The following is a 144,179-nucleotide window of genomic DNA, read 5'->3' as shown; positions in this document are numbered from 1 at the left end:
GGGGGGGAGGAGCCTCATCAATGTACGGACAGTCTATTTTGTATGTTATTGGCCAAGTATATTAAAGGAGAATTTAATTTTTTTTTTTACCTGGAGCCCTCTGCTCACATTAATTATTATCTGACGACTCACCTAGTGTTCTCCGCAGTGATTTGAAGCGTCCTAGGCATTGTTGTGATCTAAATAGTACTCCAAGCCAGTCCTTGAATGCGCTCCGTCGGGGCCACATGGCAGCGTGCTGTTACTCCATGTAAATAGACAGTTTTCTTCCCGTGTTCTACCCATATCGTCAGTATATGACCCCTAAAGAAACATCAGACTGCTAATCACCCCCAGGCTATTTCCACTACTCTTTCCAGGGATCTCATTTCCTCATTCGGGGTGAGTTTCACCAACTCTCGTCAAGTCAGTACACAGCCCAGCCAACTCTCGTCAAGTCAGTACACAGCCCAGCCAACTCTCGTCAAGTCAGTACACAGCCCAGCCAACTCTCATCAAGTCAGTACACAGCCCAGCCAGCAGGAAAGTCTCGCGAGGAAAAGTGTACTTACTTACTTACTTACTTGTGTACTTGAGCCTCTTTGCAGGTGCTGTGTCAGGAGGAGGAGCCTGTGGAGCCACAGAGGATGCCTGAGAGAGAGAGAGAGAGAGAGGGGGGGGGAGGTAGGCGAGAGAGAGAGGGAGAGAGAGGGAGAGGGGGAGAGAGGGAGAAAGAGGGGGAGGGGAGAGAGAGAGGAGAGAGAGAGAGAGAGGGGGGGGGGGGGGAGAGAGGGAGAGAGGAAGAGGGGGAGAAAGAGGAGGAGGGGAGAGCGAGAGGGGGAGAGAGAGGGAGAGAGAGAGAGAGAGGGAGGGAGAGAGAGGGAGAGGGGGAAGAGAGGGAGGGGAGAAAGAGAGATTGAGAGGGGGAGGGGCTTGTTTTGGGTCTGTGTAGACACTTTATTAGCAATACAAAATAACAGGTTTTACTTCGTTTCGAACTCAAGCTCTCACTAGTGCCTTAAATGCTGCAACGCAGCCCTATGGAAGACTGTTATTTTGCTCCAAAATTACTTTTCATTAAAACCTGACCACCCACCCGTAGGTGGCGTGGTACCCCCTGGGACTGACACGGATCCACGTGACTACGTCACGTCCTGCCAGTCCAGGGAATAATCACTCTTCCGCTTTCTTCCACCCGCTGTGAAGACGTGTTTTGTGAAAGCTCCGCGGTTAACGAGGAGTTATATTATATAGCTTTAGATACTAGGCTCGTTCCGGCTGACTTGCCCACCTCAAGAGGGTCGCGTGGACGGGATAAAGCAGGCTTCGGAGACCGACCCTGTACCCTTCACCCTGCGGCGTCGGAACAAGTCATCTAAAAAGCTAAGAGTATCTTCCTTAGTTAACTGTTGCTAACTGCCGCCGTGCAGTTGATGTGAAACGTTTCCCCGGAAACGGGGTAACGTTGTTAGGCTTGAGCGCATGACTCAGGTCTGCACTCATAACTCTAGCTAGGTTTGCATACATGCAGAATAGCTTGTACCGTTAGCACTAGAACAACAGGCTAAATAGCACAGTTGTCACAGATAGCTAGATGCATCCGTGCGGTTGCTTCTGTTGCTAGGTACTTTAGGAACGCCGGCTTTTTAGCGCGCGCGTTAGATAGTTAGCTAGTTTGCTCAGTGCAGCTAGCTTGGACTACCTTGTAGCACAGATAGCTAACGTGCACACGTGCAGTTAGTGTCTGTGTGCTAAGTACTTCGCGCCAGCTACCTCTGTGTAGGGCGCGCCTTAAGCGAGAGTAGTAATGCTCTTCAGTGAAATAGCTAGTTAGCTAGCTTGCTCCCGTGCAGCCAGTATCTAGCGATGTGTAGTACTCCAGCTCTTACCGGTGCAGGCTTAGCTTGCACGTTAACCCCGTTGATCGCGTTGGCATACTCTGCCGTGGGCAAGGTTCCCCAGGAGGGTATCAAGGTGCTTTCTACGCGAGGTGTTGCGACATCCTCTGCGTTGTTGCGCGGTGTGTCGGTGGAGGACATGTGTGCCGCGGCCTCATGGTCCTCTCATCACACTTTTGTCAGGTACTACAGTCTCGACGTGTCCGGTGCGCAGTTCGCGCACGCGGTGCTGTCGGTGGCAAGAAAGTAGTATCGTTGCCACTCTAATATGTCAGACGGTTAGGCATAAACGTTGCCATATGGCCGTGGTTCACCGGTGCCTTTCGGGTCGCCCTGTGGGGTGCTCCCGGCAGCAAGGTCGGTTGAATGGAGGCACTAGTGAGAGCTTGAGTTCGAAACGAAGTAAAACGTTAGGGTTGTGCTACAACCCAGGTTTTACGAGTGAGAACGAGAGCTCTCACTACCCAGCCTTGCTGTGTCGATGCGTCACGGGGTGCGTCGGATCTCAGCGGGCTGGAAGAAATTAGAGTGATTATTCCCTGGACTGGCAGGACGTGACGTAGTCACGTGGATCCGTGTCAGTCCCAGGGGGTACCACGCCACCTACGGGTGGGTGGTCAGGTTTTAATGAAAAGTAATTTTGGAGCAAAATAACAGTCTTCCATAGGGCTGCGTTGCAGCGTTTAAGGCACTAGTGAGAGCTCTCGTTCTCACTCGTAAAACCTGGGTTGTAGCACAACCCTAACGTTTTTGTGAACCTCAAGTCAAAGCCTTTTCCCCCCAATATTGTATTTTAATTTGTCAGAACAGTGCATAGACAAGACCAGTGCTGACCAATTTGGGGCCCGCGCTCTGTTTGTTTTGGCCCGCCACGGATTCGGGACTTTTTTTTTTTTTTTTTTTTATACCACAATACATTTTAATGTAATTCCACAACGTTTATTTTTGGCCCTCGGCCCTCCACCCAGATTGAGTTTTGGCCCTTCATGGGAAAGAATTTGGGCACCCCTGGACAAGACAAACAAACATGCTCAGACACAGGGCGGGGGGGGGACATATTATTGACATTCAATATTACAACATGATTACCAGCCGCATAATGTGCTTATGAGAGATATTGTGCCTGGGATCCCACGCAAGGGTCCATGACAAAGCAGCCGGGCGAGTCACCCCATCACCCCGTCACCTCATCAAGGTAGGCTAGAAACGGCTGTCATAGACTTTGATACAAACCTGGGAAGCTGTTCTATGAACATTCAGCTTTGGTTTTGCTGCTGCAACATGGGACCCACCAAACTGAATTAGATGAGAGAGAGAGAGAGAGAGAGAGAGAGAGAGAGAGAGAGAGAGCGAGAGAGAGAGAGGAGAGAGAGAGAGAGAGAGAGAGAGAGAGGGAGAGAGAGAGAGAGAGAGAGATAAAGAGAGAGAGAGAGAGAGAAAGAGAGGGAGGGAGAGAGAGGGAGAGGGGGAAGAGAGGGAGGGGAGAGAGAGAGATGGAGAGGGGGAGGGGCTTGTTTTGGGTCTGTGTAGACACTTTATTAGCAATACAAAATAACAGGTTTTTGTGAACATCAAGTCAAAGCCTTTTCCCCCCAATATTGTATTTTAATTTGTCAGAACAGTGCATAGACAAGACCAGTGCTGACCAATTTGGGGCCCGCGCTCTGTTTGTTTTGGCCCGCCACGGATTTGGGACTTTTTTTTTTTTTTTTTTTTATACCACAATACATTTTAATGTAATTCCACAATGTTTATTTTTGGCCCTCGGCCCTCCACCCAGATTGAGTTTTGGCCCTTCATGGGAAAGAATTTGGGCACCCCTGGACAAGACAAACAAACATGCTCAGACACAGGGGGGGGGGGGGGACATATTATTGACATTCAATATTACAACATGATTACCAGCCGCATAATGTGCTTATGAGAGATATTGTGCCTGGGATCCCACGCAAGGGTCCATGACAAAGCAGCCGGGCGAGTCACCCATCACCCCGTCACCTCATCAAGGTAGGCTACAAACGGGTGTCATAGACTTTGATACAAACCTGGGAAGCTGTTCTATGGACATTCAGCTTTGGTTTTGCTGCTGCAACATGGGACCCACCAAACTGAATTAGATGAGATAGAGAGAGAGAGAGATAGATAGATAGATAGAGAGAGAGAGAGAGAGAGAGAGAGAGAGAGGGAGAGAGAGAGAGAGAGAGAGAGAGAGATAAAGTGAGAGAGTCAAGATGGACAAGAGGCTGTAGGACCGGTTGTATGATTGGTAACACCCGGCAAATTTTCTCCATTAGCAGTGCTGGGTTTCAACAGCTACTGAATATGTTGTGTTCATGTGCCATGTGTTGTGTACAGTACAAGCAAACATGGTAAGGAAATTCCACTCATGTTCTGATACTGCCCCCTTGTGGGTGAAGTATAACAAAGCGAGCATCCACAAACTTCAAGTTGCTTATAATGACTGACTGCATCGGACTGTTGCAGAGTCAACACTTTTCAGCTGCTCATGAGAAATCTGTTGATGTACAAGTTTATTTGTGAACTGAATGTTTCACAGAATGCTATTATCATGCTGCTGAGTATAATCCTGCTTTTAATGATGTGACTCACATAATGTGGACATTTTGCTATAAGTGCCTTTTATAGTTTCACTGTGCTTTTAAAAAGTATTTTCATTTAATTGTTGTTTGTTTTTTTATGGACTAATGTGTTGCGAATCAAAGTTGATTGATTGATATTACAAGATAATTACAACATTTCTGATCGACCATTATTATATTTACCATAGTCAGCTTCAGCTATATTCAACAGAGTACCACAGGGATGACATATTTTTGCAGGCGGAAGTCCCGGACTTCCTGGATCTTACGGGGGAAAGTCAATGAGCTTTTAGAATGGGGATTTCACTTAAATGCATCAAATAAGGTCTGTGGTTAACAAAAGTTTCTGGAAGCGATAATTTGGGGTCAGCAGGATAATCTTCACCAACTTGAATCACTTTTAGGACTTTTGAAACGTAAATGCGTTTTTTAACGAAGCCGTTACACTCAGCGTCATCAATACTCACCAGCGTGTGTGTGTGTGTGTGTGTGTGTGTGTGTATGCATTTTTTTTCCCTCTATAGGGGAGAAATTAATAGTTAGAACACCAGAACAAACAATATAGCCTGTAACCTTATAAACATGTTATAATAGCTACATTTCAGGATTGCCCGACTATAAAACTCTTAATAAGGGTTAACATAATAGAATAAAATCATAAAATGATTAAATTTGTTGGATTAAGAAGGACAAGGCTGCAGATATATCTCGGGGGGCCTGTTCTTTCTTGGAGTATTGCTGGTTGGAGCGAGGGGTTCAGCTCAGCTTTGTTAAAGTACTTTTTTCCTAAAATAATGAGTCTTTCCTCTAATGTCATCAGGCCAGATATCTGGTGGCAATAGTTTGTGTTAGTATATCTGGGGAGCCTGTATGACATTCGTATTGCAATATTTTGGACAGTCTGGAGTTTTTTCAGTTCTACTTTTCCTATATTGCACCACGCCGGCATTGCATATTCAAACAGCGGCCTAATGTAGGCTATGCCTGGAAAATATGAATAGCAATTTCGGGTTTAGCTCCACCATGTTTCCTGCACAGCACTTTAAGGTGGTTCAGTCAGAGGCTGACCAGTAGTAGTAGTAGTAATCTTGGTACCTTGTAGGGACAGCTCAGGACGGACAGTCCTCTTCAGTCCCTCTGTTCCTCGGAGTGGATAGAAGGGCGGAGGGGATCAGGGAGGCAGGCTGTTACACTCAGCATCATAACCCTACTCACCAGCGCGTGTGTGTGTGTGTGTGTGTGTGTGTGTGTGTGCGTGCGTGCGTGCGTGTGTGTGTGTGTATGCATTTTTTTTCCTTTTCTTTTCTTTTTTTTTTCTATAGGGGAGAAATTAAGAGTTAGAACACTAAAACAAACAATATAGCCTGTGACCTTATAAACATGTTATAATAGCTACATTTCAGGATTGCCCGACTATAAAACTCTTAATAAGGGTTAACATAATAGAACAAAATCATAAAATTAACCTTATAAACGTTATAATACAATCCAGGATTAACCGGCTATAAAACTCACCATGAGGATTGAAATGATAATAGAATAAAACCATAAAATCATAAAGTGATTAGGCTACATTTGTTGGGTTAAGAAGGACAAGGGGGTGCTGCAGATATATCTCGGGGGGCCTGTTCGTTCTTCGAGTATTGCTGGTTGGAGCGAGGGGTTCAGCTCAGCTTTGTTAAAGTACTTTTTTCCTAAAATGATAAGTCTTTCCTCTAATGTCATCAGGCCAGATATCTGGTGGCAATAGTTTGTGTTAGTATATCTGGGGAGCCTGTATGACATTGGTATTGCAATATTTTGGACAGTCTGGAGTTTTTTCAGTTCTACTTTTCCTATATTGCACCACGCCGGCATTGCATATTCAAACAGCGGTCTAATGTAGGCTATGCCTGGAAAACACGAATAGCAATTTCGGGTTTAGCTCCACCAGAGGCTGACCAACTGTAGACAGCTCTTTATATAGCGCAGGTGACGTCACACGTATGAACTCACCGACGCCCCGCCCATTGTAGTATATATATATATATATATATATATATATATATATATATATATATATATATATATACACACACACATATATATACTCCAACACAGCCGGAAATGAGCAATATTCCCTTCAAAGTATAAGGTATATATATTTTTTAACATCGTTTCATTATTATTATGCCTTTATTTTGAAAGCAATAACCAGGGGAAAACCCCCGTTTTGTATTGTGGCTGGCTTGACGCTGGTCCCCATGATCTCCAAAACAACAATAAAGTAGGAGAGAGAAAACATGGCGAGCGGAGAGGAGGCCACATACTTTGAACTTTGATGTAGCCTAGAAAGTTCGACAGCTTGTCTACCTGCCAATTTGTGTGAACTAGCTCATCTTATCTAGGCCCGTTTCACAGCAACCGTTTTGACGTGGCAGCAGGATGTAAAGCAAGCAGGTATAACCTATAACAGTAATGAGGGCCCTGGCACTGGAACTCCTAAATGGAATTGAACCATTGTGTGTGTGTGTGTGTGTGTGTGTGTGTGTGTGTGTGTGTGTGATACCTGTTTTACTTCCTGCATCAAATTGTTTGCTGTGAAATGGATCCTAGCCCCATAATGTTACGCTATGTTCTCCGTATACACTCTGGAACTAGCGTCACACAAACTTCCATAAGTCAGTTGGGGGACTCGGCTGTTCAAAACGCTCTCCTACCCGTCTCTGACGTCCGATTGCAGATGCAAAGATATAATGATGTTTATAATATCCATGTGACTCCATTGCTGACAGGTAGACGAAGGCTCAGAGCTCAAGCCTCTGCAGAACTTTCTACAATGGTGTGACCGAGTCGGCCTAGTGCTCAGCAATAAGGTCATTGTTCTCACAATTTACACAATAATCTCAGATATCCTTTTATGTATGTAGGCTATTACTTAACCCATTGATACCTGATGCAGCATTTGCGTGTATACATCCCTCATTTGTGTGTGTATCCCTTTAAGACTGCGAACCGCATTCACGCGGTTCGCGGTCTTAAAGGGATACACACACAAATGCTGCATCAGGTATCAATTTTTTAATCTGTCAAATCAACATGTATATATGTCTGCCTGAATCTGTCATTCAAAAGAGGTAGAGCCTGATATACAGTAGGTAGAGCCTGATATAGGTGAGCGAACATCATTCCTTGAGCTGGACGTGTCTCTCTCTCCCTCCCAGGTGTATGTGAGCAAAGAGGGGACAGTGGCAGAGTATGGCATGCTGGCTAAGGAGGACATAGAGGAGGGGGAGGTTCTGTTCACCATCCCCAGATCTGCTCTTCTCCACCAGGCAACAACTAAGGTCTCTGCCCTGCTGGAACAAGGTGACAACAAGCAGGGGAAGAAAAGCATGAACGGACCTATATACTGATATTTAACGAAATTGCTCACCCTAAAATCCAAAATACATATTTTCCCTCTCCCCTGAGTTGTTATTTATCCATCTAGAGATCATTTTGTGTTAGTGGCGCTCGGCCTGTGGTGCTCAATTTGCAAAAATAAAACATTTGAAAAGCTCAACAGCAATGTCTCTTTCCAGAAACTTTCCAGAAATTATGACCCGGTTACTCAAGATAATCCACGGACCTTGTTGTGAATGTGAGCAGTTTCATGTAGGAACTATTTTCTTTTGACCAAACTACACCCACTAGCTGCTAGCTAGCTAGTTCTGACATGAAACTGCAGCTAGCAGCAGCTAGCTAGTGGGTGTAGTTTGGTCCAGAATAGAAAATAGTTCCTACATGAAACTCTCTATGGAAAAATCTTTAGGGCCGATATCTACAAAACTCGGGCAACTAACACAAAACAATCTATGGATAAATAACACTACGGGGGAGAGAAAAAATATGTATTTTGGATTTTAGGGTGAGCTGTCCCTGCATTGGATGTATCATGATAAATACCATGTATGTAGTATTTCTTCCCCCAGCTACATGTGCGATTGAGGCTGATCTCACTGTCTCTACGCCTTCTCTCTCTCCCCTTCCCAGACAGGGCCTCTCTGGAGAGCTCGTCGGGCTGGGTTCCCCTGCTGCTGGCTCTGCTGTATGAGTACACGAACCCGCGGTCCCAATGGAGTCCCTACCTCTCCCTCTGGACTAACTTCAGGGCGCTGGACCAGCCCATGTTCTGGTGAGGAACAGTCTTCAATCAGTGTATACGTTTCCCAGCAAGAATGTCTACCTCCTGAATTGATTGGTTTGAAAGTAACAAAGCAAATTTACTGATGTAGATGTAAGCTATATTATGGTGTTTCTGCACTGCACTTCCCAGAGGTCAGCTGTCAATCAAACAGTGTCTCAATCAAGCAATCAATTAATTAATGAATTCCAGGCCTGTCTAACGTGTTTAGAAGAATGCTGCTGTTCTGCGCTCAGTATTTGAATTCTAGCATCCTTCACTTGATTGCTTCTTGTCACAGGTCCAGAGAGGAGAGATCCAGCCTGTTGAAGGGAACATGTGTTCCCTAGGCGGTGGACAGAGACCTGGCCAACATCCAGAGGGAATACACAGACGTGATCCTGCCCTTCATCAGCAGACACCCGGATCTCTGGAACCCCAGCACACACACCCTGGAGCTCTACACACAGCTGGTGGCCTTTGTCATGGCCTACAGGTTAGCAGGCAAGAGACCAACCGCGTTTGGGTTAGGGCTGGGCATTTTAAGTCAATTCAATATTCAACTACTCTCATCAAATTTTGATATATCATATTACTCAAGTACTTGCAAAACATACAGTATAATTAATTATCCTACTGGAAACACACAGGCGGAACTAAAGTTTGCCTACGCCAAACAGTTAATTTTGTCGGTTGACTGAAACACACAACCAGAACCAAAGTTTGGCTACTAATTTCATAGGCTATATGCCTGTAAGAACATCTCTTACCATCTCATGTTTTCACCTTTATGTCAATTGGCCAACAACAGAAAACGGCGGTCTTCAACTCCCGGTTCTGAATGAAATGACAAGTCACAGTTACAATCACAATAAGGGAATCTTCATCTTCACCTTCTCCTTTCTTATCGCTGTAGTTTCCAAGAGCCCCACGAGGAGGAGGAGGACGAGGAGGAGGAGGCGGCCCCCAACCCACCGATGATGGTTCCTATGGCCGACATGCTTAACCACGTGTCGAGTCACAACGCCAATCTGGAGTACACACCGGTGAGGGGACACGCCCACTTCGTTATAATTAGCTGCACGCACGCACAACCTCTGAGTGTCACTCGCCAAACGTCAAATCTAGTCGCCAATGGCGCTTGACGGATGTTCATTTCGGGCCCTGCTTTCTTTTAATGAGTGTCCAACTATGTCTTTCTCTCTGTCTCGTAGTCTGAGTCCCTTCTTTTTCTGACCCATATCCTCTCTTCTCTCGTTCGTTCTCTTACATCCTGTGTCTTTCTCAGGACAGTCTGAAGATGGTTTGCGTGCGCCCCATTCGAAAGGGGGACGAGGTATTTAACACCTACGGCCAGATGGCCAACTGGCAGCTGCTGCACATGTACGGCTTCAGCGAGTCGTACGCCAGCAACAGCAACGACACCGCCGACATCCCCATCACCAACCTCTATAGAGTCTGGTCCCCTCCGGGACTGTCCTACAGCAGGTCAGTGACAGTCAATACAAATACCAATGCTCTCTGTCCTTTTCACACCATATCAGCAGGCTGCAGTCTTAGGGCCTGTGTGTGTCCACCTAGCATCTTTTTCCGACGTTAAACGCTGGGAGTGCGCTGGGGAGCGCTGATCCCAGCTCACAATATACAAGGAAGCAACGTTAGTTCAGTGCGGTAGGAGCTTGATAGCTGACAGCTAGCAAGCTAACAACACAGGTAGGTAGGCTACGCTATTAAAAGCAGTAAGCACAACACTCACCAGAAATATTAAGTGTCTAGCCAATCTGCTCCCACAATTGAGCCTTTCTGTCTCTGTTGCGATAGTTTCTCCATATGATTAGTTGCCAGAAAAGCAGCACCCGACACCAGCGTCTTTCTGAAAAGTTAAATTATTCTCAGCTGGGAGCGCTGGGAGCCGGCGCACAAAAACCCGGAGCGCTTTGAAATAGACGCTGGGTGCAGCGCACTTTCTATAGACGTCCGTGTGCGCTCGCATACGCTCTCCCCCCATTAGAAACAACTGAAAAAAGATGCTGGACCTGAGGAAAAGACGCTAGGTGGACACAGGCCCTTAAAGGAGAATTCTGTTTTTTTTACAACCTGGACCTTATTTCCAGCTTTAAATATGATTTTTAAGTCACCACAAGTCAGCCTTCCTCTAAAACGTGTCCTCTCCCTCCTGCTCTCCTCCCAGGTGTTCAGTCTGATCTGGACGGGCAGCTGGTGGAGGAGAAGTGGCGGATGCTGTGCGAGACGGTGGGAGAGGACAGAGCCTTTATCTTCGGCAACCAGGGCTGCCTCACAGACACGGAGCTCCACACCACGCTTAAGGTGAGCGAATACACACAACAGTGCTGTTTACATGTATTGCCTGCATTTGTACTCAAGTACCGGTACTGAATACTGGACAAATCTCCTTAAATTGCTCTGGCATTCATTTATATTTCATGAAAAAAGCATCTCAATTGAGAGCCTTGCAGATCGCCTCGCAACGCTCTATTGATACAATTGATACATATATACATATGTATATATATATATATATATATATATACATATATATATATATACATATATATATAGATATATTGATACAATACTCTATTGATATTGATACAACGCTCTCGCTCTGCTGCAGAGACCCCAGAAAAAACCCATCTACCTCTCAAATCTGGTAAATAGATACTTCAGTGTGCTGCGTATTGTCATCGTCATCTTAACTGTGCTGCGTATTGTCATCGTCATCTTATCCAGTATCAACTATCCTGCAGTACCATGTAGAATAGGTGGCCGCTGCAGGCCACAACTCTTTATTGAGTTTGAATAAGTAATGCACACAGTAGTCACATGACCTTTGTGATATTCTTTATTGAGTTTGAATAGGTAATGCACACATTAGTCACATGACCTTTGTGATATTCTTTATTGAGTTTGAATAGGTAATGCATACAGTAGTCACATGACCTTTGTGATATTCTTTATTGAGTTTGAATAGGTAATGCACACATTAGTCACATGACCTTCAATGAACCAAGACCGAAAGAGGCCGAGGAAGCTGTCCCACAAGGTTCTGGAATGCACCATAGAAGAAGTGTCTGCTACTCCTCCAAAGAAGAAGGTGTGTTGCCGCTGAGAAAGAGACGAAGAAGAAGAGTTCCAATAGACAGTTTGGAGTAGTTTTGAAACTGTTGCTGTATTTTCACAACCTGTTCTGTCTTTGCTTTCTAGGAGTCAAAGAGAATTACCTCAGAGGTCAAGAGGGTCGTCACGGACACTCAGGTACACAAGAGTACACAAGTTGAAAATTAACCCAATAAAAAAACATGTTAGTTAGTACCCAAACAGTGTGATGCCACAATTATACACTCATAACACGATGACACCTTGCCATGGACAGGTTGCATCTGTGAAGAAACAAAAGCCTGTGCCCAGCACATCGTCTGCCCCGGTCACTGCGGTCCCGCAGCCTCCAGAGAGCAGCGATGTCCTCCTCGTGGCCGCGTCTCCCAGCCCCCCAGGCTGTAAGACCCCCAAGCAGGAGGCAGACACGGAGGACTGCAGCATCGGGGACAGACAAAACGTACCCAATGGAACACTAACTCCCAAATCTGAGGTCTGCACGTCGCATTGTTCAGTCAGTTCAATTCATAACGCTCGGTGCTTATGGTCATAACTCGTCTTATCTAAAGGGAAACAGAATCTTTCGTTGGAGGCCTTTCTTCACTCTGCATTCCTCATCTCTCTAGGTGCTCGCTCCTGGTCTCAATGACCTTGCTTCCTCCAGTTGAGAGCTACTGTATTTCCACAGGGTTTTTATCAGGATGTAATCTGGATAAAGTCATTCATCCTTAGATGACTGTAACTCTATTCTAGCATCGATCAAAAGTCTCAAACTCTCGCATCTCTCGTTTTACAATGTAAAGAAGATGCTGCGTGTCATCACCGGCTGAACAAGAATGTCTGATGTTACAAAACAAATTCCTGCTTTTTCATATTAGCAGCGCAAAAATGAGCCACAAAATACAGTTGTGCACTGGTTTTGTTGAATAGTGTAAAGACGGTAAAGACGGTAAAGACGCTTTCCACTTTGTTGCCGTCTCAGTGATGTGTTGTGTCTTGCTGCGGCCTGCAGGGGGCAGCCTGCTGTGCTGTGAGGCCTGTCCTGCTGCTTTCCACCGGGAGTGTCTGAGCATGGAGATGCCCGAGGGCAGCTGGTTCTGCAACGACTGCAAAGCTGGGAAGAAGCCTCGCATCAAGGACCTCCTGTGGGTCAAGTGGGGACGTTACAGGTAAGGAGAGAGAAATAGTCTCCCCCTGTTATTGATAGTGGTTCTCTTCTCACCAAAGGCTGATGAACATTTGACCCTGGGGTCTCTCATTGCTCAAGGTGGTGGCCCGCAGAAGTCTGTCTCACCAAAGACGTCCCAAATAACATCTTGAGGATGAAGCATGAGGTGGGAGAGTTCCCGGTGCAGTTCTTTGGCTCCAAAGACTTTGTGTGGACGTACCAGGCCAGAGTCTTCCCCTACATGGAAGGAGACACGCAGAACATAGAGAAGATGGGCAAGGGTGCTGATGCAATCTACAAGACAGGCATGTAGCCTATTAACTCATTGAGTGCCAGCCACTTTTGGAGAACGGACGCTCCCAGTGCCAGAGTTTCAGAGCGTTTTCAGTGATTTCTCGAGGCCCACAGAATATTGTGTGATATTACTATGTAAACACTGAACACGCACAAAGAACGATGAGACTCTATTCTATCATCCGCAAAAAAAAGTTTATTGATCCCATTTTCCGTTCTTTAGTTATGAGCCGGAGAAGATAGCTTGATTCATCCAAAAATAGCAATTTTTTTCTAGAAGCTGAGATAATTGGCCTTTTGTGAAATTAATCATTTCAAGCACATCACTGACTCTGAAGCTAATCTTTTCTAATGTAGTCACACCTCAAAAATAATTTCCTTCAATAAAACAGTTTAGGCCAGGGAATTTTGTTTGGCAGAATAATATTTTTAGCTACAACCAGCAGCGCTGGCCCCTGCGTGCGCTGCTGGTTGCAGCTTCTTGCTGGTTTTGATTTGCTGCTGGTGGGCATCGGATATTCTGGCTTGCGTTTGTCAATCCTGTCCTGCTGCCTGGGTCTGTCTGGGTGTTGCGTGCTGCTCTGCGTGCCCCCCCCCCCCCCCCCGCCCCGCCCCGCCCCGCCCCGCCTCGCCTCAACTGCACACTCCTCCTCCTGTCTGTGGTGGCTCTCTGCTGAGTTTGCTGTGCGCACAGTGAAGGGTGCGGACAGCCAGGCTTTTTTACAGCGTTCCGCGTGTTTGTCACCGGCAACGATGCTTCCAGTTGAGCATAATAACAACTCCACGGTGTGGATGTGCGGATTTGCTGTCGCAACCGACACGGAGCGGCTCAATTGTGGGAGCAGATTGGCTGCTGCAGGCACAGCTGCAGTAACGTGCTTCAGCATATCGATGCATATGGATGCGATGCGATTTCCGTTTCCATAACGACTTCTTCTTTGTTTTTTCCTTGCCTTTCTGTTATGTGGAGAGCACTGTCGCCACCTAAGGGTTCTGTAAAATAGGTTAGACACATCCAATAGCTATAATATTTGTACATCAGAGGCAGAAGGCTTTGATCGACGCCCCACCGTCAAAAAACGCAATTGACGAACATGTCCGTCCTTGGCACTCTACGTTACTATTTGAAATGACGAACATGTCCGTCCTTGGCACTCAATGAGTTAACTGTCTTTTTTTGCAAGTGCTCGATTGAAAATGTTATTACACATTTTTAGTTCAGTTGGCTCAAGTTATTATTTTAAATAGTTTAAGTAAACACTGTATCTGTTCTTGTAGCCCTGACTGAAGCAGCAGAGCGCTTCAAAGAGCTGCAGGCGGAGAAGGAGATGAAGCAGCTTCAGGAGGAGAGAAAGAATGACAAGAAACCTCCTCCATACAGACACATTAGGGTAACAGCGTATCAACAAAAACACACTTTGTTAGACTGACCAATAATAACGATAACATGTGACGCTTAAGAAAAAAAACTGTGCCATTGTCTCAGGTGAACCGACCAATCGGCAAGGTGCAGATCATCACGGCCGACCTGTCGGAGATCCCGCGCTGCAACTGCAAGGCGTCCGACGAGAACGCGTGCGGCGGCGACTCGGAGTGCATCAACCGCATGCTGATGTACGAGTGCCACCCTCAGGTGTGCGTGGCGGGGGAGCGCTGTCAGAACCAGGCCTTCACAAAGCGCCAGTACACCAGCGTGGAGATCTTCAGGACGTTGTCCCGTGGCTGGGGCTTACGCAGCATCTGCGACATCAAGAAGGTAGGCAGCCCGGGAGAAAGCCGAGAGAATATTTTTGATAAATGTGATATGAACTATCCACATTTTCCTCGTTCCCTTCTGTTTGACCATCTCTTCTTTGCTCGCTCGCTTCTCTCTCTCTCTCTCTCTCTCTCTCTCTCTCTCTCTCAGGGGGCCTTTGTGAACGAATATGTGGGAGAGGTGATCGATGAGGAAGAATGTCGAACCAGGATCCGACATGCTCAGGAGAACGACATCTGTAACTTCTACATGCTTACACTGGACAAGGTGAGTCTGAGTCAAACAAAACAACGTGGTGCACGCCGGGGGAGCAGCACACACCATTTGTCATTCAAATGAAATGCTCGGTGCGTGTCCTAAGCCTACACTTGTACGTTGTTATGTCAGGACCAGATCATCGATGCCGGGCCCAAGGGCAACCAGGCTCGCTTCATGAACCACTGTTGCCAGCCCAACTGTGAGACTCAGAAGTGGACTGTGAACGGGGACACCAGGGTGGGACTGTTCGCTCTGCAGGACATCGCAAAAGGTCCCAACTCGTTGTCTTTTTATTGATCATATTATTATATCATATTATATTATATTATATTATATTATATATTATATTATTGATCATTTATATTATCAGTGAGTAATATCAGAATGCAGATGATTTTTGTTATAATCTGAGTACAGTGTGGAGCTAATGCAGTACATACAACAGGTGTGGACCTGACATTCAACTACAACCTGGAGTGTCTTGGCAATGGGAAGACTGTGTGTAAATGTGGAGCGCCCAACTGCAGCGGTTTCCTGGGTGTCCGACCGACAAAGGTGAAGACTCACATTTCAACACTTTTAGCTCGGCCTGATTGTGATATTGCTGTCAGACTACACCAAATACATAAAACATTTGGGAAAATAGTAAAATTCCCCCAAACTACTGTATCTCTGAACTATCTCATTAACCAGATCACACACATTTAGGCTATTCTATGTGGTCTCCTTTTGATAACTAATGTAATATTGTTTCACTTCCATTCACTGAGCCTCCCCTGAAACTGCTTGGAGGCAACCCCCCCCTCCCCCCGGGGAGGCCCGCCTCCCACTTTGAAAACCCCTGTGTTAGACCATCTTCTGAGCGTCTTTGTCCATGTGCAGAACCAGCCGTCTGCAGAGAAGCTGAAGGAAGGCAAGAAGAAGGTCCCTGGCAAGAAGAAGACCAAGCAGGAGGTGACCAAGGAGAGGGAGGACGAGTGCTTCAGCTGCGGCGACGGGGGACAGATCGTGTCCTGCAAGAAACCCGGCTGCCCCAAGGTCTACCATGCCGACTGTCTCAACCTGGCCAAGAGACCTGCAGGCAAGTGGGGTGGAGATGCTTCATTGTATCACATGCAGTTCTGCCAAGAAGGCTTCGTACCTACTATTATATTATACTACTAAAAATCTGTGATTTTTTTTGTGTTTTTATGACCAAGAACAACACTGGCAGGTCTCTGGCACAGCTGACAGTGGTCTGTAACTGACATGAATAATGAAATCACATTTTCACAATAGAGACACTAGCTGATTAGAGTGGGGATCCAACTGAGAATAGGTCATACATCATCATGCAAAATATTGGAATAATAATACTGCTTTGCCATTTGCTTTTTTTGGCTTTAGAACAAAAAGTTTTGCAATGCTGATGTCTCACTCATACTAGCACGGACCTCCATCAATGAACAGTTGAAAAAAGGTCATCATTTTGGCGTTTCTACAGCAGAATAAAATGTAACAAAAATTGCGGTTCATTTTTCTGCCCCCACGACACATGGACACATTTTTGTATTATGATATATTGAATTTCAATATATTGTCCCATCCCTAGAAGCCAGAAATCTCAGCACCTGGCTAAACCATTGGTAATCATTAACAACCCTGGCAACCCTCTGCAGTTTATTAATGTCATTTTTATGCTATGGGACAATAAACATTGTATTTATTGCACCTTTAACCTCAAAATGACCAAATCATGTTGGCTTATCATGATCAATAAGCGTGAACTTGTGTCTCCAGGGCGATGGGAGTGTCCGTGGCACCAGTGTGACGTGTGTGCTAAAGAGGCGGCCTCGTTCTGTGAGATGTGCCCCAGCTCGTACTGTAAGGAACACCGTGAAGGCATGCTCTTCATCTCCCGGCTGGACGGCAAGCTGTCGTGCAGCGAGCACTACCCGTGCGGCGCCGACCCCCTGGAGCCGGGCGAGATCCGCGAATACGTGCCCGACGACGGGAGCCCCGGGGCCGCTGAGGCCCTGCCCCCGCCTCCCTCCCTGGTCCCCGAATCCAGAGCCGACTCTGCCGCCACCGGCCTGCCCTCCTCCCCCCCCGACGGGGAGGAGCGGGACCCTCCCCCTCGCCTCTACATCAACACAAAGACCGCTACCTCGCGTTTCTTACCCTCCAGCAGCAGGTCCTACCTTGCGGACAGAACTGAAGGGTTCTCCTCTCCTTCCTCCTTCTCCAAGGGCGAGAAGGAGGACGGCGAGGTAGAGGACGGGGATTTGGACGAGTTAGAAGTGGAGGAGGAGGAAGATGAGGATGATGAGGACGACGACGAGGACGACGAGGACGAGGACGGCGACGACATCGAGGAGATGGAAGTCGTGGTAGATGAGGAGGATGAGCAGCAGTACGGAGGTGAACTGGTGGGGGAGGAAGAGGAGGAGGATGAGGAGGGGGATGTGTATGACACTTGGGGGGACTACGTGGGGGACGACACCGAGGAGGGAGAGGTGGACGAGTGGTGGAGAGTGGAGGACGATGACAAGTGAGCCGGCTCGCCTCCCTCTTCGGACTCGGCCAATCCGCTCCCTCGAAGCCACTCTGCTCTCGACAGAAAAACTAAACGTAGGAAAAGACTATACAGTAGAGTTTGTTGGTTTGGTACCTAGTTGAGTTTGGTACTCTCCCCTCCTCTCCTCTGGTTCCCCCTCTCCCCCTCTGCTCTCCTCTCTGGTTCCCCCCCTCTCTCTCCTCCTCTCTCCCCTCTCCTCTGGTTCCCCCTCTCTCTCCTCCTCTCCCCCCTCTCTCCTCTGGTTCCCCCTCTCCCCCCTCTCTCTCCTCTGGTTCCCCCTCTGCTCTCCTCTCTCCCCTCCTCTGGTTCCCCCTCTCTCCTCTCCCCTCCTCTCCTCTGGTTCCCCCTCTCTCCTCTCCCCCTCTCTCCTCCTCTCCTCCCTCTCTCTCTGGGGGTTCCCCCCACCCACCCCCATCTGCGGTCGCCTTTTATACACGTCCCAAACAACGCAGGACAACGTGATTGGCTGGCTCAGATACGTATCGTCGCCGTGAAGTCACATTTTCGAGCAGCCCCTGTCAGCCGACAGCGCCCCCTCCCCGTGCGGCTGAATTATGCTCACCCTGCCGTGAAGGGCGCGGGGGTGGAGCGAGGGGCGGGCGCGTCAAATTACGTAAATTTGTTGGGCGTGGTTATTCGCTAGCTCCAACGGCCGCTCGCGTTGTGCCTGATTTTTTTTCTAACAGCGCGAGCTTCTCTCCAAACATGTCCGCTTTCGAGCCACTGAAATCAGTGATTTCTAACCCCACATAGGATAAGCAATAACCACGCCCTGTGGCGCCGGGATTGGCCAGGAGCAACACTGGAGGGCACGCAGCACAGCGATTTCATGAACCAACTGAATAGCTCTTGAGAAAGGACAGCGATTTCGAGAGCGGACATTGAGAGCGGACATTGAAATGAATTATGGTCACCTTAGCATAGTAATAATAATAATAAGCATAATAATTGTAATCTACACAATGTACACAATCTACAAAAACATGCAATAATATAAACGGTGTTGTGTTCACGTTCATAGCTCATATAATATAATGTATCATATCGTTAATTTCAAGCTCGATTCTTACCCAGAGAAAAGGTAGCCTACAGCACTGAAAATATAACAAGCAATAGTTTTTTAAACATCTTTATTTAAAAAGATGAAAAACCCCAGGTGCTTTAGTCCCAAGCTTCAATGCTCCTGGCCAATCCCGGCGCCACAGGGCGTGGTTATTGCTTATCCTATGTGGGGTTAGAAATCACGCTACGGAGACAGGAAGACAGCAGAAGACCCGCCCCTGTCTTCCGGTGGCCTGTGCTGCAGTGTTTTCGTAGCACAGCACGGGGCTATTATTACTTCCGCCCATAGCCGGAAAACTCGGAGCGAGGTTTTTCCATCCAGGCTAGCTAAGATGGCAGTATATTTATGTATTTATTTTCTACTTAATGTGATGTGTGTGACATTAAAACAAAACAAGAATTAGCTGAACACTGCAATAAAGACTTCAGGCCCCCCCCCCCCACCACACACACACACACATAAATAAAGAGAGAGAACAGATCACATTGGAAAAATACATAATTAGTCAAATAAAAGATGACACGCTGGCTGGATCAAATTAAGTTTCAAAATATTAAATACATCCCCCATACAACTTCCCTGGATACATTTGGTGTGTCTCAGACTCAGCTCTGTTTGAGGCAGATAGAATCCTCCTGGCTCTCTGTCTGTTTATGAGGAGAGCGCACAACCTCTCCCTCGGCACTGTCTCTGATCTCCACAGGCTTAAAATAACGTTTACATTCATTCACCCCTTAATTCATGGAAATCCCCCTTAAAATGAAGTTATTAATTGAGGAAACACATTGAAGCCCCTTTAAACAGCCCCTTAATATGGCTGCTTACTTTCTAATGTAATCACATGTAAGAAAATTAAAGGACATAAAAAAAAATCCCTTAATCTCGTCTCCAATCAAATAAATCCCTTCAAACCCAATGGTATCAACCCTTACTGCTTTTCAAGCTATGTTATTTAAATTGTTAATTAATGTTTATTTAATGGGGCAATCAAGAACATTTCAGCGATCAAATTAATCCCCGCATCCAGGAACAAACTCCACTACTTAATAAAAACATATCCACATTTACTCTGTATATATACAAACAGCTCAGTCTGCCTGCCTGGTAACCCACTTTCCCATCATATTTTATTTCTCACAACATAAATCTTTTATGAGAGCAATTCAGCAACATTTTGCATCAACCCACTAAGCTACATCAACCCAACAGGCAGCCAGCAGTCATTTGGGGATCCACTTCATTTTTGTTGTGGCTGAACTTGTTAGAAATTGTATTTAATGGCTAGCCCCTTGAGATGCACCATCTCGTTTTCAAGGGGGTCCAACACAAAAACAGAACAATGCAACATGAACAAACATACAACACAGCAGCACACGGAGGCTCCATTCACCATGAACAAACATACAACACAGCAGCACACGGAGGCTCCATTCACCGACCCACCGACACATTCCCCTAACCCACAACAACCTACAGAAAAAGTAAGAAGTTGATAGAGCGAGATAGTATTATGCATATTATACACATATATATACAATACACACATACTGTAGTACTATATATATTATATTATATATTTCTATATATACCATATCATATTATATTATATATATCCGTATATATCCACGCACATACACATATATGTACATATTTACACATGCATGTATATATGTACATATATACTATACACACATACATACCATAGATATTATACAAACATTGCACAATGCACTAACGATTCAGACAACAGAGTGACCAAACAAGCAGTAATAAGGGGCAAGAAGACAATACCATTAAAAGCAGCAGCATGGTGTTTTGAGGAATGGTACTAGTGAGTTTTTGAAGAGGTGAAATGAGTTGATTGTTCTGAGGGTATTGGGCAGGTTGTTCCAATCAGAAGGAGCTTTGAATTTAAATGCACGTCTGCCAATTTCTTTATTAGTTCTTTATATTATATATATTATAACTTTATATTTCCAGTCCCACTTTTAATACTCTAGGACCCCGGAAGTTAGGAGAATTTAATGACAGATATGAAAGTAGAAAAGTAGAAGACATTTTGTTTATAATGGATACATATTACCTAGAGAGGGTCAGTATGTGCAGGTGTAAAGCATGATAAAATCCACTTGGTGGCGGTAATGCCATGAGCATGGAGTGGTGTGGCTGGGCTTGTGGTTTCATACATAGACACACATTGGTGTCTGTTAATAGCAGGAATCAGCATGTTTGTAAACAAACGGATTGGCAATATTTCCAGGTGCAAATGTCATTTGTTTTAAACAGCAGTTCATGTTGAAACCATGCCCTCTTTGAACTCTACTGTTTCATACCTTAAGCTAGACACTCTTTTAAACTTTAAATGAGTCACAATTTTTAGGACTCTATCACTTTAATCTAATCTGTTTGAGAAATCACACTTTATACTTTTTAGACCTTTATAATGGGACCCTATCGAGCAGGGAACTCACTTCTACTTTTTACTAAATTCACAGTTTATAACTGACAGTTCACACAACTTTAACACTAGTCTCATCTCATCCATGAAACTATTAAAACACATCACAGAGACATGCATGCTGTTGCTCTGGGCAGCATATTTCATCATCGCGATGGCTCAGGATAAAACACATTCCCCTCATGTTTTCCCAATAAATGTAATGTAGTTACAAAAAAGGTGTTGATTGAATTTGTGAACTCTGAAGTCCCTGGAAACCAAAAATAAATGTGTTTTGAGTTTTGCTCCTCTAAGTAAAGACATTTTTAAAGCTTTGAGATCAGTCAAACATTAAATAATTGAAGTAGCCTGTGCAGAAAATAACAGTCATGTAATACAAGCTCTTTTTGCTAGCATTTATTTATTTCAGTAATTTCCTTTAATGTGAGAATACAGTTACAACAAAACTGGAAAATTAGTTTAATATAATAAAATACAATAACAATTATTGCAACAATTATTTTATTATGTTGGCAAACAAGCGAAAGGTTAACATTAGTATTAACACATTCACTGCCAGACGTTTTTTTTTTTACTGTAGTTAGCTTCTGCCAGAGGGTTTTTTTGAGGATTCTGGCTCATCTTTCAAGACCCGAGGATTCTTTTCTGCTAAGATTTTGTGAACACACAATATCTCAAAAGAACTAATAGAATGTGTGCTTTCTCTGTCTAAAAGAGTTAGTTTGTAGAGTTAGTAGTTATGTAAGCATTAGCAGTTGAATACAGCATGGTTTCAGCATCAGAAAAAATATTCAGAGATAAACGGCTTTTTGTGAAATTCGATAGAACAGTCACTTTAACCATTCATTTTTGGCTCTCTCTCTCTCTCTCCCTCCCCCTCTCGCTCTCTCTCCCTCCCTCTCGCTCTCCCTCCCTCTCTCTCTCTCTCCCTCCCTCTCTCTCTCTCTCCCTCCCTCTCGGGAGGGAGACGCACTAGGTTTAATCCTAGTGAGAGGGGGAGAGGGAGAGAGAGAGAGAGAGAGAGAGAGAGAGGGAGGGAGGGAGAGAGAGAGAGGGAGAGAGAGAGAGAGAGAGAGGGAGAGAGCGAGAGGGAGAGTTGCTTCAACTCCTCCCTCCGTGGGCGTTCTTCTTGGCTGCAGCGGCCGTCACAAGCTTGTCTGCTTTGCTGCTGTCCTGTGCCTGTCTGCACGGCCGCTGTTTGAGGAAGTCTGGATGTACTCGCTCGCTTCTTGGAGTTTTGGTTGAGAGAAGCTTTTGCGATTCTGGTCATATTTATGCTGCGTGTTTCAAAGTGTGTTCCACCTGTAATCTATTATGCAAATTTGCAATCCCGCATCGCCAGCAATCAGCGCGAAAACGAAAGCGTTTTCCCCCATCCATTTTCATGAGAATGGCTGGGGTGAGAATGGCGTGACAAGTTAAAAAAATGCTTGCCTTCCTCTAGTCAGGAGAGCACTGTTGCCACTTAGTGGGTCGGTGGAATGGGTTGTAAACGTCCGGTGGCTCCAATAATTATATAAGAGATGTAAAAGGGTTAGATGCACATCCCACGGTCAAAAAAAAAAAAATCATTTTTTTTACGTATTAATACGTCCATGGCAGTGAAGCGCTGGATTTTTTTTGACGTATACATACGTCAGTGGCAGTCAACGTGTTAAACATTAATTCATTTTTTTTTTTTTTTTTTATAAATAGACCATGTCAGGGTGCCCAAGTATAACCCATTTTCAATGGTTTTAAATTGAAAAAACAAAATGTTTTTTCCCCCGTTTTCGTTTTCCGTTTTAAACTTTGAAACAGAAAAACGGAAAAACGTTTTTAGCAATTTTTTTTTTTTTTTTTTTGTAAATTCATGGCGGGCCACTTAAAAACGGGCAGCGGGCCGCAGTTGGCCCGCGGGCCGTAGTTTGGCCACCCCTGTCTTAACCCATTGATACCTGATGCAGCATTTGCGTGTATATCCCTCATTTGTGTGTGTATCCCTTTAAGACCGCGAACCGCGTCCACGGTCTTAAAGGGATACACACACAGATGCTGCATCAGGTATCAATGGGTTAAATGACAGTAAATCCTGAATGAATGACTGACTGGTCTAATCTGTGTGATTGACAGGAGAGATGAGTAGAGGAGCGGGGTTTTCACCACCAGCATTACGACCGGGACTGCAGTATGGGTAGAGTTTCTCAGTGAAGGTGCAGCCAGTAAAGGAATAGATCAGAGCTGCAGCATCTACGTCATAGAAGGAGACCAGACCCTCCTCATAATCCACAAACACCCCCACCTTCTGAGGCTGTGTCTTCAGAGAGATTAAGACATCAGCAGCTATGTACTCATTTCCATCCCTCAACTCTATAGTCCAGAAGCCATTCTCTGGCTCCAGTATGACTTTTCCCTTCCTGTTGATCGACTCTTTGGCCACTCCTAAAGTCCACCTAGTCTTCACTTTAACCTGAACCTCATAGTAAAACCTTCCTGAAGAGAAGCTCTGCTTTCCTAAGACGCTGGGATAAGAAAATCTCTCTGGGTTGTCTGGGAGATTCTCCTTTACATCAGCACAATTTACTTGTTTCCCATCATCAGACAGGATGAGAAAGGGATTTGCTGTATCAGGATCTAGAGTCACATCCACGGCATACTGCTGGACCCTTTTCAGCTCAGCCTCAAGCAGCTTCTGCATCTCTTTCCTGAGAGTCTCCTCCAGCTGAGCCACAGCTCTCCTCACAGTCTCCTCCAGCTGAGCCACAGCTCTCCTCACAGTCTCATCACATGATGAGTGGACACTGACCTCTGTCCAGTCCTTGGTGTGGGGAGGCGTCTTCAGGGATGGGAAGCTTTGGAGGAGGTGGAGGTGGTCTTCAATGAGTAAGAGCTTCTTCACCTCAGCGCTTCTCTTCATCAGCTCAGATATTTCCTGTTCCAGCTCTTTAATTAAGCGTTCAGCCTGCTTCTCTGTTGTTTTCTGCTTCTCCTCAATCGTCTTAATGAGCTCAGCCTGGCCTCTCTGCGCAGACTGTATCAGACCAGTGAAGACCTGCACACTGTGTGCTATCATGCTGTCAGCAGCTTCCTTGCTGAGCTTTACTGAGTGTTTGATGTTCGGAATATTCAGCCGTCTCTCCCGGATCATCTGCTGAATTTCAGCCTCCGTCTTCCCCAGCTCAGCCTTCTTTCCTTCATATCCTTCCTTCAGAGGGACACATTGATGCGACTTGTGGTCTGACTCAGTGCAGACCTGACATACACATATCTGGTCAGTCTTGCAGAACCGCTTCAGTGATTTATCATGCTCTTCACATCTCCTGCCTTCCAGGTTCTCCACAGGATGCATCAGCTTGTGTCTTTTGAAGCCTTTGATTCTCTGGTGAGGCTCCAGGTGAGTCTCACAGTAGGAGGTCAGACACTTCACACAGGACTTCTGTGCCTTCCGTTTGGTCCCAATGCAGACGTCACAGGGAACTTCTCCTGGTTTGGCACAGCTGCTGGCATTCATCTGAGCTGACTTTCTGACCTGAACAGCCAACCCAGATATGAAAGTGTTCACATGAAGCTCAGGTCTTCCATTAAATTGGTGGTTACATATGGGACACAGGCACTGGGTACTAGTAGCCCAGTGGTGTGTGATACAGTTTTTGCAGAAGTTGTGTCCACATGGTATTGCGACTGGATCAGTGAATACATCCAGACAGATGGAGCATTGAAGCTGCTCTTCAGAGAGGAGACTGGTGGCAGCAGACATATCTAGACACGGACACCAAAAGTGAAAGTGTGAAATAACAATACTGTAACACACAATTCTTGAATATTCAAAAATATCAAAGTTACGGTAGATCATTGGAATATATGATCAAAAGTTATTTTGAGTTATGCAGTTACATTACATCATTTGACAAGTATCAGTGCAAAAGAAAACTGGGAAATTGGAAATCTGGATACAGCTAGATTATGTATCACTGCTCTGTTTATCAAAATAATAAAAGTAGCCACATAGCTCCGCCTCCGATGCAAAAGTTTAACGGGACACTAACAGATCTGATCTGCCAGCACACACAGGTTTGACTGGAGTTAAAAGTACTAGATACACACAGGTTTGACTGGAGTTAAAAGTACTAGATACACACAGGTTTGACTGGAGTTAAAAGTACTAGGTACACACAGGTTTGACTGGAGTTAAAAGTACTAGGTACACACAGGTTTGACTGGAGTTAAAAGTACTAGGTACACACAGGTTTGACTGGAGTTAAAAGTACTAGGTACACACAGGTTTGACTGGAGTTAAAAGTACTAGATACACACAGGTTTGACTGGAGTTAAAAGTACTAGATACACACAGGTTTGACTGGAGTTAAAAGTACTAGATACACACAGGTTTGACTGGAGTTAAAAGTACTAGGTACACACAGGTTTGACTGGAGTTAAAAGTACTAGGTACACACAGGTTTGACTGGAGTTAAAAGTACTAGGTACACACAGGTTTGACTGGAGTTAAAAGTACTAGGTACACACAGGTTTGATTGGAGTTAACACGTTCACTGCCAATGACGAGTTGACTCGTGAAAAAAAAAAATTGCTACGTGGATCAATGCCCCCCACGTCTCCTATAAAAATATTGGAAGTATTGAATGTGTATAATCTATTTTACCGACCAACTAAGTGGCGACAGTGCTCTCCCGACAGAGAGAAAGCCAACCAAATACAGCCGCGGGAGAAAGCCATTCTCAAGGAAATGGCTTGGCGATTTTACAGTCATCAGTCACCAGACTCGCCCGAGAGCGGCCGCGCCAGCAGCAGCATACCGAGAGCGGAGAGCGGTGCTGGCGTGGGGGATTGCAAATTTGCATAATAGATTATGGGTGAAACACACTTTGAAACACCCGCAGAAAGGCCAGAATCGCACGCATTCCGAAAACCCAGAAACGAACGAGCCTCATTCTCATACTGTAGGCGAAAACGCTTTCACGCTGCTGCACACGGGCGGACAACGGTGGGGGGTTCCAAAAATAGACTGGGTGGGCAGCATAAAGCCTAGAATCGCACAAAGCTTCATCAAAGCTCTCAACCGAAAATCCAAGAAACGATTGAGTCCCATCCACAGTCCACACTCGCCACACTCGCCGACGAGGGGCCGCCAGAGAGGGAGGCTGCTCACTGCTCAGACAGGCAGGAGAAACTGGCTTGTGACAAACGCCACCAGACACGCCCACGGAGGGAGGAGTTTGAAAGAGAGGGTGTTCAGAACTATATTGTTCAGATGTCTGATCTCTCACTGATGCCAAAAATAAATGGTTAAAGTGACTGTTCTGCCTGTTTGATTGAATTTCACAAAACTGCGATTATCTCAGCTTCCTGTCTCAGACGCTGAAACCATGCTGTACTCAACGGCTAATATCTACATAACTACTAACTCTACAAACTAACTCTTTTAGACAGAGAAAGCACACATTCTATTAGTACTTTTGTGAACTTCGTGTTCACAAAGTCCAAGCAGAAAATTATCCTCGGCTCTTGTAAAATGAGCCAGAATCCTCAAAAAACGGCTTGGCAGAAGCTACCTACAGTAAAAATAAAATGGCTGGCAGTGAATGTGTTAAAAGTACTAGGTACACACAGGTTTGACTGGAGTTAAAAGTACTAGGTACACACAGGTTTGACTGGAGTTAAAAGTACTAGGTACACACAGGTTTGACTGGAGTTAAAAGTACTAGATACACACAAGTTTGACTGGAGTTAAAAGTAGGCTACTAGGTACACACAGGTGCAGGCACTGGCACACCAGCTGCGTTTACATACACACTTTTTCCTCAATCTGATTGAAATCAATTGGATTGAAGATTTAAATGGGATGATGTGATTTAATATCATCCGGTGTTTACATGCGGCGACACATTTAATTGAACAGGCTGTGTGACATGCGGAAAAGTGATGAATAGCTACAACTTGACAGGTCTGCCAACTCTCGCTTTGACCATGAGACAAGCAAACAAGCTATTTATTGACACTTCACTCTCTTCACGCCACAAGTAGGATACATTTTCTCACAGTGAAACATAAATGCATACTGTAATTAACACCAGTATAGCATGCGTGAATTATGCCAGACATATGGACTGTCACACGGAAATGAGACAGGGAATCCTGAGCCTACTACATTATATTGTATACTATATTGCCTACTCCTTGCATCGTCGGAGACGAGTGTTGAAAATCTCCAATCATCATCATCATCAACTTTATTTGCAGACACAGTGTCCAGATATAACAACAGACAACAATTCAGAGAACACACAAATACACAGTATATCTATAAAAGGCACTTATACCAAAACTTCCACATATGTGATTGGTATCTGACAGAACTAATACCAGGGTTGGTTAGTAGCATGATATTCGAGTTCTGAGAGACATTTAGACGCCCAATAAATTTGTACATCAAGGTTCTTAAAAGTGCCTGAAAAGTGCTGACACCTGCATGGCAGAACAGTTCACTTGCACTAGTCCACCTGGGTTTTCTCAGCAAAATCCTCATACAGTCATTGTATGCAACCTGAAGTTTGTGGAGGCTAGCTTTTTTATACTTAACCCACAGGGGAGCAGTGTACAAAGGGGTACAGTAGGCCCTAAAGAGACTTATCTTTACCTCAACAAAAGTGGAATTTCCTAACCAACATGTTAGCCTGGGCATATAACATACGGCGCTGTCTGTACATGTCGTCATCATCAGACATTTGGTCTGTCATAAAATGACCCAGATATTTAGTTTTAACACAGACAGATAAAACATTATCAGACAAATAAAAAGCAGGAAAAGTGAGATCCCTGTCCCCTTTAGTTCTACAGATCATAACCACACTTTTTTTGGCATTGTACTTTACATCGAATTTGACACCATAGATGGAGCAGATATTCAATAGTTGAAACCCAGCACTGCTAGGGAGACGATGGCCAAATCGTCCGCATACATAAGGTGGTTGACTAAGGTATTACCAATCATACAACCAGTCCTACAGTGATTTAGCTGGTCAGATAAATCATCCAGACCATGTATAGATTGCCCCCTGCCTCACCCCATTACCAACACCAAAGGGGGTGGATACTCTATTGCCCCATCTGACCTGCATATTCTGGTTGGCATACCAGTATGCCAGAAGACGGGTTATGCTGCCAGGCACACCTCTTTGACTCAGTTTTAAAAACAGTTTATGGTGATTGACCCGGTCAAACGCCTTAGAGGCATCAATAAAACCAATTAGTACAGAAGAATTCTGCCTTCTATAGGTCTCAACAATTTCTTTCAAAGCATATATACACAAATCAGTACTATGCTTTGCTATAAAACCAAACTGATTGTCTGTTGTGGAAATAAAAAGGCTTAAATGATCTAATAAAATCCTTTCCAGTACTTTGGATAACACACTAGCCAGAGCAATCGGCCTGTAATTATCTATGCTTCCTACCTTACCTGCTTTGTCTTTTATGACCGGCACAAGAGTAACAGACAACATAGACTGAGGCAACACACCATGGCTCATGAAACCAGTAAAGCAAATGGCAAGCAGAGCTGCGACCCTAGGGCTTGCTAGCTTAACTCATTGAGTGCCAGCCACTTTTGGAGAACGACGCTCCCAGTGCCAGAGTTTCAGAGCGTTTTCAGTGATTTCTCGAGGCCCACAGAATATTGTGTGATATTACTATGTAAACACCGAACACGCACAAAGAACAAGGAGACTCTATTGTATCATCAGCAAAAAAAAGTTTATTGATACCATTTTCCGTTCTTTAGTTATGAGCCGGAGAAGATAGGTTGTTTTCAGCGTTTTCAGGCATTTCAAATTATAAGCTGAGATATTCAGCCTTTTGTGAAATGAAGCATTTCAAGCACATTCACTGACTCTAGCTAATATTTTCTGATGTAGTGACGTGGTGTAGTTGTGTCCTGCCCTGCGTGCCCCACCCCCCTCTCCCCCCCTCAGCTGAAAACTCCTCCCCACACTAGTAACACACAGCCTCACGCACCCAGCATCTATTTTCGGAGTGCTGTTTGTGCGCCGCCTCCCAGGCAGCGCAACATGGAAAAGCCACACGCGGACTGCAGGGAAAGGTTTGGCTTTTCAGTGTCGGCTGCTGCTTTTCTAGTGGCTAATCGTGTGGAGAAACTATGCTGACAGACAGACAGAGGCAGAAGGGCTCAGTTGTGTGCGCGGATTGACTGTGTTCGCAGGCACCGGCAGTTGCAGCCAGAACAATCTACATGGCTCTGGGCTGCAGCATGAGCGGTTTTCTCTTTGATCACGGGGCTTTTTCAGGCTGTCATTGGCACTCAATGAGCTAAATGGGTGACTATACTATAAATACTAAACGTGATTTAGCGGGTTCCTTTTATCAGTTTGACTTGAAACAATGTCACAGGCTGGGAAAGGGTCTGATCTAATGTAAACAAGCAAAACATGAAAGTACGTCCGAGTACGTCTTTGGCACAGAACGCCATTGTAAAAAGTACGTCCGAGTACGTCTTTGGCAGAGAATGAGTTAAGGTGCTCTGCAGTGATGTCATCTAAGCCACTTGCTTTATTGTCAGCCAACTGTGCAATAGCTTGATAGACCTCAACAGTTTTAATAGACACTGCCTCGTCATGGGCAATGTTTCCCACCTTAACACTAGCAAAGCCGGGACATTTTTACCTACCACAAGGGCCAGAAGAGGGGTCGACTGACCCCTAGTCATTTGAATGAGAGGCTGTGCATTTGCACCTCTTGTGTGGAGTCTCCCTGTCAATTCTATTCAAATGCGAAATGAATTCTATTCAAATGCTAAATGTACTGGCCGGGGAGAGGGGAGGTGTCTCTGCTATCATGGCAAATTTGTCTAGCCTGGGTAAACCCATCCCCCACGTGACCTGCTCTCAGACCTGTTCTCAGTCACTATAGTCTGGAGATCGAGCCATTCAAACCGATTTCTAGGGAGTGTTGGGCCCCCCTCGATAGACCACTCCACCAGTCAACCGTCATCCAATCAGCTTGGTGCACAGAGCACATGCGCAGTGCAACAGATGGCGTCATCACTCTGCGACCTTTGCTGTTAGCGCTCGAGCTAACTCCACCTAGCTAACTCACCGAGCTAACTCACTAGGCTACTGCTAGCAACCACAACCGGAGCGCGATGGCTACTAGCAATGTGAACGATTTTTGCAGGTTGTGTAAGAGAAACCTTCGTTCTAAAGGCAAGTTGGGCAGCTGCAAACCACTCGAGAAGGGGGTATTTCTACGCCTGGAGAGGGTTGGTGTGAAACTACACCAACAGGATAGCAAATCATGTCGGATTTGCCAGAGTCTGACTGAGGTATGTACTTGTAACCTAATGTACTAGTGCTGCACGATTAATCTACACTTCCCCCGTGCACTCCCGCGAATAAGTAATGTTATGCGCAGCCAGTTTATCAGATAATTTCGCCGTAAAATGTGTCCAGGTGAGGAGAAGCCCCAGCTTGTACAAGCTGTCCTTTGTATGGTCGCTGCCCGTCCGCTCAGACCCGACTTTTCCTCATCGGCTGTAGTGGGTTAGCGAGGTAACGTTAGCTAGATTATGGGAGCATTTAACGATCTAATGAATTCTAGAAAAACATGTCAGAAGCTAGCTAACGTTAGCCACGTGTAACATACAGTAACTAATATGTTTTATATTATTAGTCATTTGGATTTGCCAGAGTCTGACTGAGGTATGTACTTGTAACCTAATGTACTAGTGCTGCACGATTAACACATCGAGTGCCAGCGACGCCATATGGCGTCATTAGAAATTTACCGTAGGCTGCCAGCGACGCCAAATGGCGTCAATAACTCGAAATTGTTTTTTTGACGGGGGGGTGGTGTCGATCTATGCCTCTTACATCGCCTCTTACAATATGAGAGATATTGAATGTGTCTAACCTATTTTACAGAACCCTTAGGTGGCGACAGCGCACTCCAGATGAGAGAAAGTGGAGTTAAACACACAGAAGAAGTCGTTGGGGAAAAGGAAATCGCATCGCATCCGTCCGTATGCAGCTGCTTCATTGAAGCATAACGTTAGCTGTGCCCCTGCAGCAGCCAATCTGCTGTCACAATTGAGCACCTCCGTGTCCGCTGCAACAGCCCATTCGCATTATCAGCCGTGGAGTTGTTATTATTCTCAACTGGAACGCGGCTGTAAAAAAGCTGGATGTAGCGGACTTTTCAGTGCTGAGCACACGCAGAGCAAACGCACTCACAGCAGAGCAGAGAGACACTCCTCCCACAACGGGGGGGGGGGGGGGGGGGGGGGGGGAGGAGGAGGGGGGGAGGTGGGGCACGCAGGACACTACAGCATACAACAGACCCAGGCACTGCAGCAGGCTCGATGCACAGAGAGCAAACAAGCTAGAATAGGCTATCTGATGCCCACCAGCAGTAAATCAAGACCAGCATGAAGGTGTAGGGTCTGCGCACGCAGGGGCCAGCGCTGCTGGTTGCAGCTAAAAAGTATTATTTGGCCAAACAAAATTCCTTTGTTTTCACTCTTTTATTGAAGGAAATTATTTTTGAGGTGTCATTACATCAGAAAATATTAGCAATGAGTCAATGATGTGCTTGAAATGCTTCCTTTCACAAAAGGCTGAATATCTCAGGTTTCTAGAAAAAAATGGCTGTTTTTGGTCTAATCAAGCTATCTTCTCCGGCTCATAACTAAAGAACGGAAAATGGGATCAATAAACTTTTTTTTGCAGGTGATAGAAGAGAGTCTCATCGTTATTTGTGCGTGTTCAGTGTTTACATAGTAATTATTAAAGAAATTATATGACTGTTTTAAAATGCATTGCGGCCTATGTGGCACAGTACAGCACCTTTTGCCCAAGGGCCGTGGCACTCAAAGTGTTAATCTACACTTCCCCCGTGCACTCCCGCAAATAAGTAATGTTATGCGCAGCCAGTTTATCAGATAATTTCGCCGTAAAATGTTAACGGGGATCTATACTGTTACATGTGTCTACTGTACTGACGTCCTCTGTTTATTCTTTCAGGTATTAATTCAATACCCTTCCAATCCAAACAGACCAGAGTGCCATGCCCCACATCAGCCGCAGGTATTGTGGAGAAGGGCAACTGGTCAGCTGCTGCCAACCTGATGAGGAAACAGGCGTGCTTGTTATGCTGGATCCTCCGGCGCTGTTCGCCTCAGGACTTGAAGGCCTAACGTTGTACCATGGACTGTATACATTCTGTGCTAATAATGCTAGCATGCTAACATCCTTTTCACACACACACACTGAATATACCGAAATGCTAGATTTGTTCATGGACTTAACGCTAATGTTAATCAAAAACGGCCGCAGTCATAACGGTAAGGTGTGTTTGACCTAATTGAAATATTAACGTTAATGCCCTCACATTTCAGCGTGGTTACAGATAAACCTATTTAACGCTAGCTAGCTACAGTAGATTTTTGGAGGCTATAGCGTTAACGTGAATGTCATGACATAGTGAGCGTAGTGTTATAATGTATATTATACATAATCCAGATCATATTCCAGATGCAACCTAGCTAGATGTTAAGCTCCACACTGCTGTATGAGTACAATCAAATCTATCAAGCCTTAATATCATATTCCAACGTGAATTCAGCTGAGGGGTTCGCTCCAGAACGAGACTGTTGCATTAAATATTTGTACACGTTACTGTGCAGTAGTTAGTGCAGGCTAGTTAATTGTTAAGGTTTTTGAATTCTAAAAGGCTCACAGCACATGTTGTTTCTGACTTGGATTGATTAATCAAAAAATTCAAAATCTTTACTACTGTACTGTCCATTAATAATGACATCAGGTGACAAGCTGAAATGTCAATTCTTATAGCAAATCTAGGTAAATTTCAGACTTTAACGTAGTGTCTTGTCTGAAGTGAATACAAGTGACCTATATTTTTCAATCCTGTCTTTGAATAAAAGTTGTACATTGTGTTATACTTGAAAACCATGTCTGCTCCCTTATTTGTGTTGACAATTACAACAAATCTGTATGGTTTATCTGTTGGCATTAAACCGTGGTATTTCCTTGGGTGATATTCCATATTTGTCATTAAACCTAGCTGTTCACATCTGCATTTTCTACAAATTGGGCTGAATTTGCAATGATGAATCAAAGCCACGTGAGATATCACAAGTAGCCTACTTTTATTAAAAAACAAAATAAAATGCAGAGAGGTTTCCTTCTCTAACTATTGGTGCGTTCACAAAATATTTACACAATGAGATTTTTTTATAAATAATCATCAATAACGTGGATAATGATGACATCTGCAGCTGCTGGACGAGAGACAGAAGAAACTACCAACCGAAGATTGGAGCAGAGGACATGACTATAGAGAAACTTAACCGACCAGCACTCTGCTTCAATCAATGAATGCTTATAAATAAACCATACACATGAGAATTACCGTTAACGTTACAGCATTTAATAACATAAATATGGTGATATCTGGTGGTCTGAAATTACTCTCTAGCTACAGTAGGGTAACTGGCTCCTATTGTGTCTTATTATTGTAACGTTTGAATCAGCGTTTCATAACTATAATAGCCTAATGTTACTGTAGCCTGGATGACGTTAGCTAATGCTACCCAGCCTTCCATTGGCATATGCTGCCTCACAAATCAATCATTGCAGCCGGACTGGTCATTTGGTTCAGCATCAAAATGGGCTGAGAGATTGAGTAGGCTAAAATACACATGAGAATTACAGTTAACGTTACAGCATTTAATAACGTTAATTTTCGTGTACCCGATGCCAGGATATTTTGTCACTTTGTTTGCATCAAGTTCTCTGGACTTATATACACAAGCTCACAGCGTCCTAACAGGTTAACGTTATAATCTCAGGAGAGATTGAGTAGGCTAAATAAACCATACACATGAGACCATGCCCAAATGGTCTACTGCCCAGAAGCGTCAGTTTACATGTTTGGTAGGGAATTATTTTAATTATGTTAAATCAGCGTTTATCTTCCATAATGCATTAAATCATAATCACAATGCTATGAAGACATTACCTGATCACCACAGAGCTGCACAGACAAGTTTATCAGATAATTTCGCCGTAAAATGTGTCCAAGTGATCAGCTCTGAAGCCCCGGCTTGTATGATCCGCTAAAATCCGATTTCGATATAGGTGTTATTTTTATCAAAAGACCTAGCATCACATTATTCAGTTTAAGGATCCTTATGTGGAAACATTTTGAGAACCACTGTTTTGAAGTACTATTACTATAGCTGTTTTCATTCTCACATGACAATACAACAGAATAGAGTATCAAACAAAAAACATTTTTATTAACAGCTGTTTTTCACTTGAATTTCCTCAACGTAGTTGCATAGCCATATAGCTAGCCATATAGCTAGTAGCTAGCTCGGGAGCTATGCTTTAGAGAGGCCAAATGCTAACGGCTAGGTAGTGCTAAGCCGCTGCAGCTGTTACACGTCATTGACAAAGACGCACTCTCTGATTGGCCAATCACGGCAGGACTGATGTTGGCAGTCATGCCGTCACTCATTGGCTGCGGGTCTGCGTGGGTCTTTCAATCGCCCCAGAAATCGATTTGAATGGCCCGGAGTCTAGACGCTAGTGACTGGGAACTGAGAGAGCAGGTCACGTGGGGGCTGGGTTTACCTAGGCTAAAATTTGTCCTCCACAAGGCCGGCAGCCCTTGTGCTCTTGTCATCAAAGCGTAGATAGCGCATGATATCGGTCTGATTTTGAAAATGTATGAACACAGGGTCGTACAACAGACATATTTAGGAAAAGTCAAGAAAGTAGGGATTTGGAACTCGATCGAGTGCAAAGATATATTTTATTTTAACTCACAGGGGTCACGTGACCCCTTTGACGGCCCTTCTAGTGTTTTAAAGGGATCGCTTGTCACACAATTAAAAAGGTCAGAGTAGTGTTGCCTCCACAACTCAGCTATGTTGTCTGTACCAGAGACCCCCTCTATGGTGCATGGCAACAATGTATTGCTCCTGTTCAGGGCTCTCACCTCCTTCCAAAAGCCAGTGACATTGTTACCAAGCAACTTCTCAGCCATAGAGTCAGCTCTCATTGCTTGTTCATTCTTACCTACATAGCGGACTGCATATTTGAACTTAGCATTTGTGCTTTTTTTGTGATCCAAGACAGGACCCTGCCTAGGCCTACCCTCCAAGACCCAGGCCCTATTCACCTTATTCTTTGCCCACACATGGACGCTTCCGCATTACGTCATTTTGTAATAGTATTTCCGTTTTGACTTGCCAAAAACTCTGCAGGCAAGATGGCTGCGCACACTCCGCATCTAAACTGGCAGAATTACTCCCCCATAAAGTAACATATCTTGGCCAATACGTATGTAACATACAAAATAAAACAACCCGTAATATCTTAATTTTATGTAGAATGCAGAGGATATGTAACCGTTTAGTTAAACTTGCATTCCAGGAATATTGTGCTCTAAAGATGACGTTAGTGGAGTCGAGGCTGTTGCGTCCTGAAACGCACATAGTTTGCACGAGGCGTAACCTATGTGCGATTCGAAATAACGCATCCGAGATAGAAAACGTTATGAATAGCCACGTTATAAAACAACAACCTAACGCTGGTGATCCGTATGGAAACAGTGTTACTCGAAATGGTTAAAAGTTATATCAATTTGGTCATTCAGTGGCATTTTACTGCCATATAACATAACTAAGTAGCAGCTGATATTAGCCACAGTAGGCAACTAGCGCTGAACCGGAAGAACAAATACGTTTGTGTTGAACGCGGAAGAGAGAAAAAGTGGGCGTGGTGAATAAGGTGAATAGGCCTCCTTAGCCTCTGTATGAAGTGCAGCAACATGCTTATTCCAGCCAGGCTTGATGTTGTGTGCCTTAGGCTTGGTATTGTAAGGCCTACTGGCCTCATACACAGCTCCCACAATACAGTCATACATGGCACAGAGGTCTTTACGGTGTGACTCATTTTTACAATTGACATCAGCACACATAACAGCACCTAAGGGTAAATATACATTACTCAGAAGGTCATCAGTTTTCCCATAGTAAGATAACACATCAGCCCTGGATAGCTTAGCCCAGTCAATTCTAGCCTTACATGCACTATAAACTTCATGAGCTAGCTCCGGGAGATTATCTATGTCCAAACCATTGAGATATAATATGAATGGAGGGAGTGTCCCTATCTCCTCCCTGTATGTTCTTTTGAAGCCAAAATCCAGCCAGATCACTGAACCAGAGTCTGCGCAGTAGCGCCCTTGATTGAGAACCTGTGAGAGCTCCACGCCCCTCTGAACTTTCTTATGTAGAGCTGCTGTTTCTAGAATGCGCACAGTGCGTTGTGTATTTATATACAGTTTAGCTCTGTAAATATTACACTTTAAAGCCCCAATCAGTAAGATTTTTGACATTTTTTACTGTAATATAACTGCTTTTTAGTGACAGGACATGGTAGATTGACTTTTAATAGGGAGACCCTCGTCTTTATTTATCCCACACCGCCCTCCATTGGCCAGCACTGGGACTAAGCAGTTTGTCTGTCACGTCCCGTAGCAAGAAAAAAGAAAAAAGAAAACCATGCGCGCATGCGCTGTACAGCGGAAGCGCTGTGTTCATGAAAACGAGGAAGTAACTCGATTCGGATTTGCTACGAAAATGATGTTTCACGGAACTATGGATTATTATTTCATCACGTGGTGAGTACCCGATGTCACAACATGTACATAGAGCTTCTGGCGCTGTGTTTTGTTGACTTTGAACGGCGATATCGTTATCGATACTAATGCATGCAGAGGGCGCAGTGGAAAACTTACTGATTGGGGCTTTAAGTTGTAATATTTTTTGTCTCGCCAAAAGTAACCAGGAAGAGTCCCACTATGAGATCAGTTTATCAAAATGACGCCTGTACGAAAATCTGATTTTGGTTGTCGGAGATTTTAGACCTCCAGGCTGCTGAGTGCTCTCAGCGCTCTCAGCCCGGGCCGGAAGTGGAGGCAGGCCACTCACTCACCTTCAGCCTCACTGGGGGGATTGCTGTGTTGACTAAGCTAGCCTAATGTTTCCGTGGCATTTTGATTAATTTTATGATTACATTTCTTTTGGCGCAAATGTTGGTTTAACATATCTAACCGTGAGGCTACGTTGTTGTACCGCCCCGGTACAGTGTGTGGGCAGCCCAACCTAACGTTAGCCCATAGCCTTGTACCAAGACGCTGATTACATTACACTGCAATGTAATGCAGTGTAATGTAATCAGCGTCTTGGTACAAGGCTAGTTAGCCCAGTGAGTGCGTGAGCCAGGCTGCCTGGTCTATTGCCTGGTATATCGTTACTAAGAGAGGAGCTTGTGAAGAACGAACATCCCCACAGACCAAGCATTTCCCCCAGATATGCATATAAAAATGTTTGTTGCTTTAATAGCCTACAAAAAATAAAACGTCTGTTTGTATGTCATGCTAACCCATTAGCGATGAGCTAATGGTGGTTGTGTACTACTAGGCCTCATCTCATCTTATACCCGGGACGGGAGTTAACGTTATAAAACACATTTCCTGTCAGTTGGACAACCTGGTCAGTTCTGAAAATATGTGTCTATTATTGTGTTATTCCAGCTATCGTTATCGGTTGTTAAGTTATAGTAATATGAAAAACAGCCGACTAGCGCAAGCAGCTAATGCTAGCCTGCATGTTAACTCATTCACCGCCAGTTTAGGACTGCCAATATTTAGCACAGGCCAAAGATTTTCATAATTGTTGGTCATCTTTCAAGACCCACAGTAAATTATCTATTAGCACCAGAGTGATTTGCAATACCTCAAAATGAAGATGTACGTCTCTGGGTTCACCAGGGAAAAAAAAGTGAGCTTTTAGCATGTTCTGTACTCTACTTATAGCCATTTATATACACCCTGTTTTCCCCCAAAAGTTCTCCCTGAGAAAATAAACAGGAGAAAAGGCAATTTTTGTAAAAGGGCACAATCTCAGGCAGAACTCACTCTCAATTCTTTTATTTTGAACTGTATTGACATCAGACATGTAAATATGATTCGTTAGGACACAAATGACAAAAAAAAAAAAATATATATATATATATATACACATGAAGTGCTTTTTTTTTACATTCAACAATACAGTTTACTCTGTGTGAGTGTGCAGACAGACAGACAGACACACCGACAGACAGACAGACAGACACACACACACACACACACACGATCCCCGATCCCCCTTTTAGATTTCTAACCCCACATAGGATAAGCAATAACCACGCCCTGTGGCGCTGGGATTGGCCAGGAGCAACACTGGAGGGCACGCAGCCCAGCGATTTCATGAACTGAATAGCTCTTGAGAAAGGACAGCGGGCTGCTGTGACTGCCGCTTATGCCTTGTGCCTTGCTGTTGTGTTTATTTTGCACCCATCCTCGTCCATGTCTCCCTGTCATATCCTCCCTGCTATCTGATCGTTCCCGTTTTCCCCTCGGCTATTCAACACGTCCTCACCGCCCTCGCAAACTGATCGATCATTTCCTCATTCCTCCGATGATCAAACACATCTCTTGATTACTTTCTCCCGGCTGGCACAGAGGAAGGCGACTCCAGCTCGTGCAGCGCGCCGAGGCGCGTTTCAATGGCGTTTCTCCTGTCTGCACAAGGAAGCGTTACCCGTTTTCTGCTTTTCCTCTTGCTCAATTTCAAAACAACAGCTGCGGTATGTGTTTGTTCACGTGTTGTCTTAGATGCTAGGGACCTGATACCATGTGACAGGCTGGGGAAGTGTTTAAACTACGCCCTGCAGTAATAAAAACAAAAACACGTCAAACACGTCATTGGCGGGGAGGGCTATTTCTGATAACACGTCAAAGACGTCATTGGCGGTAGGGATGCAGGGGTTAACCGGTTTGACTATTAACCACGATTTAAAACGTCACGGTTATATAACCGCAGAGGCTCCGCTACACTGAGTGTTTTGTTTCACAACAGTCCGTCAGTTTAAACTCCCATGCGGCGCAGACGGCGCTGGAAGGAGAGGAACCTGTCTCTCGCTTCGTTTCCGCACGGACTATTTAGCGGAGGCACCAAACACAGGCAGCTGCCATGTCTCCCAGTAGTAGCTAGTCTGTAACCTAGCCATGGATGCCAGCCCAACATAAATGTTGCAATACATGTCCCGCAAGGTTTCTGAGATTAGGGGAAAGTCTGAGCTGGTGTTACGTTAAACCAAACGTGGGGAAGAGGCAGCGGATTTGTTTAGCGTTAACATACAGTCATTGACGTTAACGTTAGCTGTTGTGGCTAATGTTAGCTAGCTGGCCATGGCCTAGCGTACATAGTTCCTCAAGCTCGTTGTGACCAAACATCCCCGCATTTAAAGCACTTCATGCTCCCAGCGCTGGCCTAAACCATAGAGAACCTCATGCTTTACATGAAAAGAAACATCAAGGGTTTGTGTTAACTCCAAAAGCAACCCGCTAACGTTACATGTAGGCCTAATAACGTGAAGCTAACGTAGCTAGCTGCTTGGCAGTCATGATCTGACTGAGACAAGGAAAACAAATGCGCACATTTACATAACAAACACCAGTCAACACCACAGAGTGTCCTTTCTTTAATCCAGAGGGAGCATTTTCCAGTAAAAAGTGAAACGACACATGATGGCTTATAGTGAGGCTTTCCATGCCTGCCCCATCATCACTTCAATAGAACTGACCCCAATGCAAAATTCATTTCAGACGGCACATTTAGTTGCCAGTAACATGCCAATAAGAGTCTAAGTTACTATGCCTTTTGTGTTTTTTCTGCAGACTAAGCAGCTATAGGCTTTCGCTTCTATAAAGTAATAATAAAATATTTTTTGTATTGACTATTGAGTAATACAATCATATTCTATATCAGAAATGTTGTTTGTTTTATGTTCACAATAGTGATGTCAGTTAGATTTGATTAGGTCAGAGCCATGGAATATTAAATCATCCATCTTTGCTCACTACATCTGCCCTTTCTTCTTTTTTTAATCCCAGGTGTGCATAAAATACAGGTTAAGAACTTATTTTTTTAAATACAAAAATGTGAAAAAAGTAACATAGTATGTTTATCGTATCGGTTATTGGCCAGGAGAATATTTATCGGTTAGCGTAGGCCTATACTATCGGCTGTAAAAATCCATATCATGCATTAGTATTCCGGAAGGCAGCAACTGTTAAGATTGTGGGGGAAATACAATAAAACCTATATTTAGAGAATGCTCATGTGATTTTTATACGTCCATAACAATAATCGTGAAACCGTGATAATCGTGGTTTTTTCTCAGACTATAATCGTGGATCAAAAAAAATAATCGTTGCATCCCTAATTGGCGGTGAATGAGTTAAAACCATTGTGTAGCCTACTTATAACGTAGCTGGAGTAACTCATAAAACACATATTTTCTGAACTTACTTCAGTCCCCAACCAACGTTAATTCCTCGCGCACAAATCATTTGTTTTCATTCCTCAAAACAATGTTCTTTTTATTGGGGTCCATTGATGTCTGGTAGCCAGCACAGCCAACATGAGCCACCTGACTTCCCGGGAGCGTTAGATAACATGAAGCCGTGTGTGTTCTATGATGTGCAGAGCCTGTCCAGCCAATGACGGCTTGAGACTGGCTGCCACAGCTGTCAATCATCCATTTTTATCCCTTTTTATATGTCAAATAACTACTTAAAAACAAACTGATCAGAAAAATGACCACTTGCACAGGCATTAGCATGATAATGACTATCTAAAATGATACAAACCACCTTTGGAAAAAAATTATCTGATGCATACTGTGATTATTTCGGTTGTGATTTTCCCATCCACTAACGTGGGGAGGCGGGCCTTGTGACCTAATACTGGATTCAGCCGTCAGGGCGGCGATCTAACATGCAGCGGCTTCACTAAACGGGAGGTGAAATGGCGTCCATCTTATATACCGTAAATTCCGGACTATAAGCCGCGGCTTTTTTCCCGTTTTTTGGCCCCTGCGGCTTATATAACGGTGCGTCTTATCTATGGATTTTTTCAGAAAAAAAAAAAAAAATACAAATAAAATCTCTTTTTTAGCACTCTTTCTAACTATAAATCCACTTCTGTTTTAATTTCCTCTCTTGCCCTCTTTTCACCACACCGCGGACACTGTGTGCACTGTAAAAATAAACAACGGTGGTGTTGTGTTATGTTGTTTTGTTGAAATGTTACGGTAATACGGTAAATGGGAGCTTCTTCAAACAGCCATCTCTTTCCCGACAATCCCCTCTGTGCGTGACCACTTACATATGGTAATTACGGTAAGCAAACGGCCACTCGGCCATCAACTCCCTCCCCCGACTACCAGGAGAAAATCACAAACTTCGGCGAATTCACACAAAGGAAGATCAAGGAATATTCCATCGAACCGGAGCAGATCATAAATATGGATGAAGTGCCTTTGACGTTCGACCTGCCACTCACTCGGACTGTTAACAAGAAGCGCCCTGGAGGATTCTTTCACCAAAAAAAAAGCTTTGCTCGTTCTCGACAGCATGAGAACGAGCAGTAGAAGCAACACTCTCACTTACCATGGGGAAGGTACGCAGAAATTCACACGACAGCTTTCAAGTTGAAAGCAGTCAATCTCGCATTAAAAGAGGGAAAGAGCAGCCGCGCGTAACCTGGGCATCGATGAGTCAATGGTGAGGCGTTGGACGGTGCAGCAGGAGGAACTGTCTCAGCACGGAATATTATAGGAGTGTGAAAACATCCACAATCACCAACGGGTTCCAAAACGCTGGACTGCTGCGGGATGAAGAGGATGATGCCGCCACAGCTGGCGCTGAGGGCCGTCAGAGGCTTCAGAGGCTGTTCGATGCCGACAGTGACGAAGAGGAGTTCGTTGGTTTTGAGTGACAATGAAGGAGAGAGGAGAGTGGTTGACGAAGCCACCCTGAACCTGTTCGTTTCCGACACTGAAGATGAGGACTTTGGTGGTTTCAGTACGCAGGAAGAAGAGGAAGACGAGGATTAGTGACTTGACTTCTCTGGTTACAGGTTTGCTGCACATATAGCCTATTGTTGTGTGATTTTGTCTGGGGATTAGTGACCTGACTTTTGTTTTGTTTTGTTGAAATGTTAATAAATGGGAGCTTCCCCAATCAGCCATCTCTTTTCCGACATTCCTCTCTGTGCACGAACCCTTTCATATGGTAATTAAACATCAAAACACCCGCGGCTTATAGACCGGTGCGGCTTATAGAAGAAAAAAATAGTCAATTTTGGTCCCGCGGCTTATAGACCGGTGCGTCTTATAGTCCGGAATTTACGGTAGGTCGATGGTCCAAACACATAATGATAATCCAATCTTATGATCAGTTCATGAAAAGGTTTAAACTACCCTGTTTAATCTGATTGAGGTGTTTATGGAGCATTTTTAATCCGTTTGGGCTTTTAAACCTATTACAATCTGATAGGCTCCATGTAAACGTGCCTAGTGTGACCTGACCATTCAGGGAGTCACATCGGATTGGGTTGAATGGAAAATCACAATAAGATCAACATTTAAAATATCATTCCATATTGTCACACCTACAGGTCATGGTATGAACCCCACATTAGAAAATACACATTGGAGAACATCATAACCAGAAATACAATATAATACATTTACAGTTGAAAAATAGTAGCAAAGTAGCAAAAATAACCCCATATATCAGGGGGGGGGGGGGGGGGTGTCATTTTAAATAGCTTAAACCTGCAAAATCAACATATTGGTGTTTACTGCAGATTAGGGTTGTCCCGATCCGATCACGTGATCGGAAATCGGGGCCGATCACGTGATTTTCAACTGATCCGGATTCGGGGGGAAGAGATCGGATTTTTATGTATAAAAACAATGATAACAACGTCACAAAACAAATATGGCAATTCTCACATTTCAGTCATCCAAATAAACAATCTGTCATTTATTTTATCATTGCAATTTGTCATATTCATCGTAAACACGAGCCCTCTTGCGCAGCAACACACGCAGTTTTAACTTTAGTAGTGAGCATTGATAAGAAGCGACAACTAATCTATTGCAACAGCGCACAAGAGATCGGCCATTTTGGGGCGCAACAAACCTCTGTGCTATTGTCCTGTTGTCTGCGGCGCCAAAATGGCCACGGTTCTATTGTCAATTGTCGCTTCTTTCCTTCCATACTCTTTGTTTAGTGTTCGACTAGCGACACATCAGAACGCGATAAAACATACAAAAACACATGTCCAACCATAATAACTAGATGGTCGCACAGTGGCTAAAACAGAAACAAGACGTAACGTTAGTTAGGGATCATGATTAAACTCACCTAGGAGTCGGACTAGGAAGAAAAGCCAGAAGTGTTCTGCACTGCCTGCCTGCATCAGTAAAGTTGCCATAATGAACATGTCTTTTTGTTGTCTGCATTCCGTCTGTCTTGTGAATAAAATCTGTCGTTCCTCCATGTTGTCAGATGAAGTGGCCGGACTGCACTCGTCTCACAGATAAAGTTTCAATCATTTTAATCCACGCAGACTGTCCTCAGTGACTCTCCATGTTGTCTCACTTGTAAACAGAGCTGCACCCCGCCCCCATCTAGCAAGCATGCTTAATTCTATTGATGTGGCTCATTGGCCGAAACTCGAAACAATAGCAGACAGCCAGTGAAACGCCGCATGCAAATTAATACCAGCCCAGAGATAGCCAGAGAAGTCAGTGGGTCCCAAACATTTCTGGCTTCAGTACCCCCTTTCCCTGATTTCTGAATCAAAGTACCCCCTTTACCATAAGCTGTAAAGATATTTTATTTTGTTTACTTGGTTTAAAACCAATGCTGCACTAACTGAGTTGTGGTTGTGATAAAAGAGCCGTACAAAGATGTCATATTGGTTGGTTAAAATAAAAACACTTAAACACTTAGAAGAAAGGGGGGAAAAAGCATCCAAGTTGTCCCAACTTGTTGTCCCAACTATTTCTGCAATGCATTGCAGAAATATCGGATCGGGACTCGGTATCGGCAGATACTCAAAATCATATGACTCGGAGGCAAAAAAAGGTGATCGGGACGTGCAGATACTATTCTTTGCTACTTTTATACTATTTTTCAACTTCTTCAATGTATTATATTGTATTTCTGGCTATGATGTTCTCTCCAATGTGTATTTTCTAATGTGTGGCAGGTTGATTAATGTGTGACAATATAGAACATTTTAAATATGTTGACATCTTTAGTGTGATTTTCCATTCGATTCAACCCGATCCAATGTAACTCATTGATTGGTCAGGTCACACGGTTTGCCTGTGTGTGTAGAACTTCTAACTCCAGTCAAACCAGTGTGCTGTTAGATCAACCCTGAAACGTTGGCTCTGTTACTGTCTCATTAAACCAGCTGGTATTTCCCATTCCAAACTCGTAGGAGCCTCGCAGCCCCGACCTCAAAAATCCAAGATGGCTCATCTGCGCAACAACAGTAGTTATAATCGTATAAATGCTATTTAGCACTTCTGTCTTGTTTGTGTCTCATTAAATCAGCTGTACACACAGCACGGCCTACTTCTATCTGTGTGGACATGTTGCTGCAGTGTTTGTATGCGCAAAATGCCACGAAATGCCTTGTTATCAACTGTTATTGCTAACAACAGGCCGATGTTCATCATCGGGGTCAGAGTCAGAATCTGATTTAACTTCATCATTCCCAGCTACACTACGATCTGTATGATCATTTTCCATTTGTACATGATCTGATTCAACTTCATCATTTCCAGCTACACTACCATCCGTATCATCACTTTCCATTTGTACATGGGAAGCTGGTTGGGAAACGTGTGATATTCTGAAGGGTGGTTCCCTATTCACACAGTGGTGTAAATTTTCCCTTTGATTATAAAGAGTTTCCTCATATTCCTCAATGATATCTTTCTCGATGCCCCTTACAATTCTGCTGACTCTACGTCTCTTAGCCCAATAAGAAGTCATCTTCTTATAGAAGATCTAACTTCTTTCTCTTTCTATTAAAAAAAAATAAAAAAAAATCCTAAACTAAACTCGTTCCTTAAGAATCTGTAGTTGTCATAGACTGTGCTCTATAGTTGGTTGTTCTATTGCTGACAAAAAGTGTGTTATTGTAAGTCGCTTTGGATAAAAGCGTCTGCCAAATGACGTAATGTAATGTAATCTTAAGTAAAGAGAGGTGGTGCTACTATAATTGGAATTATTACTTGGCCTTGTGTATTGCAGCGAATCCTCTCAACTCCTTGTATCACAACCCTGAAAATGGAGAAAAACAAATCAGAATCAAAAATAATGCATAAACTAACATTAAAAATATATCAGCCTTCAGGTGCAATGCAAATATGACTACATTGACAAAATCCTGCCTGCGTCTACTGAGGATACGTCCCAGTTATGCATCCACGCAATGTTTTTTCTTTATTTGGTCTATATTATTTGGTATATATTATTGTGGATTGTTGTGCAAGAGCATATTGCATTGATAGAGCCTAATTGCTCATGGTTGGATTAGGGCTGGGCGATATGCTGTCAATGTTTTGGGTCAGACATAAGCCTACAGGAGCGACGTGATGACGTGGACACGTAGTCAGTGAGGTGTGTGTGTGTGTGTGTGTGTGTGTGTGTGTGAGAGAGAGAGGGGCGACGTGATGACGTGACACGCAGTCAGTGGTGTGTGTGTGTGTTTAGCCTAGCGAAACGCTAAGACTAGAGAGAACTGAAAGTTACTTCAGTTATCAGAGGAAGAGTTTCATGCGTGACAGTGAAGCTGTACATTATGTTCGCTGCAGTACTGAAATAAACGGTCCGTTCTCCACTGCGGAATTGGTCCGGACTAATCGCCACATGAGCTCCAGACGGCCGGCGGCCCGGGGCTCGACTCCGCTGCACCCACCCCGAGGTGCAGCGGAGTCGGGCTCGCAGCACCGCAGCACGCACCCCCCTACAGGCCCACAAGCTACGTGTGTGCCTCAAGAGTCAGCATACCAGCTAATAATGTTAACAAGCTACAACCTCCGGACTAAGTTGCCACGGCAATAATTCACGAAGTTAACATTTAGTCAAACGATGACAGCCAGATGATGGTATCTCAAGGGGATAATAAATTATAATATCATAACGATTTACCCGTTTGTCTGGCTAATGTTAGCGTTAGCTAGCATCAGCCTTTATGGGGCACATAGCATGCTAGCTGCTAACGTTAGTCGACAGCAGCTACAACCTCAGTTGCCACGGCAATAATTCACAAAGTTAACATTTAGTCAAACGATTACAGCCAGATGATGGTATCTCAAGGGGATAATAAATTATAATATCATAAGGATGTACCCGTTTGTCTGGCTAATGTTAGCGTTAGCTAGCATCAGCCTTTATGAGGCACATAGCATGCTAGCTGCTAACGTTAGTCGACAGCAGCTACAACCTCAGTTGCCACGGCAATAATTCACAAAGTTAACATTTAGTCAAACGATGACAGCCAGATGATGGTATCACAAGGGGATAATACATTATAATCTCATAAGGACTTACCAGTTTGTCTCCTGAATTTCCACTTTCCTCCAGGGAGCCAGAGAGCCAGACATTGCCCATTGCCCGCCAAACAGTTTTAACTCAAGTCCCGGGAGATCTAGCTGGTCTCGCGAGCTGCCCCCGCCTACCCTCGCAAGGGGGAGGGGGCCCACAGCAATCAGCCCACCACACATTGAAACTATGTCATTTTAATGTTGACATTTCAACATTGAAAAACCAGCATCTATACAATGTTGATTCAACAACATTTTTTCAAACGTTGAAATGGTATCTGTAATTTAACATTGAGTCAACATAGATTTTTCAACCTCAACCACAAATAACCAATTTGACCAAAATTCAACGTTGAATTAACGTCTTTTGCTATCTGGGTTGTTATCAACTGTTATTGCTAACAATGGCTAGCGAGTGAATCTGAGAAGTGAACAGTGAACTTCCCAGCTCAACTTTTCTGCAAATGGAATGCTAACAAAACGGATGTTTAAGGAGTTGCTCCAGTTTCCTCATTTGCCAGGCGCTCATGCTCATGTTGGGCTCTCTGTTAGAGGGACACATTCCTGTGAGAAGCAACAACACCAAGCGAGGCTGCAATGAGGATATTGAAAGACAAAATCCTACATGCCATCCTATTTTAATGTTATTTGACTTTCTTTATATATATACTGTATATATATATATATATATATATATATATATATATATATATATATATATATATATATATATATATATATATATATATATATATATATATATATATATGACACACACCGGTAGGCTATATATATATATGTATGTGTGTGTGTATAGGGGCATTAACATGAGAAATGACCAATCACAGCAGGAGAGAGGGTTAAAAATAGGGAGACTCCTGCAAGTGTTGGCAGGTATGATGTCAAATGTATGGCCCTTCACTTACTTTATGTAAATCAGTATGGTGGAAAGAATTGCCCACTCCTACAGTGCCCCTGGGCACTGTGGGGGTGGGAGGGAGGGGTTCCCCCTCTCCTCTCCCCCTCTCTCCCTCTCCTCTCCCCCTCTGCTCTCCTCCTCTCCCCTCCTCTCCTCTGGTTCCCCCTCTCCTCTCCCCTCCTCTGGTTCCCCCTCTCCTCTCCCCCTCTGCTCTCCTCTCCTCTCTCCCCTCCTCTCCTCTGGTTCCCCCTCTCTTCTCTCCTCCTCTCCCCTTCTCTCCCCTGGTTCCCCCTCTCTCCTCTCCCCCTCTCTCTCCTCCTCTCGCCCCTCTCTCTCCTCTGGTTCCCCCTCTGCTCTCCTCTCCCCCTCTCTCCCCTCCTCTCCTCTGGTTCCCCCTCTCTCCTCTGCCCCTCTCTCTCCTCCTCTCCCCCTCTCTCCCCTCCTCTCCTCTGGTTCCCCCTCTGCTCTCCTCTCTGGTTCCCCCCCTCTCTCCTCCTCTCTCCCCTCTCCTCTGGTTCCCCCTCTCTCTCCTCCTCTCCCCCTCTCTCTCCTCTGGTTCCCCCTCTCCCCCCTCTCTCTCCTCTGGTTCCCCCTCTCCTCTCCCCCTCTGCTCTCCTCTCTCCCCTCCTCTCCTCTGGTTCCCCCTCTCTCCTCTCCCCTCTCTCCCCTGGTTCCCCCTCTCTCCTCTCCCCCTCTCTCTCCTCCTCTCCCCCCTCTCTCTCCTCTGGTTCCCCCTCTGCTCTCCTCTCCCCCTCTCTCCCCTCCTCTCCTCTGGTTCCCCCTCTCTCCTCCTCTCCCCCTCTCTCCCCTCCTCTCCTCTGGTTCCCCCTCTGCTCTCCTCTCTGGTTCCCCCCTCTCTCTCCTCCTCTCTCCCCTCTCCTCTGGTTCCCCCTCTCTCTCCTCCTCTCCCCCCTCTGGTTCCCCCTCTCCCCCCTCTCTCTCCTCTGGTTCCCCCTCTCCTCTCCCCCTCTGCTCTCCTCTCTCCCCTCCTCTCCTCTGGTTCCCCCTCTCTCCTCTCCCCCTCTCTCCTCCTCTCCCCCTCTCTCCCCTCCTCTCCTCTGGTTCCCCCTCTGCTCTCCTCTCTGGTTCCCCCCTCTCTCTCCTCCTCTCTCCCCTCTCCTCTGGTTCCCCCTCTCTCTCCTCCTCTCCCCCCTCTGGTTCCCCCTCTCCCCCCTCTCTCTCCTCTGGTTCCCCCTCTCCTCTCCCCCTCTGCTCTCCTCTCTCCCCTCCTCTCCTCTGGTTCCCCCTCTCTCCTCTCCCCTCCTCTCCTCTGGTTCCCCCTCTCTCCTCTCCCCCTCTCTCTCCTCCTCTCCCCCCTCTCTCTCTGGGGGTTCCCCCCACCCACCCCCATCTGCGGTCGCCTTTTATACACGTCCCAAACAACGCAGGACAACGTGATTGGCTGGCTCAGATTTGAACAGATCTGAGGCAGCCAATCGCGTTAATCCTGTGATGACGTAATGTCCTGTGCCCCATGACCGGATGGACCATATGGACTTCCTCCCCCCCTGGCTGCGCTATCATAGCTGCTGACTGTTACTGCACTATCCGTCAGATCCCTTTGCAATACATAAAGGTACATGGACGTTACTCTGCAGAAACTACAGTAACAAAATCACGAATTGCTCTGTTTTATAGGCCTGGCCTAAACATGGTCGTCCGTCCGCCTCGAATTGGAGCCGTCTCGCCGTCTGGCGGCGCCAGCGAGCCCTACATGCTCGGACGCCACTACACCCTCCCTCCTCCTGTGGAAGCTCCGTGTGAAAATGGCGGAGATTGTGTGCCAGGCAGTCTGAATGAAATTGAATGTAACATTCCCAATTCTATGTATTAAATTCTAAAAAACGACCCTCAACATTTGGGAAGGCTAAGCCACACAACTAGTTCGTTATAATCTAACATCCTGCCTTGAAAGGCGACTTTACGACGAAGAGCCAAGGCAACGGCCAATCACAACTCTCCTGCAGCTGACGTCACGCACGTATCGTCGCCGTGAAGTCACATTTTCGAGCAGCCCCCGTCAGCCGACGGCGCCCCCTCCCCGTGCGGCTGAATTATGCTCACCCTGCCGTGAAGGGCGCGGGGGTGGAGCGAGGGGCGGGCGCGTCAAATTACGTAAATTTGTTGGGCGTGGTTATTCGCTAGCTCCAACGGCCGCTCGCGTTGTGCCTGATTTTTTTTCTAACAGCGCGAGCTTCTCTCCAAACATGTCCGCTTTCGAGCCACTGAACCCTGAACTATGAGCTGTGTTTTCGCCACATTTCGGAGGGCGGGGCGAGGCTCTGACGGACGACCATGTTTAGGCCTTAAAACGTATTCAAATTAATACTGGAGAGCTTTGTGTCCAACTTCCGGTCAGGCATGTTAACTAGCATTTCAGTACCTACTTTAAGATTAAAGGTCTTTGCACACAGTTCGCTTGTTCTTCATATGCGTTTTCTTAATCCGTCATCTGAAAACACAGACGGGTCCCAGCTCGCAAAAAGCTATTGACTGATGCGAAAAACACAGAAAATCGAACCTCGTCCGAAAACTTAAATGACGGACGGACGTAATTGTCGGACTCGGTGTGTCAATGATGATCGCACACCTCGCGGGCACGCGCCTCAAAGTCCGTGAGTCTGTGAGTGCGGACATTGAGATTGGGCCACACAAATGAGGTCGTATTTTTTTTTTTTTTTCATGCGTCAATTTTGGATGAAAAAAACTGACTGTGTGTGCAAAGACTAAGAAAATAAATGACCTTCAGGTGTTGATGAGATGCATGTGGTTTTACATAAACCTCTTGCTGAGTGCATCATGATAAGAACAGCTAAGGTCTCCTCTATGATTGACAGCAGGTGTTACAGGTGTTTCTCCATCTACTGGCAGTGTGAAAAGGTTTAACAGCAGCCTCTAAATTTCACTTGATACAAGGCAGCCTAACCCAGAATAAAATGTTGGCAGGTTGCGCTTCTGCAATCCACTGATACGTAGAATACATGGACTGTATATAGAATATCACATTTCTGAAGTAAAAATACACTATTATCACCTCTCTAGATACGTGTAATCCAGAGATCACAGGTTGTAAAATAGCCTCACCTGTGTCGTGACAATACTTTCAACACCTTCCGACAAAGCATTGTTCAGCTGTCAGCAACAAAGACTAAATAAAATAAAAACACCCATCTAGAATCTTATGGATTAGCACATTAATGAGAGACAAACTGGGTTGCTGGATGGGAATAATTTTACTTTCATTTGAACAAAGCACAGTGAGAGAAAGACAGAGGAGACTGTTCAGATCATTCTCACTGCTCTCACTGTGGAGCAGACTGGATGTAAAATATATATAAAGAATAAAGACTAATATTAATATTATTAGATAGTATTGAAATGCATTATATACAGTAAGTAATATGTATATCTGCCAAAAGCAAATAATCAGTCTGCCTGAAAAATAATGATTTATTCACAACATAATATTTACAGTACATCAATTCTATTTGCAAAAAAAGAACAGCGAAATTAATAGAATTTAAAGTTACGAGTATAAACAGTATAACAGTATAAAAGTGCCACACAGCCTTTCAAGTCATTAGGGGAGACAGAGGGTGTGCTGCTGGCTTCAAGACGGTACAAGTCAAGCTGCATCTAGGATTCAGTCTGGAACCGACAGTCCGAGGGAGAGGAGCAGGGTTGCCAGATCTCATGAGAGAAACAAGCAATCGAAGCGGGGAGCGGTGTCAGTCTTCAGACAGCAGCCGGTGGAAATGATCCTTCCTCCTCCAGCGTCTCCCGGAAATCCTCCTAAACACACACATACGAGAACACACACACACACACACACACACACACACACACACGAGAACACACACACACACACACACACACATACGAGAACACACACAGACACACACACGAGAACACACACACACACACACACACACACACACACACACACACACACACACACACGAGAACACACACACACACACACACACACACACACACACACACACACACACACACACACACACTAGACATCAATACCACAATAATCACAAGGAGTTTTATTCCATAGACTGATATCATGTGGAGTAACTATGAAGGTATAATCAAGGTAAATAATCATAGTTTCAGCAGCTGACCAGATGTTTGGAGAACAGGACTAGGGTTGCAACTACCGATTATTTTCATTATGGATTTATCTGTTGATTATTTTCTCGACGAATCAATTAGTCATTTGATCTATAAAATGGTGAAAAATGGCGATCACTCTTTTCCCCAAAGCCTAAGGTGACACCCTCACATGTAAAATGGTAAATTAACTGGATTTATATACTGTAGTGCTTTTTGGCAGTCTGACGACCGCTCAAAGTGCTTTACAGTAATGTCTACATTCACCCATCCATGCTCACATCACACACCGTCGCAATCTGCAGTCATGCAAGGTGCCAACTTCCAAAAATGGCCACTTGAGGCTGGCTGCAAAAGGGAGTCATTCCCCATTCACCTCATGTTAAAACGCCTGACTTTACAGCAGAAATAAACATGTTTACAGCCCTGGCTGGTACAAAAAACAGTTTTGGTCTCTATAGTTAAGTTCTAAGCCAACTGTATGGGGGGCGAAGTTCTATCTAATTCACCCGTTTAGAGTAAAATAGATGATAAAAAATAAAGGCTTGGGCGTGATTGACAGGTCGCCTGTCCAGTGATTGCGCAGCTCGCTGATCAAGGACCAATATCGCCCTTGACTATTTCTCAGAATTCAAAAAACATATTTTATTCATGGTAGGAATGGGCCTCTATCAAGAAAAATAAAGAAATAAAAATAAAAATAAAATAAATTAATAATAACAATAAAACAAAAATCATCCACAAATGAAACAAGCGGGTAATAAAGGTGATGTCATGTGATAGCAGTGACTCACAGTGGTAGCCAGTTGATCCAGGTAGGGGATGAGCCTCTGCAGCTCTGTGTCCTCCTGCGCTCCAGACCAGCTCGTGATGGGCATCGTGTTCCTCAGCTACAAAACAAAATAAAAATCACCCTCAATTCATACAAACGCTCTTCCCTCTGTACTGAGGTGAGATAAGAGGGAGTTACATTAGTACACCACCTCAAATACAAACGCTCTTCCCTCTGTACTGAGGTGAGATAAGAGGGAGTTACATTAGGACACCACCCCAAAAGGTCTCTTTAAAAAACACAATTGTAAGTCTTCATGTTTGGAATTCATCTTCTTAACATGACATTTTTCGAGCTGCAAACTGTGCTACAATTGTGACTGAGACGGATAAATGAAATTTAAAATCCCTGGAAACCAAAATCCACAAAAACCTTCTAACTATTAAATTTAGGGTCTTATGTTAGTAATTGTGTGCCTCAGAAAATGGTTGACATTACTTTCAACCCTAACCCCAAAAATCAACACTTTTCTACAAGGTCTGGATTTCCATTTCCTCATTGAAGAGAGCGGTGCGCGCGGTGCTAAAATGCATGATCTTATCACGTCATAAGATTTAATCGAATCACACGCATGCACGCACGCGCGCACACACACACACACAAGCGCTGTGCACTCGCAGCGGCAGAGATCTCTTCCTCTCTGTCAGTAGGCTATGCGCCGAGCAACACACGCACACACGCGCGCACGCACGCACGCACACGCACATGCACACACACACACACACACACACACACACACACACACACACACACACACACACACACACACACACACACACAATAAATAAAAATAATTAATAATAAAAAAATATTTCTGGTTTCCAGGGACTTTAAATTCTTGGTTGATACTAATTGAGTCCACATTAGGGCCACGGACCTCCATTTGATGAAATGTTGTCTCTCGGACCCAAATATGAGAATATTTGTATTGTCAGATATGATTTTGTCCAGAATTCCATCATGTGTATTGTAGGTAGAGAGATAACAGTGAAGCTATGATCAAACCAGTCGTTCTGATACATTCTTTAATTGTGTTAGCTTCTTGTAGGTGGGTTGAGTAGGTGGGTGTGGGTGCTTACATGGTATGGGTAGGTGTGGGGGGCATTGTCCAGGACCACCATCTTGGCCAGGTCTCTGCCCAGAACGCCCAGGTCCTTCACATAATGTCCCAAGACACAGATGCAGTCCTCCTGGGGCCTGTACTACAAAGCAAGATTAGTGGTTTAGCGAGGTAACTTCAGGTTTAAACCTGGTTTGGCCGTACTACAAAGCAAGTTAACTTCTTACCGACATATATTTCCATAGCAACTTATGCTTCACACTTAACCTGGTCCGCAGCAGGTTAAGTTGCAAGGATAAGATTAGACCTTAAATACACCGCCCACGAACCAATCAAATCAGCAGTTTGGAAAAATGGCCAACCCCTTTCTGGACGAGGAAGGAGCACAAATTGTAATGTTGAATTAACCAAGGACTAAAGCCTTGCACTTGTTGCAGGCTACATTTTAATTAAGCCCTACTTACCACTTTGGAATATGTTTTTATATATTCATTTTTGTGCTCTCAAGTAGCCTAGATACGTTGTTTGACCCCGCTGATCGATTGCAGCTGAATAGTGAGTGGAGACATATCACTAAACCGGCATAAAAAGGTTACATAAACGTCTCCAAAGCGCACGGTGCCGTGTGCGCAACGGAGCTGAGACTGACGTTGGGTTGGAATTGAAATGGTCATACAGCCTACTACATCTAAGCAATTTAATATGGGATCACCTGCACACAGGCGATCCCATATTAAGATGATTCATATCTAGGCTACTCCTGCATTTTGCAGCTGCAACTCTGTTGCTTTTGGCCTGTATGATGTGATTGAACTTCATATTTCCAGCATCATTATATGAAATATGGAGATATGCGACTCTGCTGACATTACAATAGCCATGTGACCACAAAATAGACTATTTTTTAAAAATGAAATCTATGCCCGCACATACCGTGTCGATTCAGTTCAGAAGCATTTATTTTATTTTATTATCATTCTTTTTTTTATTGATTAGCCTATAGGAATTATTCAATCAGTGCGACTAAACACATTGATTTTATTTTATTTTATTTTATTTTATTTGACGGTTACAAATTGAAATACAATATACTGAACAAAGTACAGACACGGATCATTATTATTCATTGAGCCTAAATGGTCTATAGCTACATACGGATTTTGGACTGAGATAGATTACACATTGCTTCCACAAAAGACTGTAGATAGAGAGCTGTAGATAGCCTACGAAACCGCTCTTCAAATAAATTACTGGTGTGGATAAAAGTGGTCACTTTAGACAGTCATTCGGAACAGTAATAATATCCAACGCAGATTTGTATTTGCGGTTTCATTCAATGAGGAAATAGGCGTGTCTGGCGCTGTCGGAGTTGGAGCAGTCCATATTGCACTCTGATTGGCAGTTGTTAAAAACCACGCCTCTTTTGCGGGCACGAGCTCCAGTGCACGGGCATTTTCATGTGCACGCGCTGTCAGCTTGATTAGAAAAACCTGGTTCGAGTTAACGAGTGCCAATCGACGTTCGTAGTACAAGTTAACTACAATCGAGCTGATCTGGTTTAGACAAACCAGATCAAGGGACAGATCCTGGATCTTCTAATACAACATTCGTAGTACAGGCCTCTGGTACAGACGGTACCTAGATAAAGACATAAACAACAAGTCACACAACATGCTGGACGCTTCAAGCTCATTTTACTGCTCAACTCATTAAAGTCGAGCTGAACCCGTTCGTCACGTGCGTCTGAGTCCGTTTTAGACTGAAAACAAATTGAGAGGCGGACCATATATGGTGTTGATGATTTGATTTGACAATTGTCGACTGGCTTTTGCATTGGTCAATCATGGCGTGTTCAACCCCCAAATCGAGTGGGATTCAGCGTGTTGTCGTGCTACGCGAGTGGGATCCGCAGAGTACCAGGCAGCCACCTGCTTCATGCGGAGCGAGCGGACAATCCGATGCATGGGTGCTGCCCGCCCGCCTGGAATCTCCGAGGGGCGACCCCTGACCACCACGCTCTCAAGCGCGCGCCATTTACGCTATTTCTGTAAATACGATATTCCTGGAATGCGCGTTTTAACGAGCCAGTTACATTTCTTTGCATTCTTAGAGATTATAGTTTTTGTTTTTTGTTCATGTTTCATACAATTGGCCAAGTTAGTAGTTAGTTTATGGGATAGGAATTCTGCCAGATGACAGGCACTAGGCGCCATTTTCTACTTCATTTGGAAGAGAAAATTATCCTGAAATGAAGATTTGATTGATAGCTGCATGTCATGATATGATTGGTTGAAATGGGGTAAAAATTTGATAGTACTAGGTGACATCAGCAAACTGTAGATTACTGTTATCAATGACATCTTGAAAAATGAACTTTTGATGTGAAAAAGTGTGAAAAACTAAAGAAATTATATTTTTGTGATTTTTTTGGCATACATTATTAAATAGGTGCACTGCATACCCAGGTATTTGAACTAAAAGAAAAGAAAAGTCATTTTTGGGTTCAGCTCGACTTTAACACATTCACTGGCAATGGCGAGTTGACTCGTCAAAAAAAATCCAACGGTTGACTGCCAATGACGAGTTGAGTCGTCAAAAAAAAACGGTGGGACGTGGATCAATGCCCCCCACGTCTCCTATAAAAATATTGGAGCCACCGAACGTGTACAACCCATTCCACCGACCCACTAAGTGGCGACAGTGCTCTCCCGACTAGAGGAAGGCAAGCAAAAAGCAGTGTGAGGAAGCCATTCTCATGAAAATGGATTGGCGAAAACGCTTTCGCTTTCGCGTTTGGGAGCTGGCGGGGGGGGATTGCAAATTTGCATAATAGATTATGGGTGCAAGACACTTTGAAACACGCAGCATAAATAAGACCAGAGTCGCAAAAGCTTCATCAAAGCTCTCAACCGAAAACCCAAGAAACGAGCGAGCCCATCCAGACTTGCCTAGCGGCCGCCAGCAGACAGGAGCAGCAGCAAAGCAGTGAGCCTGGTGACGGGAGGTTACAGCAGCAGCAGAAACGAGCTTGTGACACGCCCGCTGCAGCCAAGAAGAACACACACGGAGGGAGGAGTTTGAAGGAGAGGGGTGTTTCCTGCTGTTATGGAGGAAATTACTGTTCAAAACTATTGTTTAGATGTCTGACGTCTTACTGATGCCAAAAATGAATGGTTAAAGTGACTGTTCTATCGAATTTCACAAAAAGCTAATTATCTCAGCTTAAATTTTCAGACGCTGAAACCATGCTGTATTCAAGTGCTAATGCCTACATAACTACTAACTCTACAAACTAACTCTTTTAGACAGAGAAAGCACACATTCTATTAGTTCTTTTGAGATATTTTGTGTTCACAAAATCTTAGCAGAAAATAATCCTTGGGTCTTGAAAGATGAGCCAGAATCCTCAAAAAAACCCTCTGGCAGAAGCTACCTACAGTAAAAAAAAAACGGCTGGCAGTGAATGTGTTAAGAATGTTTACACGCATGCACACCAATATTGTCCACTATTATTCCCGTTAGTTATGGAATGGCATACTGTGGTTCTTTCCTGTCTGTGGGATGGGCGGACTATTTGTGTGTTTTTTCTTTTTAAAAGGGATTACGATTTTCATGTAAATAAATGTCTGTAAAGTCACTATATATCCTCAAGTGAGTTAACACAATGGTGATTAAGCCCATCGCCCATTGATGGAAGCCCTTGCATCTCTCTGTATTGCAACATTTATGAACTTGTGTCTGTGGCGACACTTTCCCCGCCCCCCAAACTAAAAAACAAAGATATCACAAGCGGCGCACAGTTCTTGACGTCTTTGTCATCACCCAGCACCCGCCAGAGAGGGTAGGCGGAGTCGAAGCAAGTTGCCGTTTCTGCGTTATTATGATCCCACTGGAGATTTGGGCAGAACACAACCTGCGCCCGCCTACGCAGCAGTCAAGCGTCAGGATTGGCCAGGAGCGAGCCTTTACAGGATCCATGAGCACCGCTGACCAACTTCTTCATTTGAGATGTGTGCGTGGATTATGAAGATTTGATTGACAGCTGCGTGGTTGGCGTCCAAGTGTTGCATTACTGCCCCCTACTGGCCAACTTAAATGTATTAAGAAGAAGAAGGAAAAAAACCTTCACGTCACATATGCACCACTGTGTGGATCTCATCTGCAATTACTGCTCATGGCCATAGGTGTTGTCAGAGACAAGAAAATGTAAATCTTCCGTATTATCACCTTAACTTTCAAATAAACCAAACCAAACCAAAATGACAATATTCTGAATTGTATACAGGTGAGCATATTCCGTTTGGATATTCTGAATTAGGCTTTAATGTAGCATTTTTTAAGACGTGGGATATGTTGATATTATTCTGGTTTTAGGAGCATTCTTTGGACAACAAGCACATTCAGAACATGCGTCTCAATCAGGGGGTTTTGATGACAGTTTGCGACAGACCTGGCCTCTTGCCTGAGGCGTGTGCGCAGGCGTCGACCAGGAAGGTCGCTTGTTGCAGCTGCTCGTTCGTTTCCGTGCTCTTTGTATTATTATTATTATTATCGCTCTTTTCTAACACTTATCGTGTGTATATATTGTGTAAATAGTGTATCCGCCTGTAACCATGCGGTTCAGAGGAATTTTTAACGTATTTTTGACCGGTTTACTGCTTCTACAATGTATCGCCTGGGGACAACAGCTGGCGCCAGGACATGTGGCCATTGTTTACAGCAGAGCACAGCTGCTGGAGCTCCGTTCGCCGGACGGCGAGTCGGTCCCAGCGCCGCTTATTCCGGAGGAACTGATAGAGAATGCACGGCGTGGTAGGAGGGGGAGAGGCAGGAGAGCGAGGCAGAGAAAAAACGAAGCCAGAAGAGAACGTCGGAGATTCAAGCCTAATCTCCCCTCGCTGATGATGGGCAACGTCAGATCGATATCGAATAAAATGGAGGAATTAACAGGTCTGGCGAGGACTCAGAGGGAATTTCGCGAGTGCAGCCTAATGTGCTTCACGGAAACCTGGCTAAATAAGGACATTCCGGACTGCAACGCATCTATTGATGGCTTCCAGACTATACGGGCAGACCGTGATAGCACTTCGAGCGGTAAAAGTAAGGGAGGTGGCCTTGCCATTCTTGTTAACAATAAATGGTGTAATCCGGCCCATATCAGCATTAAAGAACGCTCGTGCTCACCTGACACGGAGCTTTTAGCCGTGGGATTACGGCCATACTACGTACCTAGGGAATTCTCTCATGTGATTGTTGTGGCGATCTACATCCCACCTTCCGCTAATCCGATATCAGCGTGTGACATTATCCACAACGCCATTGCGGGACTCCAATCTAAGCACCCGAGTGCATTGATACTGATATCAGGAGATTTTAATCACGTGACTATGTCAAAGACACTGCCCAACTTTAAACAGTACGTGAGCTGTAGCACTAGGGGCGATAAAACTATTGACTTGATGTATACGCGAACGTGAAGGATGCTGCCTACTCTTCGTCACCCCTCCCCCCGCTTGGCCGCGCCGACCACAACCTAGTCTACCTCAGATCTAGATATACCCCGATGGTAAAAAAGCTGCCTGTATCCTCCAGGACAGTGAGGGTATTGTAACGTATCGGTGATACGCCAAAGAACGGAGCGTTGTAGTTGGTACAGGTTCTTTATTCACAGGCTTCTTTAGCTCCTAGCAGCTAGCTTCACAGAGCTAGCTCTACACACAACACCCGGTCTCGCTCACTCCATAGCTTGACTCCCCCGGCACAGCGGCCGCTGGTCCTATATACCCCGTTTCCCCTAGGAACGCACCCACACACATTAGTTCCTAGCTACAATCTAGACACTTCTCTTGTACATCACATTACAGGTAATACCTGGATTACCCGACACGTTACATACTCCTCACCCAACATTAGCTCAATGCCCACATTGACACCCACAACCCACACATATCCCCCTGTACCAAAACACACCACCCCACAACATTTTGTATTCCCCCAATTTGTCTCTTATTATTTCACTACTTCTTAATTTTCGTTCCACCACCACCATTTGCATTTCTTCTCATTTCTTCCCTCTTTTCCCATTCCTTAAATTCAACCCACATTTCAATTCTCTTTTTTTACACACATTTCAATTTACCAATAACCCCCACATTTACCTTATTTCGTTTTCCTCTTTTCTTTACACTCATCTTCAATTCAACCCACCTATAATTTCAGTTCGACAATAACCCCCAACATTTACATCATTCTTTTTTCATTACCTTCATTTAAACCTTTTTTTCTTATTCACATTATCCCACTTCACTTCAACCACTATTTCCATCCCCCCTTTTACAGCTTCTGTCCCCCCTGAAGTACATTACAGTCGACACAACTAAGGCAGTAGTCCTCTACGTCTCCCTTCATCTGTACCCAGTAGAAAACCCGACAAAGGCGGCTGAGTGTTTCTTCAGCCCCTCGATGCCCCTGACCCCTGCGGCCCCTGTGCGCCCCCCGTAGCGCCAGTCCCCGCAGGCAGCTGGGCACCACCACGACGCTGCCACTCTTTCCGCGCCCATCTAACCCCAGAATCCCCGACTCCCTCACCCTCAGGTCCGGAAACAACTCCCACAGTTCCTTCGTGGTACTTGAACACATGCACATCTCCTCCAGGCGAGGCCGGTATCCGGCCGCCACCCACCTGTACACCGGTCCAACGCTAGCGTCCTTCGCCTGTCTGCGTATCCACTCCTCCAGATCGACATCCTCCATAGTCACATTCTCATCCTCCCGGTCTTGCACTCGCTCGTCCTCCCGTCCCGCTCCCCCAGGGGGCGGCGTGTTGAGGACAGCAGGGCGGACACCATCGGCGTCGATCTCCACCTCGACTTTCTGCAGTGCAGCCGTGGGGGTTGTGTAGCGGCTTGGTTGGGCCGGTTCCTCCAGCGTTGACCTCTCTCGCTCCCCCGGGGACACGAGCGCCACTCCCCCGACTGTAACAGCACTGCAGGTGATGTCGCTCACTTCCCTCTGGCTGTTCAAAACGATCCCCGCTCCAGAGCAGCTAGCCTGGGCCGGATCAACAGTCACTCTCCTGCCCAGCACAATCGGCTCTGTACTGCCCCGCTGCTCCGCCGCTTGTTGCTCAGGCTGCTCCACTGCTTGTTGCTCGGGCTGCTCCCCCGGCTGTGTGTCTCTTCCAGCGTTCACACTCTTAGTGCAGTCTCTAGCTAAATGTTCAGGCGACCTGCACGTCCAACAAAGTCTCACCTGTCCACCGCCCGCACGTCTCTCCTCTCCCGCTGTTCTCCAGTCCTCGACAGCTTCTTGACATTCTCTGGCTAAATGTCCGATCGCGCCGCATGCCCAGCAGGCTCCCTGCTGTCCATGTCGTTGTCCCGCATACCCGGTCCGTCTCCCGGGCTCGCTTCGGCACCACCTCGCCACGTGGCCCGGTTCTCCACAGCTCCAGCACAGTCTATTTTGTGGCTCCTCCGTCCGCTTCTCTCCGTGCTGCGCGAGCTCTCGTAGCAGCTCCATAAGCCCCTCTGCCCAGGCTGGTATCGTCTCCAACAGCCGTCTGACTTCTTTCAACACACGGGCTTCCATGGCCGCCAGCGCCGAGCTGATCTCTGTCGTCAGCTCTTCTTTTCTCCCGTTCGCCGACAGGCATTCTTCTAATCGCACCATCACACGTGGCGCTCGTAGCAGCTAGCTCACACAGCTAGCTCGCTACCGCTAGTTCGCTCGAGCCTTTGATCTCCAACTTTTCTCCGCCGTTCCTCCTCACTCTCTCCCCTCTTGACCGAATCAGAGGCGCTACCGCTTTACTGCCTGACACCAATGTAACGTATCGGTGATACGCCAAAGAACGGAGAGTTGTAGTTGGTACAGGTTCTTTATTCACAGGCTTCTTTAGCTCCTAGCAGCTAGCTTCACAGAGCTAGCTCTACACACAACACCCGGTCTCGCTCACTCCATAGCTTGACTCCCCCGGCACAGCGGCCGCTGGTCCTATATACCCCGTTTCCCCTAGGAACGCACCCACACACATTAGTTCCTAGCTACAATCTAGACACTTCTCTTGTACATCACATTACAGGTAATACCTGGATTACCCGACACGTTACAGTATGGTCAGAGGAGGGAACTGAGGCGCTTAGAGCCTGCTTTGAGGTAACGGACTGGCAGGCACTCTGTGACCCACATGGAGAGGATATAGATGGAATCACAGAGTGCATTACGGACTACATAAACTTTTGTGTGGACTGCAACATACCCACAAAGGTAATAAAATGTTTTCCAAACAACAAAGCTTGGGTAACTAAAGACATTAAGGCCATCCTGAACGCCAAGAAAAGTGCATTTAGGTCGGGGGACAGAGACAGGATCAGAGCCATCCAGGGAGAACTGAAAGCGAGCATTAGAGTAGCTAAAGAGTGCTATAGGGCAAAGCTGGAGGCAAAGCTTCAGCAGAACAATATGAGAGAGGTGTGGAGAGGTGTGAGAGCCATCACGGGCTTTAACAAAGCAGGGGGCGGGGGGGTGGAGGGGGGGGGGTTGATCGGGCCAATGAATTGAATCTGTTTTTCAACAGGTTTGATGCAGCTGGCCCGGGTGCCCCCTCCCCCGACTCTCCTGACTCTCCTGACGGCTGCATTCCAACAGCAGCCCCCGCCACACGGCTCTCCCCCCCCCCCCCGCCCTCTCTCTGGCTCCGGCTGATGGCCCACTTGATGGCCCCCCTCCCCCCCCCCCTCATACCCCGTCACCCAGAGACTAGGTCATATCCCCCCCCCCTCCCCCAAAGGGCTTCAGAGCTGAGGATGCCACCCCCCCCCCCCCCACCCACGCTGACCATCACAGCGGACCAGGTGAAGAATCAGCTGATGAGACTACACACGAGAAAAGCAGCTGGCCCGGATGGCGTCAGCCCTATGGTGCTCAAAGCCTGTGCCCCCCAGCTGTGTGATGTACTGCAGCTGATCTTCAACAAGAGCCTGAGTCTCCAAAAGGTCCCCGTGATGTGGAAAACGTCCTGTATCGTTCCTGTACCGAAAAAGCCAAGACCCAGCGGCTCCAATGACTACAGGCCGGTAGCTTTGACGTCCCACATCATGAAGACCCTGGAGAAACTCGTCCTGCAGCAGCTCAGGCCTATAGTCAAATCATCCCTTGACCCCCTCCAGTTCGCCTACCAGCCCCGACTGGGAGTGGAGGACGCGGTCATCTACCTGACCAACCGTGCCTACGCTCACCTGGACAACCCAGCCAGCACTGTGAGAGTCATGTTCTTTGACTTCTCCAGTGCGTTCAACACCATCAGGCCGGCTCTACTGGGCGAGAAGCTGACGGCGATGCGAGTGGATGCCCCCCTGGTGGCCTGGATTGTGGATTACCTGTCTGGCAGACCACAATATGTGCGCTTACAGAACTGTGTGTCAGACAGAGTGGTCAGTAATACTGGAGCTCCACAGGGGACGGTCTTCTCTCCCTTCTTCTTCACCATCTACACCACGGACTTCACCTACCTGACTGAGTCTTGCCACCTTCAGAAGTTCTCTGACGACTCTGCGATAGTGGGATGTATCAAAAATGGTGACGAAGATGAGTACCGGGATGTGGTGGCCAACTTTGTCACATGGTGTGAGGAGAACCACCTGCAGCTCAACGTGTCAAAGACAAAGGAGCTGGTGGTGGACCTGAGGAGGGTCAAGGCTCCGGTGACCCCTGTTTCAATCCACGGGGTCAGTGTTGACATAGTGGATGATTACAAGTACCTTGGAGTGTACATTGACAACAAACTGGACTGGGCTAAGAACTCTGATGCACTCTACAAAAAGGGGCAAAACCGTCTCTACTTTCTGAGAAGACTGAGGTCCTTCAACGTCTGCCGGACCATGCTGAGGATGTTCTATGAGTCGGTAGTGGCTAGTGCCTTCCTCTATGCTATTGTGTGCTGGGGCAGTAGGCTGAAGGCGGCGGATGCCAACAGACTTAACAAACTGATCCGTAAGGCCAGGGACATTGTGGGGCTGGACCTGGGCTCTCTGACTGCGGTGTCAGAGAAGAGAACGTTATCCAGGCTACGCTCCATCATGAGCAATGTCTCGCACCCACTCCACGGCGTGCTAGTCAAACACAGGAGTACATTCAGTGAGAGACTGATTCCACCTAGATGCAGCACGGAGAGGCACAAGAAATCATTCCTGCCTGTGGCCATTGGCCTATTTAATGCCTCTCTTAAAAGAGCACCTCGGAGACGCTCAGTCTCCCTGAGATTGAGCCAGCCGATAGGCTAACTAGAAATGTGTCTGGCTGAGCCACGTGTAAAGTATAGGGCAAGCCGAATAATAATACATGTTTCAGTGTGCAATAATTTAGATAGGTTACTATTTAGATAGGTTTAGTAGGTTGTACTACTTTGCTCCTATCGCAGTAATACTGGTTAACGTTTATACTGTTTATACTGTTTACTCCATGCTATGTTGTGTTGTTGTTTCTTCTATTCTGCTTATTTTACTATTGCACTACTACTGTGTATTTATTTTAGGATATGTGTGTTTTGTGAACGAGCAGCTGTGATTTGTCCCAATTTCCCCCCGGGGATTATTAAAGTCTTTCTGATTCTGATTCTGATTCTGATTCACAGTCAGCTACAGTAGCTATGTGCTTGTAAACAAACCAACTAGCCAGAGATGCATCCCCGAAAGAAAAGCCCACTTTTCTGGTGGGAAGGAGAAACCCTTTCAGCCATTATGAAAGACTTGGATATCAACAGGTTTTCATTATGAAAGACTTGGATATCAACAGGTTTTCATTATGAAAGACTCGGATATCAACAGGTTTCTGGATATGTGCAAATATCCCAACGCGGACCTTTTCAAGAAGGTGTTTGAACGCATGAAAGGTGGAGTCTTTTTTCGGAGTAAGGGCAAAAACTTGAATATTTTGTGTGTGTAAACGTAGTCAGTGACTGTAATTCAGACTGGATAAATCCCAGACGCTGACGAGGCAAATTACAGGGAAAAAATAGCAAGAAGCACCTCGACTAACAGGAAGACACGGACGCAGAAGGGTTCACTGTAACTGATAAACCTGATGGAGTGTGAGTCTCTGTGTGGTGGAAAACTTTGATGAAACACAGGTGTAACTGATAAACCTGACGGAGTGTGAGTCTCTGGCCCAATCCCAAACCACTCCCTACTCACTACCACTTCACTACCGAGTGCCACTCCAAATGGAGTTCCACTCGCAGCTGTAGAGGGCACTGCTGATTAAGGGGAGAGGCATAAAAGAGAAGCCGAACAAGTGAGACGCCCTCGCTACCTTACCGGAAACAGGAAGGAGCCGTCACCATGGAGACGGACAGACGCGTTGCCTGTGTCATGCTGTTCCACAATAGACGTGATTTCAATGGGGCGTCTATGATTTAGCTCTCATATAGCCGGCTAATGTATAGACCTATTTTAGACCAAGCAGTAAATACATTATTAAAATGAATAATTAGCAGTAAATACAAAAATATACACTAGAGAAGTCCTCCACGTTAGCATAAAAGGTAATTTATCTGAGCACAAGATTTTAACGTTATGTCTATGCTTAGCTCTCATTTAGCCCAGGATAATGTTGTCTATGCATAGACATGTTTTAGACTACACACAAAATGTATATATTTTTTAATTAATAACCATCCACAAATATGAAAAAGACACACATGGGCTACAAAATAAAGCTTCTAAGTCCTTTTCGCTGAGCGTTATTGCGGTGTTTATTTTTTCGATTTTTCAGAAATTCGCTTCCGACGCGTCGGAACACATCTGTGGATTGACAGGTGGGTCAAAACTCGCATCGCAATTTCGTGCTGTATATTCGCATCGCTCTTGACTGTGTTTATTAGGTCTATGCTTAGCTCTCATTTAGCCACTTTGTCTTGAATACAGTAGCCTATACCCTCTCAATTGTGGACTAATAACTCGACATATTCCATGATTTAGTTTGAGATGTAAAGTCACTATGAGGGAAATAAAGGTACGTGTTTGATCTAAAATACTTGGAAGAAGTAGACGGAACTAACTTACACTTGAATGGTGTTTCCTCCGGACGTAGTTTCTGCAGCAACCGTCGGCGAGCCTGCACCAGTGCAGACTCGCTGTTTAAGGGTTTGACAAGCCGCCTGCACTCAGTAGGAATTGGTTTGGGACGCCCTTAATATGGCGGACCTACGCGTGAACGCGCAAACGGAGGGGTAGTGGATAGGGTTAGGGGATAGGGGCTGGTTTGGGATTGGGCCTCTGTGTTGTGGAAAACTTTGATGAAACACAGGTGTAACTAATAAACCTGACGGAGTGTGAGTCTCTGTGTTGTGGAAAACTTTGATGAATGACTTTGATGGTGTACGCGGATGTGGGGAAGACGCACCGAAACAGCTTCTGGTCGGGGTCCAGGATGTCCAGGATCTTCTCTGCGTACTGCTTCTTGGCTGTCGTGTAAACAAACATCTGGAACACAAACAAACAGCAGCTGAAAACATCCCACCCAGAGCAGAGCGCTAACACGCTTTACCACAGTTTATTTGCATGTATAAAGACGATAAGATAAGCCGCACAGAAAGATACTGTGAGAGCAAAAGTTCAATCACCTTACATTTACCGTTTGTGTAGAGAGACAAAAGAAATGGGGGAAATGCCTATAATATTATTCAGTCACTATATATATACCGTAAATTTCGGACTATAAGCCGCGGCTTTTTCCCCGTTTTTTGGCCCCTGCGGCTTATATAACGGTGCGGCTTATCTATGGATTTTTTCAGCAAAAATAAAAATAAAAAACGGAATTCTCTCTTCTTTAGCACTCTTTCTAACTATAAATCCACTTCTGTTTTAATTTCCTCTCTTGCCCTCTTTTCACCACACCGCGGACACTGTGTGCACTGTAAAAAAAAACACAGGTGGTGTTGTGTTATGTTGTTTTGTTGAAATGTTAATAAATGGGAGCTTCCTCAAACAGCCATCTCTTTCCCGACAATCCCCTCTGTGCACGAACCCTTACATATGGTAATTAAACATTAAAACAAAAAACAAAACAAAAAAAAAAACATTAAAACACCCGCGGCTTATAGTCCGGTGCGGCTTATATATGTAACAAACAGGCAATTTTGCTGCTGCGGCTTATACTCCGGTGCGGCTTATAGTACGGAAATTACGGTATATATATATATATATACATATTCTGATGAATATTGTCACTGAAAACATACAGACAGAAAGCACTTGCTTGTCCAAAGAAAACTCTATTGTAGTGTAGTCACAGGAACCAGGCAGCTTCATTTTAAATATATTCAAAACTCGTTTTCTTGGGCGTGAAACTTACCTCGTAGATCTTTGCCATGGACTGCAGGAACTCCATCACATGCGGCCGCAGGACCATGTATACCTGATGAGAAGATGAGGGAGTCGATAAATAAAGTCCTGTACCATAATGAATGCATATATATTCTACATTTTCTCCTTAGTTCCTCCTTGTTCACCTAGCACTTCAGTCACACAAATATTTGACTAAATCTATTTTCAGGGTATATGCAGGAATCCCAAAGTTAAATTCACAACCTTTTAAGATTATAGAATCTGCTGCACAAAACACCCTTAAATCTTGTGCTTATGTTTTCCTTAAAATGTTTAGCCTTATTGAGAAGATTTAAGGGTGTTTTGTGCAGCAGAATCTATTTTATGGACACCTTAACTCTGACTCTAAGGGAAATCTTAACCTAAGGTGCTTTTTGTGCAACTGGGCCCAGGACTACATTTCCCACAAGCACCGCTGTCCCTCTCACACACACACACATGCAAGTCAGCAGCAGCAACAAACTAACAAGCTGTACTAACAAAGAACATTCAATAAATCAGGCAAAACAGGGGGCAGCTGAGGATCAACAGCTTTTTCCTCACTTTCCTGCGAGCGTTTGTCTGATTCACATCGCTTGTGATCAGCAAGTTACGTTCAAAATGTAATATACTACATATTACTAGTTACTTTCATTTGAAAGTAATAAGTTACTTTACAATATTTCTGTATGTGTAGAGTAACTTGTTACTTATTACACTACTTTTGCATTACTTTGACCAAAACAACAGCAGCAGCAGAATGACATCGCCACCCCGGAACCATCCCGAAAAATAATTTCAACCACCTTGAAGTCAGTGTAAACAATCCAACATTCTAAATGTTATTCTTTTCCTTTGTTATTGTCATCTATAGTGGTTATTTGCATAAAAACTCAGTTTGATTAGGAAATGATTGTATCTTTATTTAAACATGTGCTTTGATTTAATAAAATGTAACTCAATTTGTAACTTGAGTTACTTGACAAAGTAACTGGTATAATATTACTGAAATCCTATAAGTAATAAGTTATATTACTGAGTTACTGCTAAAAGTAATATATTACATGTAATATGTTACTTTCGTAATGAGTTACCCCCAACACTGCTTGTGATAGGAGGAAACATCAAAGAGGCACACTGTTGATGTGCCACAGCCTCACCTTGTACTGGTGGTGGTGGTGGAAGGTGGTGTGGAAGGAGTGCTCCGCCTCCTCGATCACGTTCAGCGAGCTGAACATCAGGGTTTCATCCTGCAGGCACAGAGACAGAGTCACCTTATAGTTAGTCTCAATGCCAGACCCATGAGAGTTCTTATGCTGATACACTATGTTACTGCATGCTGCAGATCTCTCTCTGGGTCTGATACACTACGTTACTGCATGCTGCAGATCTCTCTCTGGGTCTGATACACTACGTTACTGCATGCTGCAGATCTCTCTCTGGGTCTGATACACTACGTTACTGCATGCTGCAGATCTCTCTCTGGGTCTGATACACTACGTTACTGCATGCTGCAGATCTCTCTCTGGGTCTGATACACTACGTTACTGCATGCTGCAGAGCTCTCTCTGGGTCTGATACACTACGTTACTGCATGCTGCAGAGCTCTCTCTGGGTCTGATACACTACGTTACTGCATGCTGCAGATCTCTCTCTGGGTCTGATACACTACGTTACTGCATGCTGCAGAGCTCTCTCTGGGTCTGATACACTACGTTACTGCATGCTGCAGATCTCTCTCTGGGTCTGATACACTACGTTACTGCATGCTGCAGATCTCTCTCTGGGTCTGATACACTACGTTACTGCATGCTGCAGAGCTCTCTCTGGGTCTGATACACTACGTTACTGCATGCTGCAGATCTCTCTCTGGGTCTGATACACTACGTTACTGCATGCTGCAGAGCTCTCTCTGGGTCTGATACACTACGTTACTGCATGCTGCAGATCTCTCTCTGGGTCTGATACACTACGTTACTGCATGCTGCAGAGCTCTCTCTGGGTCTGATACACTACGTTACTGCATGCTGCAGAGCTCTCTCTGGGTCTGATACACTACGTTACTGCATGCTGCAGAGCTCTCTCTGGGTCTGGGACACTATGTTACTGCATGCTGCAGAGCTCTCTCTGGGTCTGATACACTACGTTACTGCATGCTGCAGAGCTCTCTCTGGGTCTGATACACTACGTTACTGCATGCTGCAGATCTCTCTCTGGGTCTGATACACTACGTTACTGCATGCTGCAGATCTCTCTCTGGGTCTGATACACTACGTTACTGCATGCTGCAGAGCTCTCTCTGGGTCTGATACACTACGTTACTGCATGCTGCAGATCTCTCTCTGGGTCTGATACACTACGTTACTGCATGCTGCAGATCTCTCTCTGGGTCTGATACACTACGTTACTGCATGCTGCAGAGCTCTCTCTGGGTCTGATACACTACGTTACTGCATGCTGCAGATCTCTCTCTGGGTCTGATACACTACGTTACTGCATGCTGCAGAGCTCTCTCTGGGTCTGATACACTACGTTACTGCATGCTGCAGAGCTCTCTCTGGGTCTGATACACTACGTTACTGCATGCTGCAGAGCTCTCTCTGGGTCTGATACACTATGTTACTGCATGCTGCAGAGCTCTCTCTGGGTCTGATACACTACGTTACTGCATGCTGCAGAGCTCTCTCTGGGTCTGATACACTACGTTACTGCATGCTGCAGAGCTCTCTCTGGGTCTGATACACTACGTTACTGCATGCTGCAGATCTCTCTCTGGGTCTGATACACTACGTTACTGCATGCTGCAGATCTCTCTCTGGGTCTGATACACTACGTTACTGCATGCTGCAGAGCTCTCTCTGGGTCTGATACACTACGTTACTGCATGCTGCAGATCTCTCTCTGGGTCTGATACACTACGTTACTGCATGCTGCAGAGCTCTCTCTGGGTCTGATACACTACGTTACTGCATGCTGCAGATCTCTCTCTGGGTCTGATACACTACGTTACTGCATGCTGCAGAGCTCTCTCTGGGTCTGATACACTATGTTACTGCATGCTGCAGATCTCTGTCTGGGTCTGATACACTACATTACTGCATGCTGCAGAGCTCTCTCTGGGTCTGATACACTACATTACTGCATGCTGCAGAGCTCTCTCTGGGTCTGATACACTATGTTACTGCATGCTGCAGATCTCTCTCTGGGTCTGATACACTACGTTACTGCATGCTGCAGAGCTCTCTCTGGGTCTGATACACTACGTTACTGCATGCTGCAGATCTCTCTCTGGGTCTGATACACTACGTTACTGCATGCTGCAGAGCTCTCTCTGGGTCTGATACACTACGTTACTGCATGCTGCAGAGCTCTCTCTGGGTCTGATACACTACGTTACTGCATGCTGCAGAGCTCTCTCTGGGTCTGGGACACTTTCCCTCAGAGGGCTGGCAGTGGTTATGGGAGGGAACCGTTCACTTGGCCAGTCATATGCCAGTAATGGATTCAGTCCTCTCCAATCAGGATCTCTCTCATCGGTGCTACGACCCGTCACTAATTTAATTTCAACCCGCCTTAAAAACCAGCAGTGGCTGTGAAGTGGCACAGACTCATTTATGTAGTATGTGGAGCGCAGCGATTCAACGTATGTTTGAGTCTGGGGAGAGACTACCTTATAGTAGGAAACCAAGATGGCTTTCTGTACTGTAATGATGTACGTAGCCTGGTAAACCAGCCGCGGTCACAGGAACTCACATTTCATTTGGTTCTGCGGGACCATCTGGCCTCAAGCAGAAACTGCAAAGTGGAAGAGCCAATCAGCGACTGCACAAGTTGGCCAATCAGGAACGCCACTAGCACTGCACTAACAAAACAATAATGGCCGCCTCCTTGCCTGATCGTCTCGAGGAGTAATGTTAATGTTTGTCGAGTTTAAGCAGCCATAAAGTGCAGTTATTGCATAAATAGACTCAATAACAAGAACAGGAGTTTGCAACAGCGGAGTTTCTCAGCGGAAAATGTGTTTTTGTCGTTCTCCCGAGTGGATTTGGGTTTGACTGGATCCACCGCTGATTGGCTGAAGGAGTTGTCTGTCAAGGCAAGTACACAGTATACCCACCCAAGGTTAATAATTACTGTTACAACACTGAGAATTTTTATAATGAAAATTAGCAGAAGCTCACAGACAATGAAAAAGAGAGGCTTGAATGTGTGAACACTTCTCAACTGTGCCGTTAGTTGCAATTGCAAATGGCAGAAATCCATCGACTGGTACGCTTGTTAGAAAATACTTTGTTTTCACTTGTCGAGAGCTCCCCCTCTCTCATCATCAGCAGTGGCGCCGGAACGAGTTTGCAATAAGGGGGACACAAAAAAAAAAAAAAAAAAAATCAATTTTTTTTTTTTTTTTTTTTTTTTTTTTTCGGCGCCCATTAGGGCGCCGACGAAAAATTGACGTTTTTATGGACGCTTGGATGATTTTTAGCCATATTTAGATGAATATCTCATTTTAAATTAACATTAGGATTATACTGTAGTAATGTAATTATTCAGTATTTTTCCTTTTCTCACTCACTTGGTGACCTGCTCTCCCTTTAGGTAATTTTATAATTACACTACAACAGACAGCAACACAGGCAGAAACACTGAACTTATTATTATTATTATTATTATCACTTCGAAACACAGTGCAAAACTTGTCATCTCAAAACAAAAATAAAATAACAATAACCGTATACGATTATAGCAGCAGCCAATGACAGTGAGTGCAGTACAGAGTCCAGGTCTGTCTGTCTCTCAGGTGTAATAATCCCACAATGATCATGGCTTTAACAAGTGTCACAGGCTGTGTAAACAGTGTAAAGTGGGCTCTCTGTAACTTGATCCCTGGGTCTGTCTGTCTCAGGTGTAATAATCCCACAATGATCACGGCTTTAACAAGCATCACAGGCTGTGTAAACAGTGTAAAGTGGGCTCTAAGCGTCAGGGGCAGTTGCCCCCTCAGATAAAAAAAAAAAAAAAAAAAAAAAAAAAAAAAAAAAAAAAAAAAAAAAAAAAAAAAAATTTTAGGGGGACCAAATTTTAAGGGGGACAAAATGTCCCCATGTCCCCCTTGTTCCGGCGCCAGTGATCATCAGTGATGTCATCAGTGTGTGTGTCTGTCTCTTGTTTATGTGTGCATGTGTGTGCCTGTCTGTCTCTTGTGTGTGTGTGTGTGTGTGTGTGTGTGTGTGTGTGTGTGTGTGTGTGTGTGTGTGTGTGTGTGTGTGTGTGTGTGTGTGTGTAAGAAACAGACAGACAGAGCCCCATCTCCTTTCTGAGGATGATAAAGTATCTGAAGCAGCAGGACTGAACTCACCAGGCCCAACACCAGCGTGGCCTTGGGTGCGCTCCTGGTTTTGGGGGGAATATGTCTGGCACTGGGTTTGGCCTGCTGGGAGAGGGACGGGATGTTCTTGATGAAGGTAAAGCTGTAAAACAAAACAACACTGTTAAGGTAAAGAACAAAGGGATCCACTGACAGGCCAGAGACACTGAGACATGCAGGCAGGCAGACTTACGGGCTGAAGACGTCATCCTCTCCATCCAGCCCCAGCAGGTCCGTGGAGCAGCTGAAGCCAAACACACACGGCTCCTCATCAATCTCATCACCCATCAGCACGTCCTTCTGCCCTGGACTCTTCACATCTGCAGAGAGGAACCAGACCCTCCATCAGCACCCAGCACTCACCACCACCACCACCAACGAGTTCATTCAATTCCTACAGAGCTGAGTGGCCGGGGAAACTCTGCAGACAATGTGCAGGTTTGTCCCGGCTTCCCAACAGCTTCTTAAACAGCAAATTCAAATTCAAGCTTGGCGGCTGAGAAAAGTCGATCACCTGCTGAGGTTTTTGCAATCAGGTTCCTACGCTTTGTTGTTTTCCTACTGATTTGATTCAGTGCAAAATGTAGAAGTTGATTCCAGCCATTCAGAGCTTCCCAGTTCCCTACAACATCTATTTGAAAGACTGCGTACACAGTGATTCTCACTATTTTTTCCATGAGAGCCACACTACTAGCTGGTCAAAGTCAAGAGGAGAGACACTTTTTCCGCAAAACACCAAAACCACACAGCGAGGGTTTGGTTTAGTTCTTACTTTATAGATATGGCAGAAACAGACTCAATAATAACAATTAAACAAGTACAGGAGTATGCAACAGCGGGGTTTCTCAGCGGAAAATATGTTTTTTGACGTTCTCCCAAGTGGATTTGGGTTTGACTGGACCCAATGCTGATTGGCTGAAGGAGTTGTCTCTCAAGGCAAGTACACCCCTCACCCCCCACCCCAACTTCCGCCCACTGCAAACTAGGGCTGTGAATCTTCACTGGCCTCACGATTCGATTCAGAGGGCTACGATTCGATTGCATCTCGATGCATCTTAAAATCGATGCATCACTTTTTTTCCCCCAATACATGATTTATTTTTTCTCACTTTCTTTTTTCTCACTGTGTGGCTACTTTTAAATTGGAAATGCATTGTATTATGATCCATAATTAAAATAAACAAATGCATGTACTTCCATTATATTTTATTCGATTATAAAAAAAAATATATATATATATATTTTTTTTTAATAATCGATTTTTGACATTTGTGAATCGATGCAGAATCGTGTACATCCGCATCGCGATGCATCTTATAATTGATTATTTTAGACACCCCTAAACACCGCGTGAATGCTTAAGGACAGACGGTCTGGTAGGATTTAATGAAATGGGAGTTCACATGACCGGCTGGTTTACCAGGCTAGGTAACTTCTAACTTGGTGCTTTCACAAAATATTTACACAATGAGATTTTTGATAATCATCAGTAATGTGGAGATAATGACTAAGTGGGTAAAGGCAAATAATAGAACATTCTGCGAAGTTCAGAAAACTACATCATTTTACAGTAATGCAGCCTTCAAAACAAGGGAAAGACAACACCTATGCCATATCACGATACCTAGTTTCATATCGCAATATCGATATAATATCGATATATTGCCCAGCCCTACATGTACACACATATCTGCATTTTTTTATTATCACTACATATCAAATATCTGCAAATAAAATCTAAAATGCATCCATATCAACACTCAACCATGTAGAAAGAGAAGCAGTATTCACCTTATGTAGCCACGCCCATTTTACCCGGTTGTGTGGCCGTATCAAAACTTCCAGCTTAAAATAAAATAAAATGGCTGGCTTCTCCAATATCATCTAACTCTGAATTAACTAATAATTTAGCCAATTGTATGTAACATACCAAATAAAAGCAAGCGGCAATGTCTAAGAATGCAACGCCATGTAACTGGCTCGTTAAGTCTCGAATTCCAGGGAATTACGTTAATGTCTGCGGGTCTTATTGACGTTAGTGGCTCGAGCGCAACTCGGAGGAGAGAAAACTATCTGAAGCTTTCTTTGTTGGAGTCCAGGTATGTTTTACAAGAAAGTGCTCGTCATTGTCGACGATAACGTTATCTGACCTGGCTAACAGTGGATACTCGATTGCTTGCCGTGTACTGGCTCAAAGTAGTAGGCTACGTTTTTTATTTTACCCCTGCACTGTCCGCTCCAAAAACAACTCTCTTATTTTGCGCCGTGACCGCCGGAAGTGTTAAAAGGACCCGGAAGAATTTGGCCCACTGTAAGGTCTGAACATAAGGTGAATAGGACAGCACATAGTGTGTTAGAGTGGAACTGTGTCTGTCTGACCACCACAGCAACCAATCAGTACCTGCAGGCTGCAGTATGATCAGATACGAGGCTGCTGTGTCCAGAAGATCCAGAGCCATGAGACACTCCTTGAACAGGTCCTTGGGGTTCCCCACGGCAGCAAACAGGTGATTCCACAGGGCATCCTCCGTCTTCCTTGCACAGTGGACGATGGTCTGGAGGAAGAGGGGGAACTTGTGATGAACTTGGCCACGTTGGGCAGCAGCGGGTCGGGGATGGGCTCCTGCGACGTGGCCTCTTCCTCCAGCACCACAGGCACCATCAGCTCCATGACGTGGGAGGAGTAGGGGAGGGAGGCACAGGACTGGGCCAGCAACACCTGGGTGGAGAGGCAGCATGGAGAAGAGTGTAAGTGTACTGTTATCAGGGTTCCTACACATCTTCTATGACAAAATGCCATACTGTTCTTTTTCCACACCTTGATCTGTTTTGAAGATTTTGTCTGGCGTTTAATATGATTGATGCAGAGACATCTTGACGCTGCTAACTAGCTCATAGATGCTGCTTGAACAGGTCGCACTTGAAAATGAGATCTAGGTCTCAAGGTGATTCACCTGTATAAATAAAGGTTAAATAAAATAATAAATATCACTGGATAGATCAGAGGTGGGCAACATTTAGTTCCTGAGGGCCATCCTGACTTACATCAAGTAAGTGAAGGACCACACATTGGAGATCATACCTGCCAACACTCCTGATTTTCACGGGAGTCTCCCTATTTTTAACCCTCTCTCCCGTTGTGATTATTCTTGCTAATCTCCTGATACAATAGGGATACAAATCCAATGGCTGGAGCAGATAAGATTTATTAACATAATTCTGCCTTTTATTGAGTTTTTGGTGGTCGTTTTGTTTTTCTTTGAGTCCGGCCCGCGGGCCTTAGTTTGCCCATGTGTGCATTAAATGGTACTTTTACAAGCCATCCCTCTGCAGAGCAGAAAGGAGAACTACTGGGCTCACCAAATGGTGTTGATAGCTCTGTGGTTGTCCCCTGAATGTATGAAGGCATACGCTTTGATCCAGACAGAGAGCCAGTCCAGGCTGGGGATACTCTGAATCACATCCATAGTCATAGACGCCACCTCAGCTCCCTTCACTGACAGAGAGAGGAGGCCTAGAGGAAACAAGATGAGAGAGAGCTTTCCACTATCTGCTGAAGCACAAAAGAGACAAAACATAGAAACACAAGAGACAGAGCAGGTACAATACAAACTCCAAGACAGAGGGCCAGAGCGTGTGTGTGTGTGTGTGTGTGTGTGTGTGTGTGTGTGTGGGTGTGTGGGTGGGTGTGTGTGTGTGGGTGTGTGTGGGTGAGCCTAGCCAAGAGCCTAAAGCAGGGATACTCAACTTGCTTTGCCCGGGGGCCACTTTCGTGAAATGATAGAAGGCCAGGGGCCAGTTAATAAACAAACTATATATACATTTTTCTGTAGCGGATTGTAGGTTTTTGGGGTGTCAGCCGGAGTTTAGTCTGACAATCTTGTGCACACTGGATAGTTAGTTAGGTTAAGTTAGTTAGGTTAAGTACATACATAAGTGCCTGGGTATAGCGAGCAGGCAATTTGACAATTTAGCAGCTAAATCATAGATTATTGAAAGATATTGAAAAAAAGAATTGCACAATTCCATCGCGGGCCACACAGGGGGCGCCGGCGCCATGTGGCCCGCGGGCCGCAAATTGAGTATCACTGGCCCTAAACGGTATAGATCAGCGGTTCCCAACCTTTTCTGCGTCAAGGCCCACTTGAAAATCTCAGAAATGTTTGTGGCCGCCTACCAACAGGAGGGTCGCAGGTTCGCACCCCCGTGTTACCTCCGACTTGGTCGGGCGTCCATACAGGCACTATTGGCTGGTGTCTGTGGGATGGAAAGCCGGATTCGGGGTGTGTGTCCTGGTCGCTGCACTAGCGCCTCCTCTGGTCGGTCAGGGCGCCTGGTCGGGGTGGAAGGGAACTGGTGGGAATAGCGTGATCCTCCCACGTGCTACGTCCTGCCGGTGAAGCTCCCCGCTGTCAGGTGAAAAGAAGCGGCTGGCAACTGCGCATGTGTTCGGAGGAAGCATGGTGCTAGTCTACGGCTCTCCCCAGATCGGCAGAGGGTGGCGCAGCAACAGGGGCAGCAGGGGGAAAATTTGTCAAACATAATTTGGGAGAAAATGGGGGAAATCAGGGGGAGGGAGAATGTGTTTTTTTTTTGGCCCCATCTGACCGTAAACAGTACGGAGGCCAAAATGTGTTCTCACAGCACTTTTTATTTTAACAATAAAAATAGTTGTCCATCAGCAGCACACAGAAAGCAGAAACTAAAAGTGAGGGGCTGTCTGCAATAGGCTAATTAACAAATCATTAATTAAATAATTGACTACAAATTAAATTGCGGCATCATTCAACAATGGAGAAATGCATTCTCATACTAATAATAAGTATGAGAAAAATTAAAGACAAAAGATTAAAATGTTTTGGAAATGATTTGGCAGCCCACTTGCAAAACCTTCGTGGCCCACTGGTTGTGAATGGCTGGTATAGAGAGAGAAGATCAACTTAAGATATCTGACTTCAGCAAGGAAGTGCTGTAAGCAGTAAGCAAGCCAAAGCAGGAGGGAGGCGTCTCTGTGGACATGCATACCGATGATGGCGTCCAGGGCGAGGGGACACTGCCTCAGGACCTCTTTGTAGCTGGTCACCGCAGAGCGTTCCTGACCAGCCTTCCTGTACAGGTTGGCTAGCATCATGTTGATCTGAGGCAAGGGGGAGAAATCATCTCAAATCTCTATGAAAACTGGAAGGTGGATTATGTCAAAGATGATCAGCCCAATTATTTTGCTCAATATTGTGATCATTATATTCTCAATTCTTCACTGATCAGTACTAGGGCCCAGACGGAATCTGTGCACGCAGAACTCTGCCGATTCTGTTTGGGCCTGCTGATCAGTCTTGTCACAATGCGTGTGTGTGTGCGCCCTTATGACACCACTTTTGACATAATCACTGATGACATCACATCATTAGCTAATTAACCTAATTAAACACCCTTTACACACCCTGAAGGTTTCAGCCAGATCGCACGTAAAACAGCATAGCTGTGGCCGAACACAGAACTTGAACCAGACAGAACCCACATACTTCATTCGATATATAGATAGATAGAAGGCACACAGTGAATGAAGATCAAGGTAGGTTAGGCAGCCTACTGTACCTTTGGAGTTCTCTGTCTGGAAGGAATCCCATCAAGCACTGCAATAGCATCTTTGTCCAGTTTCAGGATGGTGTAGCACTCCAGCTATCTTGTATTTCACTTCAATCTCTGAGGGCAAACTCTGAAAGACAACAATACAGGTGAGCTTCAAAGTTGCAAGGCACTGTAGACCACAAAGACAATAGCAATGGAGAATAAATACTACTGCATATTATATTTTTTGTAGTTGTGCACATTAGGCACTCAGGAACATTCTTATTTTTTTCTGAATTTTCTCCCCAATTGCACTTGGCCCATTCCCCTTGCTGTCTTGGTCGTTGCTCCACCCCCTCTGCCGATCTGGGGAGCGTTGTAGACTAGCACATGCTTCCTCCGATACATGTGCAGTACTAGCCAGACGCTTATTGTCAGCTGACAGGGAGGGGTTTCACCGGCAGGACGTAGCACGTGGGTGGATCACGCTATTCCCCCCAATTCTCCTCCACCCCAAACAGGCGCCACGATCGACCAGAGGAGGCACTAGTGCAGCGACCAAGACTGATACCCCACCGGCCTCCCACCTGCAGACACGGCCAATTGTGTCTGTTGGAACGTCCGACCAAGCTGGAAGTACCAGTGCCGCAAATAGAGGGTATGCATGTGATGTCACAGTGGCAGAAGTCACTGTGGGGTCACACCCACTGAGTAACAGCAAGACTGAGCTTGAATGCAGTAATCAGCCTAGATAACTGACACCTGCTGCTCAGGGAGGAACTCATTTTGACACTCATTCCCGATTGAGGGGGTGTGTTCCAGTGGGTGTGCATACCCTCTATTGAACCTGGGTCTCCGTGGTTGTAGGAGAGTGCTTTTAGCTCTACACTACCCAGATACCCAGATAGAAATTATAATAATAAAAATAAATAATAATAATAATAATAATAGTAATAATAAATAATAATAATAATAAATAATAATAATAATAATAATAATAATAAAGAGAACATATGGTAGCATGGGTTGATTACAGTTTCAGATTGATAGGTTTTACATGACATACCTGTGCCTGTATGTTGGACGCTCCCCCAACATTAGAAGTACGAACTTTAGATGTTTTGCTGAGGACCTTCTTCTGCTGCAGGGCCATGCTGTATTTGCAGGCAGCATTGCGGTACTCCTTATCATGGAAGATGGCATCGGCGTGGTAAACCAACAGTTGGTACTTCTGGGATGGCGAGAACAGCTCTCTGTAGTCAAAGAGATCCAGACAATATAAATGAATGCAGAAAAATGTATCTGTGTCATGGCAGCAGCAAACAGCAATAGACTACAGCAGGGAGAAAACACAATTAGCCTAAACATGGGATATAAACAAGATAGCAAAATGTGGTTATAGAAACATGTGCAACTGACAACTAAAATGAATAAAGAAATGATAGAAGAACAAATGTTTAATTAGCCCTCCCCCCCCCCCCCTTCCCCCAATAAAAAATACAAAATAAAGGTCCAGAGCACTGGGATGCAACAAGCAATCCAGGATAGTTGATATAGCACATTGTTGTGTGTGGACACCCTGCTTGGACAGGAAGCATTGTCAGGGTTCCCACTCTTTTCTAGAAATCATTTTCCAGGACTTATTCCAGGACCTTTTCAGTGATGATCTAGCTGGTATGACAGAGAGGGATACAAGATGTTCTTCTCTGTGGATGTCTGATTTAATAGATTGTGCAGTCTATGGCTATATAACTTAGCAATAAAATAATCTCTTACATGCTTAGAGATGATGACAAAGTTATCATAGAATAAACACACCTGCAGAGGTACATAGCGATGGAAGTTAGACTTTTAAGATGGGATGTGTTCTTGGGTAAACCTAATAAAAACTACCACAGTCACCAGCCAGCAGTCCCTAATATTTACATTTGAAGGATAATGCAACTTACATCATTCTGAGTTTTGGTCAGTTGTAATGCCATTTAACCTGCATGTGCTATCATGTGACGTGACTTTGTGGTGCGTTCACAGTGTTTCCACAACATAACAGAGAGAAGCCTATTCAAAATACTCTTGTTTATGAACTACCATTTGAACGTTTAGATCCTGAACATACTTTAGCCCTTTCAGATGGCAATGTTATCCGTTTTGATGAGCTCTGATAGATAGCCTAGTAGAACATGCTCAGCTAAAGGAAAATATGGGCATGGTGAAATAATCATCCAGGACAACACAAGCTTTTCCAGAACATTTTACTATTTGTCTCATTTCCCATGTGTTCTCCTGACTGGAAAATTAGTCAACAATGTCCCAGTTTTTAAATGCAAAAGTTAAATACCCACAGTTACGAGTAGAGCATATTAGAGGAACATAGGAGTGTCTTTCAGTCAAAGCGAACCACTTTAGACCACAGACAGTCTATGAGCCAGTCCCAGACAGTCTATGAAGATCTTTGTTGTCTGTCTACACTCACTGTAAGTGGAGAGTAAAACATCTGGTCAGAAAAGTCCTTTCTTTCATGGTGCTAATCTAACTTCTAATGAATGAGGCAACAATGAAATTAAACGCTATGTTCATGTTTTACTGGGGACCCTAAAGGACACCAGGCACTATACGTTGCTCTACTTTACCATGGCCATTTGACTTTGCAGTATTCCCTGGAACTTAGATAGCGTTATAGATAGCGTTAGCTATAACGTTAGCTTGATACAACAGTATACTAAACCGTTTACATTGTGGAAGAAAATATGTGAAGAGAACGTATCCCATAACGTTTAGACACGTTTGAGCAGAAAACTTCAAGCTAAATTAGCTTGCAGCTGACATCATTGAAACCCTGTGTAGGCTACTGTGTAGTTTGCGTTCATGTTGAGGTTATTATGGGTGGCTAACTGGCTGGCCTACTACGTTATGTGCTATATAATAACCAACTAACGCTAACGATACTATGCTGTCACTCGCTAAATATGAGCAAATACAACAGAGATGACTATTCAGCAAATAGACGGAGCGCGCTAACGCTGCTAAGCTAACGTTACTCACAGGTTGTTATTGCTCATCGTCAGTAACAAACTGCTCATGATCCGGACATTGGAATGAAGTCCAGCACAGCCATGTCCCGTACATGATCTATTACATTCATTTTGAATCGCGCTGAGGGTTTACTAAAAGTTTGTGGCTTGTAAACAGCTAACGCTAGCTAGCTTACAGCTCCAGTCGTGTGACGTATTAATATGGCGTTTTCCCCCAGCAACATCCCAGCAACGATGGGCGTGGCCTATTTTATGCAGCGTCTCCATTTGCCATAAGCATGAGCGCCTGGCCAATCCCGGCGCTTGAATGCGGCATATATTTGAAAGTTTTAGCGGAAAGTTTTCAGGTGCTAGCTTTTTTTGACGCAAGCAGTCGACACACTGGACTCGCTCCGTCAATTGAACACTACAGTGAACGAAGAACTAGAAGGATACACCGCCCAGAGACGACACCGCCTACCCTTTCAAGGTAAGAATGCACGTTCTTTTCCACCGTAGAAAAATATGACAAAGTTACTTCTGTGTTTAACTGTGCACGTCTGGTTCCAAACTGCCTAACATAATTCAGCTTGAAGGTAACGTTAACGTGACACAGATTCCTTTCACCCGGCCTTGCACATTGGTGACCATATTAACCGTTTTAAACTCAAAATGCTCGCTGATCAAGTCAATTGCCCGTCAAGTAGGTTCTAACCCGTTCGAGTGTTGTGTATCGAGAGACTGGCGCTCCATTTAAAAATCTAGTAATTTTAATGTGGGCTTGGTTATTATCTGTAGCCTCGCCCTCGACGAGGCTATAGGTTAATGTTACGGCCTTGCACATTGGTGACGTCTTTTCAAAATGCTCGCTGATCAAGTCAATTGCCCGTCAAGTAGGTTCTAACGCACTCTCGGAGTGCTGTGCTTGGAGTGCAGTGCTCGTTGCAACCCTATTTATGTCGATGGTTGCAACACTGTTGTGTATCGAGAGAGACTGACGCTCCATTTAAAAAATCTAGCAATTTTAACGTGGGCTTATCTCTAGCCTCGACGAGGCTATAGGTTACCTGCAAAAGTAAATACGGATTATTAAGACATTTTCTGAATTGCTACCATCCGCTCTTCAGCACCGATTTTCAACTTTTGTAACGGTTCACCTGTTATTCTTACACAGTTGTGATTTTATTGACATAAAGTCCTACTGTTTCAACCGAATTTACGGTAACAGTAACGACTTGTAAAAGGCCACTCATGTCATCCTATGCCGACGACACACAGCTTTACCTTTCCTTCCCCCCCTCTGATACTTCAATTGGGTCACGGATCTCTGCCTGCCTGAAAGACGTTGGTGTCTGGATGGCGGATCACCACCTCAAACTCAACCCTGGAAAAACCGAGATCATCTTCCTCCCTGCCAAAGAATCCCCCCTGACTGACCTCTCCATATCCATTGACAACCACACCGTAACTCCATCTCAAACAGCTAAAAACCTGGGAGTGATCCTTGACCACCAACTCACCTTCTCTGCCTACATTGCCGCAACAGCACGCTCCTGCCGGTTCTCCCTCTTCAATATTCGCAAGATCCGCCCATTTCTCACCAGAGAAGCTACACAAATTCTCGTACAGGCACTGGTACTGTCACGCATTGACTACTGCAACGTCCTTTTGGCAGGCCTCCCTGCCTCTGAAATACTTCCTCTTCAGCTCATTCAGAACACAGCAGCCCGTCTGGTCTACAACTTACCTAGATTTTCCCATGTCACCCCCCTTTTCCCATGTCACCCCCCTTTTCCCATGTCACCCCCCTTTTCCCATGTCACCCCCCTTTTCCGAGAGCTTCATTGACTTCCCATCCTAGCACACATCAAATTCAAAACTCTGGCACTAGCTTTCAAGGCCGTTCACCAAACAGCCCCCTCATACTTACAGTCTATGGTCACTTTTCAAACCTCTCACCGCCCACTCCGCCCCTCTACTAGTGCAGGACGTCTCGCCCCTCCCCTGCTACGTGGGCTCAGAAGCCGCTCTCGGTCGAGACTTTTCTCCTACCTGGCCCCAAAATGGTGGAATGAACTTCCCCCGGACATCAGGACTGCTGCATCACTCCCCATTTTCCGCAGGAAACTTAAAACTCACCTCTTCAGACTTTATATTGACTCTTCCTGAATTCCCTCCCTTCCCTCTGCCTGCTTTCCATGTGTTTGTAATTGAATTTTCTGTTTCTTATATGATGGCTCCTTTAACTGTTCTCACCTTTAATCTCCCCTTTTATATTGGCTTCTCATATTTTTACTACTGTTTTTCTATTTGATCTATTCATGTTATTGTGTGCTGTATATGATCATGATGTAAGTCGCTTTGGATAAAGGCGTCTGCTAAATACCAATAAAGTAAAGTAAAGTATGTTGGATTATTAACGACTCTCACTACTTATGAAGTTATAATAACATTATAACTAAAGTTCGGGAACAAGGCCATGCCACAACTAACCACTCAGTCAATCATTCAATCAGGCAATCCCTTGCTCCGCCCGGATTCAATCATTCGCTCCACCTATATATACGCCCCAAACCAAGATCCTTTCTCTCGTCTCAAGACCAAACTCATTCTGAGTTTCACTCCAAGACAGACAACACGAAACTTCAGCTCTTACCTGACTGTCATGGAATCCACGTTCCAGTTCCACCTCTCTGACAGCAACGAATTGCTTGGCGTCGGCGAGGACCCACACAGGTTTCATCTCACTTGCAAATGCAATGCTGCCGACGAGCCTCCGGTCCGTCGTTCCGACCTGCCGCCTCGTCTTCGCTCGGAGATTCACAAGCCTTCCCAACGGTATGCCCAAACCATGGCTCAAACCTACAGCAGTGCCAACGCTACTACTAGCCATCTAGTAGCCACACAAGGCAATCATCGCCGTTTAGCCGACGCGGCCAAACTCACGGTAATCCAGTCTCATCTCAATCCACACACACACATCATGCCGACGACAAACGTCAACAACGGGACAACTGCCATCCGTAAAAACAAGGTACCATTTCATCGCAGTGATCACTGCAAAAAGTTTGGTTGCTAACCAAACTTCATCAATCAACAACGTCATCATCCAGCACCCAAAGCCACCGGGCGCTTCCGGCAACACCACGGCGATCCCGGATGACGTCATCACGCTGACCGACGCTGCAGCGCGGTCAAAGAACTTTTATGGAAAGAACTGAAAGCTCCATATTGCCCCATTGCAACATCAGCGCCCAGCAGCCTCCGCCATTTTTTATTTTTGGAAGCGTGACAGCGCCAAAAGAACCTCGCACAGGCTCGCAGTGGTCAGCTGCGGTAGCGCGGGCCCCTATAAGCAGCCTCTCTAAACAGTAACTCAACGGGAGAACACTCTAAATTTCGTGGATTCACATCTTTTCTGGGCGTACTGTAAATCTTGATTGAAGTGGTGTAGTGCAGGGATGTAAAACAACAACCATATTGTGGAAACTAAGCAAAATTTTTCGTTTTTTTCTTTTAGTTTTTTCAAGATAAATAGTAAATGCAAAGGACCCGAGGTTAAAACCACGGCAACGCACTTCTGACGGAGTGGACGACAGCCGCATTAGCTATTTATCTTGAAAAAACTAAACAAAGAAAACGAAAAATTTTGCTTAGTTTCCACAATATGGTTGTTGTTTTACATCCCTGCACTACACCACTTCAATCAAGATTTGCAGTACGCCCAGAAAAGATGTGAATCCACGAAATTTAGAGTGTTCTCCCGTTGAGTTACTGTTTAGAGAGGCTGATTATAGGGGCCCGCGCTACCGCAGCTGACCACTGCGAGGCGCATTCTGTTTCCAAAAATGGCCGGAGTTTCGTCTCTTTCCTTCCATGCTCTTTGGCGCGGTGCAGCTTCTTCTTATTATTATTATAGTTTTCCGGCAGACTTGATGCCTTACGGCACACTGCTGCCTCTCACTGGTCGGAAATATTACTGTTTATGGTGTTTTATGGTGTGAATTCAAGAACTGCCAGCACAGTCCTTGCATGATTCCCAGCAGCGTTGGGGTTAACTCATTACAAAGTAACATATTACACGTAATATATTATTTTAGCAGTAACTCAGTAATGTAACTTATTACTTATAGGATTTCAGTAATATATACCAGTTACTTCATCAGTAACTCAAGTTACAAATTGAGTTGCATTTTATTAAATCAAAGCACATAGTTTATACAATAATTTCCTAATCAAACCGTTGTCTTATGCAAATAACCAACCATTATAGATGACAATAACAATAGGAAGAATAACTTGCCCAACACTGATTCTCAGTGGATTCAGCAGGCTCTTCATTGTTAGTCTTTGTGCCCAGGCTTAGTGTGAGGGATCAGCCGAGCGGCATTTTGATGAACGGGCCGCTCACTGGGTGGCAGCGGCGTTCGAACCCTATGGAGCCCAAGTGGTGCGAGGTGTGAGTGTCTGCTCTAGCTGGCTTGACTCCGTTTGCATTTGGAGAACTGAGACAGTTCACACAATTTTGACACGACACGTATATATTATACATCAGACTCTCGGGCTAGTTCTGCTCTCACTCAGAATATCAAAATATAAGCGATGTGATGTATAGTTTCGGGATGTTAATGTTGTTGGCACAGCTCATACTATTAACTATGGGTGGCAAATGAAGTCACGTTGACTCGTCCTATACAGCAGCATACAGCCTTTTTCTTTCTCGTGCGTAACATTTACATTCCATGAATACACGTTTCACAGTTGTACACAGTTGCACACAGTCCATCTTCATGTTTTCCACTCTTTCCAAGTCCCATGCCAGTCCAGCGTCGCAGACGGCAGCCATTCCTGCAGCCATTCTGGCAGCCTCAGTCAGGAGGGCGAGAATGCCCCCCCCCCCCGTGCCTGCTCCCTCTGTTTCTGCTTTGTCTAACCTCATTGCTTCAATTCTCTCATCCCTATGTCCGCAGGCTGCACTATCACCCCATGCACATGCACCCCCTCATCCCAACATCCTTTCTTCTTCCCTTCCTTCTGCCAGTGTTAACATCAACCCACCGGCTACTGCGGTTCCTTCAGCCTCCATAACAGTTGCTCCGATCAACTCATTTCCTACTAACCTGTCCTTTTTCCCCTCCCTCCCCCAAACCCTCCCCCCTCCCCTTCCCCATCACCCAAATGTATTTAATTCCGTTTAGCTCTGCACCCTCAACCACAGCACCACCTGCAACCGGTTTTGCAACAATTCCACCATCAGCCAGCTTTCCAGCATTCTCCACAGCGCCACCTACAGCCAGCTTCCCAGCATTCTCTTCAGCCCCACCTGCAGCCAGCCTATTCACCCTTACCACCGCTCAACCTCCAGTTCAACCCACAGCACCACGCCCAATTCCAGTCTCATCCACCCTCAGGTAGCAGATAATAACTGGTAACTACATGGCCCTCGCTGAACTACTCCAACCCTCCACATTCCACCATCATGCTTCCAGAGAATTACAAAGCAACATTGGACCCATCCTACTCAAAACACCCTCACCCCACCCGCTCCAGAGAACGGACACCTACCCTTACTACCTTACCAAACATTCAGCATGAATGCCAAGCATCCCTGCACACCAATCAACATCAACACCTTATACAATGCCTTTTAACAACACCCAGACCCTAAATTCGTCAAACTTCCTCATTTTCAGTTTCTCTCACGATTTCCAGCCAGGCATCCAGGTCATCTCAGAACCTTCAGTCAGCTACCTCCTTGCTGCTACATGTACCAAATGCCAACTCCTCGCCCTGCTCAGACACCTCGTCTACGCCATCCCCATCATTCCCCAAGGATGATCCTCCCTCTCCCACCTCCTGTACATAGCCGCTTCAGCATATCACAGCTACATCTGCGACGACATCTGACCAGCCCATCTCCCGCTGTGTTGAAGCTTGTTGGGGGTGGATGGAGATCGTCCGTTATCCTGGGACACCGAGCCCAGCGGGCTCCCTCCCAGGATGCGATCTTCATCCACGACGACCTCGACGACATCTGACGAGCCATCTGCTGCTGCGTTGAAGCTCGCCGCGGGTGGATGGAGATCGTCCGTTATCCTGGGACACCGAGCCCAGCGGGCTCCCTCCCAGGATGCGATCTTCATCCACGACGACATCTGACCACATTGCCAATTTGCCATAGACAACGCTTGTAAAACGGAGACATGGCAATAGCAATACTGCCCCTCCTGGAACGGCACATCGTTTTCTACGATGATCTCATGCAACCTGGACATCCAGCTGTTCACCGATGCAAAACCATACATCGGATTCACCGGCTACCACGGAGGGAGGTGGAGCGCATCCGACTGGCCACCTGAGTTCGCTCTACTCTCCCCCTCAGCCGCTATCCACAAGTTGGATCCCATCTTGGTTGCAGCACTTCTTTGGGGGCACAAGTGGTCATCTACATAGACAACACAGCAGTAGTCAACATCATCATCTTGCAAATCACACATTACCTTATCCCGATCTCAGCCCAGCATCAATTCATCATCCGTACCGCTCACATTTCCAGTTACAAAACTCCATCACTGATTCTCCGACCAGTGTCTCATTCCAGAAATTCAAACTCTACTTCAGTCTCCGACTAATTCCAGTTCCAATTTAGCCCCCATCTTCAACTAAAACTCGCAGCTGCAGCACCTGACCTCAGCATCCTGACAAGCCATCCTCAACAACCTAGCTCCCAGAACATCGTCATCATACCCCACAGGATGGACTTGCTTCAAGTCCGTCCTCACACGTTACAACTTATCGTTTCCTTTATCGGACGTCTTCACCATCTGAACTTCATCACCTACGCCCATTCCTCTCTTCACATCAGAACTTTCGTGATCCACATCTACTTCAATAGCATCAATTCCCCTGTCAACTACTCACTGGCGCCTACGTCCTGCCATCTCCCTTTCCCTCATCAGCCTGCGGAAAGGCAGAGCCACGATTAACTTCAACACTTAACATCAACACCCTCCGCACAGGGTACTCATCCCCGTCTCCAACGCAACCCTCAGATCCACGTTTCTTCAGACGTTCAGAATTCAACTCAACCACGTCCATCTCCAATCCACCTCGACATGCAAGTCTTTCCGACCTTACAATTCATACTTCCGACATCATCTACAAACTCAAAATCCGATCGACTCGGAACCTCACATCCCATCTTCCCGTAAGTCCTCTCAAAATCAGGAATATCGCCTGAATTATATTCTGGCCACTCTTTCCGCATCGGAGCTGCATCTTCAGCCTCCAGGCAAGGTATCCCTGATCACACCATCAAAGTCCTAGGCCGTTGGTCATCCCAAGCCTACCACAGCTACATCCATAGCAACCTCAGTGACGTCCGTAATGCCCATGCTCATCTCAGCCAATGAAGTTCTTTTGGGGATAAGATGGAGCCATCAAGACCATGAAGATTCCATCGCCGAGGCAGTTCCCCCATCCAGAGTCTCACTCCCTGGTTCCTCGAGACATCTACTCATACTTCCTCCAAGTCATCCATTCATTCCTCATCCGCTCACCCCCTCATCCCTTCATCCCTCATCCCTTCATCCCTTCATCCCTCATTCCTTCATCCCTCATCCCATCACCCCCTCCCCCCATCCCTTCCCTCATCCCTCACCCCCTTATCCCTCATCCCTTCATCCCTCATCCCCTCATCCCTTCATCCCTCATCCCATCAACCCCTCCCCCCATCCCTTCCCCCATCCCTTCATCCCCATTCTCCCTAACAAACTATCAGTTATTTGTGGCTTGGTCATAGTTAGTGAAATGAAGTTATAATAACATTATAACTAAAGTTCGGGAACAAGGCCATGCCACAACTAACCACTCAGTCAATCATTCAATCAGGCAATCCCTTGCTCCGCCCGGATTCAATCATTCGCTCCACCTATATATACGCCCCAAACCAAGATCCTTTCTCTCGTCTCAAGACCAAACTCATCCCTCCCACCCAACCCCTTAATCTTCTATCTCAGCCTAGGAACCACCAGGGATAAGATGGAGCCATCAAGACCATGAAGATTCCATCGCCGAGGCAGTTCCCCCATCCAGAGTCTCACTCCCTGGTTCCTCGAGACATCTACTCATACTTCCTCCAAGTCATCCATTCATTCCTCATCCGCTCACCCCCTCATCCCTTCATCCCTCATCCCTTCATCCCTCATTCCTTCATCCCTCATCCCCTCACCCCCTTATCCCTCATCCCTTCATCCCTCATCCCCTCATCCCTTCATCCCTCATCCCATCAACCCCTCCCCCCATCCCTTCCCCCATCCCTTCATCCCCATTCTCCCTAACAAACTATCAGTTATTTGTGGCTTGGTCATAGTTAGTGAAATTCCTTTTGTCCACTTGTTTTACAGCTCCCTCGATCTTCACAGTCAACTTCCCATCAAAGCTGTCTGTCAGTCTGTCACCATGGTCTATAAGAATGTAAGTGATTCAGGGTCGGTTACTGTCACAGCACACAACATGATAAATCATGTAGGCTAATATACAACAGTGGTTCTCAACCTGTGGTTGGGGGACCAGAAGGGGTCCTCAGTGAGTTTTCAGCAAATTGATGAATTGTTCCACTTCAGCATTATTTTATTTACAAGCAGTTCTCACAGTGTAGAATAATGACTATAGGGTATTTTGTTGTCTCTGCCTAAATAGTTTATTTGCAAATCTAATAAAGACTCAGATTTGGGTCAGAGCTAAAATGTCATCAAATTAGGGGTCCTTGATATGAAAAAGGTTGAGAATCACTGACAGACAACTGCACTCCTCCACCGCTCTTGTGTAGGCTATGTTTGTACTTTCATGTAGCTACTTTATTTTGAGTGATTTTAATTGATTTAGGCTAAAGTCGCTTTGTATACGTTTCTGTGTATAGGCTACTATGGATGTAACATGTGGACAGGGTTTATTGTGAGGAAGACGTCCTTCTTGTAACAAATAGAAATGCAGTGGAGGTGTTTGTCATTGTGCTGTTGTTTTTCCCTCATCAGAGACGTGCCAGGAGGTCCGACAAGGACTCTTTCATCCTGCGTGAGTGTCCTTGTGGATGGACAAAGGTGACCAGTGCCAGGGGCCTGGTTGTCCACCAAGGAAGGAAGAAGTGCCAGGTAGAGAACAGACAGACACAAAGTTATGAACCAACATGCGTTGTGTTGAACTTATTAACAGTATGTCTGACTTTGAGTGACATTCAATTGTACTTTCAGAAGGCCGGACCAGTCAACCAAAAACGGGTTCAACCCATGCGTGCATGCGTGCATACCAAAGCGTGGTACCCACTTCCCCCTGTAGCAGAGATGAAGACAGCTGATGTGAAGCAGGACAGGGACATGCCACAGCTGTGCGCTGAAGACGTTGAAGACATTTATGCCTATATGCACCTCCTTGAGGTAATTCATGCTGTCAGCCACAGTTTAATTTCTTAAATTCAGGAGGAACCAACATGTCATGGGACTACAATCTAATTCCACCCTGATTAGTTTATTTTGAGCTGCTATGCTCTTTCTTTGCCATTGGAGTGTGTATTTTATATTGATATATATTTGTTGTGTGTCCACAGGTGCAGCAGGCCGTGCGACCCAATTACATGGAGGGGTACCAAATCAATGAACAGATGAGAGCCAAGGTGGTGGACTGGATGATCGGGCTTCACTCCCACTTTGCTCTGCATCAGGAGACATTGTACCTTGCCGTCGCCATCCTGGACCGTTTCCTACAGGTACACAACTGTTTTAGAAGTGTTCTCGTTTCTCTTTCTGTGAACTAGCTTTCTGTGAACTAGCTTTCTGTGAACTAGCTAACACTATTCTTAATGTGCTGCAGGTCAAGCAAGTGCCTCCTACTAAGCTGCAGCTTGTAGGAGTGACGGCCATGCTGCTCGCCTGCAAGTACGAGGAGATCTACAGTCCTCCGATTGCAGAATGTGCCAACATGACCGACAACACCGTCACAAAGGCCCAGATTCGGCGGATGGAGCGGCTGATATTGAGGACACTCAATTTCGATCTGGGACGACCTCTGCCGCTGCACTTCCTCAGCAGGGCTTCAAAAGCTGCGAATGTGAGTCTTGTCTACTAAATACCTCCCAACACCATACACGTAATGAATAGAAGGATTCATTTGGGCTGGTTACCAGGCTAATAGTTTAGGTCATCAGGGCTCTCAAAGTGACTGTCTGTTTTCTGTCTTGTCTAGTCTCCTATAGAGACACAAATGCTGGCGACATACTTCATGGAGTTGAGTCTCCCCGATTACAACCTGGTGCACTACCGGCCATCAGAGATCGCGGCTGCATCTCTCTGCTTCTCCCAGCTGTTGCTGGATGGACGGTCCTGGGTGAGTTGACTGACGTCTATAGAAATAGATTGAAAGGCTGACTGAAGCAAGTCAACATGAGTTTGATAATAAGACACATTACATGACTTCAAGAATGAACTAACACATGAGTGAGTTGATCTCTCCTGTTTTGTGTTGCAGGCTCCCACTCAGCATCACTGTTCGGGTTATGACGAGGCCCACCTCAGGCCCATCATGTGGCGCATCGGCAGAAATGTGATGGCTGCCAATGAGGGGGAATTGGGCTTCATGGTGAGTTGGTTGCCAACAACATTCAAAAATTCCAAATAATTCTTCTGTTGGCTAAGTTCCTTATGTATAGATGCATGTCCCATCAATTCAAAAAGTGGCACCTTCTATGTTTCAGAAAGCTATTTACATGTTTCACAAAGCTATTTACATGTTTCACAAAGCTATTTACATGTTTCACAAACTATTTACATGTTTCACAAAGCTATTTACATGTTTCACAAAGCTATTTACATGTTTCACAAGTTTCACAAAACTATTTACATGTTTCACAAAGCTATTTACATGTTTCACAAGTTTCACAAAACTATTTACATGTTTCACAAAGCTATTTACATGTTTCACAAGTTTCACAAAACTATTTACATGTTTCACAAAGCTATTTACATGTTTCACAAAGCTATTTACATGCACAATGTTGTTAACAAAATGTCCTCAATGGAGAATGATAATGAAACAAAGGGAATGGACAGCGTTATGGTCAAGCCTAGCATGTTGAGTTTAAAGTGGTCTTAAACAATATAGTGTTGTTTGTAACATGTATACCCCTGCCTATTAATAAGGTTTAGAAAAGTCTCCTACAAACGCTGAATACAAAAAACATTCATTAATAAAGGCTAAGTCCAGCACAGGCAAGGACACTTGTGACTATTTTGGCTGAACAGAAAAGATAGAAGCATCTTTTGCCGGTAGTGAAAATCCTACCTTGGGGATTTCTAAATACCCTGGTATAGAGTAATACCCTGGTGTACAGTAATAGCTCAATACTGCCCAAGCCTAGTTATTAGTGACCTAATGCCTTTTTGTATTTCCCTCCAGATGGTCAGGAAGAAGTACGCACGCAGTGAGATGATGGAGATCAGCCTCCTTCCTGAGCTCTACAACTAACTCTTCCCAACAAGACACATGGCCCTCCTATGCCAACGCCCACCAGTGGTACCAGGACAACATGCCCCCATGCTCAGTATGACTGCCCCACACACACACACACACAGAGCGCTGTCCAATGGCTACTGCGCCCCTTCCCCTCATGTGAACAGCCCACGGCCAGCCACTGTTCTCTACGCTGAGCCCAAGTCCTCTGACTCATTACTACAGACACACACATATGAGGAACCTTTCTGAAGACGGCCTGTTATGACTCATTACTACAGACACACACATATGAGGAAGCTTTCTGAAGACAGTCTGTTATGACTCATTACTACAGACACACACATATGAGGAACCTTTCTGAAGACAGCCACTGTTCTCTGTTATGACTCAAGTTCACAAGTCTGTGCTGCACTATTTAATTTCAGCCATGTTCTGTTCTGACTTGTTTCTTTTAGGCATAGTTTTAATATGCAAATGTTTTTTATAAGATGGTCAAAAACCACATACTTATTTTTTTATTACAGTGCAGCTAAATATGAGGCTATATTAATTATTGCTGTGCCTTATTTTTTTTATATGATCCTTTGATAGATTGTTACTGATCAAACTGAGTTCTATAGTTAAGATCAAATATGAATGCCAATCAATGGCAATAGTTCCTCCATGAAACTGTTCATAACAAGGTCTGTGGATTATCTTGAGTAACCGGGTCATGATTTCTGAAAAGAGACAATGCTGTTGAGTTTTTCAAATGTTTTTCTTTGGCACTTTGAGCGCCACAAACTGAGTGCCATCCACTTCCATTGTATTGGAGAGAAGGCAGAAGCTCTGCGGCCGATATCTCCAAAACTCAAGCAAATAACACAAAACGATATAGATGGATAAATAGCACTATAGGTGAGAGGGAAAATGTATTTTGGATTTTAGGGTGAGCTGTCCCTTTAACGCGTTACATTTAGATACCCACCTGACTTAATGCACGTGTGCAGCACATTGAGGTAATGCTGTTTCATCTGGCGTCTCATGTGCTCTGTGTTGTAAACATTTGCTATACTGACAAGGTAGCACCTCTGTCCAGCTGTAAGGGCTGGGTGCTGAAACAACAACGCATGTGATTAGACCCCGGACTGCAACCTATAGGCTACAGCAGTGGTTTTCAAAGTGGGGTCCGGCCCAGAATGTACGGCTATGTTGGTCATGGCTGGGTTTCATGCACTTTATGTAATAAAACATCTAAAAGCAAAAATCTTATCAAATGGGGGTCTGTGGTTCGGGGAGGCCCACCTCCCCTGAAAACCTCTGCTGTAGGCAAATTACCTCCTTCAAACCATGTTGGCACTGTGACAGTAAAAATGACAAGGACAAACAGCATCTGTCCAAGTCTGAGCTGCGTACCTGTAAGAAGGGCGTCATAATCATAGATGTGGGAATGTGTATGTTCCTCATCTGCTGACCGGCAGCAGACACCTTGGTGTGACGTGTTCCTCTGTGCAGCTGATGACCAGCTAAACATTCAAGGCCTGTCAAAGATGACATATTATTCCAATGTAAATAGTTTTTTTAATGTAAATATTTTGTATAAATGTATGTTTTGTATGTTTGTACAATGTTTTATATAAATGTGTTTTGTATGAATTCCCTAATTTGACTTTGTTTGAATTTTTTTAAAGGTCATTTTATTATTTAATTCCGAAAAACATGGTGAAAAATGATTTTGACAGTATTTTCTGATTTATGGAGTGATAAAAGGAGATATCCTCTGTAAAAACGTTTGTTTTAATATATCAACAAAATGAAATAAGAATTTTGAACCTGGCTTCATCCAATGTTCAGAGTTCTGTCCTGGAAATGTATGCAAATTAAGTAGATCATGCCTCATTTGCATATTTAAACATAACATCAGAAAACTTGTCATACAAAAGTAAATACTCAACTGGGGAAGTTTCATGCTCATATCAGTTTTTTCTTTTTACCATATTCACCTGTCATGTCTCACCTTCATTTTGGGCTAAGTGTTACAGCCATTTTTGAACTTTCCAATGTCCATTCCACTTGCCATAATACACAGGTAGGTTGGAGTGATCTTACACAGAGCCAATAACAAACTGATTCCACACAGTGATTGCAGTTTAGTCTGTTGTTTATTGTAGAGATGAGATGAACACACCAGTTTGTTTCCAATGCTGCTCTTGGCTGTGGTCTGGTGAGAACTGTGTGAGCTTCCCCTCACCTGTGCCTAACACAACTCTGTGATCCCATACCGCCACCAAGTGTCTAAAAATAATATTGCAAGATAATCTAAACAAAATAATATGACATGCCAACAATAAGCATAAATGACTCCTACAGTAAGGGTACCTCCAAAGTGCACATATTTAAACGGGTCATATCTGATGGTTGTATGTGAAATAACACTAGAAAACCACTGTATAGAGACATTACAGACAATTATATGAACACAACATGTTTAGAAGCAGAGATACACACACTTATTTGTGTGACGCTGCGACATGAAGTCCCCAGACTTCGACACCTGAATTTACATTGATCCAATAATGATATGTTATAGTATGTTATTTACATGTCCCTAGTGAGCACATTAAACCTTGAATCATTACTATTGCAATTTGTTCTGGGTCAAACCACAGATTGACTGAACTATATGCATTAATGATGAAGTTTAAACCAGTGTAGTGCAGTATCTGACTCCTGAAAGGCTTATAAAGACCAATGTGACCTCTTTTCCTCATTTAGAGAAGGAAATACTTTTAGGCTAATTAACCGACAGGGACAACTGATAGACACAAGTATGTATCCAACATAAGAATCAATGTGAAAGCTTTATTTTTTGACAGGAGAAAATAGAAATGACAGTTAATCACTGACAACTAGTCTCTTGGGAGCAAAAATGTAACACTACATACAGTGTTCCTTAATGTGTATGTCTCAACTGACATATGAATAAACACATTTCTTGGTCTGGGAAAGTATTCAGATGTTGTGCTATGGTACCCTACAATATAGGTATGTTGACACTATGGTTACACAGAGCTCAACAAAGAACACTCACTAAAAGGTTGTTGACACAGGCTTTCAAAAGAGCAAATCACTCATCGTATTATGTCTGTCATCTGTTAACAATTTTTGGAAGGATGACTTGAGAGTGAGCTGTGCTGCTGCTGCTTCTCCCCTGTGGCTTCTTCGTCCTGGATCCCACATCTTCCTCTGCATGTGCCTTCAACCTACACCTGTCTTTAAGCACATGGTCCCCATGCCTTCTTATGGCTATGGAACTCTGACCTAGACGATACAAGATACAAAATGCACTGTGAGAGATATATTTTATATCTCTTTGTTTACATTTAGATACACACCTGACTTAAAGGGACAGCTCACCCTAAAATCCAAAATACATATTTTTCCTCTCACCTGTAGTGCTATTTATCCATCTATATCATTGTGTGTTAGTTGCCTGAGTTTTGGAGATATTGGCCGTAGAGATTGCTGGCTTCTCTCCAATACAATATAACTGGATGGCACTCGGCTTGTGGTGCTCGAAGCACCCAAAAATTACATTTGAAAAACTCAACATCATTGTCTCTTCCCAGAAATCATGACCCGATTACTCAAGATAATCCACAGACCTTGTTGTGAGCAGTTTCATGGAGGAACTATTTTCTTTTGTACGAACTAGCTAGCAGCTAGCGGGTGTAGTTCGGTCAAAAGAAAATAGTTCCTCAACGAAACTGTTCATAACAAGGTCTGTGGATTATTTTGAGTAACCGGGTCATGATTTCTGAAAAGAGACAATGCTGTTGAGTTTTTCAAATGTATTTATTTGGCACTTTGAGCCCCACAAACTGAGTGCCATCCAGTTCCATTGTATTGGAGAGAAGGCAGAAGCTCTGCGGCCGATATCTCCAAAACTCAAGCAAATAACACAAAACGATATAGATGGATAAATAGCACTACAGGTGAGAGGGAAAATTTATTTTGGATTGTAGGGTGAGCTGTCCCTTTAATGCTTTACATTTAGATACCCACCTGACTTAATGCACGTGTGCAGCACATTGAGGTAATGCTGTTTCATCTGGCGTCTCATGTGCTCTGTGCTGTAAACATTTGCTATACTGACAAGGTAGCACCTCTGTCCAGCTGTAAGGGCTGGGTGCTGAAACAACAACGCATGTGATTAGACCCCGGACTGCAACCATTAGCCTATAGGGGGGGGGAAAATTTGAGGTTTTTTTCCCCCCTTTTTTAGCCATATTTAGAGTAATATATCATTTTAAATCAACATTAGGATTATACTGTTGTGATGTCATTATTCAGTATATTCTCTTTCATGTCACCACCTGCTCAGCTCTCCTGTCAACATAATTGTAACTAACAAACTGTTTTAGCCAAATTCATATCAAAATGACACCTACAAACACAGGTACACAACCCAAGCCGTACACAACACACAAAGTCATCATCGATAATAAAAAAAACATACAGAGGGACATTTATTCCCGATAGGAACGATTGAAAAATAAAATAAAATATATTATGTTGTTTTTAACTTTACACCACCTCTTTTTGTTACTTATTGGGTCATGAAACTGAAACCATGCATATAGCCACCTGCATACCTGACTTCGGGAGCTTGGCAATTGGCATCATGCATGATTAGCCAGTAGCATCCCAACGTGTCACACAGGTAACATTACTTAAGAGACAGACTAGACACTTACTTTCTTGGTTGTTGCTAAAAAATCTGTCAGTGTCACTCACTGTCTGTCGTTCACTCGCTCACTGTCTCGCAGCTCGCTCACCTTCAATTATCTCGCCAGGCAGACAGAGAGTCATCACTCACCACCATGCTGCTGCTCTCTCGGAATCAAGTTACCGCGGACGCGGCGTCAGATGACTTCCTGCCTGACCTGCCATTCGTTTTAAAATAAAAGCGATCCCGTGTTTTTCATGCTTTTCCATGCAGATTGTTTTATAAAAAAAAAAAAAAAAAAAAAAAAAAAAAAAAAATCCCTCTGAAATATTAGGGGAGGTCCGGACCTCCCCGTTCTCATAGCTAGTTACGGCCATGCCTTCATCATTGTCACTTTACATCAAATGAAAAATAAACACATTTATTTGTTTTTACATTTTTATTTCAAGTGCAGAAAACACGACACACTTTACATTGAAATATTAAAACACACCAGTGCATTTACAAGCAATAGAAGCACACAATGATAGAAGAATCTGGTCATTCATGTTCACAATATATAGATCCTTCCTTCTCATTCACAGTATACAGTATATAACTCTTGAAAAGATAATCTGCTAAAAAGGCTTATAGTGGGGCAGATTAGCAAAATGATTGTGCACTTTGTGAAAGAAGCACTAAACTTGGTACACATGTAGCCAAAGGCAATCAAAAAATATTTGGATATGGAGCCATCATGGATTTGTAATCTGTCGCCCGTGGCAACCATTTATTTCAAAATGGCCACCAGATAACCACTATAATTTTGCATTTGGTAATAAAAGCACCAGATTTGGTAAACATGTAGCTAAAGGCATTCCAAAATGATTTGAACATTTGGTCCCCATGGATTTTCAATATGTCACACTTTTTTTTTTCAAAATGGCCGCCCAGGTAACCAAAACCGTTGTGCTTTTTGTGACGAAAGCACCAGATTTGGTACACATGTTGCCCAAGTTATTCTAAAAATATTCAGTGTGTCACCAATGACAACTATTGTTTCAAAATGAATGCTAGATGACCACAACAATTGTGATTTGTGTTAAAGACATTAGTTTCACTTTTTTAGGCTTTTGGACCTGTAAGCTACTTGTAGGGGAGGCCACGTAGAGGCTGTCTTTGTCTCCCCCAATGTTATTGTTTTTGTATTTTTTTATGTATTTTTTGTATTTCTATATATTTTTTTATATTTTATTATTTTTTTGTGTTTTTCATTTTTTCATTTTTTTCGTTTTTTATTTTTTTGATAACGGCAATGATAAAGATAACAATATGAAAGTAGTAATTGCAATAAAACATTGTGTAGATTATTGTGATGTGGATGATATTGGTTTCACATCATATTTTATGATTCAGAACTTGAATCAGGAAATTCAGAATTGCTCAGAGACCATAACTCAATACTCGAAACAAGTCATAACATTGATTTGACAAACCTAGGATCTAACGTTATCACAGGAAAGTCTATTCAGCACTCCCCTTCACAGTAACAGAGAGCTGTGCAGTCTAATGCTGCTTTTTTGCACTTGCACTGCCTAACACAACCCTTTTTGCATTTACAAGAGACAAGTTCAGGGCTGGAATGGCCTGCATCTGGTAGGCATGTCCAGAAGGGTTCATAGTACCCCTCGGATGTCTGTGACCATCCCCATCCACATGGTGAAGGTAGTTTTGGTGTGGATACCAGCATCTGACCCCACACATGGCCTCCTTGATACACTGCTCTCTTTACATGCTCCTCTAAGGCAGCTTTTGTTGGAGGGATTGAGAGCACATTGTGCCTCTTCACAAACATCTTCTTTCTTGCTTTGTCTATTTCTTGACATGTGCTGGTTCGGTCATAAAGAAGGATAACAAACCTCTCGATTGTGGCCATTACCTCCTGTGGTATGTCATCTGGGGCAGAAGATAGTGTCAGCAGGGCATGTGTCAGCTCTGGAAAGACAGCCCAGACAGCCCACCCTGTCTTCTTCCCGTGGCCAGCAAAGCTTGATACAGTGTCGCAGCCCGTCAATGCGTGGAACATCGGAAGTGCACGTGCCTTTTCAGGTCCCAGCCCTGCTGCAATCTCATGGGCTGCGAGGTATCGGAAGTTCAGGCTCTCTGCAGAAGAAGCAGGTGTCTTGTCTCATTTCAGAAGGGCTTGATGATTGGGACCTTGTGCGCTTGTATTCTGTCTGTGGGTCAGGACTTTCACTGTCTGTTCCCAGTGCTCGCTTTTGTGCTCTTTGGAGCTTGGTTGCATTGTACTTGAGCCTACATGTTTTATGGTAGCGAGCTTGGTTTGCAACCATTGTTGCTTCAATACCTTGGCCCTCATCTAGTCTCTCAAGTGTGAATGTTGAAGGGAGCTGGCGAAGTTCTTTGAACTGGATCAAATGCTCTGCAAGTGATCTGTACCCACTACCCTTGTCTTGTCGTTTGGACTGCAAAGGACATGTTAATGCCTCTTCCTTGTGTTCTTGGCAGATAACACAGAGCTTCCAGTCAGTCTTGTCTGCACGAGAGGTTGATGGTCCTTGACCATCGACTTCCACAAGTTTGAAGTTCTTTGACATTTTCTTGGATTCTTGCAGTAAGTCTTTTGTTTCTCTCTTATAGAGGCACATCTATGTATGGGATTCAACTAGGTTTGGATGTGAAAATTGACCTACACCTAGCCCGATCGTTCATCCAATGCCATTTAATTCCTGTGCGATCTGTACACCATCCGGGTAACTATGAAAGTCATGCAAAGCCCCATTACCCTTGGCTCGGCTCTCCTGCGCTGGCACATCCTGTCAATTCAGGTGCGGCTATCTAACTACATCTAAATATACATAATATTAACTAGATCTGGGGCTAAAATTAGATAGCATTTAGGAAACTAAACTACACTACTAGCCTACTGTGAACTAGTGGATACAGAAAGTATAGCATTAAAGCATAGTGTATTTAGCTGACATTGAACCCCATGCTGAGTTTCACAGCAGTGGTGTCACCAGTGTGCCCTGGCTGTGTTTTGACATCCACTCTATTCAAATAATTTTGGAATGCCCTTGGCTACATCGGTCCCAAATTTGATGTTTTAATCGCAAAATGCTCCATATTTGTGGTTATCTGGCAGCCATTTTGAAAAAAAAAGGTTGCCATGGGTGACATATTGAAAATCCATGAGGGCTCAATATCCAAATCATCTTGGAATGCCTTTAGCTACATGTGTACCACATTTGGTGCATTTATTACAAAATGCTCAATTGTTGTGGTTATTTGGTGGCCATTTTGAATTAAATGGTTGCCATGGGCGACAGATTGAAAATTCATGATGGCTCCATATCCAAATCTTTTTTGATTGCCTTTGGCTACATGTGTACCAAGTTTAGTGCTTCTTTCACAAAGTGCACAATCCTTATGAAATTTCTAGCTAACACCCCACTATTAACTCATTGAATGCCAATGACGACAGCTGTCGTCAATTCAAATACTGACGTAGAGTGCCAAAGACGACGATTGTCGTCAATTGCGTTTTTTGACGGTGGGACGTGGATCAATCCCTGATACATCTCTGGTACAACTATTGTAGCTATTGGAGGTCTATAACCTATTTTACAGAACCCTTAGGTGGCGACAGTGCTCTCCACATAACAGAAAGGCAAGGAAAAAACAAAGAAGAAGTCGTTATGGAAACGGAAATCGCATCGCATCCGTATGCATCGATATGCTGAAGCACGTTACTGCAGCTGTGCCTGCAGCAGCCAATCTGCTCCCACAATTGAGCCGCTCCGTGTCGGTTGCGACAGCACAGCCGCACATCCACACCGTGCAGTTGTTATTATTCTCAACTGGAAGCATCGTTGCCGGTGACAAACACACGCGGAACGCTGTAAAAAAAATGGATGTTGCGCACCCTTCACTGTGCGCACAGCAAACTCAGCAGAGAGCCACCACAGACAGGAGGAGGAGTGTGCAGTTGAGGCGAGGCGGGGCGGGGCGGGGGGGGGCACGCAGAGCAGCACGCAACACCCAGACAGACCCAGGCAGCAGGACAGGATTGACAAACGCAAGCCAGAATATCCGATGCCCACCAGCAGCAAATCAAGACCAGCAAGAAGCTGCAACCAGCAGCGCACGCAGGGGCCAGCGCTGCTGGTTGTAGCTAAAAATATTATTCTGCCAAACAAAATTCCCTGGCCTAAACTGTTTTATTGAAGGAAATTATTTTTGAGGTGTGACTACATTAGAAAAGATTAGCTTCAGAGTCAGTGATGTGCTTGAAATGTTTAATTTCACAAAAGGCCAATTATCTCAGCTTCTAGAAAAAAATTGCTGTTTTTGGATGAATCAAGCTATCTTCTCCGGCTCATAACTAAAGAACGGAAAATGGGATCAATAAACTTTTTTTTGCAGATGATAGAATAGAGTCTCATCGTTCTTTGTGCGTGTTCAGTGTTTACATAGTAATATCACACAATATTCTGTGGGCCTCGAGAAATCACTGAAAACGCTCTGAAACTCTGGCACTGGGAGCGTCCATTCTCCAAAAGTGGCTGGCACTCAATGAGTTAAATGTAAATACAAATGCAAAGATAATGGAAGAGTTTGCTTGAAGTTGAAAGGTTGTTTAGTTACTAAAGGAAAGCCCAACCTTTTCTAATTCAAGGTCACTTCTGATTGTTAAAACATTTCCGAGGACCACCTTCCCAAATACATGATAGCTTATCATTCTGACGTGAGAGGTCCTCCGCATCCCACTAGGTGGTGCTCTGAGGCCCACCAGTGGGCTGCAGCCCAGTGGTTGAGAAACACTAGTTCAGTACACCACAGAGAGTGTGTTCACGCCTTCAGACTCTGTAGTGATCCACTGCCTAGCCAATGAGCCTGAAAAACAACAACAACAACAACACATTAGTAAGTTAACCAATTTGCAAAGTGTTTTGCAGATTAGTGTAGCCTATTGTCTATTAAAAAAAAAAAAAAAAAATCTGAGTTGTGGTTGTGGTCAGTAGCATAATGTAAACATGTCATCCGAATGACACTGGCACTCCACCGGCCAAGTTTAATCAAAATCAGACCAGCAGTGTAGCAATCACGGCTTTTCAAAGTTTGACATTTTGAGCCAGTTGTAATGACAAGAGCTGCTCAGTGCTCACCCAGCATCACTGTTGGGTCTGTTGAAGTTGACAGCAGCATCCTGGACCTCCTCCTGTCTCTGGGGCTGAGCTGATTGGATGGCAGAGTCGAGAGGATCCGCCTCCTGTCTCTGGGGCTGAGCTGATTGGCCGGCAGAGTCGAGAGGATCCTCCTCCTGTCTCTGGGGCTGAGCCAATTGGATGAGGGAGTAGAGAGGATCCTCCTCCTGTCTCTGGGGCTGAGCCAATTGGATGAGGGAGTAGAGAGGATCCTCCTCCTGTCTCTGGGGCTGAGCCAATTGGATGAGGGAGTAGAGAGGATCCTCCTTGTTCTCAGAGAAGGGGATGCTGCTGTAGTAGTGAAGCTCAGGCTGCTCTGTTGGTTTGCTCTGTGCAGCAAGGATGGGGCTCTGGCCTACAGCTGAGATGGTGTCATATACATGACCAGGCTGGTTTGACTGATGGGTAGAGAACATAGAATATGAATATATATATATATATATATATATATATATATATATATATATATATATATATATATATATATATATATATATATATATATATATATATATATATATATATATATATATATATATATAACTGCAGTGACCATACAAATAAAGGAAAATATATTTCTGTGGCACTAGTAAGATATTTATGACAGACCAATTTAAGAAATAAGAGCAAGGGAGAAAAGGTGTAACATTTCCTAAACAATGTTTATATTTTTGCAATGGACTTGTTTAATTACTGTACTTAACCTGCACAGAGTTGCCTGTTGTCCCAGGTCCAGGGGGTTGAGTGGAGGTCCTCTTTCTTCTGATTAGTGTAACAAATGAATGAATGAATGCATGACTAAATTAATGAATACATTTTAGACAAGAGATTGAATGTCATTGTTCTGAAACAGAGCACAGCTCACCTCATCCACAGGAAGACAGAGAGGAGTATGACAGCCAGGAGAACAGCAGCGGTTCCTGCAGCTGCTGCTATTGTCCATGTCCACGTCCATGTCCCTGTGTCTGTGATCCAATGAAATGTGAATTAGGTGGATTTTCTTTTTAAGTTAATTTATTGATGTTAAAGCGTAAAGTTGTCCATCACTAGAACAGATTTCTGTCACTTGGACTCCAGAAAGACTGTAGATGCCTGATTGATCTACAAATCACTTCCATACAATACCAAATCTAATCTGTCCCATTTACTGTATTTCTCACATTATTCCAGTGGTGGAGCATCTACCTGCATGCATTCATCTTCAGCAAAGGTAATAATAGATTTAAGATCTTGATTTCCAGTCTTCTTGAAACAGATATACTTAACATCATTGCTGCAAGTCAATGTCACTGACCTGCTACATACTGTTTCACCAGAGGACTCACTTTTTGAAGGGTCTGGCTTGATATTAGCTTTATACAGATGTTAATAAAATATCCACCAGTCAGAAAGAAATATGTTGTTATTGTGTAAGTGATGTAATATGTTTGTGATTCTTAATGTGATACCGTAATAAGGAACAATTGTGAAGTTCAAATGCAAAATAACCTATACCTGTAACACCTAAACACTCCTCATCAAATATCTTAAAGCCGTACTCACCTGTGACAGTGAGCGTATCTTCAGGGGAGTTGATGTGTTGGAGGGTTGTGACACCACAGGAGTAGGTTCCTGCATGCTGCCTGCTGCCTGGGTCCAGAACCAGGTGTTTGTGCTGGCTCTCTGGTGAGGTCAGAGGTCGTCTGTTGTAGTACCAGATATAGGTGGTGTTGTCAGCCAGAGGACAGCTGGTGCTACAGGTCAGTGTTACTGTCTGGCCCTCTGTCACCACAGCAGATGGAGTCACCTGAACCTTCAGGGCTGAGAGATGGTTAGACTGATCACTCAGTGTTAAAGATATAATATTTCAATCAGGAGAAAATTATGGAAGGATGTTCTTATTTCATGATTGAAATCACAGATGAGTCTAGAATTCACAGAAAGGCTCACAATGAGCCCCCATCAGGAAATGATGCTCATTAGAAGATAAAATGACACAACAAAAATGAAGACTTACCTGTCACAATTAAAGTGACTCCAGGAGCACCAGATTTTTGCTTTTCCCGGTCATCTATTAGGAATTTGAATGTGTATTCTGCTGAGTCACTTTTTGTCAGGTTTGTGATTCTGAGGATGTGGTGGTTCTCCATGTTGTCATGATACACATGACGTGCATCTTCTATCAGACTTTCACTAAGCACCATGCCAGGTTTCCTTATACTATAACCTAATTTAGGCTTGGACTGCTGGTCACTGGGATATGAGTAATCACTAGAAATGTCCACTGAAGAGCCTTCCAGCGCACAGATTCTCCTGAAATATAGATGAAAGACTAAAAGTGAAATCTCACTTTGAATGATTGAATATCACTTTTAAATATAATACTTGCATTCGATAATCTGTGAAGAGAACAGGAAGGGGAAATGACATGTGACAAAGGGCTGGACTTGAACGCAGGATGTCACAGTTAATATAGTATGTGCCTTAACCACAGAGCCACCAGGATGCCCCAAATCCTTGTTTTATTCACCCCATTGTTTTTTCCAATTCTGCCATTGCCAATTCCAGATGTGCTCACAGTACCCAGACCCCCTGTGGACGGAGGAGGGAGTGAGGAGTTTTTCCTGGAGAGCATAACACATGCAGATGCGCACACTCTCCACCCTAACCTGCTAATATCTTTATAAAACAAAACAATAGTTAAATCTATAGCACTTCACCAAAAAAAATCTTATTTTGTACATGATCTCACACATATCCAAAAACACACATAAAAACAAATCTGCAAACTCAGTTTGCAGACATTAATTTACTTTGACAGTTATTGATAATTGTCTTGAGGTAAGTTGTGGACCAGTGATCTCATCGGAACAGAACCATTGGATCTGTAGGCTACTCTTACAGATCCATGACATCACTCGTCCATAACCTAACTCAAATCAACTCTCAATGGCTGGGTTTCCCAAAAGCTTCTTTGCGCTAAGAAGCTAATTTAACCCTTCTTAAGGCCTCCTTAAGAAGCAAACGCGTTTCCCAATTGCTTCTTTACGAAGGCATGCGTTTCCCAAAAGCTTCTTAGCGCTAAGAAGCTTCTTTGACCCTTCTTAAGGCTCCCCTAAGAAGCCAACGAAGCCAACGTGTTTCCCGATTGCTTCTTAGCCTAAAATTATCTTCCAATTATCTTCCGTTAAGAAGGCTGCGTTTCCCAAAAGCTTCTTAGCGCTAAGATGATCTTTCGTTAAGAAGGTTTTGTAAGAAGGGTCTGGGGCATTCTTAACACCTTCTTAATGACAAAACACTGGCAGATCCAGCCGCGTCAGGCAAAAGGAGATACTTGTGTCCACTGTTCCTCTTGTGTTTTTCCCTTTTTCCTTTCTTTCATGCACCCTTTAGTGTTTAAAATTGGGGAACACTTGAAAATCTCCCCTCTATGTATGGTTACTTGTGTTTTAAATGTTTTACCATAGGCTATATTCCTCTAATCAGAATGGATTCCTTTTATAATGTTGTGGATTTATATAGCACCTTTCACAGAACCCAAGGTTGCTTAAATTCTGTAGTGTTTCTCTGTTTTGTTGTATGCTGTGTATATAAAGCAATTTGAACTGCAGTCCATGTCTGAAATAAATAATGTTTAATAAAGTTTAACATGACCATGATTAGGTTATTCTACAACAGTGTTTCTCAACCACTGGGTCGTGGCCCACTGGTGGGCTCAGAGTGCCATCAAGTGGGCCGCAGAGGCCCTCTCACATCGAGATGGTGGACAGCTCCAGTTAAGATGCTTCTTAAGAGCCTTCTATTTTTTTTTTTTTTCTCTTCTGTTAAGAAGGCGTTTGGGAAACACTTCTTTGGAGCCTTCTTAACTCCTTAAGAAGCTTCTTAACTCTTAAGAAGCTTCTTTGTTGGGAAACTCAGCCAATATCTGTCAAACTGAATGCAAAACTGTCTACAGTTGTCGGATATGTATGAGATATCATGTACAAAATACAGTAAAAAAGCATTGTTTTTTGGTGAAGTGCTCCGCAATGATATTAATCTCATAAGTATGGTGTGACAAGGAAAAACACATAATAATGGGCGGCTGTGGCTCGTCATCCACTAATCAGAATTAGGGCTGCAACTAATGATTATTTTCATAATCGATTAATCTGTTGATTATTTTCTCGATTAATCGATTAGTTGTTTGGTCTATAAAATGTCAGAAAATGGCGTTTCCAAAGCCGAAGATGACTTCCTCAAAATGTCTTGTTTTGTCCACAACCCAAAGATATTCACTTTACTCTCATAGAGGAGTAAAGAAACCAGAAAATATTCACTTTAAAGAAGCTGGAATCAGAGAATTTTGACTTTTTTCTTAAAAAGTTACTCAAAACGATTAATCCATGATCAAAATAGTTGTCGATTAATTTTCTGTCGATCGACTAATCGATTAATCAATTAATTGTTGCAGCTGTAATCAGAATGTCAGTGGTTTGATTTTCGGCTCCTCCTCGAAGTCTCCTTGGGAAAGATACCGAACCTGACCAGCAGGCACGGAGTGCATAATCGGGCACGTCGGGCTGCGGGCAAATGCCCGGTGGCCTGGCCTGGCCTAAAAAAAAAAGAAAAAAATGTTTGGTGCCCACAGTCAGGCCACTCACTGAACAGCAGGCCAGGTGCCGCCTACTGGTTTACTAGTGGTTTTATTACTTTATTCAGGGTTAAAGTGGGTGCATCTCATTGTAAAATTGGACTCGGCCCAAATTGGGCTTCAAACGGCCCAAATTGGAAACGGCCCAAATCTGGCTTCAAACGGCCCAGATTGGGCTTCAAACGGCCCAAATTGGGCTTCAAATGGCCCAAATCTGGCTTCAAACAGCCCAAATTGGGCTTCAAACGGCCCCAATTTTTCGACGCCGGCACGCACGTCGGCCCGTATCGGCCTGGCCTGCTTGGTATCTAATGCCCGGCCTGAATTATGATCCCAGTCCGCCCCTGCTGACCAGGACTCATTCCCCCCTTCACTCCCGCAGACACGGCCGACCATGTCTGTAGGAACGTCTGTCCAACCTGGAAGTATCGTGACCAGGCATTGAACCTGGGTCTCTGTGGTGATAGCAGAGTGCTTTTACCTCTACTGCCCAGACACCCCTCAGATCAGATTTTTTACTGTCTTTTAAACATTGCAGACTAATCAAACAAAGGTTTCATAGCAGAAGTTATGCAGTACTGTGAGTTGTTTCATACTCACAGACTGCAGGAGAGCGTAAATCCTTATGGTCTGTTACAGCACAGGAGAAGCTGTCAACAGAGGAGCTGGAAGTAGAGATGACGTCGTCGTCTTTGAATTGTCCATTCTTGAACCAGGTGTAGGTGGGTTTGGGGTCAGTCAGAGTGCAGTTGGTGTTACGTCAGTTTGGCAAACTTTCCCTTTCTGGTAACACGAGTCACTTCAACATGTAGTTCTGTTGGGAGATGATGAATTTTCATCAGTTACATGGCAATTTCTTTTTAGAATTTTAAATTTCAATTAGATGTTTAACACATTGAGTGCCACAGCGCTTCAGTAAAATTGTCTGGAGCCTGTGCCAGATTCACTTCCATTCAGTTGAAAACAGCTATAGAATTTTTTCTATTATGGCTATATTAACGGGGCTGGACTTTAATGAAACAGTGAACACTCCTGCTTCTTCCAAAGAAGAAATTTTGTTTCTAGACAGTTCCATTATGAAATGACAGCCTCTCAAAAAAGTGCACTTTCAAGGGTTTTCTGTCATTTTTTTTAACTTTCCAAGATATAGTCCCTTTTATGAATACCTTTTGCACTCTAATTTCGAGCACATTCACTGACTCTGGCTGGTGTTTTCTGATGTGGTGGCGTGTGGTGTGGTTTCTGTGCAGCCTGTGTGCCACACACCCCTCTCCCCCCCCCCCCCCCTCTCCACCTCTGAGCTGCGGGCTCCTCCCACACGCACAGAGTTTGTTTTCTCGACTCCGTTTTTGCCCCGGACAGATCCCAGCGCCCATCAAGGAAATGATGCGCGCTGGCAAACGCGACTGAACGAAAAGGCTTGGCCGTTCGGCTTCGGATGCTGGCTTTCTAGGAAATCGTGTGGAGATAGATAGAAGCATAAGAGCTCAGTTGTGAGCGCGGATGCAGCCGAGCCCACTCTCCGCTGTAGTGTAGACAGAGCAATATATACGGCTCTGGCAGAAAGCATGCATCGGTTTCCACTTTGATCACAGCTTTCTCCGCTGTCTCCTGTACAAAGTAAAGGATCTGAGGTGGGTGGAGCAGCTCCTGTGACGATGTTTAAGGTGGCGCCGTGTGATCCCTTGAAGGGATTCATGCTCACTGGCTGGGTACGACCTTAAACAGCAGAATTATGGAATAATATGAATTATGATTTTAGGACGTCCACAGACGTCCTTGGCACTCCTCGTTACTTTTTTTTAGGACGTCCACAGACGTCCTTGGCACTCAATGTGTTAACGTGAAATAGCAAAGCAGGCTTATAAAAACATGACAGGAAGTAATTGTGCCAGTAACAAAAGTTAAATGTTCTAATTTTGGGTTTTGCCAAAGGCTTGTGGAGAAGTCAAGTTCTGTTGATGTGGATGTAATTATTACTGTTTGCCCATAGAGGCTGATAAACATTCTAGATTATTTAATGCACTAAAATACTTGTGTGAGTTACTGAGTGAACAGGATGGATAACAGCTAGTCTCTAACCTGTGGGATATGTGATGGAGCAGGGCTGCTCAGAAGAACACATCCTCCCTTCAGCATAGGTCACACTAAAGCAGGCTGATGTGACAGAATCTGCAGGAAAAGAAACGACATACATTCTTATATTAATGAACTTCATTACAGTACTGGAGTGGAAACCTATAGGGGGGATACATTGCATTACAGCATTATATTAATGAGCATAATTTAACATTTATTTTATCACAATATTTCTTAGTCATAATTTAGGTTTTTCATCATAGCTATATACAGCCCTTTTATTATTTTTAAGAAAATATGTCTTTCTTGTTCCTTTATCATAATTCTCTAATGTCAAAGAAGTTATGAGCTAATGTCACCACTGACCCACTGAGACTTCAGGGGCTCTGAGCTGCTCGTAGCCTTTGACAGCACAGGAGTATCTGACTGCTTCCTCACTGCTGACCAGGTGTTGGTACCAGGGAGACCAGTCCTGATAGAGAAACACTCCATTCTTGTACCACATGTAGACTGGAGGCTTTTCAGTCAGATCACATCTGGTGCTACATATCAGTGTTACTCTCTTTCCCTCTGTCGCTGTGACAGGAATCACCTTCACCTGGAGGTCTGGAATAACAAATGACTGTTAATTGTACTGATATTATTCTCAAAGTAATAAATCACTGAGAAAGAAGCACTGTACCTCTAACAAGGAGAGAAATATCACTGGACCAATTCCATTCTGAGTTGTCAGTAGCTTCTCTGCAGCAGTATTTATTTGAATCAGTCTTTCTTAGATCATTGATTGTTAGGGTGGAGTTACTCTCTTTAGACTTATCATACATAACACGATCATCTACAGAGACCTCATTCTTCTGGCCCTCCCAGTCTACAGTATACCATATCTTGCTTGAAGTGGGATGTGTAACTGAGCAGGGCAGATCCACTGATGAGCCCTTCAAGGCACAGATGCTGTTCGCTTGTTCCAATCCTGAAACAGAAGCTGACATTATCAAAATATCTGGACAGATTTCTTCATCTAAAATCATGGCTTTATAGGCTATTTGAATGATGATAGCCTGCTGTGAATTAAGTGCACTTGAAAAAGTTCATTTTAACACTAGAAAGACCACAGCAGTCATTTTGACCTTTTTGAAATTTACATGTGCAATAACTTTGTTGAATTAAAAAAGTGCAACGCTGCTGCTAGCTGACTTTTCCTAAAAGTGTCTGTATTGGCATTTAAAATAGTTTGTATATGAATTACACAAAAGGCAAAGAAAATGTCATTTTTACCTAGAAAGACTATAGGCGGCTATTTTGACCTCACTGAATTTCTCAGGGGTTCTAGACCTATTTTTTAGTCTATATTTTCACATTTTGGTGTTGTTTTGTCTTTTTAAAATATATCTTAACACAGTAATTGCATTAATCTCTCAATTTGGTATTTATCATGAGAGATTATAGAGTTTGGAATCTAGTGGTCAAAATGACCACTTACGGTCGTTCACCTTGTTACTTCATTAGCAAAATCTTCAGATTATGACTTATATTTTCTAAGTAAGTCTCTTATTGAAAATGTGCTCTTCAATTGGCCAACATACCAAAAATCAATAAAACAAGCCTTAACACAGACAAAAGTCCCAAGACTATTAAGGGCCACATTGTACAGGTTAACTGATGTTGTCATGTTGTATCAACATCAACAACTTCTTCTGCAACTCCACTTTACAAATGATCATTATTTGACAAGAGATAAACACAATCACTTCATACCTGAGAGGCACAGCAAAGCCACAAACACACATCCAGCTTCTGCCAACAACATGGCCGCAGTCCTTCAACCTCCACAAAGATGACTGAAGAACAATATTTGAAGCGTCCGTATCACAAATCCATCATTCATGAAATGATTTGTCCAAATCAACAGCACTCTGCTGACAGAGTGAGTGAGGGCTGAGAATGTAGAAGTTGTGCTTTTGGACAGAGTCAGTGTGAGGGCTGTCTGCACAAAGCCTGCATCTCTGATCACACATTCACTTCCTTCCTCTTTACAGGAAGTTATTACCGTTCTTACTCAAATGAACCTCAAGAAAGGAAGCTAATAGATGTCAAAGTAGGCCTAACTCTCAAAGAGTAAACACGCACACAGGGCTCCAGGTTCAGTCATTTATTTATTATTGCATCAATTGTCATTGTAAATCACAATTCATATTCTGACAGAAAAGGGTTGTGTTATAGCTGCAGAGCATCAGTACTGGAAACTCTTTACTCATTTCTGTGTGTGTGTGTGTGTGTGTGTGTGTGTGTGTGTGTGTGTGTGTGTGTGTGTGTGTGTGTGTGTGTGTGTGTGTGTGTGTGTGTGTGCGTGCGTGGTTGATGATGTCCGTTTGTAGCACGGGAGATGATGTCATCAACCTACGTCATCAGTGGGACCAGGGATGTGTTACTGAACGGGCCTACCAGGCCCAGGGGCCCAAGAGCTCAGTGAGCCGATAACCACCTACTGAGGTGCCCTTGAGCAAGGCCCTTAACCCCGACCGCTGCAGTGGGGCTGCTCAGTGCACCAGCAGATGTGAACAGGGCGCTCCTGAAAAAGAGAGCATTGCTCTCAGTGAGACTCCCCTGAATAAATAAAGGTTAAAAAAGAATAATAACCCTCAGCCTCTTCGCAGGGCCACTGTGTATCTTGCCCATCTTGCCTGGGACCAAATGATCCCTTAGGGCCCCAACCCTTTATTTTTGAGAAAATGTTCCTTTATGTTTATTTCTTGTTATACCATGGTCTGAGTGAATACTCGATTCTGATTGGCTGCAAGGTGTCCATTAAAAAGTGATATTGTACAGTGATAATGGACACCTAGCTAAATGGTCTGTTCACCGTTCATATCAATGCGCCATAGTTTCATCAGTGTTATCAGGAGAGCAGTTTGAGCTCTATACCCCCGTTAAGGGTTAATATGACAATTTTGGATGTTGAGAAAAAAATTGACTCGGTCAAAGTAAGTATTTAAATCACCCCTGTGTGCTCAGTTTATCAAAAATAACTCTTATTTACAATTTTGATTTTCGTTTCGGAGATTTTTAACCTCGCGTCACCAGGCTCTTCTCGGCGAGAAAGAGAAGATTTCCCTCGTGCACGAGAGAGAGAGAGAGAGAGAGAGAGAGAGAGAGAGAGAGAGAGAGAGAGAGAGAGAGAGAGAGAGAGAGAGAGAGAGAGAGAGAGAGAGAGAGAGAGAGAGAGAGACAACTCTCTCTGCATTTCACCACATCAGCAGCACACGCAGGGCGCTGCTCTCTCTCACTTCCTGAAAGTCTTCGCTCTTAAATGTTAATATACTTGGCCAATACGTATCTATCATACAAAATAAAGCAAGCTGCCAAACGGTAATGTCTTCATTTAATGTAGAACGCAAAACATCGTTAAACCTGCATTCCTGTAATAAAGTTAACGTTTGAGTCGGCTTTAAAACGGAGCGGGTGGTGGAGGTGGGAGGGACTATTTTATTTCGTGGAAGACTGATTTACAGTATGAATAACAGACATTTAGCCATTTAGATTGCTTTATTTATTACACATGGAAATATAAATGACTGGTCTTATTGTTTTGTTGGCAAGTGACCATGGTATAAGCGGGTTAATGCACTTCGAGGTGTCCATTATCACTTTTTAAGGGACTTCGCGGAGGCAACCGTCCTCGGCTTCGCCTCGGACGGTTCACGCCTCCACGTCGTCCCTTAAAAAGTGATAATGGACACCTCGTCGTACATTAACCCTTACTTATACCATGGTCTGGGTGAATACTCGATTCTGATTGGCTGCAAGGTGTCCATTAAAAAGTGATATTGTACAGTGATAATGGACACCTAGCTAAATGGTCTGTTCACCGTTCATATCAATGCGCCATAGTTTCAAGAGTGGTATCAAGAGAGCTGTTTGAGCTCTATACCCCCGTTAAGGGTTAATATGACAATTTTGGAACTTGAGAAAAAAATTGAGTCGGTCAAAGTAAGTATTTAAATCACCCCTGTGTGCTCAGTTTATCAAAAATAACTCTTATTTACAATTTTGATTTTCGTTTCGGAGATTTTTTAACGTGCATGAGCGGGGGCGAGCCCGGCCTTTGACACAGAGAGAGAGAGAGAGAGAGAGAGAGAGAGAGAGAGAGAGAGAGAGAGAGAGAGAGAGAGAGAGAGAGAGAGAGAGAGAGAGAGAGAGAGAGAGAGAGAGAGAGAGAAAGAACTCATTTTCGTTTCGGAGATTCCCTCTCCTGAGAGAAGCCGGCTCTGTTCTGGTCAGCTGACAGAAACCGGGCTCTCAGCTGTCAACTGTCAAACCCCCTGTTTACACCCTGCAGCAACCAGCAGCCAGGCGCTCTGGGAGAGCGCGCGCTGCCTCTTATCACTGATACAAATCAAGTCAAGAGGAAATAGATGAGATCAACAAAAATAAAACAACGCAATGGGCAGTTAACGGCAACACACTGAGAGACGTCCTTGTACAAAACATACCTGGACTCCAACATACTGAAAGCAGATAGTTTTCACTCTACTCCTGCCTCGCGCCATTTACGTCTTATAAGACCCCGCAGACATTAACGCAATTCCCTGGAATGCGAGTTTAAACGACCCAGTTACATGGCGTTGCATTCTTAGACATTGCCGTTTTATTTTGTATGTTGTTACATAGGCTACGATTGGCGAAATTATTAGTTAGCTTGATTCTAGAATTGTGCCAGGTGAAGAAACTAAGCAGCCATTTTATCCAATGATAGCTTAATCTCGAGGGGACTATTTTGTCTCGCCGGTTCTCAACTCATATTCAAGGTTATGAAAACTAGATTTTGATTGCAAAATGCATGGAAATATAAATGAATGGTCTTGTTTTGTTTCTTTGGCAAGTGACCAGCGGGTTAATGCCCTTCGAGGTGTCCATTATCACTTTTTAAGGGACTTCGCGGAGGCAACCGGTCCTTGGCTGCGCCTCGGACCGGTTCACGCCTCTGCGTCGTCCCTTAAAAAGTGATAATGGACACCTCGTCGGGCATTAACCCTTACTTATTGTGCTCTTGGCTTTGAGTGTTCAGGTGCTGTGCTGTAAATCTAATGAGATGCAGGTGAATGTATGTCTTACAGGCAATGTACACCAGATGCGTACAGCTGGGTTGCGGATCCGGCAAAACTGCCGGATCGACTCTCGCCCATGTTAATAGATGGGCGATACATGTTGTACGGAAGAATTACTCACCTGTTCTATTTTTGTCGGATCCCGCATACGTCCATACAGATTACATGTACATGAGTGTTGGTCTGTTCGCAGCCGTACCGGAGTCGTACCGCATCTATTCCGGAGGCGGTGTACATTAGCCCTTAGTCAGGCCAGGATTAACAGTGTGGAACCCTAGGACATTGGTTCCCAAACTGTGGTCCATGGACCTTACTGTGGTCCATGGACATTTCCCCCCACCCCCCACAGAAAACAGTAAGTATAGATGTACGTTTTTACATATACACATTAACCCGGAGGAGTAGCCGGCTACCAAACAACAAATTACTAGTTTACACCATAGATTGACTTGAGCCTACAAACACCATTTTAGGCTTTACACACAGAAACACTGTATTACATTTGAATCCAACTCATACTCTACTCCCAGTAGCATCAGACAAAGCCCTAACTTCACTAGTTTAAAATAACAACTAGAATCATGGCTGAAATCCCAACAATCATGTAATCATTAAGAACCAATGCTAAACAGTGCATCTTTTATTTTATCTTTAATTTTGTTGGTGTTGTATTTTATGCTTTTTTACTTAAATTAGATTATGTACATGCATGTACATGCATGTGTATCAGATTTACATTGTAACTGTTTTATTGTGTTTTTGATTGTCCTTGTATCATCTAGGGACCCAGGGACTGCAGATGAAATTTAGCTTCTTAGCTAAGTCTGGGACAGTCTCTGACTGTCCATTGTCCCTGTCAAATAAAATAATGAAGAAAAAAGAAAATAAATATATCAAAGACACCTTGCTAAAATGTATTGTTTCCATCATAATTTTTCAAAGGCCTGAATGAAGACTAAACTGCAGGCTTAGACTGTAGGATTAGACTGCAGGCTTAGACTGTAGGCTTAGACTGCAGGCTTTGACTGTAGGCTTAGACTGCAGGCTTAGACTGCAGGCTTAGACTGTAGGCTTAGACTGTAGGCTTAGACTGTAGGCTTAGACTGCAGGCTTAGACTGCAGGCTTAGACTGTAGGCTTAGACTGCAGGCTTAGACTGCAGGCTTAGACTGTAGGCTTAGACTGCAGGCTTAGACTGCAGGCTTAGACTGCAGGCTTAGACTGCAGGCTTAGACTGCAGGCTTAGACTGCAGGCTTAGACTGTAGGCTTAGACTGCAGGCTTTGACTGTAGGATTAGACTGCAGGCTTAGACTGCAGGCTTAGACTGTAGGCTTAGACTGCAGGCTTAGACTGTAGGCTTAGACTGCAGGCTTAGTCTGCAGGCTTAGACTGTAGGCTTAGACTGTAGGCTTAGACTGCAGGCTTAGACTGTAGGATTAGACTGCAGGCTTAGACTGTAGGCTTAGACTGCAGGCTTAGACTGTAGGATTAGACTGCAGGCTTAGACTGTAGGATTAGACTGTAGGCTTAGACTGCAATGCCAAACCATTACAGAGCATGACTTAATCAAACAGACAGGCAGACAGACAGACAGACAGACAGACAGACAGACAGACAGACAGACAAACAAACAACACATTACAGAGATCTAATGCAACTTCAGCACCACAGACAAGGCTCCATTCCACCAAAGACAAAGCTCAATAACTGTAGCAAGCAGTCACTTCAGGTGAGATGATGTGACAGTGGGACCTGCAGAAGGTGAAAGCAGCAGCACATTGAGACAATGGGATGAACCTGGACTTTAGTCCTGATGCAGCCCACCTCAATCAGCTGGACACCAACCATCCTTGTTCTGTCAGCTCCATGGCTCAGACTAAACTGTGCCCGGCTTGCCGGTTGGGTGGGCCTCATGTTTTTAAGCACTGTGATTGGCTTGAAGATCTGAACACGGCCAGCCAGCAAAGTTGGTGTAAAACTAACCAACTCAGTTGTTTTAAGCCACCAAATTCTTACTGCTCTGTATTTTTTTTCCAGACCGTCATCGGATGGCGTGGCCCACTGAATATATTGCAATGCTGTAGACTATTCATTATTATGGTTGTTATATCACATACCGCACGTCCAGTTCAAAGAGAAAACTTTTCCACAAGCATCAACTCGACCACTTCGTTCTAAAGTCATTTAAGTTGTGAAAACAATCTGTCACCCTGAGTCTACAGTTAGGGGCAGGGAAGATCTCTCACCCACAGTTAACTGGCAGGGTTAAGAAAAGCCTGACTGTGGTGAACACACTTGAGGAAGTAGTTTTCAGCCTGCCTTCTCAAAGTTCCCCCAGTGAACAGATTTTCTCTCACCACACAAAATGCTTGAACTGGACACATTCGAATGTGATCATGATTCTCATTATGCATATATTCTCTTAGTATTCAATATTAATTTTGGCCGTGGAGTATGGCTAATATATAAAGAAAATATGACAAAGCTTATAAACAACTGAATTTTAATGGGTGGTGCCCCACCAACAAGGCAGATTAGCTGGTGCCCCGAAGCACTCGCCTGATGCGATATATGAATAATCCAGCCCAGAGTCTAGTTGTTATTCTGGCCTAAATTGTGCGCTGTGAGGAGGGGGGAGGGGCTTTATGCATCCAGGTCCAGGGGCCTGTCATGTCATAATCCACCTATAAGTGGGACATCATCAGTCACCACTGGCCCACTCAAAGATTGTGGGACATGATGACATCATCAGTCACATCACTCAAAGATTGTGGGGCATGACATCATCAGTCACATCACTTGATGATTGTGGGGCATGACATCATCAGTCGGGGGCAGTTGATGTATTTAGAGAAAAAAGTTTTAGAGAAAAAAAATGGCCTGTTTGTCGACGGACAACAGATGACGCAAGGTTCAAGCGGGGGTATGCTTGGCGTCCAAACTGCAGTATAGAGGAAAAGAGGACACCGTACCCAGACCTGAGTTTTATGTGTGTGTAGTCATGCTTATAGTCATGATGTCGGGGGACTCAATATAGATAAACTGATTTATTCTATTATGCAAATCCATTGAGTCCCCTATACGTTTTTAGCTCTTTTTGCAACTGTTGCGCCTGTTGCTTAATGCCCTTTTTATACTCTTTTTTAAAGTTTTGTTGTGATGCTTTTAAATGTCCATGTTATTCTCTTCTTTTATTCTTTTATTTTCCTGTCAACCATTTTATGTGAAGCACTTTGAATTGCCTCTGTGTATGAAATGTGCTATACAAATCAACAATTGTGGGGCTGGGGCCCACAGGACAGACATACATACTGTAATACTGTACATACTCTACATACAGATGGTCCGTGTCAGAACGGACACACATGTCACTTATAGAAGCGGCTGCACCGCTTAAAAAGAGGCGGCCTGGGAGAACCCTTCACATGTTGCTGCTACACATTGTTGGTAATGAGCCAAAGAAGGTTGAAAATGTTGAAATTATTTGAGATTTTAAGTGTTCTCGTTACTCTCATATCCGTAGTATATCATGGTGAATAATTATTTTCACAAAACAAAAGGAACCAGGAGAAGCTCACACACTGATAGAAAAAATGGAATGTCCACTCCAAAGGTTATATATATATGTATATAGATATATGTTTATATATATATTACATTATATATTATGGAATTTCGATGCTTCTTAGCCGAGACAACGCCAGTTTGATTAACATTTTTTATTTAATTTTTTATTTTTCTTTATTTCGTTTCTTTCATTCTCTAAATATTTTCTTTTGCACTACAAAGGCTTTTTGAGACTGTGTTAAAAGGGTAGACATAATAAGCCCCGGCTTCAGTCTACACCTTTTGGTCCTGTTTGATCCACATGAAAATTCTTGTATTGATTATTGATTTCTGGAACAATATGACCAAATAAACTAATCAATCAATCAATCAATCAAGGTTCACGGATGTGAAGATGCCATATGTTTAATGGTCCATAAATGAATATACAAAACAATACAAAGGTGCTACCATGTGAAACAAAAGAAAGAAAACTGAACAGAAACGTTTCGGCTACAAAGCCATGACTGAAGATGGCTTTGTAGCCGAAACGTTTCTGTTCAGTTTTGTTGTTGTCTGTTCAGAGCCTGTAGTCATTAACTCACGACCCAATTGTTTTTTTTATACCATTCAAATGTATTTAGCCAAAAATAGTGCAGTAATACACAATGCCTTCATCCCGACCCACCAGCCGAGAAACCCTGCATTAGAAGGTACAAATCCAGCTTTCAGCAGGGGGACAATTATGGAACTTTAACCCTTTAACCCTTTATTTGGTTTCCCCCTGAACACCAAAGTGGAGGTGGAGAGCTTCAGCTCAGGTCTTTGAAGCACAGGATTGTGAGTACAAGTGCCTGACCTGTGGTCACTTTGGCCCAATCCAAACCCCCCCCCCCCACGGCCATACCACTTGGCTCTACCCCCTCCGTTTTGTGTGCTCATGTGTAGGTGTAGGGTGTCAGGGCTCATGGTAAAATACATCATATAGCCCTCAAAATGAAGCGTTTTAAGATCAAATATTAATATTACTTCACTTAAAATAGCCAATCAAAAATTAGGCAAAGGACTGTTGCTCGTTATAACAGCTCGTTATAACAGCATTTCAGCAGAAAATCACTATTTGGGGGCAACCAGGGGATGTCCCCTGCCCCCAGCACGACTGTCAGCTGGGGCAGGCTCTCTCAGTTCGGCTGTGCAGGGAGGGGAAAGACCCAGGGCAGAGACATCATGAATGAACCAGGGCAGAGATATCATGAATGGTGATATTTCTGGAATGCATGTTACAAAGTTGCATCTACATTAGACTAAGATACAGCATATATTTTGCGTCTAATTTTTGCATGTTTATTTGCAAAGATAATTCAGATTTATGGGCATCTGCCACCGAGCTCATAAACACGCCAGACAGCACTGATGCCCCGTGCAGATGTTTTTCAACGTTCAGCGGCGTTTTTCGTGTGTAGACGCCTGCTGCCTGCTGGTCGCTTGGTGCTGCTGCTTGATTGGCTGTCTTGCTGTATTTCCTGGATCATGTGTTGGCTTAGTTCGAGCCTTAAAACTCGTTATATTTGGATTTATCGAAATGTCTATGGAGAACTAGCCACGCTAATACCAGCGCTGACAATGGGCCAAAAAGGTCCAGCTCAGAGGTTTCCAAAGTGGGAGGTGGGCCTCCCCAGGGCGTTCAAAACAGTTTCAGGGGAGGCTCAGTGAGTGGGGGTGATTTATTTGAGTTATTTCAGTTTGAGTTATTCTAGTAATTTGAATAAGAGTGAAGGCAGCTTTTTCCATGGAGCTTTTTCCGAGAGGAGGCCCATGGTCTCAGATTTTGGAATCCTCTGGTCTAGCTAATCCACAGCCTACAGTTAGGCTGGAGCTAATCTATAGCCTACCCTAAACTATTCTGACCTCCCTCAACCAATGATGGAGAGCACCGATGGCCCCCACCCCCGTAAGATGTGAGAGCGAAGACCGGGCCGAGACACACCGGAACGCCCCTCCACCCCCAGTGCACGCAAGGCAAGGAGGTTTTCGATAAATGACGACCACACGTGTGCAAAGTGTGACATGAAAGTCACACATCTGCTGTGCAGTGGAAGCAGCAGCCAGCAGACAATCGACAGGCTTCCTTTATTTCAGATAGGAGACTATAACAACCCGCTTCATATGCCATTCTAAGCTATTTTTCAGAACATTCTTTAACAGACTCTTAAAAAGTGATGGGGACAAAATTGTCCATTTCAAAAAGTGCCCACAGTGTGAATGACACCTAGATGTTCCGGAGATGGTAGAATGGGTGGTAAAGATGAGTATCTATTATTTTCTGTTGTTTTCTATCAAACTGAAACTGCAGCCAAACAGCAACATGATGACTTTAACACGTTAACTTGACCAGTGAAACATCAGTCAGTGAGCAACATCTTCACTTCCTGCACCAGGATAGGCCCACCACCTGAGCAGCTAACACATGATTTTTCCCCCACCCCTTTTTCACCAAGTCCCTCCCTTAGTTAAGCATGGGGAGTGATGATTGTTGGTTGGGTTTAGGCAGGAAGAGTGTACGATTGGTTAAAGTTAGGGGAGATATCAGGGTAAGCCAATCAGAGCAAGAGTAGGGCAGGACTTGGTGGAAACTGGGTGGGTGGGGGAGGGGGGATGTGCAGCTCACACACCACATTTCCTCTGTGTGTGTGTGTGTGTGTAGGGGGGGGGGGGGGCAGGGTAGGAAATTATCTTTTTTGAGAAGGGATTTTTTTTGCCCTTTTGAAATGTTTCAAGACCATTTGGATAATTTCCCAGGCACTTTTATCAAATGTTATGATTTCCCCCCCCCTCCCTGCTTTTTATTTTTTGTTTTTGCTCCAACTGAAATGTTTTATGGTCACTCATGCAGATTCAGTATGCCACTGGTTGGCTTGGTTCCAGCCTTTATAACTGATTTTTCGAAATGTTTATGGATAAAATGAATGAGGAACTATCTTCTGGGGCAGGAGATGTCACGTGAGTGTTCAGCTCTATGGAGGTGGAGGGCTGGCACTAGAATATAGCCTTTGAGATTAGCCTTGTTATGTTGTAATGAGCCAAATCATTACATTTGATGACTTAATTCTACTGTAATCCACCACAACCCCATAAAGACATAACAGCTGAAGATCTTTCTTGTTCTTGCTTCTTATCAACATAGAGCAGGGGTGTCAAACTCATGTTAGCTCACAAGCCACATGTAACCTAATTTGGTCCCCAGTGGGCCAGACAAAGAAAATCAATAACAACATAGAAATGACAAAACCTCCACATTTCAGCTATCATGAACACATTCTCAAATACTGTCTGTAACTGCATTATAATGGACTGGAACTGTGCAATTCTCTATAGTCAAGGGTAATGAAAATAATTGAGCATTTAGTGATGAATACAGAAAACATGAATAGGCTACTTATTATTTAACTTGCTCCTGAAACCTGGTACCTCTTAGCCTTCACAAGTGCATCACATTGGATTGAAGGACTTCTCATGCTGTGGGCCGGATTGGACCCTTTGGTGGGCTGGTTCTGGCCCTCGGACCGTATGTTTGACACCCCTGACATATGGCTCATTTCCACCACATTTTACTGCCCTGCACAGCTCGTCACCACTCGGCTCTAATCGTATCGGCTTGATGGACGGTTTGCTTCCACCGCGGATCATCTGCCCCCACCCACCCCTGCCCACTGCTGGTCGTCATAGCGACCGCATATCTGTCCTTCGCTTATAGCTGAAGTAGGCTATAACATAACATTACAATTAAATCCATCCACAGAACTTTTAAACTGTTTATGAAATACTGGTGCCTCTAAATGACCTACAGTGTACATGGGCGAATGTGACAATCGACCAGGAGAATGGATATCACTTTGTAGTTAGTCAAACTCACAGGCATGCGCTGCGCTGTGCGGGGACGGGAGAGGCGCAACAGAGTGAAGCCTCTACCCCGCGGCCTCTCACCAGGCAAGACCGCGGCTTCACCAAACACCCGCTGCGGCCTAGCGGAGCGCTGCAGCCTCCACTCAGCTACAGAGCTCCCTGAGCGAGCAGCGGACTTTTTTCTCAGACAATTGCCACGATTTTATTTCACCGGAGGCAAAGGCAGCAACACAAAAGACTGATGGAAATATACATAACAGAAGAGAAGGTAAGCCCACTAAACTGGTATGCAGCCACCAGCATTGCATATGACAGTCAGTAGACAGAGTAAACACGATTCTGCCTGACCAATCAGTCGTCAACAATGTTTTCACGTCACCGTATGAACCGGGGTTCACAGAATAGAACCACGACGAGGCAGGTACTAAAAGTAGCACGACTCGACCCCAATACAACCAGGGCTGGGATAGTTTTTAGTGGTGGAATGAGACCATTTATCGAGTCGAGCGGAGCGGGATCGCGCTACTACCTGCGGTGGAAATGAGCCAAGAGAGGACGTTTTTAGCAGTTTTACTTCCACTGTATTCTTTCAATTTAACCTTTAACCTATATTTATCTAGGTAGCCCCACAGACATTTAATTAAGCTCATTATTTTTCCAAGAGAGACGAGGCCAATTTTCAAGACAGACGTGCTCAATTTTTAAAAGGATCAATTTTATGTTCACAGAGTGGAAAGATTTGATTGTAATATGTAAAAGAAATCAACACATGAATCAGAGACTTTCGCCTGTTAACTGAAGGACTGGATGTTGTTCCCAGTAAAAAGGAAAGGAAAGTCACTCTGCCACTTTATTTGATTGAAGCTTTATTGAGCCATCCACTCTCTCAGTAACACTCTGCTCCACACACACAATACCACACATGAACTGTAGAGAGAAGTAGTCTGCTCTGTTGGTCACTGAACAAACACTGGAACATCTGGGGTGAAGTGCCTGGCTCAAGGGAACGTAAGCTGTGGTTTTGGAGGAGACCACTGAAGATTCTCCAGTTTGCAACATTAACAGTTTCAACAACATAGCCTCAAACTGTGCATGACAGACACAGATTTCTATCTGTTCCACTTTATACTTTATAACACTGACACTCCAACTGACATGTAGCTGAAAACATTAGCATTTACACTGTTAACACAATGAAACAGCTACTGGATACGGTGGATTATGCTAAATGGTTTTGAGCTTTAACTGCAGTGGAGTGTCTGTGGATAGCCTGAGTGGAAAAGCTATAGAAACTGGTTCATTTTGAGCATGCTTTCATAAGATTCATAAAGAAATACTCAAACATTATATGATGTGTTACACGTGGAACAGCAAGAAACATTATTTTAAAGAAAACCTGTTTGGGGTTTTCACTGTCACCACCTATCAATGCTACATTTAAAGCTGCTTAACATCTAGAGACACATGTTACCAAATACAAGCTCAAAACAGCTAACAAGAGTAACAGCTTGTTGTTAGCACTAAGCATCACAACAAACTACTACATTACATTCAATGCAAAAAAATCTCCATCATAATCTCCATCATAACCATAATCTGTTGAGTCTGAAAATAATATGAATATTCAATATATTATTAAAATAATATCTGCAGTGGGGTGAGATGATTTCAGTTACTTTATTATAACACAATTCATCTTGTTTCATGAGTATCCAAAAAGTGGCAATAAACTGAAGTAGGGGAGATCCAATTATTTTAAACAAGCTGAATGTTATTATAATAATACATTCAATTAAAACAAGATGATCTCACTTCACGAGCACAAATTAAGATTTCAATAAAATAAGGTTTTTGGGCGTCCGGGTAGTGCAGCGGTAGATTCCCTTCCTACCAACACGAGGGTCACAGGTTCGAGCCCCCGAGTTACCTCCGACTTGGTCGGGCGTCCATACAGGCACAATTGGCCGTGTCTGCGGGTGGGAAGCCGGATTAAGGGCATGTCCTGGTCGCTATACTAGCGCCTCCTCCTCTCAGTGCTCACTCAGCATCACTGTTGGGTCTGTTGAAGTTGACAGCAGCATACTAGACCTCCTCCTGTCTCTGGGGCTGAGCTGATTGGACGGGGAAGTAGAGAGGAACCTCCTCCTGTCTCTGGGGCTGAGCTGATTGGACGGCAGAGTAGAGAGGAACCTCCTCCTGTCTCTGGGGCTGAGCTGATAGGACGGTGGAGTAGAGAGGAACTTCCTGGTTCTTAGAAAAGTGGGCACTGCTTAGTGAAGCTTAGGCTGCTCTGTTGGTTTGCCCTGTGCAGCAGGGATGGGCATGGGTGTCTTTAGGCCTGGGCATTGGGGGCTATATATAGCCCCGAATGTTTTATGAACTGTTTTTTCTAATAGCCCCCAGATCTATTCATCTGTCATTCATGCTTTAAAGCCCTCAAATATAACATGATATGATAGCCTATAGTTGATCAGGAATGCAACAATTTGCTTCCTCTCTGTGTGCAAGTAACCTATATAGAAGGAAGAGACATCACAGTGTTCAAATGTTGCATTGGGGCTAGACTTTGGGGACAGTTGTATTGAAGTGAATGGGGCAGGCACGGAAAGTCCCACTATAAACCATCATACAGTATCTGTGTTGTTTCACCTTTGATTGTAAAATCCAAACACTGTGATGTGAGCAGTGTTGGGCTCGTTACCTTAAAAAAGTAATATATTACTCGTTACTCGTTACTCTTTTTTAAAGTAATATTACTTTACTTATTACTCCATGCCAACAGTAATTCGTCTACTCGTTATATTACTTTTCCGTTACACCCCACAAAATTGGTATTTGCATCCTTTCTCATCAAAATTCAGACGCGTATGTGTGAATACAGGTCTAATCACTTTGTCGGCGCACAGCTAAAGCTTCAAACTAGCTAGTATGAATCCATAAGTTACATGCTTGATGAAGAGCACAGCTGGCTCAAATTGATGACAAGACGCAATCTTTTAAACAGCTTCTGTTATCAACAACGCAGTAAGTGCACTGCCAACACATTCTCAATACAAAATGTACATCTTTGCATAACAAGTTTGTACATTAGACCTGCAACATTAACCTGACAATAATAGCAATGTTACCAACCGATAAAAGCCAATAAATGAAATGTCCGCCAGCAGTGGACAGTGTGCCCTTGTCAGATTTACCATTACATTTCTCTGTATTTTAATAGCTTTATGGTTTCTGTGCTCACCTTTGGTGGTAGTCTAGTCCATGAGCTTCATATTGTGCTGTTCTCGTAACGTTAACGTTATGTGTTTTAGGAGGTTTGAGGTGTTTTTCGCAGTGGAAAGTCTTAGTATCTGGACACAGGTTATATTTCACTTTGATGTTCTTGTCACCTTAGTTGTCCCATTACTTTCCCAAGTAATGGGAAAATATCCAGCCGCTGAAGGCGGACATTCCTCTATGGCTCTGCTTCCAACCTAACACGGTGACGTCACGCATTGTTGTACACTAACCTTATATGACATGCTGCTTGGAGATGCTTGGAGCTTGTTTGGTCACGTGAACGTCGACTACATGTCATTTTGCAGCACATCGCAATCACGGAATGGAATAAACAAAAGTAAGGATGTAACGAGTTGTTTTATCTTGGGGTAACAGTAATATTATTACTGCAATTTTATTAGTAATTTATTACACTACTCGTTACTGGGAAAAGTAATATTATAATAATAACACGTTACTAGTAACTAGTAACGTGTTACTTACTGCCCAACACATGGATGTGAGTGATGTATTTTGCTTCTTTATAGGTTCCTTCTCAGTTTGTCAATCAAGGCTAATGCTGAAGTTGAACATGAATTTACTATGGGGACTATCTGGAACTCTCTTAAGGACCCCTGGTGGTCCTCAGACCCCACTTTGAGAACAACTGATTTAGTTTTTCAGTATTCATCTCAAATTGCTTGAAATGTGTACAATTACCTGTGTACAATTACCAATTACCCCAACAACCTCCCTAAAGAGGGCTGGGCTAAGCCCCCAATGTCTTCAGACCCTAGAAACGCCCCTGCATGGGGATGGGGCTCTGGCGTACAGCGGATATGGTGTCATACACAGCACCAGGGTGGCTTAACTGGGTAGAGAACATAGAACACATTATTATCATTATTTTACATTACATTGCATTTTAGTATTTTGGCTGATCCCTTTTATCCAGAACAACATAAAATGATCACAACTAGGTTAGACTGATTTGGGCTTTTGAAAGCTGATTCTCAATAGCAATATTTTTTATATTGAAGGTGCAGACAGCCATTGTTTGGTACAGTGTTTGCAAGTCAATGTAGTTCTGGTCTCCATCATATCGGTGGTGGACGACATGCTGACATTTCATATTTAACAAAAGGCTGATAGTGTAAACTCATACTTCAGTCTAACCTATAATTACAAGATGCTTTAATTCCTACATTGCCATCATGACAAGCAACTACCAATACAAAGGTCAAAGCTGCAGTGCCCATACAAATAAAGAAAATATATTTCTGTTCACTAGAAAGATATTTATGACAGAGCAATTTAAGAAATAAGAGCAAGGGAGAAAAGCTGTAACATTTCCCAAACAAGACAGAAACATGCACAATGTTTATATTTTTGCAATGGAATTGTTTAATTATTGTACTTCACCTGCTCATATGTCTGTTGTCCCAGGTCCAGGAGGTTGAGTGGAGGTCCTCTTTCTTCTGGTTAGTGTAACGAATGAATGAATGAATGAATGAATGAATGAATGAATGAATGAATGAATGAATGAATGAATGAATGAATGAATGAGTAAATGAATGAATACATTTTAGACAAGAGATTGAATGTCATTGTTCTGAAACAGAGCACAGCTCACCTCATCCACAGGAAGACAGAGAGGAGTATGACAGCTAGGAGAACAGCAGCGGTTCCTGCAGCTGCTGCTATAGTCCATGTCTCTGTGTCTGTGATCAAATTAAATGTGAATTAGGTGGAACAGTTTTTTAAGTTCATTTATTGATGTTAAGGAGTGAAGTTGTCCATCACAATAGATTTCTGTCACTTGGACTCCAGAAAGACTGTAGATGCCTGATTGATCTACAAATCACTTCCATACAATACCAAATCTAATCTATCCCATTTACTGTAATTCTCTGATTATTCCAGTGGTGGAGCATCTACCTGCATGCATTCATCTTCAGCAAAGGTAATAATAGATTTAAGATCTTGATTTACAGTCTTCTTGAAACAGATATACTTAACATCATTGCTGCAAGTCAATGTCGCTGATCTGCTACATACTGTTTCACCAGAGGACTCACTTTTTGAAGGGTCTGGCTTGATATTAGCTTTATACAGATGTTAATAAAATATCCACCAGTCAGAAAGAAATATGTTCTTATTGTGTAAGTGATGTAATATGTTTGTGATTCTTACCAATGCAGAGAATTGTGCATAATGTGATACCACAAAAAGGAACAGTTATGAAGTTCAAATGCAAAACCTGTACCTGTAACACCTAAACACACCTCATGAAATATCTTAAAGCCGTACTCACCTGTGACAGTGAGCGTATCTTCAGGGGAGTTGATGTGTTGGAGGGTTGTGACAGCACAGGAGTAGGTTCCTGCATGCTGGCTGCTGACTGGGTCCAGAACCAGGTGTTTGTGCTGGCTCTCTGGTGAGGTCAGAGGTCGTCTGTTGTAGTACCAGAGGTAGGTGGTGTTGTCGGCCAGAGGACAGCTGGTGCTACAGGTCAGTGTTACTCTCTGGCCCTCTGTCACCACAGCAGATGGAGTCACCTGAACCTTCAGGGCTGAGAGATGGTTAGACTGATCACTCAGTGTTAAAGATATATTTCAATCGGGACAAAATTATGGAAGGATGTTCTTATTTCATGATTGAAATCACAGATGAGTCTAGAATTCACAGAAAGGCTCACAATGAGCCCCCATCAGGAAATGATGCTCATTAGAAGATAAAATGACACAACAAAAATGAAGACTTACCTGTCACAATTAAAGTGACTCCAGGAGCACCAGATTTTTGCTTTTCCCGGTCATCTATTAGGAATTTGAATGTGTATTCTGCTGAGTCACTTTTTGTCAGGTTTGTGATTCTCAGGACGTGTTGGTTCTCCATGTTGTCATGATACACATGACGTGCATCTTCTATCAGACTTTCACTAAGCACCATACCAGGTGTCCTTATACTATAACCTAATTTAGGCTTGGACTGCTGGTCACTAGGATATGAGTAATCACTAGAAATGTCCACTGAAGAGCCTTCCAGGGCACAGATTCTCCTGCTGACGTAATTCACACTCCAGCAGTTCTTACCCTCAGTACCTGAAATATAGATGAAAGAGTAAAAGTGAAATCTCACTTTGAATGATTGAATATCACTTTTAAATATAGTATGTGCCTTAACCACAGAGCCACAAGGACACCCCAAATATTTGTTTTACCCCCCCTCCCATTTTCTTCAAATTCTGCCATTAAATTGTCAATTCCTGATGTGCTCACAGTACCCAGACCCCCCTGTGTGAGGAGTTTTTCCTGGAGAGTGTAACACATGACATGCAGATGCACACGCTCTCCACCCTAACCTCCTAATATCTTTATAAGACAAAACAATAAATAAAGGGGCACTTCACCAAAGAAAATCTTTTTTTGCACATGATCTCGCACATATCCAAAATCTCTAAACAGTTTGCAGACATTCATTTAGTTTGACATTTATTGATAGTTGACTTGAGTTAAGTTGTCGACCAGTGATGTCATCGGAACAGAATCATTGGGTTGAAGTCTTGGCCGGAAACCATATGTTTTCTCGTGGCTACCTTGACAGTGGCCCAGGCCTCTGGTAATCCAAAATACGGTAGACCAGAGAGGGTAATAGCACACTCACTCAGTGCGCTTTTAGCCTCTCTGGTCTATTGCTCCACCTGCGAGGAGCGAGGAGTTACCGGCAGGACGTAGTGCGGGGGGCGATCGCGCTATTCCCCCCAGTTCCCCTCACTCTGGAACAGGCGCCCCGACCGACCAGAGGCGGCACTAGTCCAGCAACCAGGACTCATTCCCCACCGGCTTCACACCCGCAGACACGGGTCATATCTGTAGGAACGTCTGTCCAACCTGGAGGTACCGCGACCAGGCATTGAACCCGGGTCTCTGCAGTGGTAGCAGAGTGCTTTTACCTCTACTGCCCAGACACCCCTCAGATCATGTTTCTTACTGTCTTTTAAACATTGCAGACTAATCAAACAAAGGTTTCATAGCAGAAGTTCTGCAGTACTGTGAGTTGTTTCATACTCACAGACTGCAGGAGAGCGTAAATCCTTATGGATTATCACACCACAGGAGAAGCTGTCAACAGAGGATTTGGAAGTAGAGATGTGGTCTCCGACGCTTTCCAATTGTCCATTCTTGAACCAGGTGTAGGTGGGTTTGCGGTCAGTCAGAGTGCAGATGGTGTTACAGGTCAGTTTGACATCGTTTTTATCTCTGGTTACAGTATCAGGACCCACTTCAACATGTAGTTCTGTTGGGATGAGGAATTTTCCATCAGTTACATGGCAATTTTCTTGATTATATGTTTAATGTGAAATAGCAAAGCAGGCTTATTAAGAAAAATTACAGGACATAATTGTGCCAGTAACAAAAGGTAAAATGTTTAATGTTTAAAACTTTTGCCATAGACTTGTGGATAAGAAGTTCTGTTGATGTGGAGGGAAATATTACTGTTTGCCCACAGAGGCTGATAAACATTCTAGATTATTTAATGCACTAAAATACTTGTGTGAGTTACTGAGTGAACAGGATGGATAACAGCTAGTCTCTAACCTGTGGGATATGTGATGGAGCAGGGCTGCTCAGAAGAACACATCCACCCTTCAGCATAGGTCACACTAAAGCAGGCTGATGTGACAGAATCTGCAGGAAAAGACACAACATGCATTCTTATATTAATGAACTTCATTACAGTACTGGAGTGGAAACCTATAGGGGGGAATACATTGTATTACAGCATTATATTAATGAGCATAATTAGTTAAACATTTATTTTATCACAATATTTATTAGTCATAATTTTGGTTTTTCATCATAGCTATATACAGCCCTTTTATTATTTTTAAGAAAATATGTCTTTCTTGTTCCTTTATCATAATTCTCTAATGTCAAATAAGTTATGAGCTAATGTCACCACTGACCCACTGAGACTTCAGGGGTCCTGAGCTGCTCGTAGCCTTTGACAGCACAGGAGTATCTGACTGCTTCCTCACTGCTGACCAGGTGTTGGTACCAGGGAGACCAGTCCTGATAGAGAAACACTCCATTCTTGTACCAGAGGTAGACTGGAGGCTTTTCAGTCAGATCACAGCTGGTGCTACACATCAGTGTTACTCTCTGTCCCTCTGTCGCTGTGACAGGAATCACCTTCACCTGGAGGTCTGGAATGACAAATGACTGTTAAATGTACTGATATTATTCTCAAAGTAATAAATCACTGACAAAGAACCACTGTACCTGTAACACTGAGAGAAATTCCACTGGACAAATTCCATTTTGAGTTGAGGAAGTCAGTAGCATCTCCGCAAAAGTACGTATTGTCATCAATGTCTCTGGAATCATTGATTGTTAGAGTGGAGTTACTCTCTTTAGACTTGTCATACATAACACGATCATCTACAGAGATCTTCTTCTTCTGGCCCTCCCAGTCTACAGTATACCATGTCTTGCTTGAAGTGGGATGTGTAACTGAGCAGGGCAGATCCACTGATGAGCCCTTCAAGGCACAGATGTGGCTGCTTGCTTGTCCCAGAAATCCTGAAACAGAAGCTTACATGATCAAAAGATCTGGACAGATTTCTTCATCTAAAATCATGGCTTTATAGGCTATTTGAATGATGATAGTGTGAGCCGGGCGGTGAGACAATGTTTTTGTATTTCTTTATTCTTTCTTTTGCAGTGTTTAATTATTTTTTGAGTTGTTATGTTTCCTTTTGAACTGATGCATGCTTTTATTTTCTAGACGTGGTTTTGTGTTAATTGTCTCAAGCTTGATCACCACTGCACACCTGTTGTCTATTGGCACCAATCTGTGCTGGATGGAGCACAAGAAAGACAGGCAGTGCGGGGGGCCTATTAGAAAATAGATGGAGCTGAGTTGACCAATTGAACAGCACCAGAGGAGGGACTTAACCTGTTTGGGGGAAGTATATAAACTGTCGATACAGGAAGGCACGGGGAACACAGACAAGGAAAAAACACACACTGAGTGGACGGAAACACACACTGAGGGGAAGCGGCGGAGAGGGGAGCAGCTGACGGCCCTGCCTGTGGGCAAGGTAAGGTGTGGGCAACTGAGCCGTTGCGGCTTGGGCCCCTCTCTCTCCCTGCGTACCTATGGGCGCACCGTAGATGACTGACGGGGGATGGGAGAGAGGGGGGGATGCCCAAACGTTGTCCCACACCTAGGTTGCTGAGACCCACAGGCGGGGTGAGGCTTCCCCGGCTCGCCGATGTGCCGTTTCCCTGCAGAAAACATGCAGTGACTGACAGTGGGACGCAGAAGCAGTGGCAGATCGCAGTGGCAGCAGCGGCAGACCAGAAGCAGTAGCAGACCTGAAGCAGCAGACCTGAAGCAGCAGACCTGAAGCAGCAGACCTGAAGCAGCAGACCTAAGCAGCAGCCCAGCAGCAGCAGACCAGAAGGAGCAGTGGGCCAGACCGAAACTCAACCCAAACCCAGCCTTGGAGCACCGCTCGCTAGCGGCCAGCAGAGGGAGAGTGTAAACTCTCCCTTCCGCGTAAGTCTTTGACCTTCTCGGTGTTCCATGTGCTTGTGGTGTAGACGTGTAATAAGCAGGATGTAAGCAAAGGACGGTTGACTCCCCTACAGTTTGTGTCTGTAGGTCTGACCGAAGAGGAGAGGAGGCCCCCCCTGCATGGTGGACTCCGGATTCCCCCAGTCATCCAGCATGGGCTCGGCCCAGAGTTTTAGCTGGACCATTTGAGTTGCTGTATTTTAACGAAGACATTTTAGCTGCTGCAGTTTTAACCCCCTGTCTTTTATTTTTAGACTTAGGTGAGCACTGTTGTTGCATTTTATATTTTAGCCATTAAAAACTCTTATTCCTTGCACTGTGTCCTTCTTCACCTTTTTTGATACACCACTGGTTTTAACTGCTCTCCACCCGATGAAACGAACCTGGTTTTAGATCCCTTTTTGTGTTATTTAAAAGAGTCCTAGGCTCTTCAAACCTAGGTGGCGTTGTCGGTTTTAAATTGAGTGCACGCCTACAAGCCCACCACGGGCGTCACAATAGCCTGCTGTGAATTAAGTGCACTTGAAAAGTTCATTTTAGCACTAGAAAGACCACAGCAGTCATTTGGACCTTTTTGAAATGTATTATGTGCAATAACTTTGTTGAATTTAAAAATACAACGCTGCTGGTAGCTGACTTTTCCTAAAAGTTTCTGTATTGTCATTTAAAATCGTTTTTATATGAATTACACAAAAGGCAAAGAAAATATTTTTTTTTTACCTAGGAAGACCATAGGTGGTCATTTTGAACTCACTGAATTTCTCAGGGGTTGTAGACCTATTTTTAGTGTGTAGCCTAGCCTATATCTTCACATTTCGGTTTTGTCTTTTTAAAATATATGTTAACACAATAAATGCATTAATCTCTCAATTGGGTATTTATCGTGACTGCGTTTACATGGACTTGAGTATCCCGGTTATGAGGCTTATCCTGCACTGACATTTGCGCGTGAGCCCCTATCGCTGACTGCGTTTACATGGAAGTGAACACCGCTACCGTACACAACACAGCTTGCGCAAAATGACCCGTTTCACTATCAGAATTTGGTCCAGTAACATTAGAAAGTATGGAAGTGCCACACCGTTACTTCCTCATCAGACCGCCGTCAGGGCATTTCCCACTCTACCCTCGCTGCTGTAGGTCCCGCACAGAATCATTTTACCTGGAAATACTCACAGTGAAATGTCAGTGCAATTCGACTTAAAAGTCTCACTTCTGGAGCGATGAGGAAATGGAGTTTTGCCGAGTTTTCTCTTTCGGTGATGAAATAATTAAATGCTTGGCAGCTTAGATAGGAGAAAGCTCTCTGCGCCCGGCTAGCGGGGTAAGTAGGCAGCATTTCGATGCTTTCTCCTATCTAAGCTGCCAAGCATTTAATTATTTCATCACCGAAAGAGAAAACTCGGCAAAACTCCATTTCCTCATCGCTCCAGAAGTGAGACTTTTAAGTCGAATTGCACTGACATCTCACTGTGAGTATTTCCAGGTAAAATGATTCTGTGCGGGACCTACGAGCGCATTAGCTAATGCGCTCGTATGAGCCAGAAGCGCCCGGCTAGCGGGGTCCTATTACAGACTACAGGACGAAGGTGTTGTGACTCAAATGAAAAAGCCGCGCGCTGCACGCAAACGGGGATACTCCACCATGAAGACGGAATCCAAGGTGTTGTGCTCGCAGGAGCTGGTTTGGTTATGAAATATGATTATTAATAATTATGAATTATTAATATTCATAAATTTATTAGATTTGACAGAAAATATTGTATTCTCTGTAAGATTCGGGGCACCACTGTAGTTAAGGCTACAGACCTGTCTAAAAGTCAAGTTATGACTTGTTTAGACACCAAACCAAATTGTCATATCAGTCTCATAGTGATACAGTGTACATTGTACAGTTAATTGAAGGTCAAAGTTCGTAAGCTTCTGTCACAGATTTCCACAGATAAAATACCTCATGAATAACCACCAAGATTCATAGCATTATGTAATAAAAAGATTTAATAAATCACAATATCAATTGACATTAACATAATGATTAAAATATCAGTTCATCACATTTTACTTTTATGACTAATACTCTACCACATCTATAGCTAATACCTAAGGTGAACAAACATTATCAATTGTGTGTGTGTGTGTGTGTGTGTGCTTTAAGTCTGCCTGGCTGGCAGGCCTGAATGTGTGTGTGTGTGTGTTAATTAGTACTTGTGTGTGTGTGTGTGTGTGTGTGTGTGTGTGTGTGAGAGGGAGAAGGAGGGAGGAGAGGGCGGAGTGGCTCGTTCTGGCTGTCTCTGTGATGTAATCACAGGATTGGCTGAGAGGCGGGCTGATCGTGTGTAGACCGCCTCCTTTTCAAAATGGCGGTTTTGCCAAAGTTGAGGAAGGATTGACTCGGTCAGACAGAGGTGGCTGGGGGGCGGTCTGGAACCGCCTCCTTTCCAAAATGGCGGTTCTGCCGAATTTAGGAAGGGATCACTCTGCCTGCCTAGCCTGGGTCACTCTGTGTGAGTGACTAATCAAACTCTCTAATTCAGCTTAACTGTATTTTTGCGGGCGGCGGACATTCTGACCCTCTCTAGACCGTTCCAAGCTTAGCCCTCCCGGTTGAACGGGCTCAGCTGGGAGGCCGAGAGAGTGGGGGAGGGAGAGAGGGAGAGGGAGAGAGGAAGAGTGGCCCAAATGTGGCCGCTAAGTTCTTGCTGAACTTAGCGCTCACCTTCAGGCGTCTAGATCATTCAACAGTGTGCAAACGTGGTACATCAACATACAGGATACTGTAATCAACACATATGATAATGCAATTTAACCCTAACTGCCCAAAACCATTAAACCATGAATGAACTCTCACGTGTGTTCCACGCTGTGGAGCGGGATCCTGTTGGTTGGGGAGAGTTGTCCTACGCGCAGTAGGGAGGATGGCTTTGGGTTGTGGGAGCGATGGCCTGCAGCGCGGTTCACCCTGGCCTGGAAAAGCGGGCAGCGGACGTCTGCTGGGGGTGCAGATGATGCCGGGCGTTGACGTGCAGTCTCTCTGCTCGTTGAGTCGAGGGTCGTGCTGTGCTCTGTGGTCCTTCTTTGTGGCTGGTTGCAGGCCACGGTCTGTCTTGGGCGTCTTTCGTCTGCAGCAGTTGGTTGGATCTGCTGCGGTGTGGCTCTTCTGCTTCTTCTGCTCCTCTTGGTCTGCTGAGCGGTCTGCTCGCGGTACGGTCTTGTTGTCGGCTTTTGCGGTCCAGCTGGGCTTCTCTGGGCAAGGAGAGCGGCTGGTGGCCTTGGTAGGCGATCCCTGGGCCTGCTGCGCGGTTCACCCTGGCCTCTGGTGGCTGTGGTCAGGCCTGGTTAGGCCTTTGTTCAGGGGGTGCAGCGAGCGGGGGAGGGGAGCCGGCTTCTCTGGCCCCTCCAACCCCTGGTTCAAGCTTAGTTGAGACTCTTACTGTAGACTGATAGTTAAACTGCTTTCCAAACAGTTTTGTCTCACTGTATGGGGAAGTCACGAAGGGTTCTCATTGGCTTGTCATGTGTCTTTTGTGATGGTTCTGGCCAATGATAGCGCTCTGTGAGCTGGACTGTGCCCATTCTGTAACGTGAGGCAAGGGAAAAGGGGTTTTTATGGCTTGATTACCCTTAGAGATAAAACAATGGCCGGAATCCTTTGAGGCTTGGCCCCCAGCTGTGCTGGTATCTGTCGGGTGTGACCCAGCCATTTGGTCCTCTCTGTCTTCCCCCGAATGTGAGGCCATATCTAAACACAGGCAATACACTCAAATGTCCCACATTCAAACATATAAGTAATACAGTACAGTCCATAATGTGTCGATCACAACATCCCCCCTCCTCGTCTGTGGACTGCGGTCGACCTGCGGTCCGCAGGCGAGGATGAAGGGCTGTACAGACAGTTTGCTGTAACTTTTGGTCCATGTCCATCTGTTCTGTGGGATCAAAGTGTCATACTCAGGCCGTTCATAGTTCAGGTTTGGTTCTGGGCAGACTCCTAACCATACCTAGACTCATTACCATATAGATAATACAACCTTAAGGTCACATACACAACATCATTTCAAAATCAACATGGTAAACAGGGAAGGGCAGGAGGAGAGAAGGAGAGAGAGGGTGACAGGGTGTGATTTTGAATGTGTGCTGCATTCCAGCAGTGTTGTGCTATGTGTCTATGTGTAGCCATGTGCCAAGCTTTGTCCTATTTTGATGTGGTCTGCCTGCCATAAAGGTGTTATGTTTCACAGCACAGCGTTGACAATGCATCTAGCCTACATAGAGATAAGGGTGAGAGCCGAGTGACAGGTGACTGTCAGGGGTGACAGGGTGGCTGCGTCCAGTCACCCGCCCTTCACCGAGTTTGATGTCATCTCCTGGGAGGGCCTCTGGTGGCTTGAATGCCCACCCTGCCCGTCAGGCGTCTGGCTCCCGTTCGGATGTCTAATTGGGTGGAGGGCCTAGTGTGCTGAGGAGACTCACGCCGTTCGCGCCCTGTGGCGTGACTGTGATGTCTCTTTGGGCAGCAGCTACCCCCCTTGGCTCTGTCCGGCAGAACCAGGTGGTCTGGCCTGCGTGGTGAGCGTGTGTGTGGTACCGTCTCTGGGTCCACACACACGCGGTTGGTGGGTTGAAACTGGCCATTTCTGCTTTTTGCTTCGGTTTCCACCTCCCACGCTATTGAGGCGGTTTTGAGGACCGTGCGCATGCTTCGGTCATACCAACGTGCGTCTAGGGCTACGGATGGGCGCACCGAGTCATGCAGACCGTCTAGGAAGAGTTCCTTGAGACGTGGCACGTCTGATTGATCCGGGCCATTTCTACCTTGACTATATATCTTCTTCAAGCGTCTAAAGTAATCCCTAGGATGTTCCTGGTAATTCTGTTTGACGTGTAAGGCCGCGTTCCTCCCCGCCGCTGACGACTGGGTAAGGATGTACTCTTCGCCCAAGGCTTCGCGAAGCTTGTCAAAGTCATCTCTGATATGGGAAGGTTGCGTTTGGATAAACGCACGCACGTGCTTTGAGCTCGTTCTCCATATCAGTTGAGCTTTCTCTCGCGGCGAGGCGTGTGGCAGAGCCTGCGAACCACGTTCGACTTCGTTGAGATAATCTGTCAAGTGTACCTCGTGACTGGCGGGATCGAACAAGTCAATGTCGTTTGCGATTGACTTCAGTAAGTGATAGCGTGACTCTGCTTCTCGGAGAGAGAGTCCTGAATCACTCTGTTTTGGCAGTAGAGGCTGCAAGAAGGAGTGGCCGTTTGCCCGATTGGGCACCAAAGAGCGACTAATGTCATCATGCCCGGGGTCCCGCCTTTCGGGGGGAGGGGTGGAAGAGCTGACTTCCTGTTTCCTTGGTGGACAGGAGCTAGAAAGTGAGTAAGGCTGGATAGCCTCTGGTGAAAAAGACCTATCAGCGCACCCGTTGGTGGCCTGAGCAAATGACGGTTTATAATGCACAGGGCGGTAGTCGATCGACTCGCCACGGGCGTGATAAATGGAAAGTCGGTAAGACACACGTTCCTCCCTGCAGGGGGTTGCAGTGTGGATCGTTTTGTCATAACCGGAAGTGGCGCTGTCACGTCGTTTGACTGTCAGCGGTTTGTGCTCTGAGGTGGAAGTCAGAGCTGGATGAAAGCGTGAATAACGTCTGATTCTACACGTGGGTTGCTCGGATGAATGACTGACTGGTATGTCATAAGCATGAAAGTCGAGCTCTGAGTCGGACGACGACTGTTGGGCTGAATAGCCTGAATCAGTTTGCTCGTTGTGAGAGCGGTCTCCCCCCTTTCGCGGTGTGGTGTCGCGATGTCTAGCAGCGCGGCTGCTTGCCAGCGCGGGCGCTAAGTGGTGTGCGGGGGTCTGATTCGAGTCGGGGGTTGGTCTAGCCCTAGGAGGCGTGTCAGCCTCCGGTGCCGGCGGGGCTATGGCCCTTACGGCCTTCTGGTGCTCTTGCTGCTTGGCCGTTCTCGCGTTTAGTCGTGCGATCACTGCTCGGGTGGTTGGTGGAGCAGTGCGACCCGAGAGGGGGACCGTTCTGGGTCCGAGGGCCGCCGTGGATCCGGTCGGCATGCCCTTTTGGCTCTGTTGCAGCCGGGAAACTTCGGTACGCAGTCGGGCTAATTCTGTTTGGCAGACCTGGGCTTGTCGATGCAGACCCAGATTGGCCTGCAGCGTAGCTTGACAGCTGTTGCGCAGTCTGCCTATCTGCGTCTGGTAGACAGTGGTCTGCCGCTGATGCGCAGCGTCCTGCACCTGGAATCTGCGATTTTGCAGAAAGAAAATAATTCCCAATGGAATTATTAGGACCGCTAGTGTTAGCATTACAATGCTAAATTCATCTGCTCCTCCTGTGGGCGGGCAGATGAGAGAGGCGGCTACCGCTTGCAAGTCGGTGGCGGCCATCTTAAAGAAAGTTTCAGCGCTGACCATCTTGTGGCAGCGCAGACTCATTGCGATGAGTCAAGCAGCTGTTTTACTGCTGTCAATTTTAAGCAAAAGGTGTGTGCACTCACCGTGTTTGCTATGGCGTCACGTTGTCGTGAGCGTCAATGCCCACAGTTACTAATTCTAATTAAAGAATGGCCCAAATGTGACAGTCTCTCTGTGAGTTAGCTGCCAATTGCATGCAGTTAGTTTGACATCTGTCAGCTGTCACTCGGCTGGTGTCTGCTGTCAGTGTCATCAAGTGCAGGGTGTGCCTGCCTTTCTTTCGCATGCAAATTCACTGTGACTGGTGGTCACAGGGCTTTGTTTACACTTTGTCTCTGGCTCTGGAGGAGACAGGGTGAATGTTTTTGAATGCTAATGTGAGGGGGGGGGGCAGCCTGACTTCCCCGCACCCTTGCCGGTGTGGCTTTCAAATTAGCATCAAAGGTCCCACTTTAAAATGCGCAGCACTGTTTGTTTCTGTTAAAGATCACTCTCTGATAGATGGAACATTGCTATCTCTCATAATTTTAGGTTGAAGGCACAGTGGAAAACAGTTTGTTAACTGTGGTTTCTAACATAAAAATGGAATCAAGGATTTTAAACTGAGCTGTTGTCTTTGGGACTGTTTTGCTCAGAAATGTTCAATACAAATCCTAACTTGTGTTAAGATTATGGGAAGATTCCATATTTTATGATTAGAGTTCCTTTAGTGTCTTCTGACGCATGTGATTTGCTTGGCAAAGCGCTATACAAAACCTGATTTTGGAAAAATTTGAAAAACTTTGATTTTTCAAAAATTTATGAATTTTTATTATTCATGCATATCATATCTGTGGAAATACTGATATTAGAAGCCTCACACGGGGCACCATTTATGTTGTGCTCGCAGGAGCTGGTTTGGTTATGAAATATGATTATTAATAATTATGAATTATTAATATTCATAAATTTATTAGATTTGACAGAAAATATTGTATTCTCTGTAAGATTCGGGGCACCACTGTAGTTAAGGCTACAGACCTGTCTAAAAGTCAAGTTATGACTTGTTTAGACACCAAACCAAATTGTCATATCAGTCTCATAGTGATACAGTGTACATTGTACAGTTAATTGAAGGTCAAAGTTCGTAAGCTTCTGTCACAGATTTCCACAGATAAAATACCTCATGAATAACCACCAAGATTCATAGCATTATGTAATAAAAAGATTTAATAAATCACAATATCAATTGACATTAACATAATGATTAAAATATCAGTTCATCACATTTTACTTTTATGACTAATACTCTACCACATCTATAGCTAATACCTAAGGTGAACAAACATTATCAATTGTGTGTGTGTGTGTGTGTGTGTGTGCTTTAAGTCTGCCTGGCTGGCAGGCCTGAATGTGTGTGTGTGTGTGTTAATTAGTACTTGTGTGTGTGTGTGTGTGTGTGTGTGTGTGTGTGTGTGTGTGTGTGAGAGGGAGAAGGAGGGAGGAGAGGGCGGAGTGGCTCGTTCTGGCTGTCTCTGTGATGTAATCACAGGATTGGCTGAGAGGCGGGCTGATCGTGTGTAGACCGCCTCCTTTTCAAAATGGCGGTTTTGCCAAAGTTGAGGAAGGATTGACTCGGTCAGACAGAGGTGGCTGGGGGGCGGTCTGGAACCGCCTCCTTTCCAAAATGGCGGTTCTGCCGAATTTAGGAAGGGATCACTCTGCCTGCCTAGCCTGGGTCACTCTGTGTGAGTGACTAATCAAACTCTCTAATTCAGCTTAACTGTATTTTTGCGGGCGGCGGACATTCTGACCCTCTCTAGACCGTTCCAAGCTTAGCCCTCCCGGTTGAACGGGCTCAGCTGGGAGGCCGAGAGAGTGGGGGAGGGAGAGAGGGAGAGGGAGAGAGGAAGAGTGGCCCAAATGTGGCCGCTAAGTTCTTGCTGAACTTAGCGCTCACCTTCAGGCGTCTAGATCATTCAACAGTGTGCAAACGTGGTACATCAACATACAGGATACTGTAATCAACACATATGATAATGCAATTTAACCCTAACTGCCCAAAACCATTAAACCATGAATGAACTCTCACGTGTGTTCCACGCTGTGGAGCGGGATCCTGTTGGTTGGGGAGAGTTGTCCTACGCGCAGTAGGGAGGATGGCTTTGGGTTGTGGGAGCGATGGCCTGCAGCGCGGTTCACCCTGGCCTGGAAAAGCGGGCAGCGGACGTCTGCTGGGGGTGCAGATGATGCCGGGCGTTGACGTGCAGTCTCTCTGCTCGTTGAGTCGAGGGTCGTGCTGTGCTCTGTGGTCCTTCTTTGTGGCTGGTTGCAGGCCACGGTCTGTCTTGGGCGTCTTTCGTCTGCAGCAGTTGGTTGGATCTGCTGCGGTGTGGCTCTTCTGCTTCTTCTGCTCCTCTTGGTCTGCTGAGCGGTCTGCTCGCGGTACGGTCTTGTTGTCGGCTTTTGCGGTCCAGCTGGGCTTCTCTGGGCAAGGAGAGCGGCTGGTGGCCTTGGTAGGCGATCCCTGGGCCTGCTGCGCGGTTCACCCTGGCCTCTGGTGGCTGTGGTCAGGCCTGGTTAGGCCTTTGTTCAGGGGGTGCAGCGAGCGGGGGAGGGGAGCCGGCTTCTCTGGCCCCTCCAACCCCTGGTTCAAGCTTAGTTGAGACTCTTACTGTAGACTGATAGTTAAACTGCTTTCCAAACAGTTTTGTCTCACTGTATGGGGAAGTCACGAAGGGTTCTCATTGGCTTGTCATGTGTCTTTTGTGATGGTTCTGGCCAATGATAGCGCTCTGTGAGCTGGACTGTGCCCATTCTGTAACGTGAGGCAAGGGAAAAGGGGTTTTTATGGCTTGATTACCCTTAGAGATAAAACAATGGCCGGAATCCTTTGAGGCTTGGCCCCCAGCTGTGCTGGTATCTGTCGGGTGTGACCCAGCCATTTGGTCCTCTCTGTCTTCCCCCGAATGTGAGGCCATATCTAAACACAGGCAATACACTCAAATGTCCCACATTCAAACATATAAGTAATACAGTACAGTCCATAATGTGTCGATCACAACAAAGGGAATCCCACGTCTTGGCCCAAAAAATTGAATGACGTCACGTCACACGCACCCAATAAGCAAAAAATAATAATGACCCCCGTTTGTATTGTAACGATCACAGGCGCCTGCGCAAATAGCATGCAGTGATCAGTAACCGGGATACTAGTAGCCTACTGATCATGTAGGCTACAGGGATATGAGTAACCTGCTTTCTCTCTCTTCCATGTAAACGCCATATCCTGATCAAAACCAGGATAAGCCTCATAACCGGGATACTCAAGTCCATGTAAATGCAGAAATAGAGTTTGGAATCATGTGCTCAAAATGACCACTTACGGTCGTTGTAGTGGTTATGGAATTTTGGTCCTTCTCATGTGTTTACCTTGCTACTTCACTGGCAAAATCCTTTGATTACTAATTATATTTTCTAAGTAAGTCTCTTATTGAAAATGTGCCCTTCAATTGGTCACCATACCAAAAATCAATAAAAAAGGTTCTAAACACAGACAAAAGTCCCAAGACTATTAAGGGCCACATTGTACAGGTTAACTGATAGTGTTGTAGACACATCAACAACTTCTTCTGCCACTCCGATTTACAAAGAATGATCATTATTTGACAAGAGATAATTATAAACACAATCACTTCATACCTGAGAGGTACAACAAAGCCACAAACACACATCCAGGTTCTTCCGACAACATGGTCCTTCAACCTCCACAAAGATTACTGAAGAACAATATTTGAGGCGTCCGTATCACAAATCCATCATTCATGAAATGATTTGTCCAAATCAACAGCACTCTGCTGACAGAGTGAGTGAGGGCTGAGAATGTAGAAGTTGTGCTTTTGGACAGAGTCAGTGTGAGGGCGGTCTGCACAAATCATGCATCTCTGATCACACATTCACTTCCTTCCTCTTTACAGGAAGTTATTACCGTTCTACGCAAATTAACCTCTAGCAAAGGATCTATGAAGCTGTCAAAATAGGCCTGACTCTCAAAACTGAGTTGTGGGACCCACAAAACTGTTAAAAAGAGTAAACATGCACATGCAAACTAAAAAGGGCAGGTGGCAGGTGCTGAGCTGAAAGTGAACAATATACAAAAAGAATAAAACCGCTCGCACACTGCAGGGCTCCAGTTTCAGTGAATGGTTTATTATTGCACCAACAATTGGTGCAACAAATCAACAAAACTGCCATATTCTGACTATGGCAGGTATTCCGGTTATAAGCTAAATATTCAGAAAACGCAGGTTTTATCCCTTAACTTTACCCCATCGACTAGTATCAGACAGAACTTCCCACTTAATTGGAACCTTAAAGCTATAAAATACCTGGGGGTCTGGATAACGCAAGATTTGGATGACTTATATGAAAAGAATTATGTCCCTATTAACACCAAAATAAAAGACGATTTAGGTCGATGGTCTCTGCTCCCATTAAACTTCAGTAACAGAATTGAGACCATTAAAATGAATATCCTATCAAGATTACTGTACCTCTTTATGTCCCTGCCAGTTAAAATCCCCACTAAGCAATTCAATGAATGGGACAAACAAATATCGAGGTTCATTTGGAATGGTAAAAAACGTTAGGGTTGTGCTACAACCCAGGTTTTACGAGTGAGAACGAGAGCTCTCACTAGTGCCTTAAACGCTGCAACGCAGCCCTATGGAAGACTGTTATTTTGCTCCAAAATTACTTTTCATTAAAACCTGACCACCCACCCGTAGGAGGCGTGGTACCCCCTGGGACTGACACGGATCCACGTGACTACGTCACGTCCTGCCAGCCCAGGGATAATCACTCTAATTTCTTCGAGCCCGCTGAGATCCGACGCACCCCGTGACGCATCGACACAGCAAGGCTGGGTAGTGAGAGCTCTCATTCTCACTCGTAAAACCTGGGTTGTAGCACAACCCTAACGTTTTACTTCGTTTCGAACTCAAGCTCTCACTAGTGCCTCCATTCAACCGACCTTGCTGCCGGGAGCACCCCACAGGGCGACCCGAAAGGCACCCGTGAACCACGGCCATATGGCAACGTTTATGCCTAACCAAATGACATATTAGAGTGGCAACGATACTACTTTCTTGCCACCGACAGCGCCGCATGCGCGAACTGCGAACCGGACACGTCGAGACCGTAGTACCTGACAAAAGTGTGATGAGAGGACCATGAGGCCACGGCACACATGTCCTCCACCGACACACCACGCAACAACGCAGAGGATGTCGCAACACCTCGCGTAGAATGCGCCTTGATACCCTCTGGGGGAACCTTGCCCACGGCAGAGTATGCCAACGCGATCGCCTCCACTACCCAGTGTGATAAGCGATCCTTGGAAAGGGGTCCGCCCTGGGCCCTTAAATTTGCCCAAAGCAAACCAACAGCTGATCTGTAATGCGTAAAGAACGCGTCCTGGCCACATAGGCCGAGAGCGCCCTTACGGGGCACAGCATGAGCAAACGTCTCTCCTCACCCGTCTCTAACTGAACGGCGGGGGACAGAATGCTGATAAGTCTATGACCATAGACCTAAAGCTGACATTAATAATCTTAGGTTGGTAAGCCGGGTTAGGTCGCAACGTAACCCTGCGCCCATCATTCCCAAAACCACACAGGCCTGCTGCACCGAGAGGGCAATCAGGTCACCAACTCTCTTTCCTGACAACAAGGCCAGCAGCAGCGCAGTCTTTAAAGACAGAACCCTTAAATCGGCGGAGTCCAAGGGCTCAAACGGATGACCCGTTAGCCCGTCCAGCACCGTAACCAGGTCCGATTTGGGGAAAAAACGCACCGCGACGGCGGGCGCAGTTTACGCGCCCCCTTCATGAAGCGCAAGACCAAAGGGTACGCCCCCACGGGGCTCCCTTCAATTCCCCTATGGCAAGCAGAATCGCGGCTACGTACACCTTAAACGACTGCGGGGACTGACCCGCGTCAAGCAGGCTCTGAAGGAAACAGAGAACTGGTCGCACACTGCAGTTCACTGGATCCACGCCCTTACTTGCTGCATAGTGCATCCCACATTATCAGGCAAGCCCTGGGCTAGCAACTGGTCCGGTTCAGGAGCCAGACCGCTAGCTTCCACCTGCCTGGGGAGGGGTGGAACAC

General features: G+C 44.7%; 4 protein-coding genes and 1 pseudogene across 6 annotated transcripts; 2 read left to right on the top strand and 3 right to left on the bottom strand.

Moving 5' to 3' along the window:
* Nucleotides 1-6,583: 6,583 nt before the first annotated feature.
* On the top strand, nucleotides 6,584-11,445 carry LOC310771170 (N-lysine methyltransferase setd6-like; annotated as a pseudogene). The gene is made up of 9 exons: nucleotides 6,584-6,604; nucleotides 7,252-7,332; nucleotides 7,681-7,825; nucleotides 8,492-8,633; nucleotides 8,923-9,117; nucleotides 9,538-9,667; nucleotides 9,910-10,105; nucleotides 10,813-10,949; nucleotides 11,257-11,445. The product of its transcript is annotated as an N-lysine methyltransferase setd6-like (transcript).
* A 198-nt stretch (nucleotides 11,446-11,643) lies between these two features.
* LOC310771169 (histone-lysine N-methyltransferase, H3 lysine-36 specific-like) lies at nucleotides 11,644-17,748 on the top strand (the record flags this gene model as incomplete). Its single annotated transcript, XM_083663829.1, has 12 exons — nucleotides 11,644-11,736; nucleotides 11,847-11,897; nucleotides 12,016-12,247; nucleotides 12,751-12,907; nucleotides 13,006-13,211; nucleotides 14,479-14,591; nucleotides 14,687-14,956; nucleotides 15,107-15,223; nucleotides 15,344-15,485; nucleotides 15,660-15,769; nucleotides 16,097-16,304; nucleotides 16,994-17,748. 12 exons carry the CDS (start codon nucleotides 11,644-11,646, stop codon nucleotides 17,746-17,748), a joined length of 2,454 nt encoding a protein of 817 aa, XP_083519955.1.
* Nucleotides 17,749-51,223: 33,475 nt separating this feature from the next.
* On the bottom strand, nucleotides 51,224-75,184 carry LOC310771168 (CTD small phosphatase-like protein 2-A; the record flags this gene model as incomplete). The annotated part of the gene is made up of 10 exons (XM_083663828.1): nucleotides 51,224-51,571; nucleotides 52,696-52,791; nucleotides 53,813-53,930; nucleotides 66,196-66,275; nucleotides 67,147-67,209; nucleotides 68,318-68,407; nucleotides 72,514-72,625; nucleotides 72,716-72,842; nucleotides 74,924-75,077; nucleotides 75,116-75,184. The coding sequence occupies 10 exons, from the start codon at nucleotides 75,182-75,184 to the stop codon at nucleotides 51,515-51,517; spliced, it is 966 nt and encodes a 321-aa protein (XP_083519954.1). The 3' UTR covers nucleotides 51,224-51,514.
* On the bottom strand, nucleotides 75,102-83,973 carry LOC310771165 (anaphase-promoting complex subunit 7-like). Of its 2 annotated transcripts, none has more exons than XM_083663826.1 (6): nucleotides 83,758-83,973; nucleotides 79,157-79,343; nucleotides 78,118-78,238; nucleotides 77,548-77,659; nucleotides 75,883-76,036; nucleotides 75,102-75,241 (listed from the first exon to the last, which is right to left on the bottom strand). In XM_083663826.1, exons 4-6 carry the CDS (start codon nucleotides 77,651-77,653, stop codon nucleotides 75,184-75,186), a joined length of 318 nt encoding a protein of 105 aa, XP_083519952.1. In that variant the 5' UTR covers nucleotides 77,654-77,659; nucleotides 78,118-78,238; nucleotides 79,157-79,343; nucleotides 83,758-83,973; the 3' UTR covers nucleotides 75,102-75,183. Both variants share the same exon structure in this region; 1 of them encodes a protein (XP_083519952.1).
* An 18,505-nt stretch (nucleotides 83,974-102,478) lies between these two features.
* On the bottom strand, nucleotides 102,479-130,177 carry LOC310771166 (uncharacterized protein; the record flags this gene model as incomplete). The annotated part of the gene is made up of 8 exons (XM_083663827.1): nucleotides 102,479-102,919; nucleotides 103,226-103,283; nucleotides 103,387-103,486; nucleotides 127,339-127,596; nucleotides 127,790-128,128; nucleotides 129,138-129,323; nucleotides 129,626-129,715; nucleotides 129,994-130,177. 8 exons carry the CDS (start codon nucleotides 130,175-130,177, stop codon nucleotides 102,479-102,481), a joined length of 1,656 nt encoding a protein of 551 aa, XP_083519953.1.
* Nucleotides 130,178-144,179: the final 14,002 nt, after the last annotated feature.

This window comes from Poromitra crassiceps (genome assembly GCF_964638095.1).
Source record: "Poromitra crassiceps genome assembly, contig: HAP1_SCAFFOLD_385, whole genome shotgun sequence".
In the NCBI taxonomy this organism is placed as follows: Eukaryota; Metazoa; Chordata; class Actinopteri; order Beryciformes; family Melamphaidae; genus Poromitra; species Poromitra crassiceps.
Note: the sequence above shows the minus strand (reverse complement) of the source record. Positions and strands in the feature narration are given on the sequence as shown.

Bases quoted from the DNA above. Each gene is read 5' to 3' on its own strand.
- LOC310771165 (XM_083663826.1), bottom strand. From the start codon at position 77,653: ATGATGCTAGCCAACCTGTACAGGAAGGCTGGTCAGGAACGCTCTGCG. The intron at 76,037-77,547 runs GTATGCATGTCC...TGTTTCCTCTAG, and splicing joins CGCCCTGGACGCCATCATCG to GCCTCCTCTCTCTGTCAGTG. The intron at 75,242-75,882 runs GTGAGCCCAGTA...CTCTCCACCCAG, and splicing joins AGAGCTATCAACACCATTTG to GTGTTGCTGGCCCAGTCCTG.